The 121,896-nt window shown below is 38.3% G+C and overlaps 4 protein-coding genes across 7 annotated transcripts; 3 read left to right on the top strand and 1 right to left on the bottom strand.

The window, feature by feature from the left end:
- The first annotated feature begins 28,299 nt into the window (after positions 1-28,299).
- On the top strand, positions 28,300-29,770 carry LOC104595737 (uncharacterized). The gene is made up of 4 exons (XM_010256602.3): positions 28,300-28,626; positions 28,724-28,798; positions 28,938-29,084; positions 29,202-29,770. Exons 1-4 carry the CDS (start codon positions 28,420-28,422, stop codon positions 29,583-29,585), a joined length of 813 nt encoding a protein of 270 aa, XP_010254904.1. The 5' UTR covers positions 28,300-28,419; the 3' UTR covers positions 29,586-29,770.
- A 7,929-nt stretch (positions 29,771-37,699) lies between these two features.
- LOC104595738 (DNA ligase-like protein) lies at positions 37,700-51,031 on the top strand. Of its 2 annotated transcripts, XM_088887005.1 has the most exons (14): positions 37,700-37,838; positions 39,646-40,304; positions 40,397-40,451; positions 40,614-40,713; positions 40,806-40,923; positions 41,026-41,136; positions 42,446-42,556; positions 43,218-43,271; positions 43,379-43,497; positions 44,014-44,575; positions 44,798-44,912; positions 45,071-45,120; positions 50,239-50,382; positions 50,635-51,031. In XM_088887005.1, exons 2-14 carry the CDS (start codon positions 39,720-39,722, stop codon positions 50,878-50,880), a joined length of 2,370 nt encoding a protein of 789 aa, XP_088743131.1. In that variant the 5' UTR covers positions 37,700-37,838; positions 39,646-39,719; the 3' UTR covers positions 50,881-51,031. The 2 variants fall into 2 exon arrangements, with proteins under 2 accessions (XP_088743131.1, XP_010254905.1); XM_010256603.3 differs by lacking the exon at positions 37,700-37,838 and having other exon boundaries at positions 39,576-40,304.
- A 13,869-nt stretch (positions 51,032-64,900) lies between these two features.
- On the top strand, positions 64,901-97,464 carry LOC104595739 (Protein kinase superfamily protein). Of its 3 annotated transcripts, XM_010256604.3 has the most exons (17): positions 64,901-65,455; positions 66,841-66,935; positions 67,056-67,271; positions 67,400-68,734; positions 75,535-75,707; positions 75,814-76,066; positions 77,786-77,878; positions 77,964-78,104; positions 78,212-78,304; positions 78,718-78,925; positions 79,003-79,088; positions 89,426-89,514; positions 90,697-90,748; positions 90,903-90,959; positions 93,831-93,980; positions 95,627-95,701; positions 96,916-97,464. In XM_010256604.3, exons 1-17 carry the CDS (start codon positions 65,212-65,214, stop codon positions 97,012-97,014), a joined length of 3,459 nt encoding a protein of 1,152 aa, XP_010254906.1. In that variant the 5' UTR covers positions 64,901-65,211; the 3' UTR covers positions 97,015-97,464. The 3 variants fall into 3 exon arrangements, 2 of the variants coding, with proteins under 2 accessions (XP_010254906.1, XP_088744721.1); XM_088888595.1 differs by lacking the exons at positions 95,627-95,701; positions 96,916-97,464 and adding an exon at positions 95,127-95,272; XR_016076524.1 differs by lacking the exons at positions 89,426-89,514; positions 95,627-95,701; positions 96,916-97,464 and having other exon boundaries at positions 93,831-93,913.
- A 2,491-nt stretch (positions 97,465-99,955) lies between these two features.
- COP8 (Proteasome component (PCI) domain protein) lies at positions 99,956-120,665 on the bottom strand. The gene is made up of 14 exons (XM_010256606.3): positions 120,275-120,665; positions 120,014-120,165; positions 117,727-117,830; positions 116,733-116,793; positions 115,928-116,020; positions 115,673-115,773; positions 112,807-112,915; positions 105,717-105,761; positions 105,509-105,577; positions 105,323-105,414; positions 105,166-105,208; positions 101,699-101,758; positions 101,404-101,463; positions 99,956-100,410 (listed from the first exon to the last, which is right to left on the bottom strand). Exons 1-14 carry the CDS (start codon positions 120,402-120,404, stop codon positions 100,336-100,338), a joined length of 1,194 nt encoding a protein of 397 aa, XP_010254908.1. The 5' UTR covers positions 120,405-120,665; the 3' UTR covers positions 99,956-100,335.
- Positions 120,666-121,896: the final 1,231 nt, after the last annotated feature.

Raw genomic sequence — 121,896 nt, forward strand, 5'->3', positions numbered from 1 at the left:
ACAAGGTGTTGTCAAAACACCCTTCATCAATTGGCGTTGTCTATGGGAAATGCTATAAGAAGTTTCTCACCTTCTAAAAGGTTAAGTCCTCTTCTTCCATAAAGCTAAGATCTCACATTTTAAAAATTTAAGTTCTCACTCCCTAATTTTCACTTTTTACTAACTCAAAGGCATTTTTAAGTAGCACCAATATCGAGAACAAAGAATCAATTACTGGGGAGGCAAGAACATGAGAACGCTCCTCCATCATGATAATTAAGAAACTAGGTGCATTCGAGCAATCAGCAGCAGAATGACCTTAATAACCAATAGCCTGGTGACAAGCACCTTGGAGTAAGGCCGCTCCTATAGGTTGAGCCATTCACGGTTCCCGCAGGAGTTTATGGCCAACCAATTAAGCAGCTTTGCCAACCTCATTTCAGCCCGGACGAGCCTCGTTATCCTTCTTCGTAAGGTCTCCCCTATAGGTTGAACTCTTCGTGGCTCCCGCAGGAGTTAACGACCTACGGACTATGTGGACGCCCTTGCAGGTCGAGCCTTTCAAGGCTCCCACGCAAGTTGGCAACCTAGAGCTAGTCGAGCTACTCCCGCAAGTCAAGCTCCCTGTGGATTCTTGTAGGAGTTGACAACCAGCGTCTCCGAGGGATGATGCGGTGCAACCATGGCATCAACTTATCATCTGACATTGAAAGTAATGACAAAACCTACAAATGGAACAGAAACAAATAACCAGCCTGAGCGAACCTCAGCGATCTTACCCTGACTATCTCCAGCCCGAACTGCGGAGCCTCACTATAGATTAAGCTTTTATGGCCCCCTGAGAGTTGGAAGCGAGCTGAAAGTATGGTTCAAGTATCGATACGATATGCTCGATATGGGGCATATCGTATCGTATCTTTTGAAAAAGATACAGTTCGAAATGCCTGTTTCCATGTGTTTCGGACCCCCACTTTTTTTTAATAATAAAAAGTATCTTATAAGCTTCCCAAAAAACTAAACTTAGAAAAAAAAAACAAAAAAAAAATATGTATCTGCTGTTTCTAATTACCAATACGATACGACCAAAACTCATATCGTATCGATACTTTGAACCTTGGCTGAAAGTGGAACCGCCCTCATAGGTCGAGGCCCTTATGGTTCCCATAAGAATAGGTGACCCGCAGACAGCAGAGCTGCCCCCTCAGGGTAAGCCTCCCATGACTCCAATTGAAGCAGACAGTCAGCGGTTCCAGGAGCAGTACACCATGATCTTGCAAGCACCTTCCTGAGGAGGCCAATCTCAAGTGACGATGTAGAAGTAGTCACATCTAAGTGTACAACAGAATGACCACCCGCTTAAGCGAACTGGTTAGGCCACATGTTGACTAAATAATACAATGGAGAGTGGACTATGAGTCACTCCTAGAGCCTAAGGGCTATGGTGTCGAGCTGACAAAAGACCTTGGCACCTCATGAGACCCAGTCACCTCTTCGGCATGGGCTAAATCAAGGATAAGGAGAGTGAACCGCAAGTCGCTCCCAAAGCCTAAGGGCTAAGGTGTCGAGCTTATAAAAGACCTCGGTACCGCATGAGGCACAGTCGCCTCTTTTGCATGGGCAAAATAAAAAGCAGCTCGCATTCAGCACAAGAAAAAGAACAACGAAAAGACTAGTTCACTCTCAGCACCATGGCGGATGCAAACTTGGCTGATCTCTTCACTTCGGTTTTAGGCTTCGCGTCGAACTCACTAGCTACTCTTTTGAGAACCAGTTCGAGTGACTCTGTGTCGAAGTCTACCTAGGTGGAGCGACCTAATAAAGCAATCACGCAGTTAGAACCCCTTCTTGAGGACGACAAGATGAGCTTCGCTCTTGAGGTACTTAGCCGGATTGCATAACTCCTTGATGGTCACATCCCTAATAAGGTAGATGTCCTCGGGGTACCTGCTCCACCTCTCCTCGAGTAGATGAATTCACTCTCGTGCCCCAAAAATCAAGACGGCGAGGTCCTGCGTAAGGCTGTAAACACTCGAACTCTTCCGACCTGAGAAGCAAATTGGACCGATGTTTACGACTACGAGCTCATCAAACTCATTCCAAGCCAAAAGGAACAATCTACTCCTTTCACCGAGCTGCCCTCAGCTCGGGAGTGGGGGACAATTGATGAGGGTGGATTTGGTCCTCCAATCACATTATGACACATGGCATCTTGGAATAGTTGGATCCCAAATCGCGGTTTGTCTTCACTCCCATGATTCTTGGAAGTTGGCCCATGTACCGAGAGTTCTGGAGGATGGTCAATGTGTGTGGCAGTTACCTCTAAGGATCTTGGATTGGTTAGGCGACCTCCCGGAAATCTCGGATGCAGTGCGTGAAGCTCACGCCAAACAAAGCTTATATAAAGGCACCAACCCCAAGGAAACGAGAGGGTACATACAATTAAGTACATTCTAGCTCTCATACTTTCTAATTTTTAGCTCGCAATCTACTACAAGAATACTAACTTAAGCATCGGAGCGACCTCGCCGGGTTAGCCACCTCGGGTCCTCTGACACTGTTTCCTTGCAGGTCTCTTTGAAGAGCTACCCAGCTCGGCACCCGAGCAGCCTCCTAATTCAATCCAATTAGTTCGGCATCCAAGCCTTTATTCAACAGAAATATTCCAGCTCAACCTTTGAGTCATCAGACACCAGGAAATAGTCAAAACAGCAGGGTGTTGCCAAAACACCCTTCATCAATCTCCATACTAATATACTTTATTTTATGGGGAGATATTCCCAATGCAATGATGGAAAAGTCTGTTAGAACTGTGTGAACATGAATTTGCCCTAACTCAAGCCGGTCTCTTCAAATTTCAAGAACGAAATTTAAAAAATGACCCCATTGATCGAGATTTGGCTTTGCTCATTCCCAAATTGTGTGACATGAATAGAAGAATATTCTCTCTCTCTCTCTCTCTGAATTTAACTACTAGTACCTAATAAAAAATAAGCGATAAGTAGAAAAATAACCAACTACATATAGATCAAAGTTATCCACATAAAAGTATTGATTTTAGATGATTTACCGTAAATGTTTTTGCCAATTGGCTTAATTTGTTAGGTTAAATTATAATATACATACGCATCCTAATTTTTTCTGGCAAAAAAGTTGGATTAGAATGCATAACCTAACTCAACATTCAACAAAAACAAAACTAAACATCACATACCTAAACACATGGACCGAGCATATCAAATTTTAAACCGTTTGATTATCTGGCAAACCGTTGATTTTGGTCAGTAAACCGTTTGAACCGTTTAAACAGTTTTAACTGTTTTTCAAATTTTAATTTTTTTTGTCAGAACAAGCCGACCATTCGGGTCAAACGGTTGGATCATTTGAACTGGTAACTGGACCCCTGACCAGTTCAGTTTTAAAAACCATGCCACAACTTCATCCAGGTTGAAAAACTAATTAACTAACAAGGTTATATAATACAAAAGATGCATGAATAATAGTTTTATCGCAATAAAACCTTCTTGCTACCTCAAGCTTTGTTAATAAATAAACAAAACCTCTGTAGAGAATTATCCGTCGTGAATTGCAGCCACGCATTGCCATATTATATTGTAAAATGTATGGTGTAAATCAGGTAGGTTGTATTGGGTTTATGGTCAATTCATGCCCGACTCTAAAATTTGGGCTTAAGGCCTGAACCCGGATCAAGCTTGAGGTCAAGTCCGATCTTTCCAATCTGAGCCTAGCCTGCATTGTAATTTGATGCACTCGGGTTGGGTTCGAGCCCAGGCCAAGATTGGTCAATGAACCTACTCTAAAATTATACATGCATACATACATACACACAATAATTAAAATAGTAAAATAAAATATAATAGGTGCATATATTAGTGTCTTGGACTCTTGATTGATCCATTATAAATAAAATTATATGATAGCTATGCATCCTAGTATACTAATTGTAATATATTTCTTCTTATATATCATTAAAATTTACATTTTCCATGTATTTATATACTATTTTGTGATTATTTTGATCTTATATTTAGTGTTATTGAAGTATTTATAAAATTTTATGTATTTCTCTAGCTTATCCATATGTTTCCATATTTTTTATCTGTATCCATGCATTTTCCAAAGTGTATCCATATCCGTGTTATCCGATGTAATACATGATACTCGATACCGATACTTTAATCCTTGGCTTTAGTAATTCAAAAGTTTGTGCTCAGGTTGAAGGTTTCTGAGTAAAGGCCGTGCCTTCCTCCAAACATTTTTTGCCATGTTTTTATGGTATATTTTCATGTTTTCTAGTGTTTTCATCTTTTCTACAATTTTTTTGTTTTTTTTTTTTTGCGTTTTTCTGATTTTTTGTAAAATTTATACTCATTTCTGCAATTTATTTTCTATTTTCTGCTTTTTTTATAATTTTTGGTATTTTCTGCATTTTTTGCAAATTTCTAGTTTTTTTCTGCAATTTCTGAAATTTTCTGGTACTTTTCCAAAACTTTATTGGATTTTCTGCATTGTTTTTTGTAATTTCTGGTATTTTTCTACATTTTCTGCAAATTTTTGGTACTTTTTTGTATTTCCTGCAATTTTCTGGTATTTTCTGCATTAGTTTTTCAATTTTCTGGAATTTTTTATATTTCATGTATTTTCTACAACTTTCTAGTATTTTTCTGCATTTTTTGTAATTTTCTAGTATTTTCTGCATTTTTTTTTGCAATTGTTCTGCAAAAGTTATGCATTTTCTACAATTTCTAGTATTTTATGCATTTTTGCAATTTTTTTGTTATTTTTCTATATTTTTTCTGAATTCCTACAAATTTTCTGCTTGATTTCAACATTTTTCTAGTGTTTTCATGAGTTTCTGCAATTTTTTGGTATTTTCTGCAATTTTTCTAGTATTTTTTGTAAAATTTTTGCATTTTCTACAAAGCTTTTGGCATTTTTCTGCATAATTTTTGCATTTTCGGGTATATAAGTCGACTCAACCCGTTTTTGCCACGTGGTAGACTCAAGAGAGTTTGTTCTCTCAAAAGTTGTTTTTTTTTGTATATGGGTTGACCTGACCCGTTTCTGTATTTATATGTGAGGTAGGTGCATGGGTTATTATGGGTGAGCGTAGGTAAGGGTCAATATGGCTGGGTCAAGTGGGTCAATATGGATGGGTTAGGGTGACCCAAGGTTAGGGTGGGTTATGACCCTTTAAGAAGCATTGATGATGGGTCATGGTGGGTTGGTGGGTCAATATGGATGGGTTGATATTCAGTCCTTACCCAGCCCACCCATTTGCCACCCCTACTCAACTTAGAGGCCCTCTTTTTCTTTTCTCTAGTATCAGTACCAAGGGTGAAAGTTCCATCAATATCAATAGCATCCATGTCAATGCTAACACTATTATGATGCGACTGAATATCGTTGACAATGGACATGTTGGGGAATTGGTTTCAGGAAGAGCCGGCCATTTTTTTTTATTCTAAAAAAATAAAAATTAATTTAATTGGACTTACCCGGATTTCCGGTTCAAAATTCTAACTTGATTTCAACGATTAAAGCCTTTCAACTCCAAGAGTCCAAGCTTCCTAAATTGATAACTTGAGATACTTGAGCTGGTTGAGCAAGCCTTCTTCTTGTTGAACCTTCAATAAAGTTGAGAATAGGAGAATCAAACAATCAGCCAGTCAGAATTCACTCAAATTGTAGAGAATGTATAAGAGAGAGTGAGCGATAAGAGATTAAGAGAATTGTTGAATTAGTGTGATGAGAATTGTGGAGGATAGCGCTATTTATAGAAATTGAAAATAATTCAATTTCCCAAAATACCCTAAAAACTAATTGACATTTAGTTGTTGGGAGAGGTATTTTGGTCATTGTAAAGTTATTTATAACTTTACCCAAAATGCCCCCCTAAACTATTTGTTATATAGTTGTTGACGGACCAAGCGCAGCCCGCTATGGGCCTGCAGGCCGTGCCGTGTATGCCAGCCCTTGGACTTCGAACCCCAGGCCCAACACGGTGCAAACTATTGTGCCAGGTCTGGCATGGCCCGTGTGTCATCGTGCCGTGTCAGGCCATGCCGGGCCGCGGGTGGCTTGACCTGATTTACACCTCTATGTACAAAATGCCACTATGGGTGTAGACTGGCCCAATTCACACAGTTTGTCCACAGTTTAGAACAGTTGTGGATTATGGTGTAGTGTGGACCAATCCACACCCACCAAATCCTCATCCACACTACAGAACACCCCTAAGACATTATACCAATATTATAGTATATATTATAAATATACACACAACTTCTGGGATAGGTTGGGTTTGTTGGACATAGGGCTTTCATGGCCCGAGCCCAACCCACATTGTGAGCAGGCTTGATGTAGGTCCAATCTAGATGAGGCTTGAGAGAAATTTGACTGCCTTGGCTCAAGTGTTTGCAAGCTGAGAAGCCCAGGTTGGTCAGGTTGGGTTGATCATAAATAATCATCCCTACCCATCAACATCGATATCCTTAATCCCATGTTTGTAAAGCTAAGCGCATTCCTAAAATTAGAATAAATAATGCCGGTTCATAAAAACAAATAAGAATTGAAATGGGTCATTGTAATGTATATTATATAGAAAATGGATGATTTTTTTTTGAAAGCTACGGAGATGGGTGACAATTCTACAAGTATGCACATCATTTCTCAATTTGGCACAACCGCTTATATCTTTTTTTGGCCCTTTGAGAAGGTGGAAGACCAATTAAACTATAACTAAGATGCGGTCACTTATATCTTTTTTGGCCCTTCGAGAAGATGGAAGACCAATTAAACTATAACTAAGATGTGGTCATTCAACATTGAATTGACATTAATCAAATGCTTAGCACAACTAATTAAAAAAGGGTAAATTTATGTTTGATAATTGCAATCGCCTCCCCTAAACTTTCTAATACAATTGCAAATAGGCCCCTCTATTAGAATCCCCTAACAATAGACATGAAAATGTCAAAAATACCCAAGAAATTACTTTTGACAAAATGTTGATTATTCAAATTTTCTCTTCATATCAATTGATATCCCAAATCCTTTCAATCTCCTTTTGCAACTTTTTTTTATTCTATTATTAGAGGATTCTAACATGAGGTCTACTACAACAGTGTTGAAAAGTTCACGAAAAGTGATTGCAATTATCAAATTTCAGGGAAGGAAAATTTAGGACAATTGTAAATAATAAATATCAATATGAAAACATCTTTTCCCATTTTCTCTAGACATATTTATCTATGACTGTTTACAAAAAGTGTATTGTGTACAAAAAATGAGCTATGACCTTGAAATGTTCTTTTGGAAACTTCTTCTGCTACTTTCCTGCCATCTAACCCAAAAACAGATGTAGGTATCATGTTTCATGCAACTTTACCCTTATTGCTCAAACCTTGCAAGAAAACTGAGGATTGTTAATAGGGATCTGCCAAAGAGAAGATGCTGAAGGGAAAAATTGAGGGTATGAACTATGAAGTGGTTATGATGGTCATCAATGAATATAGAAAGGTGGTTGTGATTGCTACAATTGTAGAAAGTAGGTTGACTTAGGTGCTATCTAAATGCAATATGGCCAAGTTATTGGATTATAAAGGTAATGAGTTGTTGATTGACAATGCCTATGACCTAAATTTTTTAGTTTAACTTTTTTTTTTCTGATGATTGTGTCCCAAATTGAGAAATTGTAGTCATTAATTTCAGTCTTTAAAGGCTTTAAATACTTTTTATCAAGCACATTTTAAAATACATGCTTTCTTCTTGTTTATACTTTATATAATGTCAAATGTAAAAGTGACCAAGCAATTTGGTTACCAGCTTAATATTCAATACAAGTGGAACAATTATTGTCTTTAATTTCAGTTTTTAAATGTGTTTTATTAAACATGTGAAGAGTAATTAGTCTCTAATTTTAGTCTTTAAATATGTTTTATTAAACACGTGAAATATTTGTTTTGCCCTTATTTATACTTCAGAAGCAACTATGGTCTTTAATTTCAGTCTTTAAATATGTTTTATTAAACATGTGGAATACTTGTTTTGTTCTTATTTATACTTTAGAAAATATTTAAAAAATGACATTTTTGTCCAACCAAAATTTCAGAAATATTTGTACATTTTATAGTAGTAGTAGTATATATATATATATACTACTTGGGGCTGAACCCAGCCCGAGGACCGAAAATCCAAGCCCAACCCATATAAAATTTCGGGCTGGGCCTGCCCAAGTTGCACCCAAGTGAGATGTACGGTTACAGTGTACTGTGTAGGGCGCAGGGTAGAAAAGGTGAACTCTTTTTTTCTCTCTCCTTATGCATCCACTCTTAAAAAACCAAGGCTCCATTTGGAAAGTGTGCAAATATAAATATGTATGTTTAGTGCAAATGCAAATATCATTTTTATGAACCACTTTTCCCAAATGGAGCCTTCAAGGAACACCTCAATCGTTACATACTTCTGAACTTCATAAGAAAAACAAAAAGGTTGTCCCTCTTTTCGATTATTTTTTGTTTCTCATGCGAAGAGGATGCGAATATTCAAATGAACCACTAAATTAAAGAACTCAAAATAGACAAGGGAAGAAATAATTAATAAGCTTTTCCTCATTAAAGCCCAGCAGTATGGTATGGGTCCCCTATGAGGGATACCAAACGGTGTTAAAAATATAAATCAATGTTATTTTAAAATTTCAATAAATGATTTTATTTTTAAAAAATATTTTGACAATTAAGGGTTCTCCTGATTTGGTTAACTGAACCATGAGCTATTTTTTGAAATCGAACAGGTATCGCCATTTTTTTAAAAATCGCGAGTTGAAATCAATCTGAAACCAATTGATTAATCGTTCATCAATTTGGTTTTTTATATTTTCAATATATATTATAAAAAATATAAATACTATATTATAATCAATTTTTCGGTTTTTGTTGAGCACCCTATTGGGTATCATTAAAAATAACTAGAATAAATTGAAGGTTTATACAATATTTGTGCCAGAACATTCTAGACTCTAGAATGCTATCCATATACCCCACATAAAACTAATATCAATTCAATGTAGCTTTTCAAATGCCCACCAAAAAAAATCAGATTCCCTTTCCTCATTAACCATAGTCTCTTATAAGTGTACATAAAACTAGAGTTAAAGATATCACTAGGCTTCTCTACATTGTTACAAAATTCCATCATGTTTATAGTTATATATAAAGGCAAAACCTATGCTACATCAAAACTTTAACAGCATTAAAATATCAGTTGTGACATGTTATTTTATCAGTGGAATGTGAAGTAGTGATAAAATGTTTTACAATTGACATATTTAACAAATGTTGATTTTTCTACCAAAACAAGGAGAGAGGTAAAAAGTAGGCATGCATACAAAAGAGAAAGAAAAAGGATGATGGCAGTGTTCTCTTTGTTAAAATTTAAGCAGTCCACTTGCAAGTCATTTTCAGGCTTTTACAAATTATGCCGATCAAGTCTGTTTTACCAAAATAGTAATCTCATAAATCCTAAGGCCGTGTTTGGTTGCAATGCAAATAAATTTATATTGATGCAAAATTATGGCAGTGCAAATGATTTGAGTGTAAATTCTCATTTCTCACATATTTTTGTTTCAAATTTTAGTTTATTTTGTTTGATTGTAATACAAATGAAGTAAATTAAGACATGAAGCAGAATAAAGTAAAATCCAAAACAAAATTAAACAATAATTTGCATTTTCTACATTTACACTCCCATGCATTTGTATTAGTGCAAATAATACAAGAAGAGCACACCGATATACATTTATACCAAATTATTACAAGAACTCTTGAGAGAATCCTCTTGTTATTCTTGTTATTGGCAGTCAAGCATTTAAAAAAAAAATTGCCTCTCTCTCTCTCTCTCCTCATCAAGTAAAGTTAAAATCATGGTCAAGCTCAGGTTAACAGAGATTGCAGGCAATATTGGTGAATTCCCTGTCCAGTAGTTGCCTAGTTGGGTCTGCATGAGTGAAGGTTTGTTGGTTTGGCAAATTTCTAGTCAAAGTGGTTAATGCTTTAGACAATTTTGATTTTAAACCAGAACTGGTTCTTTCGAGCTATCTGCTTTTTTTTAATGAATTCTTTCTTCTTTGCAAAAAAAAAAAAAAAAAAAAACACTACTACTAAGGGGCTATATAATACTGTGGGCATTTATTTAATAAACTTCTTGTATTATTTAAAAAACATCTATATGATGTTGTTTGACAATTAGATATCAGATGCTATTAGGTCAATAATAAATAAATGATTGGATATTGGAAAAAATATTAAAAATGATGTTTTTTCTAACAGTTGGCTCTCATACAAATTAAGAAAATATTTATTTAATAAACAATCTTACCAATCACCTATATGACGATAAGGTAGCACCGTCTTCCAAATAAACAGCTACAGAATCGAACACCATGCATGCAACTTGTTACATTATAGACTTTGTCCAAACGATTTATTTATTTGTACATATTTTGGTGTTGAATCCCTCCTTTGCTGTTCTTTTTTGAATTTTGGTTTCACCAGCTACAATTTGAGGGTGTTTGCTTTAATTGAAAAATTAGCCATATCAACATTTTGGCATAGATGGGCAGAAATCCCTTCTTTGCTGGCATGCACAGTAACTTAGTACATAGGGACAGGGGCCACCTGTGGAGCAATGAAGGATTTCTGCTACAATACCCCCTACAACGTGGCCCATATATAAAAATATATATAGCCAAATCATTTTTCTGAATATGACCATATTTGCTTGTTTGCATTGCATTGAAATAAAATAAAACCTGAAGCAAAAGTGAACCATAGTTTGTATTCTTCTCATTTGCACTAATACAAATGAAATTGCACTATAAGTGAAAACAAAAGTGTCGTATAAACTTCTAGTCAGCATATTTCTTTGCCAAAGAAGTTCAATGAAAAACAAGGGTGGACTGTTGATTATGCTTAAGCACAATGGCAGATAAAAAAGCCGAAATAAGGTCTGGAAATGTTTTAGCTCAAAAGTATTTCAACACAAACAAGATTTTTGGTCATCCATGGAGAGATCAGATCAAATGATCAATGACAATTCAAGACTATGAATGACGAGACTTCATACTATAGAATGAATTTTCGTACAAAAGGGTATATTTGAATTAAACCAGTTTTGCTTTGTCACTTGTCAGAATGATATATATACCAATAATTATATCGACTCATTAAACCTTCATTAAATTTGCAGGTGAAATGGCCCGTCCTCCGTCGTCCTGGACTTCTGGGAATCCAAACAGGTTCTGAATTCATCAATATATATAAAAGGGCAACTTGTGATCGAGTACAGGATTAGGTAGCCTGACAAGCCAAATGGCAGACGAAAAGAAGAACTAGACCTTGCTTCGTGCAGATAGTGGTCCAGCTGAGCTGAGGCTCGTGCTACAGTGCCAGTCACAATATAAGCAGACCCCAGACTCAGACCCGGAAACGTCCCACATTATTTCGTCTTACTTGTCAAACAGCTGTGTCCTATCCACAAGGTGATGACATGCATTCATTATTAATGAGAGAGATCCTTCTCTATCATTTACCCATTGATGTGGATGGTCACTTGCTTGAATTTTAGTGATTTCTGACTCCAGATCTCTGGTCACAGTAGAGATAATGGTGTTTTGAATTGAAACTCGCCATGCATGCATCCCCATGACCAACCCTTTTTTTCTCTATTGATATTCAGCTTTTGGTACGTACGGTAATGTAAGGAACATAATGTCTTAATCCATTGTTTTCAACTTGTTATTAATGCTTAGTGGTATAGCTAAGAGATTAGCAAAGCCATTATTCTTTCTTGTTACTCTAATTACGTCGAATAGGACATTACCCCACTTGCTGAGGGACCTCTCTCATGGTATAAACTATAAAGCCATGCTACAATTTCCCAGCGCGTCTTTCCGAGGAGTCGCATCTCACAACTCACAAGTCACAAGTACAATTACACAATTTGCTGGAACATATTGACTCTGTATGGTGGATCTGAGACCAGATCTGTTATTCACCAAGCGCATCTCACACCGAACTCACAGACACATCTCACCATCGCACCATGTATTAAGAATATTTCTCGTATCTTATAATGGGAGATGTTCCCAATATATAGTGGGATCGATGTGCCTGTGAGGTTCTGTGAGGAGCAGATGCCAATTTAATGAATCCTTACGACCTTGCAATTCTCCTCTCATTGCAACCTCGCAATTTACATGGTGTCTGGAAGCGTGGGTGTTTTTTGGGACTGATTTTCACGAAAAAATGCCTATATTTTTAAGACCCGTTTTTCACAAAAAAAAAAACGCTTCTGCCATATACAATGAGCAATACTATGCTGTTTGGTAAGGTGGTTTTCATCACATTTTTTCATGTTTGTGTTGACAGGTAAACACGACATAGGATACATATCAATCAACCGTTGGGGGAAACAGTTCACCGATGCTTGAAACGCCAAATTCATGCATTGGTGGGGTTCCAATTTTCGAAGCATGCTTGATTTTTTAATAATCGGCTGAACCAAACAATGAGATACATGGACATTTGTTAAAACGCCTATATGGATCTGATATGACTATTTTTTTGAAAAACGGCCACCATTCCAAACATCCCCTTAAAGTCACAATTGTATCAGTCCTGTGCGGCTGTGCCTTGTACCATACATCTTACATCAACACATAACGTTTTTTGAAGTGATCTATCCAGCGTCACATGTGATCAAGCTTCTAAAAGGAAAATAGCTATTATGGTACTCCCATGTAGATTCTGGGAAAAAAGAGATCTTTTACACTGGTATAACCACATAGACACATAATGAAACCCTAAACTATTCGTCAATCCTATATCTATTGAAGTCGGGCACAAAATGGAAAACTTTCTTCCTTCCTCCAGGAGATCGGGACCTCTAAAGATCCCCACATCCATGTATCCATTACACAAGCTCTATGTAAGCTCTATCTCTCCATAACCCTAACTTCCAAAATCTAGCAAATCCTTAACTAAATAACAATGTACGTTTTCAATATATCCAACCCTTTTTTTCTCGTTCTTGATTTTATGGTGAAGCATATGATCAACATGTGCTTGGTGCCCAATTATGTGTCTATGGACACTACTGATGTAGTGAATTAGTGACGTGACCGAAGAATGGAAGAATAGCGACATAATTAACAACTATTTCTCATCAACAAGGTTTAAAGTATCAGGCCGTATTAACTGATAGGTATCACATTGGAAGTTTTCCGATATATTCCTACAGAAAATGTATCGAGGTTTTGATCGATTCAAGGGGTGGACAGACCTTAAATTGATTCTTCTAAATCAGATTTTAAAAAATTAAAAAAAAATAAATTTTCGATGTTGCCCGATACGCCTCTACCGGCATATCAAGCTTATCATATTTTAAACCTTGTTCATCAATAATCAAACTATTTAGCGGTGCTTGCCCAAAAGCAGAAAACAAAAGAAAGAGCTTGTCTGTAGTCTCTACTGCCTCCACTTGCCTACATTCGGGGTGACTCTAGTGCCATCGAAATCCAGGTATCCACATTTCGTCTTCACAAAATTTATTTTTATACTGTCCTCACAATTGTATGTTTAGCTTGAAGGAAAAGGTAGGAAATGGAAGGAAAATTTATACAAAATTTATATAGATTTGTTTATTTTCCTCTTCCTTTTTCTACCTTTTCTTTCAAACCAAACGCATAGTACATTGAAAATATCTTTTCATGAATAAATATATAAATCCCAAAAACCTAATAAAAATCCCTGAAGTTTACTAAACTCTAAATTTATATAAATACTGCTCAACATATGACTGCAAGTTTTGTGAAGACAGTGTGAGAATCAATTTGGTGAAAAGATGAAATCCGATCTCGAAATCAGGTCCGAGGGATTTTTTTCTCAGTCCAGTCGTTTCGGGAGGCACGATATCAGACCCATAAATAAAAATTGTTCTGTGTCAAGCCTTGAAGGTCTCCATCTTTGAAAAGAGGGTATTAAGCTTTGAATATAGCTACATGTTATAAATCTTATTGTTTAGCATTTTTTATGAGAATTATAGTATTTACCATTCGGATGACCCTAAAACCAATACTTATACTATGGTTGATATATTCACACTTTGGGATATGCTTAGATATGAAATTTGATATGTACAGTTTATGACATAACAAAAAGAAAATTTTGTGTGCATATTATATATAGTCATGTAGTGTTGTCCTAAGGACCTAAACCCCCCCCCCCCCCCCACCACAATCTGGCACAGCCCACTTTACAGCTTTAGATATGTTGTTTGTCACAGTACATATATGCTACTCAATCAATCAAGAGTGAATTCAACAGTGTTCTATACATATGAAGTGCACACTCTAGCATACAAAATATTGGTATGTTTTTTTGAAGAATAAAATCCTATTCAGGGATCTCACCTAACAATAAATTTTTGGGATTTTTGGACTGCAATCTATCTCAGAAATCTGAATTATAGCCCTCTCCTATTCTACTAATAACCCCCCTATAAATCGTATCTTACCCGTGAATTTGACATCCATCCACGAAAAAATTCAGTCCACCCCCTAGAAATCCTAACTCCACCCTAAAGATGGATTGAATTATAAAAACCCCTAAATTTATAAGTTCAACAGTTCCTTGCGTATAAACAAGTGAACTGAAGGGTCATGGAATCATTCTTCAACTTCCAAATATTTGATTACATACTATTCAGATTTGAAAATGCTATGACAATGGAAATCCAACATTTGGCTTTGCCAGGTGGGGCCATCTGGAAAGCCAAGCAATTTTTGGTAAAAATAAAAATCCAGAATAAAGGGCCCAAGGGGGAGAATGAGGATTAGCTGAACGGAATAGTCGTTCAGCAGGCTGTAGAGCCAATAACTTTCCACTCCACTTCAGTAATAAAACACATGGGACGCATAACCATTTAATTTATCACTATGGGCCCATGTATTTTATCACTGACGTTGGACATTACCATTAGTTCCCCTGCTAAACAGTTATTACGCTCAATTAATCTGAATTTCATTCCGGAGAAGTGTTTAGGCCAAAGCTTTGGTTGAGAGGGCTTCTGCATTTATTGAATTGAGTTGAATGTTGAATGAGCCGCTTCGGGGAAGCTACTTTCATTAGAAATCGATTTTGTGGCTCATGTATGCTTGTTTTGGGTTTTCCAGTATTTTTGCTAGACACCACTTGAAGACATTTGGGATTCTCAGTTCACATTGCATCAGAAGTTGCTTCGTGTAAGTCCTCCCAAATGGACACTGATCACTGAGTTGCCTAACTTGCTTTCATTAAGCTGCTTTGGCGAAGTCATCCTTCTGGCGAAAAAAAAATGGTTAATATGAGCTTTTTAGGTTTTTCAGCAAACACTGCCATGTAAAAGCTCTCCCAAACCAGCATTTAATGAGCGTAAACAGCCATTTACACAGCTCTCCAGAAAGGCCTCTTCCAGCTTCTTCAAATTTAAGCCCTCTCAAGCGAGTAAGGTTTAGCTGAACGTTTTAGCTGTTTAATGAGCTGCGAGAACCAATGGCAAGGTTCTATTCCAGTAATAAAATACATAAGGACCACACCTGTCATGGGGGCCCATGAATTTATTACTCCACAGCCTGCTGAACAACCGAAGCGTTCAGCTAACCCGGATTCTTTTGAAGTCTACTCTAGCATATGTGGATTTTAGCAAGCTTTAGAAGCCCAGTAGAGTTCTGGAACCAAACGCAAGGCTCGTCCAAATGACATGGCTAGAAAAATACTGGGTGGAATCGAGTTTGGGCCCAAAATAACAGTCCAGATCAGGTAGGCACGTTTTTTTTTTTATCAAGCAGGTACAATGTTGTAAGCATGTTCAATGAATACTTCAAAAATTTTTTGACACCTATCCCTTAAAATACCTACAGCCTTTTCTTGAAAAATATTAAAAATAGGCACAATGTTGCAAGGACGTTCAATGAATATTTAAAAAAAAATTGACACCTATCCCTCAAAATAGTCACAACCTACCCTTGAAAATATTAAAAATCACTTTTAACAGTAGTCGAAATATTTATCAAGTGCTCATTGAAGTGCATACTACATTGTCTAGATGTGTTCCCCCAAAACAATGCTTTAAACCTGGTATACTCATATTTGAGATGTTTCCACATGGCTGAAAAAGGTTGCCCCCTTTTTTCTAAATTTTCCCTGATGAATAGAGTAATGATTTTGAAGTAATATCTATCGCATTGTTTTAGGCTCCATTGGCTTTTGGGGAAATTATTTATCCAGGTAAATGCATTTATTTACCTGGATAAATATTTCCCAGGAAACACTTCCAAGTAAGCGTATTTATTCATGTTCTTTTATTTGTAAATAAGGCATGGCTGTTTTAGTCATAAAAAATTCATTATTAAAAGGGGTAATTTTGTTTCATCTAAGTATTGACAACTTTTCGCTCATGTGGGAAAATTATTTGCTCACCTGGGAGATAAGTGTCTCTTATCCAGATAAGTGATATCCAGGGAAGATAAATTTTCCATGGACCCCACACAAGTCTTGAAAAAGAATATGAATATCTTGATCAATAGGAACCAAAATCTCATTGACCAACTTTCACTTCTCAAAATCCAAAAAAACCACCAACCCAGAAAATTCACCAATATCATTCTCTTGTTGTTGGAACTTGGTAGGCCCACAATTAGCAAACCAATCACCTAAGCCAAGCCAGGGCCCAACTTTTGTAGCCTCCTCAAGGGCGTATATATTAATGGATATGGTTTTGTTTATGGGACATTCACAAGAATTGTTGTTTTTTTTCCTGATGCGCCAATTGTTTTTATTTTAAAAACAAAATCATACACATTGACAAACACCCCTCAAATGTCCCGAATAACGAATGTGAAGTTCTAACAAATGAACAGAGATGCCTGGCCTGATTGCCAAAAGAGAAAGGAGACATCAACAAATTCAAGGCGGTTCACTGCTTCAACATGACATACAATATAGACATCTTTAATCCAATTGCTTTGTAGTGTGGTGCAATTTGGGCGGGTTCAGGTCGAGATTTTGTTAAATTGGAATGGGCCTGGCCCAAAATCCCCGATCCTTTGCAGCGAAAATTTTCAAATGGATACCCGACTTCCACCCTACTTTGTAGTTTGTAGTAAGGAGATTATAATAGATCGGACCTCGAAATTTGGAAGGAGGAAGGATGGCTCTTTCCGAGTGGCCGTAAGAGGAAATATGTCAAACCACATGGAGAAAGTAGAAACTAGAGCTTTGACTCCATGGTGTAAATGAACCTAATTGTTAAGGCTCAGTTTGAAAGGAGTACAAATAGAAAAACATAGAGTGTAGAACCTTTTATTTTGAATATATTTATATTTGTAATCCTTCAAGAACACAACAATGGATATTCAACCCAATTACAAGGTACGCTAGCAAACATCAGAGTTTATACCACTATTGGATTTTTATGCCCTCGGGGCAAGGTGGGACCCATGAAAAGAAACATCCATTAGAAAGCGAATTATTAGCATTCTGGGTCCCACCGAGGCTTCCAAGAGTGGTATGGGCAATTTGTGTTCTAGTATTAAGCTGGTTCAACTGTTTTAAACCACTCATGATAAATTATTCAAAAGAGCCGAAGCAGAGCCTGACAGCCGATTTGGGCTTTCTGGTTTTTTCATCTAACTTATATGCTGTATGAATAGGATCCACCCTTAAAAGCCAGAAGCCACTGCGCTTTTGCCCTTACAAACGAGCATTCAAGAAATTATTTATGGGTTCGACTATGATATAGAAACAACTTGCTAATAAACTGGAATCATAAACGTTGTAGCGAATAACCCTCTCTTGATCTGAACCTTGTTAACAACTAATACTTAATAACTACCCCAGCTAAGCATGGGCAACTATAGCCATTTGGGACTCACTATCTATCTTGTGAATGTGGGTTCAGTTTCTTTCTTTACTTTCTTTTGAAAGCCCATGGGCTAATTCTATTCAACCAAGAGACATGCTTTATGTCTCTCTCCCTATGGTTTTTTTAATTAGACTATGTTTTGTTTGAAGGAAAATGTAAGAAAATGAAAGGAAAAGTAGAGAAAGTTATACAAGATTTATAAAGATTTCCCTACACTTTCCCTTTCTTTCCCTATTTTTTTCCTTTAAACTAAATACAGCCGTAATTTGGGATTGACAATCAAGAAATTGGTACCAGAACATCAAGTGGTAAATTTTTCATAACAAACGCGATATAAAATGCTCCTAATACAGTCTACAAGAAGGTTGTTATTTGTTAATGGATTAATGCACAACATTAGTTCAGTAGTTTCCACCAACGGATTTACATCATCTGCACCTGCACGTCGCTTTTAATGGTGAGGAGGAGATTTCCATTTCAATCGCAAAGGTCAATCCTTTGCAAGAATGCCGTTGCTTCAGCGATAACAAGAAAGAATTTCTGGGCATGGATCACTCCTTTTTTTTTTGTTTGGTGAATGGCATGGATCACTCTTGCAACGAGAAAAATGCCATTCTCATCACGTATCACAATACCCCAACTAAGTAGTGTGAAAAAAAAATATGTTTAGAAAATACCTCTAACAAAAGTAGTGAGTCTGGATCTCCGGTTAGAGTATCTCAATAGTTAAGATGGATTTGTAATTAGGATCATTATCTCTTATAGTTATCCTAGATAACGGATCACCTTATCTCATTATCATGTAGCTTATCCTATGATAATTTTCTAGATAAACTCTAACTCTGTAATTGTTATCTTCTGTACATAGTTATCCTCTTTTAACCAGTTCTCTATTTAAATGACTCAAGAGACCAGTCAATTCTTGACTGAGTCATTCTTTTTTCATTGTCCTAGTATTGCTCTTATATGGTATCAGAGCCATTTGACAAACGTCATGGCTTCAAAGACAAGCACCACTGCTCATGCCGTCCAGAGACAAATGCAACCTGGATCGATAGATGGTCGAACTATTATGGTGGTCTCCCTTTCCAGTTTTATGAATGTAGTTGCAATAAAACCGAACCGTACTAACTTCTTGCTTTGAAGCTCTCAAACTACACCAGCTCTCAGAGGGCATCATTTATATGGCTACTTCCATCATCTTAGAATATGGAAGTAGCAAGGATCCGGCCGCAGCAACCCGGATCATGCAACATGGATCAAACAATACCAGTTGATCATAAGCTGGTTATTATCTTCATTAACAGAGCCAGATTTGGCTCAAGTAGTTGGCTGTAAGATGTCCAAAGAGGTATGGGGTCGACTTCATGTTCTTTTTTCTTCTACCAGTCAGACTCGAATCCGTGATTTGAAATTAGAGTTAGCCTATCTGAAGAAGGTTACTCTCACTGTCACTGATTATGTTCCGAAAATTAAAAGTTTATCTGATGCATTAGCTGCCTCTGGACACTTTCTCACTGATGTTGATCAAATTCATTATCTTCTTGGTGGTTAACCTGCTGAATATGATACCTTTGTGCTCTCTGTGACTACTAGACTAGACAGTCTTTCCTTTTCTGAAATTCAAAGTCTTTTACTTACTTTTGAAAAGCGCTTAGAGCGTCACTCTTTACAATCGGTGCTGGACTCTCCCCCTCTGTTAATTTGGCCAATAAGAAGAAAAAGTTCAATTGCAATCAATCATCTTCTTATAAGCCTCAACAATTTAATAATGATAGTGGTTCTGACAACTATAACAACAATAATCGTACCAAATCCAATTCCAAGAACGCCACAGTAGTTTGCCAACTTTGTGGGTATCCTGGCCATACATCAGCTACTTGTCGTCGTTATCTGGAACTCATTGCCAATAAGAATACCAAGCAAGCTCATACAGCCTCATCTTCATGTTCAGCTCGTGATGATAATTGGTACCCTGATTCTGGAGCAACCTATCATATGACTTCAGATCTTGGGAATCTCTCTCTTCACAATGAGTATCATGGAACAGATCATATCCTAGTCGGCAATGGTACGGGTCTAGACATATCTCATATTGGCTCTTCTGTTTTGAATACTAATTATGGGTCCATTGTCTTGAATAATATTCTCAGAGTTCCTAATATATCTAAGAACTTACTCTCTATCAGCCAGTTTTGTAAGGATAATAATGCAACATTTATTTTTGACGCTACTGGCTTCTCTATTAAGGACAAAGCAACTGGGAAAATTCTCCTCCAAGGGCCTATTAACGGAGGGCTCTATCAACTGAAGACAAATTGCACAACTAAACTTCCATCGGCATTCATTGGCAAGAAAGTATCGGTTTTCGTATGGCATCAGCAGCTAGGGCATCACAGCAAGCGAGTAGCTGCCCGCATCTTATCTTCATTTCAGCTTCCAGATTCGAATAAGGACATCTCTTTTTGTCCATCCTGTCCACTGGGCAAGAGTCATACCTTGTCATTTTCCAATAGTACTTTTGTTGTGAAGTATCCATTAGAACTTTTATTTTTTGATGTTTGGGGACCAGTCCCTGTCTCTACAAGACATGGTTTTCACTATTATTTGATTTTTGTTGATGCTTACAACAAGTATATATGGATTTTTCCTATGGCCTCTAAAACTCAGGTTGTCTCTATCTTTGTTGTTTTTAAGAAGAATGTGGAGAATTTATTGAACACCTCTATCAAAACTCTGCAAACAGATGGAAGTACAGAATACAAATCACTTCTCCCTATTCTCTCCAATTCAGGCATCACTCATCGTCTCTCATGTCCTCATGTTCATGAACAAAATGGGGTTGTAGAATGACGCCACTGCCATATTGTTGAAATGGGTCTCACCCTCCTGGCTACAGCTTCAATGCCCAAACATTACTGGTATGATGCCTTTGAGACTGTAGTTTTTTTAATTAACCGGCTCTCTTCTCCAATACTGGACATGAACTCTCCTTTAGAGTGTCTCTTTGGCACTAAACCCGATTACACTATGTTGCGCACTTTCGGATGTGCTTGCTATTCGCATCTCAGACCTTATAACCGCTCTAAGCTAGACTATCGCTCCAAATGTTGTTTGTTTCTGGGTTACAGTTTACATCACAAAGGGTACAAATGCTTAAACTTAACATCTGGTCGTCTATATATTTCCCGTAATGTGGTTTTTGACGAACATGCCTTCCCATGCACTTCTAGCAGCACACCTCCACTTCCCAACTCGGCTACTAACACTGTGGTTGGCCCTCCTATCGTTACATATCCGTGCCCTTCTCCTAAACCTATTCCCGTACCTAGGGGTGTTCATAGGTCGGGTTGAGTCGGTTTCTTGGGATTTTCCCAACCGACCCGACCTGGTCGGGTTAGCTAAGGTGGGAACCGAAACCGACCCACTGACAGGACAAACCGACCTGGTCGATTTGAATCGGGTTGGGTCGGTTTCGGTTTTGCTCCTGTACAAAGCCAAATAAAATCTAAATTAGTTGATAATTTGATATTCAAGAGTCCAAGATAAATCTAAATTTAATTCAGGTAAAAAATAAAATCAATAAATTCTTCATGTAAAAACAAGTGTCAATAATGGGCCTTCTAGAGTAAAAAACTAAGTAGATAAATCAATAAAATAAAAATTTAGAAATCTTCTAAGTTCTAATCTAAGTAAAAAACTAAAAAGTGACACTTAATTGAATTCTAATTGTAATTGCCTAATGGGCCTTCTAGAGTTCTAGTTCTAGTGGAAGTCTAAAAGTAGAAGACTAGTAGGAATTAGGAAACTAATCGAACTATGAAGTAGGAACTACCAAACTAGTAGAATACTAATTCGGTTCGGTCGGGTTGGTTTCGGTTTTCACGCAAGAAAACCGAAACCGACCCGAGATTTTGGTTTATGTATGTGCCCAACCCGAAACCGACCGGTATGGATGAAAACCCGGCTGACTCGGGTTGGATCGGTCTGGGTTGGTCGGTTTGGTCGGGTTGGGCATTCTTATGAACAACCCTACCCATACCCACCAACAACACCTCCCCTAGCCCACCTATTATATCCACTGGTGTTAGTTATGTCGAATTGATCCCATCATCATCAACCTTATCGGATATACCCTCTTGTTCCACTGCAACCCCACTTAATGCTCATCCCATGATGGCACGGAGCAAGAGTGGTGTTCGCAAACCAAACCCTAGGTATGCTTTGGAAGCCTCTATTGACCCCGATCTTGAACCCTCTTGCTACACTATTGCCAAGAAAGATCCCCATTGGATGCTCGCCATGAAGGATGAGTACAAAGCTCTGTTACACAATGATACCTGGGATCTTGTACCTCCACCTCCTCATAAGAACATCGTGGGAAATCGATGGGTTTATAAGATTAAGAGACGTCCGGATGGGTCCATTGAAAGATACAAGGCGCGATTGGTGGCTCAAGGGTTTACTCAACAAGCCGGTATTGACTTTGCTGAGACCTTTAGTCCGGTTGTTAAGCCAACCACTATTCGGTTAATAATATCTCTCGCAGTTCACTATGTCTGGAATCTTAGACAACTTGATGTAAGCAATTCCTTCCTTCATGGATACCTCAGTGAAGAAGTTTTTATGAAACAACCCATGGGTTTCGTTGATCCAACATGGCCACATTTTGTATGTCGTCTTAAACGTTCCCTTTATGGTTTGAAACAATCCCCACGGGCCTGGTTTACTCGATTAAGGGATCATTTTGGTTCATCTTGGTTTTCTGAAATCCCGAGCAAATAGTTCTCTATTCATGCAGTGGACTGGCACTGATGTCATATTTCTTCTTGTATATGTGGATGACTTATTGATCACTGAATCTTCTAATTCTGCCCTTACTCAACTTATCTCTCAACTCTCTACCACTTTTGCTCTTCGAGATCTTGGGGAAGCTCATTACTTCCTGGGTTTGGAACTGGATCGCAGTTCAGATGGGGTGCACCTATCCCAACGTAAATATATTAATGATCTTCTCGTCAAGACCAATATGCATGAGGCTAAACCAATTCATACACCTATGGCGACATCTACCAGACTTGATGTCACTCATGGTTCTCCTCTTCCAGATGCCACCGAATATCGTAGTGTGGTAGGGGCACTACAATATATTACCCTTACTCGGCCAGACATCAGCTTCTTGGTTAACAAAGTTTGTCAGTTTATGAAAGAGCCCAGTGATGTTCATTGGAGTGTAGTCAAGAGGATCCTCCATTATCTTAAGTCCACAATTGATCATGTCATTACTTTTTGTTCTTCTCCAGAATTGGCTCTCAAAGCCTTTTTCTGAAGCTGACTGGGCTAGTTTTCCTATTGATCGTCGCTCCCAAGGGGATTTTTGTGTTTACCTGGGTCGTAATCTAATTTCATGGAGCTCTCGTAAACAGTCCATGGTTTCTCGCTCCAGCACTGAATCAGAATACGGCAATCTTGCTTCCACTGCCGCTGAAATTCTTTGGCTCCAGATGTTACTAACGGAGCTTGGATTGAAGCTCCCTTGCCCACCTGTCATCTGGTGCGACAATTTGAGTGCCAAGTTTCTCTCCTCCAATCCTGTCCACCATTCTCGCACCAAGCACATAGAATATGATGTTCACTTTATACGGGAAAAAGTTGCAACCGGCCTTCTACTGATCAATCACATTCCTAGCCATGATCAAATTGTAGACATTCTTACCAAACCTCTACCACCAACAAGGTTTCATGACCTTATAGCCAAGCTTACCGTCTCCAAGAGACCGCTAAGCTTGCAAGGGGATGTTAGAGTATCTCAATAGTTATGATAGACTCGTAACTATGATCGTTATCTCTGATAGCTATCCTAGATAACTGATCACTTTATCTCATTATCATGTAGCTTATCCTTTGATAATTTCCTGGATAAACTCTAACTCTGTAATTGTTATCTTCTGTACATAGTTATCCTCTTGTAACCAGTTCTCTATTTAAATGATTCAAGAGACCAATCAATTCTTGACTGAGTCATTCCCTTCTCATTGTTCTAGTATTGCTCTTATACCTACCCATGTCTACCCACATAACATCGCAGTCACACATGGGGAACATCTTATCCTCCTACATAGTATTATGCACGGGGAGATGTTCCCAATGCACAAAGGCAGTGTGTTGTGGGTATGTGTATAGAATTATTGTGGGCAGGAGATCCGAATTCGTGTAAATTAGTGTTTTCAACCCACCATTGACCTAGCTGATTGAATCGCTTGAATCGTCACTCAGTAAAATTCTGGGTCCGATTTAAGTAAAACCCAAAGGAAGGTAAAAAACCATTGACTTGGTCAAAATGTTCTCACCTAGATGGTTGGATTGTTGACTCGTTCAACCTGGTGACTGGGTCATGGGTTGCACATGTGTATGTAAACTTCAGAAGGCCATAACTTTGCATTGGATGCCCGATTGAGGTGATTTTTTCTTTTTTTTGATTTCGGGTAATTTTTTGAGATCTATGCATCCCAAGGTGCCTTGCCTTGCTATTTTCATACCCCATTTTTTGCCTCAAATTGTAATTTGTAATATTTTTTATAAATAGAAAATTTAAAACTGAATTAAATATATAAATATAAAATAATATATATATTACATGTAGAACATAATTATACATTATTTATTAATAAAATACAAGTTTATACATATTTACACAGACACACATATGTGTGTGTAGATATATAAATATATGTTTGAATTTTCGTATGGCTGATGTGGCATGGGCTGACCCATTGGATGGCAAACCGATGACCTCCGACCTAAAGACAAAATCAGTTTAGCCCCTGGATCGGTTTTTAAACATTGGTGTAAATTTAATTAAGAAACATCTTTTAAAGAATCAAACTACCCCGGGCCCACTTGATATCATTTCATCTAGTATTAGTATGAGAAAAATACCTTTATTACATTCTACTTAATGGAATTTGGATTAGCTGAAAGCTTTAACCTGTTCAAGAGGCTGTGGAACCAATGATGAGATTCTACACCGGTATTAAATTTATGGGTTCTATTAGGGTGCGGGTCCTATGTATTTCATACTGGTATGAAACCTTATTATCATTAGTTTCACAGCCCGCTGAACACCTAAAACGTTCAACTAAATTTTGCTATATTTAATATCTCTTTAAAAAAATGTTTTTAAAGCAGGTATACATGAAGCCCACTAGACAGACCTAAGTAAGTCGGACCCACAAGCAAAACCAAGGCTTTTGTAATATTTATATATTATTTGTATTATACATATTTATAGTTGTATTATTTTCAAACTAAACCCAATACATGTTTGTAGTGTTCCGTATGAATGTGGGAACAGTTTTTGGGTAACAGATCCGGAGTGCAATTCTGCAACTTCGATCTGCATACATGGGAAGTGATAGCAAGCAACCAGCTTTGATCTTACATCTTCTATCTGCTATTTTCTATAAAATTTTTAATTGCGTGAATTATACCACTAGTTCTCCAGGGTGGGGTACTGGAGTTTAGGGGTGCCCACGGTTCGGACTGAACCATGGGCCTTTTTCATTATCGAACTGGTACTATTGGTTTTTGGAAAATCAGTAATTAAAAGTGAATCGAAATCAATCAATTAATTGATTGACTGATTTGGTTCGTCTATATTTTAGTTTTTAATTTTTATAATATATTATAAAAATATATAAATATATATAATATAATATTTTAAATAATAAATAATATATCTTTATATATAATACATATTTACTAATTTATAATATATAATACATATAATATACATAAATATATATAATATATAGAAATATATATATATACCGGTTGGTTCAATTAATCACCGATTTTTTATATTGATTAACCAAAATCGAACTAATATCTTTATTTTTTTTAAAACACTGAACCGACCGATTCAATTAAGTGCTTTTTTGGTTTAATTTCGATCGACTTGATTTTTCGGTTTTTTTTCTCGCCCCTACTGAAGTCTGTTTCTTGTAAATGCGATCCATTGTGAGGAAAGAATCCCCTTCAATTATTATACTCTCAAGCTGCTCCCAGGCTGCTGGGACTAATGCTAATTCTTTTGCTGCCCTTGCCTCCACCGCTATTGACCACGAACCTCTCATGAAGTTTGACAATCTCCCTTCTAAACTCTAAAGTCTCTTGCCACCCAACCGATGGATGCCTCTGTTCCTTCAACTATTAATGCGTGAAGGGTCAAATTTTATCTTGAGTTGGTTGTAGCGACCTGACGTGATGAACACTTTTAGTATGACTCTTTGTTGAAATGAGAGTTAAGTTGGTTTGATAGTCAAGTTGATCTAGTGCAACCTTTTCAATTATTACAGTCTATTTTTCATTCATTCAAAATAACAAATTTTTTATACAAATAGGGATGTAAATGGAGCAGATTGGATTTGATTAAGGATATATTCAAATCCGATCCGATATTGTTTATGCCGGATTTCAAATCCTATAAGTAAGTCAGATCTTTGGATCTGATTCAATCTAATTTATTTTCTTTAAAAATTAATAAATTATTAAAATAATAATAAAATATATTAATTTAAATAAAGTAAAAAAACATAAGTATTTTTTAATTATTTTCATCATATATATGTTATAAAATAAATAAATAATATAACACATTTATAAAAATATAATATAAATAATATATTTATAAATAAATAAATAACATATACACACATACACATACACATATATATATAGTGATCTAAATTCAACCAAATAGGACCGGATCTCCGATCCAATTCATTTGCACCCCTAGATCCAAATAGTCCAAAATATGTATGCTATTTTTTTTCTCCCCTGAACTGGGTCAATCCTCCATCCCTTTTGGATCAGAAACTTCCCCGTGGGAATTTCACCCATTAGTATAAGTGCCAAAGGAAGATTTTATTTTCAGGTTAGATTTTTAACTTTCTCACGAAGTCCTTCAGCTTAATGATATCTTTATTTTTCAGCTACGACGGTTCTTGAAGTCTAACCAGATTTCCTACTCACTTTCTCTACACTACAGCAGCACATCTTACAATACAAGATAGCAATGTGATTCAACGTGAAAATCCCATACTTAAACCATCTCCCCAATCTTAGCTCATCCTCACCTTTGTTGGGTATGAGGCCATTATAGATAAACCAGGTTATAATCCAATATGATAAATACTTTAGACTATTTTAGACCAGTCCAATTCAATTTCTGGACCTTTTAATCTGTCTAAATTGATTTTTATTTAAATTGGTTCCAACCCAAATTTAGTGCATTAACACCTATATTCTTTATTCTTATATTCTACCAATGAACCGGATATTGGTTCAATCCAACCCAACCCAATATTAATTCATTATAGATGGATAAGATTCAATTCAATCCAATAAACACTTTGACCATTAAATCTGAATGGTCTTATTCAATATGTCTCATCCGACCATCCAATCTATCTAAATTGATTTTGATTTTGATCAATCCAAAAGCGGCCCAGTGACACCCATAATTGTTTGGGACCAGGAATTAATTCTTGGAGCTTCCAACACTTTATTCCATGATCTATCACATCCTCTACTCTTAGTTTGGGATCATAGTTTCCTCTTATAAATTTTGCTCAATTTGATCTAAGATTGAGTCATCACCTATATCATTTTCTCCCATAGTCCCATATCTATGTCATCTTGCTGATGTAACGTTTATAACAGTTTCACCTATTTGAGTTGGATCTCCTGCCCACAAGAATCCAACCCACACCCACTACTCACTGCAGCTGTACGTTAAGAATATCTAACATTTGGGTTGGATTTTTGTGGGTAGGAGATCAAAATTATATTCCTCCCTAGCGGTCCCAATTGGAACGAACGCTTGACGTTGTTTGTCAACGTGACCCCCATTTTCTGTGGAAAAATGATGCACGAATTCAATTGCCAATCTGCCATTTTTGTTCAACTTTGCCCCACCTTTCGGACTCATTAACCAAAGTACGCATCGGCATAGACGACTACGGACAAATCATTGATGATAACTGATAAGCATGTTGTACATTAATTAATTGCTATAAGCTAAAACAAAATAACGATGATGATAAATGAATAAATGATAATCAACTATTTGTCCACCAGATTACGAAGCAACTTTTTTCCTACACCAATCCCCGATCGTGTAACATCAACACTCGAATCCGAAAAAGCTAGTAAATGATAATAATCAACTATCTGTGACTCCGGCCTGCTGCTCGGCTCTGTATAACCAGCTACGTATCCAATCACGAGTGAACACGCCAGAGCTGGCGTGTTCACTCGTGATTGGATACTTAGCCGGCTGTACACAGCATTGCCAACAGCAGATCCCCCGACTCTCTGTCTGCTGCACTCAATAGTCAAGAAACTCCTAAATAAATTAAGCCGTATCAAATTCTCTTCTCTCCATGAAAATCTGTGTTCATGGGCTTTCATGCTACGGAGTCTCCAGGCATGAAACAGCGGAACCCTTCATGGATTTTCTCTCTCCTATCTGAGAAGTTCTTTGATCCATGTCTTCTCCATGATCTGTACTCTAAGAAGAACGAGAAGAACACATTCTGCCTGGATTGTTGTATTAGCATCTGCCCTCATTGTCTCGGTCTTCACCGCTCCCATTGCTTACTTCAGGTCTCAATGCTCACCCCTCTTTTAATAATCCATATACTTTCCACCAGAATTTTTGTTTTTCCTCTGTGATTCTGAATCTAGATGATATTTCGGTCAGATTCGCCGGTATGTGTATCACGACGTCATCAGGCTCGACGATATGGAGAAACTGTTTGACTGCAGTTCTGTGCAGGTAAATCTGAGCCTTCTGGCGGGCTCAGTGGGATTTGCATTCTGTTATGAATTTTTCTGCTTTTAGAGATCATGCATTAGCTGTGAGAATTTCTGCTGGGTCTTGATAAAGATTTGATTTTGAATTGTTGATGCTGCAGTCCTACACCACCAACAGTGCGAAAGTTGTTTTCTTGCATCAGAGATCTCAATCACGCCCCGTCAAAGTTAAAGGCTCCGGTGGCTTCTGCAACACTTGCGACAGAAGCCTTCAAGAACCTTACCAGTTCTGCTCTCTAGCCTGCAAGGTAACAATAACAGAGCTTAAGAGCTAAGCTAAGATAAGTAAGCAAATATATCAGAAAACCGCTAATTGTTTGGACAGTTTTCCGTCGATGTTTTCCGGCGCTCTTTGTCATTTTCAGGTGGAGTATCTCGTGGACTGCGATGGATGCATCTCGGGAAATCAACACGAATGCGACTTCTTGCCATTGTCGCTGTCGGATTACGTATGCGCGGATATCGATGGAGCGAAGGCGCTGAAGCAAGGACAGATGACGCCGAATTCGGTTCTGGACAGTGAGACGATGGTCTTTTACCGTACGCCCTCCGTTTCCAGCTCCAGCTGCACTAACGGCAACGTTGGGTGTTTAACGGCCGGATGTACTGCGACAACGGAAAACGTTACGAGGGAGAGAGGGTCGACCGAGATGGCGACGGCGACGGGGAGTCCTTACTACCAAAATAAGCCTCGCAATGCTGCTGCTTCGAAGCGAAAAGGAGTTCCATTTCGTAGCCCTTTCTATTAATGTGGGCAGTCTAAGTCTGTGTCCTTGGCTTCTTTGAATTTGATCTTGTTTTTCATGTGGTCTTCGGATTTTCATTGTTTGCCGGTGCTGAGCAGAATGAAACTATGACCAAAGAAGTCAAATGATGCTTTTAAGTCAGGGACTGAAGAGACAAAGGGGGCAAAGTGGAAATTTTCAATTCCATATTTCCAGTTGTTGAATTCCACGATTTTTCAATTGTTAGAATGCAACACAGTGTTAGTACATATTGGGCTGGAATTAATGGGTTTTCGGGACAGTCCGTCGCGGTATACACGATTAGCGAAGTCATGAAGACGCCCGGCACCTAAGGGAATAGCCTGCTTTGGAAATGTATGAAACTAGAACTGGGGGTGGCTCGTATCTTCTTAGTTGATTCGCTCCCTCAATGATCCATTTGGGAAAAATTGAGTGTTATTAGTGATGTGTGACATCAAAAGCCAAAAATACTGGATTTAGATTTCTTTCCCAAAAAATCGGTCCTCACATGCATTGGGAATATCTCTCATGAATAAAAACAAGTAAGTACAGAGATATTCTCCATTTGCTGTTGAAGGGCTGTGAGGTGGGCGTGATAATCAATTTTAATTTTATCAAACGAAATCTGAACTCACTAAAACTATGGGTTTAGATCAACTGCCAACTAAGGATGTCCTAAAATCCTCCCAATAAAATTTAAAAGAAATATATGAGATAAGTAGACTGCACTCCACGCAGAAATATAAAATTATAGTCCCCTCTTAGTCTATTGATAGCCCCTATAAACTGCATCCTATCCGTGGATTTGGCATCCACCCTTGGTATTCATATTATTGCTAATGTGGCACTTGTTTTTGTTTTAAAAAAGCAAAAGCAATTATGTTGTTGAACAAACTCTAATCAAATAAGCACATATGATTAATACATTGAATAAACACTTCAAAAATTTTTTGACACCTGTCCCATAAAATACCTCTGATATATTCTTGAAAATTTAAAAACAACTTTTAATACAACTGTCAGAATATTTAAGTATTCATTGAATGTACTTACAATGATGTGCTTACTAGAAGGTCCCTTAATGTCCTACCTCATTGTGGCAAAGAAATATAGTTGTTGGATTTTCTATATGGAAAAGGGATCCTCCTGTTATATTTCCCATCTTCTTAATAAACCTTCTCTTCTACGAGCAAACAAAATATTTTCTCTAAAAGGAGAAAATGTAGCGACAGCACAAAAATACATATTGATGAATATCAGCATATTCACAAGAAAAATAATTTTCATATTATGATAAATTGATAATAAAGATGTTTTAAAGATTCGGGCCCAGATTAATCAGTATTAATTATATGCCGTTTGGGATTTGCCGACAACTTTTTCCCCCTTATCCTTTCATTCTCCTAAAGTCCGTTGTTTTTGTTCTTTTGTTTTCACTTTTGTTTTTTGTTTTATGATTTTGTGAATTATTTCTTGGATCTTCGAATCCCGAAGTGAAAACAAAATGTTGTTTTATTATTATTATTATTATTATATAAAGTGAAAACGCACGTGACATGTACACTTTTCAGCCTAAAACTGTAAAACCAAAAACCAAGAGGTTGTTTGGCACGGAAGCGTTGCACAGGTTATTTGTTTCTTGAAAAATTAGGAATACCTCCGAGAATGCAAACAACTGATCCCAATAATAATAATAAAAAGATGTAAGCTGGCGGAGTGTTTAAAATAATTTGACTTATTATTATAATATATTTATAATAACAACTATATAACATTTAAAAAAAAATCAGATTTTTCAAATTTTAAGTGTCACATCACCTTGGTGATTCAAAATCACCAAGGTGATTCAACAAACTTCAATTTGACTTCAAGAAACGTCTCCTTTTCCGAATCTCCAAGAAATGGACTATCAAAATGCATTTTTTTTACTGATCACCAATTTAACGTTTTAAGAAATGGACAATCAAAATGAAGTTTTTTATTGATTCCATTTTTTTCTGATGTGGCATTGATTCTACATCAACAAAATCAAATCTCTCGTAAAATGCCTCGATTTCAAGCACCTTCAAGCAATGTTCAAAAAATCATTATATATCGGCCAATATGTATCATATCAGGAGTATCCCAAGGGTGTATCAAGGTTTTAACAAATTCAAAAGATGGAGGAGCCTTAAATCAGCCTCCTAAGCCGGTTTTTAAAAAATGAAAAAGAAAGTAAAAAAAAAAAGGTCCGATACACCCTTACAAGTATACCAGACGTATCAATATTTAAGACATTACCCTCAAGTAGGGGACGGAAGCGGTATAACACTAGAACTAGAATTACAACCAGAACTAGAGCTCTAGAGGAATGCTCACGGCTTACCGCTTCAGCGCTTGGTGTTGTTGGACGAAAGACAAGAACGAGGAACCCCATGTCTTCATGCGACTGCTGGCATCCACCCATACCATGTGGACCCTGATTGTGTTGGTTTGCTTTGCTGCATCCTGCAAGTTTATGGTCGGGTAGGGCCCCGGCCAACTCCAAACCTCATCTTGCCTTCCTGCTTTCGGCTATAGTCAGAAGCCCCATACTTTGTTCACACTAGAGCGGTCCTATCCACGTGGCTAGTCTAGTCACATAATATTCCATCTGATTACATTTCATCGTTTGATCTCAGCTGACTTTCACTTCTTTTAGGCTTTTATAAGAAAAAAGGAAAAGAGTTCGACTCACGATGGATCATCAACGTAAAAACTAAAGACAACCTCATCGGGAAGTACAAAACTTTTCAGACCCTAATCCTTCACCGTGAGTAGAACCCTTCCCTCTTTCACAATAGGAGAAAAAAGGTTTTCCGTTTCATTTAATTTTACTTTCATGATGGATTAGATTAATGCACAGGCTTTGTTCGTTGAATGCCGATGTCTCCATTGCTTAAACACAAGGTTTAAAAAATCGATCCAGAACTAAGAACGTTCTTTATCATTAGTTTCGATTCAATGGTTCGACCGTCTAATTTGAATGATTAATTCATTTCAATTAAAAACTAAAAATAATAATAATAATGTCAAAAAACATGTTGAACGGCTCAAATAAGTCAATGGTTCGATCACACAAATCAACGGGCCATTAATCAAATTAATGGTTTTTGGCCAATGAGCGGGTTGAGAATAAAATGGAATAAGTTACCTAGATAATTTCTGGGCTGAATGGTCCAACCATCCATATCAACGACAGTTCAAAAACACACTTTAAATACAAAGGTAAACAGAAAAAAAAATGTATCGACGAAGGGGAGGGAAAAAAAAGAAAAGCATTCTCGAAAATAACAGAAGCTATACCCATAAAATATTTTCACAGGTGTTTGTGTAATTTATTTATCATGGTACGACGCGACCCAGATGTTATACTGAAAACCTTCATTAATTTGTTGGCCCAAACCCCTTACCTCTTGTCATCTTGTGAATTTTAGGGCCCCAGAATGGTTACACAGTACACCGACAATGCCTCAATTGGGCTCCGGCTGTGGTAAAATGTTGTATATTATTGAAAAAAAAAGAAAAGGAATGGTTGAGATAATTAGTTGTAGTAGTGAGAACTGAGAATGATCCACAACGAATTGGGCCCATTCTTATTTCTTGCTAATTACCATGCATTATGTTTTCAGGTTGTCTTCAACTTTCATATTTGTTGTTTTCTATCAAGAAAAAACGTAATAGTTTGGGTCTGGATAGCTGAACTGACGTTGAAAAGAGGGGGAATGGGTTCCACGTATAGTGAGATAGGTATCAAACACATGAAGATGGAATCGCATACCTCTTTGGTTGTCCTGTTCTTTTCAGAAAAAAAGAAAGCTTCGCCTGGGAAAACGATCTAAGTGCAATGGGTCGGTCGGTCGGTCGGTCGTCAGTGGTTATATCCAGTGGGTCTGAGGGTTGGGTCATTTAAACAAAGAAGGCTGAACAGCCAATGGCTCTTCCACGTGATAAATTGGCTTGGGGGTCCAAAATGGGCCAATTTTTAACCTAAAAAACCTGCTATAAGATCAGAATAACTCTACAAAGGATGAAGAGACACCACCTGACCACATGCATATCCTCTTCTTTTTAGGTATTACATATTACACATTATAGGGGAAGGTAGGTCCATTGAACTTATCATGGAGAGAGCCTGCAGTTATGCAAATTTAATCTCACACTGCACCTTGATAATCAGACGGGTGTTAAGTGACCATCTCGGCTGCTGAGCCATCTGCTGACCGTATGGACTGGACCAGACAATTTTTGAAACAATTGACCCAGAAATCGGTTATGGTTCTGGATCTAATTTTGAACCCAAAAACTGTTATCCGGTTCAATTTTCGAAACCATACTGTGCACAAAGCCACAAATTAGGTAACATAATGTTGCTTCAACATCACCTGATCAATAAATAGCTGGGGCAGCCGCCCCTCTGAATCTCTGATGGTATTCAATGCACATCCCCACCGAAACATACAGGAAAAAAAATGTTGGGGTAAGCCCAACTTTCTATTGTCTACATACAGCCCAGGGCGTTTGCACGCCTAACGCCTAACAACCATGTTATCACAGCCACATCTAATGGCACCTGTGCAGCTTTTGCAGCCAATGAATTAAACCTCACTTGGATAAAGCAAAATCCACAGAAACGACATCTCCACGAATTCTTTATCTGTCTTGAAAGCCCCAAGAAGAAAATCATAGATAACTAACTCTCTCTAGCTAGGTTCTTGAACCAAGACATTCAGAACTGCTGCATCGCAATTCGCACATCCAAAATACATATTTGCGTTTGTTTTGTAGCCCTCAATATCCAGCGACAAACATTATCTCGACAAAATCCACCCTCCAATACTATTGTACACGTATTTCCTTGCGAAAAATAGATTTTTGTTGGAACCCACTAATTCATAAGGAATTTAAAGCCAAAACCTCACTGACCTTGAAAAAGCACACAATTCAAGAACAAATGGTCAATACTCGACGCAGACATTTTCACACAGTGCACTGGAACATTACTCTTAGATCATGTCTACACCAAAATAACCTCTGATCACCAACTGGCAGGAAGTTCATCAGAGTCTTTCGCAGTAAAAGATAAATTCCACGATGACAACATTCATTCAAGTCGGTTTGTTTGCAATTATGGCTTGGTTTGGAAGTAGTACAAATATTTATATGTAGAGTGTAAAATCTTGCATTTTATATGTATATGTATTGTATATTTTTGGATTTATGTTCTTCCTAAATTGAACTTATATTTCATTTTGTACTGGTATAAATGTATGGAAGTGCAAATGAATTGAGTGCAGATTTTGACTTATTTTTGTTTCAATTTTTATTTTATCCTTAGTTGGTTGTAACTTGTAAGAAGTAGAAAGGAAAGAAAAATGAAGTGGTTTCCACTTCATATGTTAAATAGAAGATTGGAGGAGGATTATTTGTTTACGAATAAGGTAAGAAGCAAGATAATGGGATCCTCACTTTATATAAGAGGATTGAGGTAGGAGGAAGGTTGTGCAAATTTTGCTTCAATATTTGGGACTTGAAATTTCTGCTGATGTGGAGCACAAACAAAGAGACAAAGTTAAACCGGGTTCACAATTTATATTCGATTCAGATTTTCACTGTGAACAAAGTAACAGATAGATCCTTTTCTATGACATTGAGGAAGAAAAGGAGAAACTTAATATTGTGATCTCCTCTTATTGTGAGTAGATTGTATAATTGAATTGCTGAACTGTTGAGTACTTGAGTATTGGCTAGGATGTGACTAAAAGGGGGATTACCCCCGCCCCCTCGTTCATGGTGTTGTTAGGGACTGTTTGACAAATGGTTGGAGTGGCCCACAAAACTAACATTACTGCAATTTTTTTGAAAAAAAAAAAAAAACTAAAAAAGAGATATACAGGATTCAGAGTTGGTATTCAATACACCCCTTTCAGCGTATTGGGCTTGTACTAATACTTTGAAACGTGAACCCATGTTTAATACCCGAACTTTTTGTTTTTAGTGACTTTATTGTTTATGAATTACACCAGTACCTTTTTTTTTGTTGGCTGAAGGCTTATGTCTCAAAACGCTTTGCTCATGCCTCGCTCCTATGAGAGCCAACCACCTCACCTCCACGTTTAACTTTTTAAAACCTTGAAGATGACAGAGTCTCTTTGGAAAAGCTACTTGATATAGCTTCATCGAAAATTCAAATTTGCGGCTCATGCAGACCTATTTTTGACTTTCATTTGTTGTTTTACCAAAAAACAATTTCATCGGGTTCACTTTGGGGTATTTCAACTCATGAAAAGAAATCGGATATGCTCCTTACAGAGCGTGCCTCACACCAATTTCACAATCATCGCACGCATGCACTACGAACATCTTCCGTACATGATGTTATCATTCATGTAAAGATGTTCACAGTGCACAAATGGGATGCCTTGTGAGGATGGTGTAAGGCACACTTTGTTAGGAGCAAATACGGACTCCAATTCACCATGTAATATGCCAACACAAATTTTAGCAAATGCTAAACTCGAGCCCTTGAGTTGGGCCCATTCGACTTTTAACAAATTCTCTAACTTGAGCTAGGGTTGGCAATTTCCCCATAAAACTGGGGCCCCGACCTATCCTGCCTCAAATGGGGTGGTTTTTCCCTGATCTTAAACGGGGTGAGTTTTGCATATAATTTCTCGAACTTGATGGTAAATTAGTAAAATATTCATATATTTGATATTGATTTTTAAAATATCTCAAAGTTTTCCCTAAAATATTAAAACCCCATGATCCCATAATTCTATTTCTAGAGTACTCCCACAATGTATTAACTCAATTCCTAAAATACCCCAAAAATTCCATGATCCTATATCCCTATTTATAAATTATCCGTAAATTAAATAATTTTTAGTGGTTAGCTCGAACAAGGGAAAATTTGAGGATTCCCCTTTCCCCAAACCCAACCTACCATTGGGGACGGGCCAGTATACCTTGACTACGGGGTAGGGATGGGGAGAGGGTGTCCTGCCCTGAATTTCCATAATTGTTTTTGTAAATCATCCATAAATTAAATATGCTTGCCGCAGGCAGGGAAGATTAGAGGATTACTCAAACCCCAAACCCACCCGATTGACATTCCTAACCTAAACCCACCCAAGCCTGAGTATATTCAACGAATTGGTTCTTTTGATATCGGTACGCTTTGCCTAATCAAATCAGTGGCATAGAGTCTGTGTTTTGTGGACATGTGGGTAGGGTTGTTCACGGGTCGGGTTGGGTCGGTTTACTGAGGTTTTTCCAACCGACCCGACCTGATCAGGTTACCTGAGATGGAAACCGAAATCGACCCAGTGTTAAGCAAAACCGACCTGGTTGGTTTGAGTCGGGTTGGGTTGGTTTCGACTATAAGTTCATCCATGCTCCCCATGGCCACCTAGTTTTCTGGAAATATATTTAAAAATGAAATATGTATTTTAGAAATATATATATATATATATATATATATATATATATAAACAGAAATATACATACAAATATATTGGAATATATATTTTCTGAAAATATATATCTGACATATTTCATAATATATATTTTTTAGATATAGATATTGGAATATATATTTTCAGATATTCCAGTTTTTAGTTAAATAGGAAATAAGTCGGTTTGGCTCAGATCAGTTTCGGTTTTCACACAAAAAAAGCCGAAACCGACCCAAACAATCGGTTTTTGAATTTGTACAACCCGAAACCGACCGATACTGATGAAAACCTGGCCGACTCAAGTTGGGTCGGTCCAGATTTGTCGGTTTGATCGGAATGGGCCTTCTTATGAACAGCCCTACATGTGGGTTCATGGGATGTGTGAACCCACCAATGAAAGTCGACCACGTCTATTAGGCAAAAAGAAGCTAATGTTAATGCTTAACATGGTCGTTAACTGAAGTGACCGGTTGAATCGGACACAATGAGCAAACATCTTTTGAATATCTCTCGGTTTGAACCCTCCCTCCCATTTTTTGTTTCTCCTCTACCGAATCCAACCCCATACACTGGCAAGCTCAATCCACACCGGCGTCCATCCACTCTTGAGCCACCGGTGGCGAGAGTGTTCGACGGTACGTTCTATGGCATCCTCCTCTTCATCCTCTTCTTCTTCTTCATACGAACATAATGGCCTTTCTAGTTTTTGTTTTTCAACAAATCAAATGTGGGTGAACCGAACATCAGCTCACACCGACGATCAATCTTCAATCGAACGAAGGTGAGTGAACCCGAACCACATCACACCAGCAGTCTCGAACTCATTCTGCATTGATTCAGAGACATTTTTCCCCTGTTCGTTATGCTTATTACTTTGTTTGTGGTGCTAGTTTATAAATTTAGAAGATTCATTTGTTATCCAAATCAACTAATAAAAGTCAAATTAATATATAGTGAAGCCCTAATTTTTTTGTTTATGTTTAGGAAGAAATGATTTATATATATATATATATGTATATTTGGACATATAACAAGAGATTTCACTAAGATAAAGAAGGATTTGGAGGCTACCACCTTCTACCTTGTGATGCACCCCAACCACTGAACGGGTAAATTTGTTTGTGTTATGGTATGTAGTGTTAAGCATAGAAGAAATGTGTTACAAGGTTTATGTGTCCTATATCCAGTGGTTTATGATATTTTACACTGTTTTCATATTCTTTTTGGTTCTTTGTTTGGCTGCCTAGAAAGAATGGGATGAGAAAGGAATATATTTTTTCCTATTTTTGTATCCAGTGTTTGTTTCCCAATAAACATTATGATCAAAATTCATTTTCCTGTATTTATTTTCAAAGAAAATTTATCAGCAAACATATTAACACAAGTTTGTCATCCCTTCTCACCTTTTTCAATGACATTGCATGGTCGATCACGTGAATGTGTAAATTCATTTTCCTGTTCCGTTTGGTCAACTGGGAAAAAAATGTTTGAATCAAAAGATATATTACTGTGTCCGAGAACAAAGTCCAAATATGGAACAATCATATTCCAAAATCCAGACTTGGAGATAGTGCGGATAAACTCAAGTGACTATTCGGTTAGAAGCTAGATCTAGTTAAATCATGCTAGATCTAAGCCTACCTTCGTCGAAAACGATGGCGGTGAGACTTCGATGGCCATCCATCAAACGAAACAGGAGAAAAATGGAGATGATGCCGGAGATGTGACCGTTGGACTAGAAGAAGGGAGGCGATGATGTCTATGAGAGGGCTCTCGAGAAATTTTTCCCGCCTTTTTTTCCTTTCTCAGCGGGGTCTCACCAAATTAGTGTGACCCCGCTTACCGATTTTTGAGAACTTGCGTCACTGGTGTTTCCTTTCCTTTCCCGGATTTTCATTTGAAACAAACACATGAAAAAAAGAATATTTTTCAATAATTCTTCATTTCCCATCCATTTCTCGAAAACCAAATGCACCGTTAATTTCATATTGGGTTTTGGTTAATGTACCCGTGATTAGATTTTTCTAGTTTATCTTATTAGTTTGTTTTCAGTCACCTTCGTTCGACTAAAGACTGACCGTCGGTGTGAGCTGAGGTTCGGTTCACTCACCTTCGATTTGTTGAAAAACGAAAACCAGAAAGACTATTGTGTTTGAAGGAGAAGTAGAAGAAGAAGAGGAGGAGGAGGCCAGAGAACGTACAACCAGACACTCTCGCAGCCGGCGGCTTTCGAATGGACGGACGCCGATGTGTGGGGCAGGGTTCGGTGGAGGAGAAAAAAAAATGGGAGGGAGGGCTCGAACCGAGATATATTCAGAGGATAATTAGCTCATTTTGTGTCCGGTTCAACCGGTCACTTCGGTTAACGGCCTTGTGAAGCGTTGATGTTAGCTTCTTTTTGCGCAACCGACGTGGTTGATTCTCATTGGTGGATTCACACGTCCATGAACCCACGGGTTCACGGAACGCGGACTCGGTGGTTGTCATTTGTTGTATCAGAAAGTCAAAACAATCTCGCGCCTTATTTCAAATATTTGGCGCCAAATTCACTATTTTACACATCACCCGTCTGGTTTTCTCCATTGCAGGCCTTAAAGAGCTCAAACCAATCGAGTCTGTACATAATTTCTGAGAAGTCTTATTTTTCAACGGGGGAGAAAAGATGGAGAGCGACGATGATTACCAGATCTTGTCACATCCAGCAGAAGCCTCTTCTCCAGTTGATGGAAGGAAACTGAAGCGGTTGAAGAAAGCTTATAGGGTTTCAAATGAGTCCCTCTTTCATCACACGGATCAAGGTCATTCAGCATCCGTTTTCCTTTCTCCCAATGAAGAAGATTCCGAGTCTTCGAAAATCCCAGATACCGGGGAATCGGTGGATCTATCGGGGTCTGCTTTGGGAACGGAGAGTTTCGACTTTGAAAAGGATTCTGATCCAGGATTGGATCCACTGTTTGCCTATGGAGATCGATTGGAACCACTGCCAACACCGGAGGTGGAAGAAGAATCTCAGCTGAGCTCTTTGGATGCTACGACTAATGAATTTGATGGAAAAGGAGAAGATCAAACCAAGGACTCGGGAGAAGCCTCTCATAGAGAAGAAACTGGAGAATTGAATGCGGAGAAATATCTTAATAAACAGCACAACTTAGAAGGTTCGGTTGAGAAGAAAAATAAGAAGAGGGTTAAGAGTCGTGGAGATGAAAATATTGAAACGTCTGGTTGGACAAAGAGAAGACTAGAGAAGGTAGTTTATTGTAGTTCCACAAAATTTTTGATAAATTTACAGTTCTTTTTTCCCCTAATTCGGGCCCAAACAAGTTGTATGCAATTTTGCAGGAAAGGAAGGCTCGCCTTGAACAACTTCACGCTGAATCTCAGAGACTTTTAAGAGGTAGACCATCGCTGACTGTATAATACTAGCTCATGGTTTCAATTAGATGAAATTTCTATCTGTATTTCATTACAAAGGGCGAAAACCATGTTATTTTATTGGCCTCATTAACATCACAAATTATTGATGCAATTTTCTACATGGATTCTATATTTTTATTAGAAACTAGGGATGCAGCATTTAAGCCCGTAGTTTCTGTACGGAAGTCAATATCTTCAGTTCTGGAGAAGATCCGAAAAAGGAAGACAGAGGTGTCAAAAAAGTGAGTCATAGTCTGTAATTCAACTTGTAATATTAAATGGGCTCCTCAACTCTTCCTTCTCCATGTTTACAAGTTTGCGTTATTGGTTGCAGAGCTGGTATTTCAAACACTTTTGGTTTCCTCGATGTCAGCAATTCTTCTTTGAGAGAGTGTTCATTGGACACATATCCTGAACGTATCAAGAGTGGGAATGCAAACCCTGAAAAAACAGTGGGTCTCTAACCAGCTAGTGAATATCTAAATTCATATGGTTTACTATCAGAATGTCTATTATTACATCTTAACTGGAAAAATGTGGCTATATGATTTCAGGGATCTTCTGTGCATCTTCTCAGTGTAGATTATGGTTTTGATGGCACTAATGTGGATGAATTTAGTGGTCCTGCTGCTCAACATGAAAAATTTAGCTCCAAGTCCAACATGGTAAGTTTTTTGTACATGAATATGACAAGGGCTTCTTAGTTTTACCATGATTTTTTAAATGGGTTTATGTACTATGTATGTTATGAAAGTGGTATCATCATCATCTAAGTGTTCTGCTAATTATATGGGGTTTGCTACATGTATCATGTTTTTCCATCCTCTTCTGTTTAGTGTCATATCAATTATTAAACTACAAATGCTTAAATAATTTCTTACTACTTTAATTCGTGTCCTTTTTGGACTGTCCCTTGCCCTTCTAGCCTCTTTAACTCGTAGCAAACTACTTACAGGTGCTGTAGTTGGTCTTCTTTGCATGTGATTAAATAGTCTTAGTCTATTTTCTCTCATTTTACCACTTATTGGAGTTATTCTCAGGTTCTTCTGAATGGCTTCATTTTTGACCATATCATTTCTAGTTTTTCCACTCATCCATTTCAGCGTAGGCATTTCTACTACACTCATTTTTTGGACTTGTTTCGTGACTGTCCAGTACTCTGCTTCATACAACATAGCTGGTCTTACAACTGTTATATAGAATGTACCTGGATGGCATCCTCTAAGTGGGATTCACATATCACATTAAACTCTGGATGCATCTTTCCATTTTGCTCATCTTGCTCTATGGGTGACATCCTCCTTAATCATTGCCTTGTTATGAATTATCAAACCGAAATATGGGAAAAAGGTTGCATTGAGTTATCTCTTGCTCTCCAATGCTAAGTGTATCATGACATCCACTCCTATTTTATTTTAGTTCTACTTATTTCAAAAGCTCTTAAAAGTGGTATTATCTAGTGATCCAAAAGGTGCATTTCAAGGCTTGTCCCTTGCCTTTATACAGGTGCCTGACTGGTGCACCTTGTGCCTCAGCTTATGTGTGCTTCTTAGCTAAATGTTGTGCTTTTTGCATTTTTTTAAAGCTTGGCAGCTGAGCTAGGGGCTAGGTACAAAGCAGCTTGCAGAATTAGGGTAATGTGATTGGAAAAGAAATGAAGAAACTTGCATGAATTGTTGAGTGCATGAATCTGATTCGTATATTATATTTATTTTTTCTACATGAAAATTGGAATATGTTGAGTGCACGAGTTTTATGTTTATATATTTAAATTTGAGCTAATAGGTTTTTTTATAACAGAGCTTAAACTACAAGTATGCATTTTCCCTTTTCTGTTTTTTTGCACTTTACTTTTTTTTTTTTTTTTAAATTGTGCCTTGCGCTTTTAAACACTAATGTTATCCTAGAAAGTCTATGGCGTGTTTTTGCAATCTACTTGTATCAACTCAGGAAGACATGTTTATATGGTTGTAGGACACAAACATGCATCACCTGAATGTGGATGGTAGTTCAGATGCCATTCACGTGAATGGATCCATAAATGCTTCAGCTCATTCAGATCGAGAAAATGTCTCGTCTAGTATGGTGAGTATATAGTAGTAGATGAACTTTCATATCCATTTAATTGGAAAACCACTTATGATCTTTTAGTGTCCTTTGGATGTGATGCAAATGTGGCTTTAATTGTAACAAACCAAATAAATTGAGTCCTATATGCATTAATTTGCTGCTTCAATGAATGGAATAATGTCCTAGGGGATGTTCTAACTTGTATTTTTCATCATTTCTCAGGAGACTGGTAACCATGACAAGATTGGTTGTGGTGTTTTAGGCTTTTAGCTGGCTTAGGTTGCTCTGGGATATCATTTCTCATAGACCAAGTAAATTGATTTATAGAATGATGAATGTAGGATGTAGCTACACATTGAGATTATATACGTACAGCAGAATGCATTGTTTTCTTTTTTCCTTTAATGATAGGAAATAGAATAGCCCAGTTGTATTCTGGTTCTAATAGGAGTGGCACCAAGTGCATGGCTGTTATATTTATTATTCTCAAGTCTCAACAAAATTATGTTTCATTCTTATTAAGTGTTTACTTTTATTGCAAATCTAGAAAACAAGAAGATGTCTTTCACAATGTTGACAATAACAAGGATGTGATGTGAATACAGTTTAGTGTATCTCTTTTATGTCTGTTATTTTAGATGAACTGTATGATGCCATGATTGCTAGTTAACTGCAGGCTCAGGGCAGTGGATCAAGAGATGGATTTCGGTATCCAGTCGATGGCACTCAGGTTGATTTTTCTATATCTAATTTTATCATGTATTTGCTTTTCCTGCTAATGGGTTGTAAAGATAGGAAGGTAATTGCTTGGGTACCATTTTCTTGCCTTTACTGCAGGACCTTTTCTCTGAATCCCAATCTGCTGGGGAGGATCACCCTGAGAGTCCTGAAGAAGTTCTAGCACCATCTTTGCTTGCTATGAACTTAAAGCTTGATTTTGCTCCACCTGATGAAGTGTAAGTTAAACCATCATCATCTAAACCTTTTCCTAACTATATGGGGTCAGCTACACAAGTCCTGTTTTTGCAATTCCACTTTGTTTAGTGCCATATCCATTGTTAAATTATGCTTACTGCATTTTTCCTTTTTGTGGTTACATGCATTTTATTTTATTTTTTTTTCTTTTTTAGCTGTGCTCAAAACTCATTGATAACTGATAAGCCAGCCACTCTTCTTATTTCCCAGACCACTATTTATGTACAGTATCTTGAATATATTACTTGTAATGGCACTCTAGCAACTCAATATAGAACCAGATCTTGCAAACAATTTTATACCCAATTTATTCCAAAGCCTGAAAAAATACAACCGAAGCTTTATTCTCTTTCTTTTTGTCAACTTCATTGGGAAACCATTTTCTGGTTGCTTCATGAAACCAAAGGAATTTAAATTTGGATTATTTATGCCATTTTAATTTTGTTCAATTATGACATCTTATTATCATGCATTCTTAATTTCTGTGTATATTACAGTTCTGATGAAGAAGATGATGACAAGGAGAACATTGATCCTCATCCGCACAAATCAAGTCGTGAGGTTTTGTCTCCAAAAGGTGATCCAGTTAAAGCTTTTGTTGACGATGAAGCTGAAGAAGAAGATGATAGTGATCATGATTTAATGAGATTCCAAGAAAATGAAGAGGATGAAGAAAATGAAGGGGTTGAAGAACTACATGATCTGATAGTGACTGGATACAAGGAAAATCCAATAGATAGTGAAAGGCGTGATGAGCTTCATCAGAAGTGGCTTGAACAACAGGATGCAGCTGCAACAGATAATGTTTTGCAGAGGTTAAAGTTTGGTCGGAAACAGAGAGACACAGTTATGCTTGAAGATGAAGAGGAAAGAGAGTTTGGTGAGGGTTCCATAGATGAGTTTGAAGATGATATGCTTCCAACAAATATTACCCGAATAAATACAAAAAAAGTGAAGCAGATGATTCCTTGGATGTTTACCGATAAGGATGATGTCTTGTCATCTGATGACGAGGAAACAGAGCAGAGGCTAGTTAGACAGCGCTTACTTGAGAAAAATGTGAGTTCTCCCCTGGATTCCACTTTCCACAGGGATTTGGTTATAACTTGTTAGTTTATTTTTCTTGTCATATGTTTCTACTAATGCATATGTTTTAAATTTGTACTGTTAGTATTTTTCTTGTATACCCTCTGTTTCTTTTATTTTCTTTATAACTTTGTCTCTTAGTCTCATTTTTAATTTTGATTTGGAAGAGTTCGTGTACTTTATCATATGCAACAGGAAGATCAGGGCTCATTCTTGTCCCCAGCAGAGGATGAGAGTTCAAGAGAAGTTTTTGGTCTTATAAAGAAGCTGAATGTTGCCCCTGATACAAAGAAAAAGGCAAAGCCAACATGTAAGACACTCAGTTGAGAACTTGACTGTTCTTTTTTTTTTTTTTTTTGAGAAAAGATAACTGATAGTATTAAAGATAACTTGACTGTTCTTATCTGTCTACAAGATTATTCTTTCCAATTTACTAGCTGTTTCTTATTGTTTTTTTTTATTATGCAGCCTTTTTCAATATGCTGGTTACAGGAGGAAACAGTAATAGTGCTTCTAAGGTAAATAGATATTTCCCACTTTGCATTGAGTTGACATTATTGGGTGAACTGCATTATAGCTTCGTGACATGGATAGGAGATATACAGTGACCTTATATGGGTTATTGCTTAGTGTGAGGGTAAAATCTTGGGCTAGGAAGTATCAGAATACTGGGTTGATTTTGAGAACAGTTCATGATAAACTACCTGAGGTTAGGTACGATTGGAGTGTAATTGGGATGGTTCTAGCCTTTATGAATCTGGCCTGATTTATAAACACATCCAAACCCAATCTGTAATCTGATCAGATTTAGGGGGGCCTTGGATCCTATTGAATTTTTGGATCTAATCTGAATTTGTTTCATCAATTTTGAAATAGAGAAGAATTAAATTATAAAAAAATAATTACTGACTTTAAATAATTATATATTATCAATAATATATATGTATGTGTATTAATTTTTATAAAATTTAACCGACTTGGATCAGATCCGCATCTGATCCAATAATGCAAACGGATCATCTGAATCTGAAATACGTAGATTGGAATTTGGGTTGGGCATTGGACTTTCAGAGACCAGTGACAGCCCTGTACCAGTCCCCCCACCCAACCAATCCCCAAGATCCCAAATAGTTAAGATTCCCATTAGTTAATGGCCTGTATTTTTGATGGACCAAATTTTCATGATTGGATAACTGCTATTTTGTCTGTTTTATTGCAAATGCCAGAAGTGATGAAATTTTAATGGGAAAATTGGTGAAACTAGCAAAATAGTGCAAATATATTAAAACAACTTAAAGAGGATGATGGTTTTTGAGGGTGGGTGTTATGGATTTGATTTATATTGTCTTTAATTGTCAAATTTTTTTGTCAGTATGGTTTAGATGGTCCATGGTAGTGTTCTCTAGATTAACTTTCTAGAGGAAAATAATAGATAAATTAAAGGATTAGAATATGATCTCATTACTTGCTAGCTTGATGATGAAAACTCCTAAGGAGAGTGTTCAGTAATAGTTTAGCACCCATCAAGAAGACAAGAAGCTACAGTAAATGACAGCTTGGAAAGTAAGACAATGAAGAGGACAGCCATAATAAGTTTGTAAACCCAGAGTTTTCTAAACTATTTGTGTACTTGTATTGGGTGTGGGTTAGATTACTGCTAGCCATCATCCATTATGTTGGTCCCAGCTATTTGGGTCTTAAGAGTTGGAGGGATGGACTGGATACAAATTGTTACACGCACCCACAATCAAACAAGTTCGAATTGCACAAAACAAAGCACAGATATTCTGAAAAGAGAACAAAATGGTTTGGCCTTTGACCTATCTTCACGGGCAAGGGGGGAGCAGAAATATACTAAATTAGTAAAAATGCAGTATAGGATTGAGTAGCCTCACAAAACCACCCTTGCACCCAATACACTTGAAGCTCTCTCTGTATGAGTGGCAGATGCAAAGATTAGATACACTCAAAAAGCCCTACAAACATATGCACAATTGCACATGCATGCATGCATAAGACCCATATACAAAACTGGCCGGGTCTGTGCTGTGGGGGCTCTGCCGGGATTCCCAATCAGGTTCTTCACAAGCTTCGGCTCTGATCATGGAGTGGGCCACAGACTGGAATTCAAGGCATGAAGGCACAACTCAACACAAACTTAACCTTTTACCTTTTTTTTGCAGGCTTCTCCAATGGAATACATATTTTAAGTTTTAAGCGATTTTTAAGATAATTTAAAGGAACATAAAAGAAGACTGAACTGCCGTATTTCCATGTCTAACCCCCAAAATGAAAGTACAAAATTACCAAAATAACACCCATGTTTAAAATTCAAACATAGAAAACACTAACGCTGTGTTTGATTTGAAGGAAAAAGTAGGGAAAGGAAGTGAAAGATAGGGGGACCTTTACAAACCTTGTATAAGTTTCCTTACCTTTTCCTTCAAACCAAACATAGCCTAATTAAGTGGTCTAGGTAGCAACATTAATATACTTAATTAAGTGGCTGGATCCCCCCTCCTTTGGTTGGAGGCAGGAATTTTCAGGCAGTGTTTTGCTTGAATGTTAAAAAAAGGATGTTCTCAAGGTTCAAAGTATTGGAAATGTCAAGTGTATCAGAAATAGGGCTATTCACGGGTTGGGTTGGGTCGGTTTACTTAGGTTTTTCCAACCGACTTGGTCGGTTTGAGTCGGGTTGGTTTTAGCTCTAAGTTCATCCATGCCCCCCATGAGCCATGTGCCTGTGTGGTGCAAGTTTGGGTTGTCAGATATTTTTAGTTTTTATGTAAAACTGAAATATCTTTATTTAACAGTTTTAAATATAAAAAATATATAAATTAAAATCAAAATATATATTTAAATAGTTAAGTAGGAACTTAGTTGGTTCGGTTCGGGTCGGTTTCGGTTTTCACACAAGGAAACCAAAACCAACCCGAACCATTGGTTTATGAATTTGTACAACTCGAAATTGACTGGTGCTGATGAAAACTTGGCTGACTCGGGTTGGGTTGGTCCGGGTTGGGCCTTCTTATGAACATCCCTAATCAGAAAGACAATTTTAAAAGATATATCGGGATACGCCTTGGATACACATGTATATCAAAGAAAAACTAAAATACATATAGATACACTTTGAAACATTATAAATACTTTAATAAATCATAAAAATACATCAATAACACTAAATATAAGACCTTAATGAGGTGTATACAAAGTTCAAAATTTCGTCATGTATCGGCTTGTATTGTACTGTATCTTAAGGTTTTCGGCACAGGGAACGGTTCGAAATCAATTGTACCGTCCCTTTTCGTCGTGCCGAAGGCGTATTGACATCGTATCGATGAGTTTCGGTCGTGTGTATCGGTAGCATATCGGTCGATACACAATGATTTTATTGTTGTTAAAATACAAATAGAAGTGATTTTGAAAGAGGGCTTCTAAACCCATTTCATAAACTCTCTTTCTTTCCCAAACCCTCCAAGAAGCCTTTTAACCTTTCTAAAGACTCAAATCTTGTAAAAATTTGCCAAAAACATTTATAAATTTGCAAGATGCCAAGATTCAATAAGTTTTTTTAAGGTTTTGTAAAAAGGAGTGAAAATAAATATGTTTTTTCAATTTTTTTTTACATTTTCAGCCAATGTTAGAAAAAGATAAAGGGAAAGAAAGTGGTTTGCCCCCTCCCCCTTTAGCTGGGGTCGATAAGACCCTCCTTTTAACAAATGTTATGCATTTTTTTTTAATATAAAAGATTTTTATTAAAGATTAAGAAAAACATTTTTGTTGCCCCCTCCCCCCTTCCTCCTTCCTCCTCTTAAGGAAGCTTATGCCTCTTGCGTTCTAAATTATGTTTCACCCCTCTAGGTAGTGGAACACCTCTATGTTTTAAAACATTGAATCATTAATATTTATTTATTTTTTTTAATTTTAGTTTACTTTTAGAATAAAATATGTAATATAATTATTTCATCTATTATGTCCATAAATCCATTCAATTTTTTTGTTACATATTTGCTTTTCTTAATTTTAATTTAATTTTTAGAATAAAACATGTAAAATAATTATTTGAATAAAAATAAATAATTATTTAGTTTTTAGAAAATTAGAATAAAACATGCAAAATAATTACTTGATCTATCATGTCCATAATTAGATAGTATGTTTCTGTTCCCGACTTCTCGTTTATTGATTATAATATTTTTTTTTTCATAAAACCCACTAAACGTGCTATTTTTATGCATAAATAGCTCACTTATGTCTTATATTTAGTGATATTGGTGTTTATTTATAATTTATTAGAGTATTTATAGCATTTCCATGTGTTTCCATGCGTATCTTAATTTTTTTGTTTGTATCCATGAGTATCCAAGGTGTATCCCGATACGTCTCTTAAATTTTCCTTTCTTATACTCATAACGTTTCCGATACTTTGAACCTTGGGTGTATATACATTAAAATTAATATATTTTAATGATTTTATGATGAAATATATTGTAGTTAATAATAACTTCATTAAAATTCATATGCTTAACTATGATTTATAAATTATAATTCTTAAGTTTTAATGTTTTATTGGATGGTAAAACCCCAACTCTCCTATCCAACTATAAAACATGCATTTACACAACTTCTAAGTGAAGATATAATAAATAATTATTTATATCCAAAAATTATAAAAAATAAATAAACATTATATAATATATTCAAAAAATAGTTATTAAAGAAGAAACTTCAATTGCTTTGTAGATATGATAGATCATCCATGGAATTATAATATATTCAATCTTTGTGATCAAATGATAAAATATAATTAATTAATTAAATTTTTAACTCAAAAAATATAAAAATAAAAAATGTTAAAGAAATTTCAATTGGTCTGTAGATATGATAGATCATCAATAGAATTATAATATATTCATTTGTTGTGATTAAATGATAAAATATAATTAATTATTATTTATTTTTTAATTCTAAAAATAAAAAATAAAGAAGAATTTTCAATTATTATATGGAAATGATAGATAAATCCATAGATCTAAAACATATTTAGTCTTTATAGACAGAAAAAATTACATTCTCAATTTTTTTGTTAATTTATATTTTCCCAAATATCTTTATGAAATTTCCACAAATCTATTGAATGCACAAAAATGTGATTTTGAATGTAAGAACTGTAGATCAACATAAATTTAAACATTCAGGAAAAAAAGAAATCACAATATATTATAAAAAATCGAAAAAACTTACCTATAAAAATTTGAAAAATCTTCAAAAAAACCATTCACACTTATTTCTTGTAAAATTTTGCACATATAGCACTCTAGGAATGATTTTTTTGTCATGTTTTAGAAGCTTTTTTTTTTTGTTACTCAATCTCAGTTTGGAAGGAGTACAAATACAAATATGTACAATACAATTATATACAAAATACAAGGCTTTACACTCTACAAATTTGTATTTGTACTCATTCCAAGCTGAGATTCAGTTCCCAATCCATAGACCATAGTCGATCAATGCAGTCTTCTTGAACGTTATAGTGGTGCAATGACAAATTACATTGTTTTTAACAATGGTAATTAAAATATAATCTTGAGCTTAAATGGGCTGTTAATGTAATTCGTGGTATGTATTTGCAGTCATCTTTTGTGGGCCGAGCACCTAGCAACTCCCTATCGTCATCCCATAGGCACGGATCAAGTACGGTCAGGTCGTTTATATTTGGACGAGATGATAGCAATAGCAGAAGTGGGATCTCAACATCAGAAGGTTCTTCAGATGTGGTAAGCTTTATTTGCATGACTATGGTCTCAGTGCTTTATATTTCATTGTAATTGTTCTTATCTTTCATGTTCTAATCTCCGAATTCCTCCCTGCCCCACTCCAAGTTTGTCTTGCCAGAGAAAAGGGTAGAAAAGAGGAGTTTTGTTATTAATGTTCTCATAAGTTGATGCCCGATAGTATTATAAGAATTTCTCGCCTGTGTTTTCCTCCATTTGTTCTAATTTTCATCCTCAACAAATTCCATCACGCAGAGTCAGAAGGAATGCCGTCCTGTGAGGAATTCATCGGCTAAGTTTCGTAGCTCTCAATCCAAATCTAGTAGCCGAGACACTAGGATTGCAGCTGCAGCAGATTCAGGTTCTTCGCTCTTTGATATCCTCAAGCGCTCCTCTATGCAATCTGATCCCTGCAGTCACAATAATGTTGGGCAAGCTCCAACATTCTTCACTGCATTCAAGTCCACGAAGAGGGCAATAAAGATGGAAGGAAGAACATGATGCAAAAACAAATATTTGTTTTTATATGTTTTCATGAGTACGCTCATTTCTGGAGAAAGTAGACTCGTGATGTTGTGCATAGAAGGTTCTTTTAAGTTGTACCTATAGGAAATATTAAGGTAATTCAAGTTGGGGTCTTGGGGGTTCAAAATTTAAAGCTATGTTTGGTTTGATATAAAATAAGAGAGAAGCAAAAGTTTTATTTTTTGACAGCTGAGAGGTTGAATGAGAGTTCGTAGAGAGACCAAAAGAACTTGATTTGAAGTAATGAGATTAGAAGACTCACAAATTTAACAGTAGTTATGGCCCGATAGTTATAGATTGGAACAATGTTATTAGTGAAACAACACAACTTTGGAGCCTTTCACCACCCTCAAATTTAGGGGGTGTTCCTGCAAGGTGTCAACCAGTTAGTTGGTAAGGTCTTCTGGCCTTAGTGGAGACTTGGGATTGAATCCTCCCTGCACCTGGCTTGGGGGATAAATCTGTAAGCTAAGATTGTGTTTGGTTCGAAAGAAAAACAAATCAATCATAATTCCTGCCATACGAATTAAAATGACTTATCTATTTTTCAATCATTTCTTTTAGGTTGTGTTTGATTTGAAATAAAATTTTATCTATTTTCCCTACCTTTTCTTTCAGGCCAAACACAGCCTAAAGGAAATGTGTGAAAAATAGATGAATCTCTATCTTTATTTGTATGGGAGGTAAGAGAAAACTATGGTCGTTTAGCTTTTATTGGATGCTTTTGATTAAGCATTTTTCCCCATTCGTCCACTCTCTAGCCTACTAATTGCTGTTTGGTTATATTGATGGTTAGAAGGGGCGAATGGACCATGGACGACTTTATTTGAAATAAAGTTCTCAAGTAACAAAACTTCAACATATGCATATTGCTTTGGATGAAGTCATTGTATTCATGGCCTACTGCAAATGAAGCCATAGGTCCACACTCACTTGATCTTAGCCAAAAGGCCGAGAAAGGTATATAGTATATACTATAGGCCCACGCTCACTGTAATATATAATAAACAATAAATAAATTGAACGGCTGCAAGTTTTACTCTTGTTTTCTATTATTAGTATTATTATTATTTTTTTTTTTGTGCAGCTAAGTGGTATTTACTCTTAAGGATGGATAGCCCTCTTTATTGGTCTAGTTAGCTTTTAACAGAATAACAGGTTGACCCGTCAAGGAACTTTGCTTTTGTGTCAAATTTGGCGACCATGAACTGTTTTGGATGTAGGGCCATGGGGGGCTTCCCCTTGTTTCCCAAAAGTGCTGGTCTCCGCCTAGCCTAACAACTTTGTTGGCTGATGATTCTAACTTCTAAGTTGACCTCTGGCTAGTGGTCACAGTCTATAATTCAATATTTGTTCTTCATAACCTAATCTGGTCGCTCAACAAACTCCCTCTCTCCATATCTTCAGTTTGACTAGGAATTAGTTGATACCCAATTTAATGAATCCCTCTCTCACCAACGAGAAATTTCTTGCTGGATAAGTGTTGTGGAAAAGCTGAATGTTTGAGGGTCTATTTGGTTTATAATCAGAGTTGGAATTGGAATTAAAGTCGAAATCATTCAGAATCGAACTTGGATTGATCTATTCTAATAATCTATTTGAAACAGGAATGAAAATGAAAATTAGAATAAGTAAGAATGAGATTTTATTCCTAAAGGAAAGAAAGGAAATGACTATTCCTTCAAATGGGATGGCGGAATACCATTTGATATAGCACGATCCGGTCACTCCTACCTGGCGCTCACGTAGTTCCTGGAAGATACCTGAGAAGAAGAAAATTTCTGGAGGGAGTTACCCGGCGGGAACTCTCCGATGATTAAGTTAGTACTTGGTAGGAGAAGCAAGGAGGAAAATGAAGACTAGGAGTGGAGATAGCGCGTACCGTAGATTAATTCCTCTCCCGCCTTGATGCTAAACTCCTTATAGCAGAAATATGTTACCTCTCCCCGTCGGCCTCTGACAGGGCGGGTATAACCGTCACTGCCAACCTGCCACAGCCGTTATTGGCAGGGCTGAGGTGGCACGCGCGGGGCCGTCACCGTTGTGTACGTGTCTGTCAGGTGTAGGACACCTTCTAAAGGTGGCAGGCACGACGCTGCCTGACGAGGGACATGGCTGCTGTCACCAGATTTGTCTGGTACGGCGGTCGGGCAGGAGATCTTCCTGCCTTCCCTCATGCGGCTCGCCGAGCTGCCACAAATTGGGGTGCTTCAGGGCAGATGGGCCCCTGACTCGAAGCACCGAGGTGCTCCTTCCCAGGTGGGTAAAAGCTTGGCGTCCCTTAGAGAAGAGCCCGGGCTCTCCGAGCTAGGCGAGGGACTGACTCACCGCGGTATTAGCCCTCGACGAGTTGACTGTCTTTGACTTGGCATTTCCTCCATGCCGAGTCGGGATTGTGCTGCTAGGTTGGAATGTTCACCAAGCCAGGTCATGCGCACGTGTCCTAGGTTCATGGGGTTGAGCCAAATCGTCCTCCATCAATTGCCCCCCACTCCCCGTGCTGGGGACGGGGGCCCCAATGCGGGGAGTTCATGGTTCGCCGGGCAGATTTGGTTCGGTTACTCACACTGCTGTGCTAGGCGGTTCAATGGCTGGACCGGTCGGGCATTTGGTTCTTTATGGGAAAAAACCCACATCTTGTGCAACTCACGCGCGGACGTCAAGCACTTTATGCTGCGCGGACGCCAAAAAACGCGCTAAATTGAATTCGCGTCGGCAGCCCCGCAGCCGGTTTCTTTGAGGTCCGTTGGATTGGTCCAATCCTGACCGTTGGTCACCGAGCCCCGCGTCTATAAATAGTGGGGTTCTGGCATTCTTTTCGCTGCTAAGTAGCTTTCGCTCTGAGCTCGCGTCTGAAGTCTCTAACTCGGGTTTTTTCAGCTCGTTTTCGCCTATTTCAGGTGAGTCTCTGAGCCTTTCCTTTCCTTTTCTTTCTTCTTTTCTTAGCCCGTCCTCCTTATGTCTAGCGAGAGTAGCTTCTCGGATGAGCCCGGGGTGGGCACTTCGGGTCATGGTGACCCTTCCCTGGCCCGACCTGCCCGCAAAGCACGGGCAGCTTCGGGTAAGTTGGCGTCCACCTCCCATCGAGGTCGGGTGCCGGACCAGTTCGGTCCCTCTACTCTGACACCGGAGAGGCTTCAAGACCTCATTCAGCAGTTCAACCTTCATTCTGAGTATAGCTACAGCCTTCCCACCGGTAATTTCCCCTAGGAGCACGGTCCGGATGAGGTCGTGATTTTCAAGGAATAGCTCGTCGGCGGGCTTCGTCTCCCTCTTCACCCCCTTATCCCCGAGGTGTTAAGGCGTTTCAACATCACGCTGGATCAGCTCCATCCCAACTCCATTCGGAATTTAGTGGGGACCATTTCCCTCTGCCATGAAAAGCGGTTCTCTTTGGACGCGGACATACTCTGCTCCATACTGCTAATAAAAAAGAGTGCCTCTAGCGCTCCCCTTGAGCACGGGCAGGTCTACTACTTATCTCCTCGCCCAGGCTTTAAGCTACTAAATAAGTTCCCGAGCAAGGTCCCGGCTTGGAAGCGGGACTACTTTGTGGTCCGGGCCAGCACAAGATGGCCCTTCCTTACCAGCTGGAGGGTGGCTACCCCGGCGACCAGCATCACCTTCAACCAGCAGACGTGGGAGGCCTTCCACTCGTGGGCTTAGGCTGAGCTTGATCATCGGGAATACATCACCGAAGAGAAGCTCGCTTAGACCGGTTTGAGCTCGGGTAGGTTTACTTCTGTCTTTTGGGCGCTTTGTTTTTATCTGCTTGTCATTTTTGGATTTACTTACGCCAACTTTGTTGTAGGCCCCACGGACGAAGAAGAGAGAATCACGGCTACCCGGCTCCTTAACCAAATGAAGAGGAGGAAGAAGCGGACCGCCAAGAAGGTCGTCTAAAGGGCTCGTGTGGAGTCATCGAGGGCTCCCTCCCCCGAACCCGATCATTCCCGGGCTCTTGCCCCTGAGACCGGGCTCAACAGTGCCCCTCCGGTGATAGATCTAGAGGGTGACCTTCCACCCCAAAGACCTGAGGCTGCGAGGGGGTTGGAGAACGAGCCAGTCGGGGTTACTGCCGAGGCTCCGAGCTTAGCTAGGGCGGCTGCTGAGGCTACAGAGGGGTTGGCTCAGCATACTGCAGACGCGGCGGTGTCCATCTTGGGGACCGAAGAGGAGGAGTCCATCTTGGATCCCGAGGTCAGCCTCGACCGAAGCAAGAGGGGCGTCATCAATGCATAAGTCATGAGCTGGGCCGAACTCTCCCCAGGTCAGCTCGGAGGTCGCGCGGCAACCCACATCATGGTGGTAAGTTCGTTTTTTGTGAGCAAACACTTTATCTCACTTCTCTGCTTTCACCCCCCCCCCTTTTTTTTTGGCTGACTAGTTTCCTTCTGTTAGGCGAACACTGTCGTGCATGCCTTAACTTTCCAATCTGATAAACACCTGAGGCGTGCTTTGGCTGCTGAGGAGTCATCCCGTGTGGCCCATGTCGAGCTAAAGGCAACACAGGACAAGGTCCATCAATTGGAGAGTGTTGCCGCCGCCCAGAAAGGTCTGAACGACACCTTGGCACTAGAGAGGGAGGAGCTGGCCCGGGAACGAGACAGACTAAAGGCAGAGGTGAACGGGCTCTGAGTTGGTCAAGAAGCCCTAAAGCTCGAGGTGGAAAGCCTCAAAATGGCCCAGAAGGCTTCACAGCTCGAGATGCAGGCCCTCAAGGGAACCAAGGAGGCCCTAGAGCGCGAGGTGGAATCTCTCAAGGCCGATATCAAGGAGAAGACGGAAATATTTCACGATGCTCTGGAACAGACCAAGATTCAGTCCGTCATCGACTATGTCAAGTCCTCGAGGTTCGACAATGTAATGTCAAAGGCCTACCGCAGGGTTCAAGCTCGGCCGATGGTGGATAAGGCATACCTACCCCGATCTGGATATAAGTGCCTTCACTTCTTTCAACATCACAGGTGACATGGCACGCCAGGCCGCGGATGACCCAGACTCTGAAGACGATGGCGGCAACGGGGAGGCTGACGCCACCGATTTGACTGATTCTTCTGAGGAAACCCCTGAAGAAACCCCGAGTAAGGCCGATGAGCTTCCCAAGTAGTCAGGCGCTCCTTGTATTCTGGTCCTACGAACTCGATTTCCCTCTCTTTTGTATTGAATGTATTTATGTAGTGTAATGGAGCCTATATAATAAAGAACATTTTTTGCCAAATACTTGTGCAATTTTCTTTTACTTATCGAAGTGGTTGTCTTGCTCTGAACTGTTAGGCTACTGGGTTGATTACCCGGAGTGTGGGTTCCTCAACCATCGTGGTCCCGAACTGTATTCCGACACTTAGTAGGGATAGCCTTGTGTACACCAAGGTGTGACATAGTAGGGTACATGCCTGACCTGTCTACACCCGGGTTAAGTTGGCATTGGTTGTCTCTTACGGGTTTAACTTGTTGCATGCCAGGGCGGGCTATCCGTCACAGGGTTCCTGGCCGAAGTGCCTGTGCCTTAGGTATTGCAAGCATTTAGCCTATGCTGATGAGACAACTAGATATTGTATGCTGCCGGGGTCTTTTCATTATCTCGGCGTTCTATCCCTTAGGCTGGAGGAGTGGATAGTGGCCCACTCTCGGAGTCTGCCCATGCCATAGAGGCGACTGGGTCCTGTTGTGCCGAGGTCATGTCAGCTCGGCGTTCTTTGCCCTTAGGCTCTGGGGTGACTTATAGTCTATTTTTTATGTTTGCCCGTGCCTCAAAGGCGACCGGGTCTTATTGTGCCGAGGTCATGTTAGCTCGACATTTTTGCCATTGGGCTTTGGGAGCGGCTCGTGGCCTACTCGGTTGCTACAGATAGTATTGTCTTAAGATGACAATATTCCATGCCTAAGGTACTTGTTTCCCTTCGAGGGTCTCGAGCTCGTACGTTCCTTCCCCGAGCACTCGCTTCACTCGGTAGGGACCTTCCCAGTTGGACCCGAGCTTGCCAGCACCGGGTTCAGGTACCATAACTTTACGAAGGACCAGGTCGCCAACGCGGAGGTTCCGCCTCTTGACCCTGGCGTTATAGTACCGAGCTACTCTCTGTTGGTAGGCTACGGTCCTGATGTACACGAGGTCCCTTATTTCGTCGAGTAGATCGAGGTTAGTGCGTATCTCATGTTCGTTCGTTTGATCACTGTATGCTTCTAGTCGCAACGTAGGCACTTCGATCTCTGCAGGGATTACTGCTTCAATGTCGTAGGTGAGATTGAAGGGTGTTTCTCCCGTAGCGGTCTTCTCCGTTGTCCAGTATGCCTATAGAACACTGGGTAGTTCATCTGCCCACAATCCTTTAGCTCGGTCCAACCGTGCCTTTAATCCGCGAATGATGGCTCTGTTCGTTACTTTTGCCTGACCGTTTGCTTGAGGGTGTGCGACTGAAGTAAAGTATTGTCGGATTCCCATGTCTTGGCACCAGTCTTGGAATTTGATGTTTTCGAACTGTTTGCTGTTGTCGGAAATCAATACTCGAGGTAATCCGAAGCGGCATACGATGTTTTTCCAAAAGAAGTTTTGGACATTTCGGGTTGTGATCGTTACGAGGGGTTCGACTTCTACCCACTTGGTAAAATAGTCCATTGCTACCACTAAGAACTTCCTTCCACCTGTTGCTGGCGGGAATGACCCGAGTAGATTGATGCCCCACTGTGCAAAGGGTCACGAACTGGTGAGATACTTGAGGTCGGTAGCGGGTTGGTGGTGAATATTGGCATGTCTCTGGCATTTGTCACATTTTCTAACGAGTTCAATGGCATTTGCCTTCATTGTTGGCCAATAATACCCTTGTCGAAGCACTTTCTGGGCAAGGGCCCTGCCCCCCAAGTGCCCTCTACACAACCCCTCATGAGTGTCGCGGAGTACGAGTTCGGCTTCGGTAGGCCGCAAGCAACGCAGATAGGGGAGTGTGTAGGATCTCCTGTACAGTCACTCATCTATCATGACGTATTTGGCTGGCTGGCGCTGCACCCTTCTAGCTGCATTACGATCTGCAAGGAGGGTCCCGTGTAGCAAGAAGCTCGTGAGCGGGTCAATCTAGCTCGGCTCTGCTTGAATGACGGGAGCGACCTCCTCTGCCCCCTGAGAATGCTAGGCCGAGACAGGTCCTCTATGTACACGGTTCTCATGGTGATGTCGCTAGTGTTGGCTAACTTGGACAGGGCGTCGGCCTCAGCGTTCTCCGACCTAGGGATCTGTCTGATGAAGTGTAACTGGAAGTCGAACAGGGCCTCTCTAACTTTGGTCAAGTAGGCAATCATGGTTGGCTCGCGAGCTTCATACTCGTCGGTGACCTGGTTAACCACGAGCTGGGAGTCGCTGCAGATAATAATGTGCTTTGCTTTTACTTCTCTAGATAGGGCTAGTCCAGCTATCAACGTTTTGTACTCTGCTTCATTGTTAGACGCCGCAAACTCGAAGCGTACGCGTATTCCAGTTTCGTGCTGCTTGGGCCGTATAGAACTATTCCGGCTCCGCCACCCTGTTGGTTCGAGGAGCCATCTACGTGAAGGATCCAGGGCTCCTCATCCCAGCTCGCGGTTGGCCGAGTTAGGAGAGATGCCACACTGGCTGCTACCTCACGGGGTTCGGACTCGACCAACCTGGGAGCTTCAGGCTCACCCGAGCTGGGAGCCTTGTGCTCAACCGGCCTGGGGACTTCAGAGCTGAATGTGCATTCGACTATGAAATCTGCTAAGGGTTGGGCCTTAATGGCAGTTTGCGGCTTGTACTAGAGGTCGTACTCGTTGAGCTCAACGGCCCACTTCGTCAACCGACCAGAGACCTCGGGCTTAAGCAATACTTGCCTCAGAGGTTTGTCGGTGAGGATGATAACAGTATGAGCTTGGAAGTACGGACGGAGCTTCCGAGCTACGATTATCAGTGCGTATGCTAGTTTTTCCATCTCCGGGTATCTCGTTTCTGATCCCTGCAATATTTTACTAACATAATATATGGGTCATTGGACCCGATCCACTTCCTTTATTAGTACTGAACCGACCACTTCGTCGCTCGCCGAGAGGTATAGTTCTAAAACATCGCCCTCCTCGGGCCGGGTTAAGGTCGGCACACTAGCGAGGTGTTTCTTGAGCTCGTTGAACATGAGCTGGCAGTCTTGGGTCTATTCGAACCCTTTGCTCTTAATTTCCTTAAAGAATGGTAGACAACGGTCCGCTGATTTGGACATGAAGCGGCTCAGGGCGGTTATGCGGCCATTCAACCTCTGAACCTCCTTCAACTTCCGGGGTGGTCTCATATCTAAAATGGCTTTAACCTTATCCGGGTTGGATTCAATGCCGCGCTGGTTAACGATGTATCCTAGGAACTTGCCCGAGGTCACACCAAACACACACTTGTTTGGGTTTAGTCTCATATTAAACTTACGCAGAATTTCAAAAACATAATGCAAATCTTGTATTAATTCATGTGAGAATTGAGTTTTGACGACCATGTCGTCTACATAGCATTCTACTTTTATGCCGATTAATGGCACAAACAATTAACTCACAAGCCTTTGAAAGGTTGCCCCTGCGTTTTTCAACCCGAAGGGCATAACCTTGTAACAGTATAGGCCAAATTCCGTGATGAAGACAATCTTTTCTTCGTCCGCCGGGTCCATCTTGATCTGGTTATAGCTCGAATAGGTGTCTAAGAAACTTAGCAACTCGTGCCCTGAGGTCGCGTCCACCAATAGGTCAATTATGGGGAGCGGGAAGCAGTCTTTTGGGCAAGCCTGGTTCAGGTCGGTGTAGTCGACGCACATGCGCCACTTGCCGTTGGCCTTCTTTACTAGGACGAGGTTGGCTACCCAGCTCGGCTAGTGGACTTCTCTTATGAAGTCAACTGCGAGGAGCTTTTCGACCTCCTCATCGACTGCTTTCCACCGCTCCGGGGCTAGGTTGCGTTTCTTCTGTCTAACGGGCCTAACTACAGGATCAGTATTCAGCTTGTGAGTTATAAGTTCGGGTCTATACTGGGCATCTCTGCCGCGGACCATGCAAAAATATCTAAATTTTGAAGTAAGAAACTTATCAGTTCGGATCGTAGAGGTTCCTGGACGGAAGCGCCGATCTGAAGCGTCCGATCTGGTTCTGCTGCTGAGGTCGGAACTGTGACTGTTTCTTTTGTGGGCGCGGCTCATTCTTCGCTTTGCTCCATAGGTCGCTCCAGCTCAAGGTCATCGGCTACCTTGGTTTTTCCCTTCAGGGCGGCGACGTAGCACTTACGGGATTCGAGTTGGTTGCCTCGTGCTACCCCCACACCGAAGTCTGTTGAAAACTTCATAGCCAAATGGTAAGTGGAGACCACCGCCCGTAGGACATGGGTGATCAGTCGACCTATTATGGCATTGTAGGGGGAGGGGGTCGCGACCACCAGGAAGTCGTGCTTGAATATGACCACACAAGTCCACGTGCCGACTTCCACAAGTACTATTATTTTTCCAAGGGGCCGGACTTCTTCTCCACTGAAGCCTACCAAAGGAGTGTCTGCGGGCTTCAAGTCGCCTCTCTGCAACTGGAGCTGGTCAAACACAGCTTTGAAGAGGATGTCGGCTGAGCTACCTGAGTCGACGAGTACGCGCCTGACCTCGAAGTCGTTGATTCTTAGCTTTATTACGAGCGCGTCATCGTGGGGGTAGTGGACTCCTCGCGCATCATCTTCTGTGAAGAAAATTGGCTCTTCTGTTCTCGACCGCTTTAGGGAGTTCTGCTCCTCCCGGGTGGCCTCACGAACCGACGTCCGAGCTGCCGCTGAAGTGCAACCCGCAACGATCGAACCTCCCACTATCATGTGGATGGTTCCCCGAACCGGCCTCTCCTCCGAAGGCTGCCTCTGCGGTTGCTCGGCCGGCCTGCTGCTGGACTCGGGGGCATCCTTACCGTGCTCCCCTTGCCGACCTATTTTATTACCATTATTATTATTCTGTATAAAGTTTCTTATATATCCGCGATGGATGAGTTTCTCTATCTCGTCGCGGAGGTTTTTATAACTCTCGGTACTGTGATCGTTATCTTTGTGAAAACTGCAATACAGATTCTTATTTCTTTCATTGGGATTCCCCCTCAGACCTGGTGACCACTTCACGTACGGGGCGTCCTTGATTGCCATCAGGATTTCATCCCGCTTCGCGTTAAGTGGGGTGTAATTAGCTCAGTCCGCTACAGGGGGTCGGAGCCCCCCGAGCTGTCCTTTTTCTTTCAACTGTCCCCTTGGCTGGAAAGCTCTCATTACCTCTTCCTTTTTTCGAGCGTGCCCTCGCCCTTTTGGTTGATCTCCTCTTCGGTGGCTATGAACTTGTCTGCAAGCTTCAGGAACTCGGTTATGGTCGCTGGTTGGTTGACGACCATGTGCCATTTAAATTCTTTGTGTGTCAAGCCCTTCTTAGCTACTGCAAGGCGTACGGCAGGGTCCAAGCGCGGTATCTGCATACAGCTATCGTTGAACCGCTTGATGTAACTTCAGATGGATTCTCCCTCTCTCTGCACTATGTTGAGGAGACTTTTTCAGTTCGCGGACACCGCTTGCTAGTAACGAAGTGGGACGCGAAGGCTTGCGCGAACTACGCCCAAATTCTTATCGATCCAGGTGCCAAGTTCCGGTACCATGTACGGGCTGCTCCTCTAAAAGTGGTGGACAAGGCCACGCACATGCATGACTCACTAGCTCTCGCCAGGTGCATCTGCGACTGAAAAGCGTCCACGTTATCGTTTGGGTCAAACGACCCGTCGTACTTGTCAAGAGGGGGGAGTTTGAAGTCTTTAGGCATTGGGACTGCTAGGAGCTCGAGAGATAGGGGAGACTAGACTGAAAGGAGGGGTGCCTTGGCTTCGCCCGAGCTTACCTCTTCTTTGCCCCTGAGCTCGGGCAGGTCGTGGGTGGCAGATCGGCAAGCTCGGCGGTGGCGTCTCTGCTTCTTGGCGGGCTCGACGTTGGTGCTGCTCACCTCCATGCTGTCAGGAATGGTGTGTGCCGGAAGTAGCTTAGGCCGCTGGTGCTGGCTGCGGACAGAGGGATCCTGCTTGGAGCCTGCGGCCAGGATCTCGAACCGGTTCTCTAGGAACAGGGTATCGGGCTTCGAGGGCTGAGGAGACGTGGACCTGGCGAGCTGGGGTCCTCCCGACCTGATTGCCCGCGGTGAGGCCGAAGTGGTTGTTCTTCTGCGTCTGCTGCGGGAGGAGGCCTGGATCCTAGGAGGGTTTTGGGGGGCCTCTCCTTGGTGAGAAAGGTGCTCCTCCTGGCGGCGAGACCTGGCTTGCTGCGAGGCTGGGTGCCGAGGAGGGAGTTGCGGCTGCTGATGCTGAGGTTGGGGCAGTTGAGGGAATTGCTGCTGATACTGGTACTGCGAGACCTGGTGTAGCACATGCTGTTGATAGATCTGAAACTGTTGAAACTGCTGCATTTGAGCCTGCATGGTTCGCATGCACTGCACCAAATCTTCTAGCTGGTTCGGGCTGGCCGCTGGGGGCACAATTGAGGGTTCAGTGAAGGTTGTTCCGACTGTGGTAGGGAGTAGAGCAACGACGGGTACCCATGCACGAGGCACGTTCAAACTAGGGATCCCGTCCGCTGAGAGGGGGACGGTGAACTGTCCGATGCAGACAGTAGGAAGCTGGGGCTGTTCCTTGGAGTTATTCATCTCCGTGCTTCGTCCAATATTGCTTGAGGACGCCATGAGCGTTGAGTTTTTGGAGAGTAAAAAGATGTGAAAGTTTAGAGAAAGGCTTTTCGAAGCGTTTCCCACAGACGGCGCCAAATGATGTTGCACGATCCGGTCACTCCTACCTGGCGCTCACGTGGCTCCTGGAAGATACCTAAGAAGAAGAAAATTCCCGGAGGGAGTTACCCGGCGGGAACTCTCCGATGATTAAGTTAGTACTTGGTAGGAGAAGCAAGGAGGAAAATGAAGACTAAAAGTGGAGATAGCGCGCGTACCGTAGATTAATTCCTCTGCCACAACTGTTATTGGCAGGGCTGAGGTGGCACGCGCGGGGCCGTCACCGCTGGGTACGTGTCTGTCAGGTGTAGGACACCTTTTAAAGGTGGTAGGCACGACGTTGCCTGACGAGGGACACGACTGTTGTCACTAGATTTGTCTGGTACGGCAGTCAGGCAGGAGATCTTCTTGCCTTCCCTCATGCGGCTCGCCGAGCTGCCACAAACTGGGGTGCTTCAGGGCAGATGGGCCCCTGCCTTGAAGCACCGAGGCGCTCCTTCGCAGGTGGGTAAAAGCTTAGTGTCCCTTAGAGAAGAGCCTGGGCTCTCCGAGCTAGGCGGGGGACTGACTCACCGAGGTATTAGCCCTCGGCGAGTTGACTGTCTTTGACTTGGTGTTTCCTTCGTGCCGAGTCGGGATCGTAGTACTAGGCTGGAATGTTCACCAAGCCAGGTCATGCGCACGTGTCCTAGGTTCATGGGGTTGAGCCAAATCGTCCTCCATCACCCTTCTATCAGAAATGAAATGGAATTCCGATTATGTCCAACCAAACAATTGGAATAAAAATAACTCATTCCAATTCTGATTCCAAATCCCAATTTCTGCAAATCAAACGGGGCATAAGATTCGACAACTACCCAACCCAGGCCTGCCCAAATTTAATCGGGCCCATTGTCGCCAATTCGGTAATACGTGGGCCTCACACATCAGGCTGAGGGGTCAGGTGGTGTGACATGGTTGGTTCAGTAGTCAGTATCCTCCTCTCCGTTCCCAGAGAATTGAAAGTCTGAAGTTGAATCTATGTATGGACATGGACAGGAGGCGAAAGGAAATTTATTTGGGCTGAGTGGCGGGCTTGGCTCATTAGTTATTCTTGATTTCCACACACTTATTTTATTCCCAGAAGCAAGCTCTTTCCTTGTTGGCGTTGTGTTTGTTGGACTGGACCACGTCCACCGTCTGCAATACCAACACCACGCGGCATTTATCAATTATTTAATTAATAATTATGTAACTAGAGAAATGTTCAATAACTTAAAAAATAATTATGTAAATATGCAAATAATAAATAATAATTTAATTATTTTATACTATTTAGTTAAATGATAATTGCTAAGTAATTTATTGAAAGTCAATAAGCTTTCTCATATGTATATATATGATTAAGGCAAAGCTTGGGAATACTTATTTGAAAAATAAATGTTTAAAAATAAGTGATTATTCTAATAAGCAATTATTTTGAATAGGGATAGTATAGGCATTTTCTAAATGACATGGTGGCCAAGACAGGTCAGAATGAAAATAAGCATTTAAAAATAAATCTAAAATTTGAACTTATTTTAATAAGTACTTATTGGTGTGGTCAGAGCTTAAAATAAATATTTATTTTTAAGCAGTTCTAAACTTGGCGTAAATTAATTGTAATTTCAGAGGCATTTTAAATGTCACTTAAATGCAAATGACCTTAGTAGCTTGAATGATAAACCAATTATCACATGTCACCTAATTAAAAGCTTCGTTTGTCATGCCTAAAGAACCTAACAGAAGAAATTATCAAAATAAAAAGAAAAACGAATCTAACAGAAGAAGAAGATTAGTTCAAAACACTTTTTCTTCTCTCTCTCTCTTAGCTTGGATCCGAACGAAGTAAACGGGGCACAGGAGCTTCAGCTGACTAGTCGGATTTGCTTATTAGACTTCTTCCAGGCTTTGACTTGTAAATAGCACAAACCATCGCCGCAGAGCGAAGTTTCCAAGAGTTGCATAGAGTACTCGTCGTTGTATGGATGCCGTGCTGCTGGCGGGCAAAGAAAGCATGCTTCACTGCTCTTCTTTTGATCTTGATCAAATCAAACTGGGGACTGCCGGACTGACCGTCGACTTAGCGAGTGCGTTTGGATGACATCAGGAAGCACCCATTTGATGCCGTAACTATCCAAACGCATTCCCACTTTTAACGCCATCTGCTTGACACGTGGTTCAGTGGTTATCCCGCATTAACAGTCAAAGCTCTCTCTGCTTTATCCCAACTCCCAACTATGACCAAGTTTCGGTGTCACCGCACAACAGTTGCTCTTCAGTTTCAGTTTCCCGCTCTCTCTTTCTCTCTCCGCCTCCGATCATAAACTGAAAAGGGAATACCTTCGTTTGAAACTCTGGAATAAGTTTTACGTTAGCAGCTGCAGAAATCCTTCAGCTCCAGACGGCTTTTTAGGGTTTGAATTGTTCTTTCACATCAATGGTGCGGTGTCGTATCCAACGTCGGGAAGAAGGAAAACCGGATAGTTAGGGTTTTACGTTTGGTACTCTATATTATATAGAGTAATTTGCAGGTTTAATGTCGGAAATCAATCGAAATGGCGGTGATTTGTCCGCGGAGATTGGAATTCCATCCGGACTGAACCGTATTAAGACTCGGCGACTACCTTCCAAGGATCGATTCAGTCCTAAACCTGATGACCTGCCTTCGGCCAGTGGTTCCCAGACGGTAGCTTTGATTTCTTGCAGTGGAGTTCCTAGGCCTCCGCTCAAGCACAAGTCCGTAGACGAAGGAAATGGACGGGTCAGCAGCCGTAAAGAAGGTTTCAGTCTTAGTCTTTCTCCAAAATCGCATTTACTGTTGAAATTGTTTAAGACGTTAGAGTTTCAAGGAAATCTCTGTTTCTGTCATATGTTAATGCTGCAATGCTGCGAATGTCTGAGCTATGGATTTCTCTTGGTATTTGAATTTCTTCTGTAAAGATGAATGTTCAATACTATATTCATTAGAAAGACAGAAAATTGTTGATACAACAAGAAAATAACAGTGCACTAAAATCAAATTTGCGAATATGCATCCATGTGACAGAAGCCGCCCTGTTTTCTTGCACCTTACGATTTTCTCCTAATTGTTTCCGTATTGGATATTTGAGCTGCATGGCTATACGGTAAATATTAGATACAGTTGGAGTATCTGTCATCATTTTTCTTTTTCTTTTTGTTATAGTAGAAGAATCTGTCTTCTGCAATCATTTTGTGGTTTTGTATATCATCAAATTTGCCTTTCTGGTACTTCACGTGGTTGCAGTTTTAAAAGTTGAAAGACCGATCCAATTCAACTTGATTTTTGAACCGAGCCTCCGGGTTTTCCTCTGGTTTCTTGGAAACTCAAAAGAGAAAGAATAAAAAAATATTGACAGCAATTAAGAGTCTAATAGTCCAATCCTTGGATTTGTTTTTTAATAGAATTATGAAGATTGAAGGATCTATAGAAGTTGCTTGACCACTTTGGAAGGATTCAACTTTCATGGTTAATAAATACATTTGGAATCACTGTACAGTACAGCTATTTTCGTTAAAATTCCTATGAGCATCCAAATTCTTGGGACGTTCTAGGGGACTGGAAGAGTATGTAAGAGGAGTGGAGGAAATTAAGAAAGGTTTGGTCATTTTCTGAAGTTATTCTGAGGAAAAAGAAATGAAAACTCTGACATCTGACTGGGGATTGTGCTTTAAGAGTGACATAGTTAGTACTTCATATTGTGGCAAGTTTTTGTGAAGGCCTTTAATGAACTCAGATGCGAAATTTTTAGCTGAGATTTGGCTTCCTATCCTTTTTTTTTGTTGAATACAATGAAGTATGAATTTACATTGCTATATGAAGAATATGTATAACGTAACTATACTCTGTACAATAAGAGACTGTACAAGATGACTGACGGTATAACATGATGTACTCAATACATCAGTAACTACCAAAAAGACAACCATGATAGATAAAAAAAGCTATGCAGCACTCTACTAACTTTTGGATGCTTATGATCGAGGTACATAGTCCAAAGTGATGTAAAAGGAGACTTCTTTAATATGGAGAACTTTTTTTCCTAATCCTCTTGTATATAATGAAATATGGTTAACCATCCAGAATAAGAAAAAGAATGTACAAAAAGGGAAAACTGATCCAATGCTTCATTTTGTAATTTTCCAGGGTTTCGTAAGGGAAAGAAGATTGCTCGATGGTTTAGTTCATATCTCAGCAAGGGTTCTAATAAAGCATTTAATGATTTTCCTCCCAACAGTGAGGTGAAGTCTAGTTTAGCAGACAAGTAGATGCTAGTGACCTGTAATTAACCCTATATGTATAGAAGTTCCTATACTTCTATCATTTCAAAGCATTAATCATAAACTCTTCCATTTTGTCAGGCTTCCAATTCAGAAGTTAAGTTGCTTGATAAGGATGTTTCAATACGAACTAAACATTGTATAGATGAAAAAGATTTGAATGTAAAGCAATCATCACCGGAAAGTAAGCACACAAGAAAATTGCCAAAAGGTTTAAAAAGTTTTTCACATGAACTGGGACCAAAAGGAGGCATTCGACCTGCCCATCCTCGAGCCCACAGCTATAATGACTTGAAGGTATCAGTTGGCTGTTTTGGAATTGTTTTCTTCATACATGTGATGAAAATTCATTCTTCTTGGCACATTTCAATTGGTGAATCATTAAGGCAGAATTATTGTTATGTTTGGCTTGAATTGATATTCAGGAACTTCTGGGATCATTGAATTCAAGGTTTGATGCTGCTAAAGAACTGGTGGATGCAGAGCTGGCTAACTTTGCAAAGGATGTTGTGGACCTTCTCAAGAATGAGAACTCTTCATCTACAAAATACCGTAAAGTGATTGAGGGTCTTCTGATTCTTGCTCAGCAATGCACAGAGATCACTTCCTGTGAGTTCCGTGCAAAGTGTGAAGCAATTGTACAGGATCTTGCTGAGAAGCGGCGGCAGTGTGAGGCAGGATTACTGAAACAGCTGTTCACACGCATGCTTTTCATTTTAACACGTTGCACACGGTTGTTACAGTTTCAGAAAGATACTGAGCCAATCAATGAAGACTCTCTTCATAAATTTAAGCAATGCTTAGAAAGTATCCCTGCCATAGAAATGCGCTGGGCACCAAGGCCAGAAAGTGCTGATTTTAGTTTAGATGATGACTTGAATCAGAAGGATAACAACAAACAAAAATTTCTGGGTCAGAATAAGGTCCTTTCGCTCTCAGAGAGAACACGGTGCAATTCAGAAGAAGAAACAGATGAGAGTGACACAACTTACAAGAAGGATCCAACTACTTTTGTACAGAAGTCATCATCTCAAAATTCCCATAATGATACCCATTCAAGTGAAAGTGGCATCTCAGAATCTGATCCTAGCCATAATGCTCCTACAAGGAGTCTGTTTCCCTCATATCAGGAGGATACCATGCAAGATTTCCACAAGTCTGATGGTAGCTTATGTGAAAAAATGATGCATAGGTCCACTTCTTGTTCGCCTCATGAGCAACACCAAAATTTTGATGAATCCGATTTAGTTATCTGCCGGATATGTGAGGAAGTTGTTCCAACTTCTCATTTGGAGGCTCATTCCTATATATGTGCTTATGCAGATAAGTGTGATTTGAAGTGTTTGGATGTAGATGAACGACTCTCCAAACTTGCAGAGATACTGGAACAAATTGTTGAGTCCTGTGGCATGAATTCTCATACATCTTATGGCAGCCCTGATGTTTCAAGAATACAGGGTATGAACTCTACAGTTGGATCAGAAGTTCAGTCACCAAAGGTAATTGAATGGCACAATAAAGGAGTAGAGGGAATGTTCGAAGATCTTCACGAGATGGACACAGCTTGTATAGATGAGTCTTACCCTGCAAGTTGCACTAATTTGAAGAGTCATTTGGCTATGAAGCTTGGCCACTATGGCGCACCATCTTCTGCTGGGAGCATGACATCAGTATCTTCTACAAATACCCCAAGAGCAAGCCATTTTGACTTATTCTGGTTAGAGCACAACAACCCCTCTGAACCAGAAGATGTGCAACAGGTTAGTTATCTAATGAAAGTTATGCTCTTTACAATGGTTATCTTTAATTTGCATTGGTTACATTTATCCACAATGTACCATGTAACTATTTCTGGATTTGTAAATTTGCTCTTAAGGACCACTAGCATCTAGAAATTAAAATTAGAAGACCTTTGACTTGAAACACTACTTAGGCACTTAATTGTTTCATCAAAGGCTGGAAATTCGTGGCACCTTACACTACAACACCTAGATAGTGTTGTAGTGTTAGGTTTGCCATATTAAATTAGGAGAGGACAATGAACTACAGGTGAGAATTTGCACAAGGCCTAGGTGGTCCATGGATAGATTGTGTCATTTATTATGAAGCAGAACACGTATTTAATTCCAGAAATTATCCTTATGCTCAATCAGTTTTCTACATTATTTCTATCTTGTTATGTGTCTGGATGGCATATACCAGTCATAGTATTGAACACATAAAAAAACTGTAATATTAAAATTTAATATATATATATATATTTCTGAATCTATTGTTACATATTTTTTGTTTTAGACTCATACATTTGGCAGGCTTTATTCCACAGCATCACTTGAGAGGTTCAATTTCTTAAAAGATACAGGCTACTTTTTACAAATTCATTCTATTTAATTGGCCTATTAGCTCGTGCTTATTACTATCATATGTCTGCATACACACATACATAAATGTATGTTCATATGCATTAATATACATATTTATGCTTATATGTATATAGGAGTCTTGGGTGTGCTTATGAAACATCTGGAAGGAAGAATACAAGGGAATGTCTACATTTCATTAGGGGCATCATTTATTTGGCTGGTGGTTATAGGTAGGGTTCAACTTGGATGGGCTTGGGTTGAGTTGAGCATTTGTTAAAATTTGAATGAACCCACTCTAAGGGCCTGGGCCCAGATCTGGTGCTGCGTAAATTCTTCAAGGTAGGTACCTGAGTTGCACCCCTAACTATGGGGAAGATCCTATGGTGGATCAGCTAGAGGCATAATTTCAGACTGGCAAGTCACTGTGTTATGTAGGGTAAGAGAAGAAGGTTGGACTTGTTTATTTGCTGCTAGGCATAAATGGATATTTGGGATTTCTTTCTAATTATCTTCAGAATAAATTGGCATCTTTTCACATCTCCTATTCAGATGATCCAATGATGGCTGGATGTGAACTTTGAAGAGAAAGGTCTGAGCTCATGGAGAATTACCCCCTTGCTTTTCTAGGGTTTATGGAAGGAAAAGAACAGGAAGATTTATGAAGCTAGGACCAACTTATAGGGTACAAGAACATTGGCTCTTACACTATGGAGTGGTTGTTGATATTGGAAAAGTTGAAGGGATGAACATCAATTGACAATGATACGAGATTGCAAGACATTGATTTTCTTTCTTTGACTTGAATGGGGAGGCATGCATTTTTTGTATCTGTTGTATAATATACCTTTTAGGATCCATTTTCTCTTTAGATAGATCTTTCAGGGGACTTTTTTAAGGGCCGTAAGGTCTTTTATAAATAAAGTTACTTGTTACCTATGCAATTTGCAGAAAACATTCCTTCTTTCAAAGCTAGAGCCTTTGCCAAGAGGGGAGAGGATGCTGGAAAGGTTAGGAATCAGGTTTCACATGGCCAAACCAGGTTTGGTGGCTGGCTGAATTTTTAAAAATTTTCTAACCCAACCCGGGAACTAATTTCTAGGTGGTTTTGAAATCTGAAATTTCGATATTGATTTTGCACTGAACTGGATTGGATTTGAAACCCAAATTAAAATTAATCATATCTGATATGGAGACCACAGTGTGCAGCTCCCAGAGTGGTAGTTCACACCCAATATCAGTCCCAAAATTGGCCTCCAGTTGAAGATGGTGCAGTGTGCACGCGAAGCTGATTTAGCAACACCATTTCAGCAAAACCAGTCCCAACTTGCTTGGGTTGGTGCAGGTATGTGAACCTGATATCCTTTGATGTTTTTCTTGCAAAAACACAATAGAGAACTGATGGACATCAGTCCCTATCACAATTGGCCTCCAGTTGAAGATGGTGCAGTGTGCATGCGAAGCTGATTCAACAACACCATTTCAGCAAAACCAGTCCCAACTTGCTTGGGTTGGTGCGGGTATGTGAACCTGATATCCTTTGATGTTTTTCTTGCAAAAACACAATAGAGAACTGATGGACATCAGTCTCTATCACAATTGGGTCGAATTAGGGTTTCTGGGAGGCAAGGGAGAAGAGAAGAGAGCAAGAGATTGGAGAGAACTAGTGAATTTTCCCCTCCCCTCTTAGTCCCTTATATAGAGCACTCTCCTAATCTAATTAGGAGCTCATCCAAATCAAATTTGGATCAAGACTTTATCTTTGATGATAATCATTATCTTTTTAAGAGAATGGGTGCTCCATATCTAGATTCATGCCCGTTTCTTAATTAATCATCTTAGTAATGGGCCTTAGGCCCATTTTCTTTAATGGTTCATGTCCCAAGGTGTTGCATGGCCACTTTGGACCTAAATATTGTATGGCGTGGGACCTACAAAGGTCTCATTACAAGTCCATAAGGGTTCAACCCCACCTCTGGAAGAGGTTAGACCGAATTCACTACTCAGAGGCAGTGAACCCTTGACCCAATCAGTTTGGGCTTAGTTTGGGCCCAACATTTACACATAAGTGATCATTGGATTCAGCCACCCTATGAAGACCCAAGGATAATGGACTTATGTAAGATAAAACCTATAGGGTAATCATCCCTGTAATGGTCTCTTACACCTAATCTCTCGGCCCATAATCATCAAAGCACTGCTCACAGGTAAGGACATCTTCCTGACTGCAAAATGCAGTGTCACACTCTCTGCCCAAATGGATCTCGAGATTAAAGCCTTCTGCAAACATTTTTCATAAAATATAACATATGAATGTATTTTGCAAATCAGATTTGAAATATAGTTGAAATCCATTGCCAGCAATTTAGGTTTCCATCAGAGAGAGTGTAAGCCCTGATATTCACTTTGTCTAACAAAGGGGGCGATCCTACCACTATGATCACCCACTCGGGTAATTTCCCAAACTGCCCCAACATGCCTAGGTACTTGACCCTTGATGGATCTCACTGGTTGGCATATCAAAGACACCTCAATCCAAAACCTAATGCAATATCATAATCAAGTTTGGGGTTAAGTGCAATTTTCCAATTTTGCCCATTTATCTCCAAGGACCAGGGCATAACGGGAAATTGGTTTGGGTTTAGTGTTTCTTTTAAACACCCATTGGCTATGCTTGGGGTCTAACCCTAGCAGCTAAGATAAGCTGCTCCACCAGTTTGGCAACAAACCAGTGTCAACCTTGTCAGGAAAAACTCCTCAAATCTATCCAATGGCTGAGAATATTCTAAACTAACACTAGTCTCATAAGTGTCTAGTTTAAGGAGTAATTCACATAAACACACTAATAAGAACATAAAACAGTGATGTACTTTATTCATTTATTGATAAATGTTTGTGTACATCAATCTAATTGGAGCTAAGGGCATACACTATCTAATAGAGGATATAGAACATGGTTGCACCTTAAAATGATCCATCACCATTTCTAGGAACCATACCAAAAGCAACACCATCTCTATTTCTATACCCCCATCAATGTTAATTTTGATCTAGTCCTGATTCTATTCACCATCACACCTCAAGCTTGGAGATTCTTTTTTAGAAATAATCCTCATCCCTTGAAATGACCTATAGGCCATATTTGCAGTAAGAGAATGGTTAGGTATAATATCATGAAAAACCATCTCATTTCTCATTTTCCAAATAGGCCAAGCTGTTTCACCAAAGTGACCAAGAGCATCCATTTTAAACTTCTTGCTACTATACCCTTGTCAAGCCATCCCTTGAACCATGACTTGAAAAAAACTTCACTATCACCATCTAGCCTAAGTCCCAGGGGGTTCCAACCCAGGTATACCTTGCATGTTCTCAAAAGCCTAGAGCATAGTAATTGTTTCTTGTCCTGTATGATACAAGGTACAGAAACGAGGAAGGAAAAGTCTTGGCCCTTTACTCGGGCCCAATTGGGGTGGGAGATTCATTAAGGGCAGAAGTAATGGCTTTGCTTCAAGGTTTGAAACTGGTGAAACAATGGGGAATGAAGCAATTAGAAGTGGAAGTAGACTCCAAGCTGGTAATAGGGTGGATGCAAGTTGGAAACCTGGGAGTGTGGTCTCTTAGACAGCCTCTAAGAGAGATTATTAGCTTAGCAAGGGAGATTGGGGTGCATTTTAAATGGGTAAGAAGGTCAGAAAATGGAATGGCTGACACTTTAGCTAAGCAAGGAGTTACTAGGGAGGCTTTGTTTTGGGCCTGTTTGTAAGTTTTTTTTTTTTGTTTTTCCATCCATTTTGTGGTTGGTAAGCCTGTAATCTTTTCAATTCTCTAATGAAAGTTAGTGCTTCCTATAAAAAAAAAAATCTCCTTCTGAGCAGTTTGGTTAGTGTCTCACCACCTACCTGGCTAACCCCAAGACAGTTACCCTAAACATTTTGGCAACATGGTAGGCAGATTTTACTGTGAATACACCTCTTGGACTAGGAGCCCATATCTTCCCACCGATAGGAGGCAAGCCTTATTTTGACAATTTCATCTCTAACAACCGGAAGGAAGAGCTAACTCAAAACATCATATTTCCATGGTTTCTTTCCACTATCAATTAATTCCATTACAAAAGAGGGCTCCCTTGGGACTGGATAGGCCCCATGATACAGTAACCACCCAAAGATGGGATCCAGGGATCCTCCCAAATTTTTATATTTTCACCTTTGTTAACCAGCTACCACACTCCTTTCATTAGAATCTTTTCCCCTGCTAGAAGACTTTTCCACCCCCAAGAGCCATTTCTTGGGAAATTTTCGTCCAAGTAGCCCTTATGTGGTAAGTACTTAGCTTTTACTTGCATAACCCACAGATTTCCTGATTAAAAACACTATCTTCAGGCATCTTTGCAAGGAGGGATAAGTTAAGGGAGTGGTTAGGGATTCTGGAGGTAATATAATGCTGAGTTATTCTGGTCCAGCTGGGTATGGAAATTCTTTAAGAGCTGGATTATTGACCTTACTTCAAGGACTAAAACTGATCTTGCAACAAGATTTGACAGTTGTAGAAGTAGAGGGGGACTGTGAAACAATGATTCAGTGAATAAATTCTCAAGATTTGATCCTGTGAAAGGAAAAAATTCAAATGGCTGGCCAAGGACATTGAGATAAAGTACAGCTGGGTGAAGAGATCTGCCGACTCATTTGCAGATGGGCTAGCCAAGCAAGGGGTGCTTAGGGATTCTTTGTTCTGGGCTCATTTGTAGTTCTGTTTTACTGTTTTTATTTTGGAGCCCCAGCCTCTTTGGGGGGGGGGGAGTTAAGATAGTTTATCTCCCCTGTTGTACTTAATTTCTTTAATGTTTAATGAAAGTTTCTTGTTATTGATAAAAAAAGCAAGATTTGATCCTGTGGCAGTTCAGGTAGGTGCCTCTTTGAATGCCTCATTCAATTGGGTACCAAGGAGTGGTAATGCACTTCCTGATTTATTGGCAAGAAGTGGAGTAGGTAGATATAGTTTGGACTGGGGATGCCCATGGCCGGCGTATAATTTGTAAGTTCTTTTTTTTTTTTACTTCCTGTTGTTTCTTGGGTTGTGTTTGTGCTTGGGCTTATGGGATGAATCAGTTTGATATGCTCATTGCCTTGAGCCTTTCTTTTTGTAACTCCTGTATCTGCTTCTTAATGAAATTTCATGTTGCTTATCAGAAAAAAAAGAAGAAAAGAAAATAAACAACTTATTTTTTCTGATGACCCCCTTCCTGATCCAATTTATTTTCTTGATTTTATCTTTTGAGCCCCACCGGAATTTCCTATGTAATTTTCCCATTTCATGATAGATGTTTTTTAGAAGAAGAAAAAAATGACATTGAAAAGATAGCTAAACATAGCTAAAGATAGCGGTAACTTCTGCCAGCTTGTAGTTTTGTTTACTACTCTTTCAAAAAGATAGCTAAACATTTGTGATTATGATTTTCCAAAACTAGCAGGAAGGCCCAAATAAGAGCTTAGGCTACCAGCTCTGTGAATTTTTAGGTACCTTGTGCAACAACTTTTTAAAATTGATAATAGGTATTGTTACTGAAGAAAATCTCAGTTTTTTTGGTAATTTGCCTGTTGTCTCAAGGCCCTCTTGTAGAGGCTCGTTGCATTAAAATCTCCTTCCATTCCTTGAGATTTGCTATAGTAATGATATATCTTTCATCCTAGCTCTCTTACTGTACTATGCAAGTGTAATCATGAATTGAAACACCATATCTATTGGCGAAACAGTTGGGTTGCTCCATTGCGGTCTGGGTGACCAGGGTTCAAATCTTGGAATAGCTTCTCTGTGTATTGGCAGGGGCCTCATGCACTGGGTTGCCCTTTTATAAATTTGAAACCAGTACTGCTGTTAGTGACAATGTGCAAAAATTCCATTTTCTTGAACATAACAAGTCTGAACTCTTTACCTGGTTATTTCAAAAACAATTTTAGAGAAAGGGAATATAGGAGAACGAGTCAGCCATACAATTCTGTCCAAATTGATCCCATACATAGTAGGGAGTATTTGATCAATTATACTCTTGTCATCATTTTATTTTTTATAATTTGATTAATGAAATCAATGTTTTTTAACCAATGTTTTCTAACGAATATCATTTGCCTCTAATGTCAACAAGATACGTTTATAATACTAAAACTCAATCTGTTCTTATGCTTGGAGCTTTACTTCTGCAGATGACTGACCTTGCAGATATTGCCCGCTGTGTGGCAAGTACAGATCTTGCAAAAGAAGGAGCCTCAGAGTATTTGCTTGCTTGCATGCATGATTTACAGGACATTTTACAGCATAACAAGATCAAGGCTCTGGTAATTGATACATTTGGAAGCCGAATAGAGAATCTTACGAGGTAATGTTTGATGTATGTTGGACCAAAATGGACTGTTTGTATAATAAAAAGTGCTCTTATCTGATAACTATCTTCTTTTTGTAAAATTCCCCAAAAATATTCTCAGGGAAAAGTATCTACTAGCTTGTGAACAAATGAATGACAAAAGTCCTAAGAGTGACAGCAAATATAAGGACAGCCCTGGGTTCCTGGTGGATAGTGCATCTCAGAGTAGTACAATGTCAACTCCTTTACATCCTACACATAAAGAGCGAACAAGCATAGATGACTTTGAAATCATTAAACCAATAAGCAGAGGTGCCTTTGGTAAAGTCTTTCTTGCACGGAAACGTACAACAGGAGATCTATTTGCAATAAAGGTGAATGTTCACTCATAAAAGCATTTCTGTAAGTTTGGTTTGTCAAAGTACAGTCTGTTGGTAATGAATGGATTATCTTCTTTCACAATTTAGATATTAATTTGATTTTTAATATCATTTCTCCGTAGGTGTATGATTCAAGAGGTACTTGTTCCAAAGATGCACCTTGGTCAAGTAAAGATTGTTGTTAAAAGCTTATACCACTTATCAAAAAAAAAAAAAAAAAAGAAAAAGAAAGAAAGAAAAAAAAAAGGGTTGTTGTTAAGTGCTTTGTTCATCACTTCTCTTCAGGAGAAATCTTTCCCAACATTTTCCTCCTTTGTCAGTGGTCTCTACCTTATATTTAGGAGAAGAAATCTTTCCCGCCATTTTCCTCTGTCAGTGATCTCTACCTTATGTTTAGGAGAAGAAATCTTTCCCACCATTTTCTTCCTCTTTTAGTGGTCTATTTGGTTATGCATTGTAGATTTTCAGATCAGATTGCATATTTTCTTGTTTCTTTTGGAATATTATGCAATTCCTTTATTATTAAAATTTTTTCAAGCTTGGATATTGAGCTCCATAGGACAATGTTCATGTCTCATGGAACCTAATGGCTCTGGTACATGGGGGGGGGCATTGCAGAGTGGGACTACTGGATCAAAAATTATATTTCTTCATCAGAGCATATATTTGTAACTTGTAAGGATGTAAAATACAAATTCTAAAGTCTTTTAAAATGTCCTCTTGAGTCTTCAAACCCATTATCAGGTCCACTATACAAAAATTTTCAAGAATACCCTCAAATTAGTAATAAACATGCAAGAGTTCAGCCCTGAACACACCCACCCTCACAAAACTCAGACAATTAACCAACCTAGGAAATTTAGAACAGGGGATTTCCTTTGGAACTCAAAGATATTGGCTCCCTAATAGGGTAGAATAGTCTCGAAGGTCCATTGGATGTATCCTTGTCCATTGTCTATGCCATCAGAATCTGGGAGTGTTCAATCCAAATCTTCTAATAACCAATCAACGTGAGTAGTTTGAAATGATGAATTAATGATAGAAGCTAATCTCTCATGGAGACTCCAGATGCTGCTGCTCTTTAGTATGCTAAAATTACCAGTGGCTGATAATCATTTGATTGGGCATAAATTCTGATTCTGAAGAAATTTGACAATTCCTTTTTTCATATTCCCTAAGAAATTGGACTAAACCTTGTACATGAAATGAGAACTATTTGGTAATAAAATGCGACAAGATGAAAACTTTTATTTACTGTATTTGCACTTTTCTTGCCCTATCTATATCTATACACACAGGCATACATACATTATGCATGCACGACTGTATATCCTCCCAATCTCATCTTTCTTACAAAAAGATCCAATATGTGATGATTGATCACTGATGAGTTCTTCTTGGAGATCTAATGAAATTGAATATCATCAGAAGAATCTCACTGCTTCCCAATTTTAACTTAATTTTCCTATCATTGGTGTTACTACTATTTAATTTATTAATAAATTAAATTAGTATGTCATTTGCACACTTTTGACAGGGCAATTCCTTTTAAACTTTCAAAATTGAAAAAGCAACTATTTTTCTTCTTAATTTCCTTTCTCCTTTTCTCTTTTAGATATGTTTTATGCCAGTTGTATGCCATACATACATAACATATAACTGTGATTCCAGTCATCCCATTTATGCGGTAATACAAATTTTCCCTATTTGCAGGTACTCAAGAAATTGGATATGATAAGGAAAAATGACATTGAACACATATTAGCGGAGCGTAACATATTGATCACTGTTCGAAATCCTTTTGTGGTAATATTTAATTATATAAATACACGCATGCCTGCATGCATACATACATAAAGGATAATGTAGTATTTATTTATTTATTCTGCAGGTCCGATTCTTTTACTCGTTCACCTGCAGAGATAACCTTTACCTGGTTATGGAATATCTGAATGGAGGTGATCTGTACTCCTTGCTTAGAAAAGTTGGCTGCTTGGAGGAGGACATTGCTCGGATTTATATTGCTGAACTGGTACTTTGAAGATTTATTGCATGGAAGTGTGTTAATTATGCTCTTGGTTTTTGGTAATAATTCTCTTCTAGTTTGGTGTATCTTATGAAAGTTCTACTGTGATTTAGGTTCTGGCATTAGAATATCTCCATTCACTGGGAATTGTCCATCGTGATTTGAAGCCTGACAATATATTGATTGCGCATGATGGACACATCAAGGTTTGGTGTATAAACTTTTTTCTGATTTTTTTTTCTGAACTCTAATTTAATTCACTATAGTTAATGTGGTGTAATTTTACATGACATGATTAAACTGGCTTAGCATTATTTGGTTTTCCGTTTTATGCTGTACTATTATTTCTGCTGCTGACATTATCTCATGACATGTGCAAAACTAGTTTGATTAGCTGAGCCTTGTATATACTTATTCTTTTATCTGACTGTATATAGTTGGAATAAGGCTTTATTGAGTTGAGTTGAATTGAGTATTATCTTTATTGGTGCTTACATTTAAACTCTTAAGAAATCTTTCCTTTATCCTGCTCCATATGATGCAGATTGCAGCCCTGATTTCAGTTTAGTATGTTAGATTTTTATGTTATTGAAGCACTAACTCTTTCATTTATCACCAGCTTACAGACTTTGGACTATCTAAGATTGGCCTTATTAATAGCACAGTTGACCTATCTGGGTCTGGGGCAAATGAAACTACTCCAGTGGATGGTGACGACCTCCAAACCTGTTTTGAACACATTCAACATGCAGAGGAGAGAACTCAAGCATCAGCTGTTGGCACACCTGACTATTTGGCACCTGAAATCCTTCTTGGAACTGAACATGGTTTGGACCAAAACCTGCATTCGGTACTTTTTGAAGTATACTTGATGGTTAAAGTTAACTCCTGGGTATTCCTGCAGGTTATGCTGCAGATTGGTGGTCAGTGGGAATTATCCTATTCGAGTTTATAACAGGAATTCCGCCTTTCACTGCTGAATGCCCTGAGGTAGCATACTGTCATTCACATACTTAAGTGATTGCTACGGCTATATTTTGTAATTTCTAGTGCCTACAAGAGGATGCTATTTGTAAGTCATTCATATCATCATCATCATCTACTAAACCTTGTCCTAACCATATGGGGTTGGCTAGATGAATCCTGTTCTGCTATTCTGTTCTGTTTAGGTTCGTATCCCTTGTTAAATTATGGGCATTTAAATACTTTCTTGTTACTTCCATCCAAGTCCTTTTCATTCGGCCCTCGCTCTTCTAGTCCCTTCAACTTTAACAGATCACTTTTTTCTAACAGGTGCCATAGATGATCTTCTATGCACGTGACCAAACCATCTCAATCTACTTTCTCTCATTGCATCACCTATTGTAGCTATTCCTGGGTTCCTTCATATGACTTCGTTTGTAACCATGTCCTTTCTAGTTTTACCACCCATCCATCTACGTTTTCACATTTCTACCACACTCAATTTTGGTAAGTCATTCATAGGCTGTTGGATAATAAAAACAACGGTTACTTTTACTGTTCTTATTATCCAGTGCATTAGCAACACATTTTCATCCAGAAGCATTGATAATAAGTTAACATTCTGTATGACATTCATCGGAAGCTATCATATAACAAACAAGAGCATTGGGACAAATAGTGGCAACATTTAAGGAGTGGATTATCTTATATACAGAATCCAATAACAAGATTTTTTTTTGCTGTTAGATATGACTATGCAATCCATGCAAGTAGAGGATAACATCTTAACCTTATTCAGACCCATTCCTATTTGAAGTAATTTATCTGTATTAACAGACAAGCATTGCTTTTAGGTGTTCATAATTTCCAGCATATAACTCTGTAGCTCAAACTTCCTATTTACTTAATTTCTAGTGTTTTTTTTTATAATTAGTTTTCTAAAAAAATTCTAGTGGTTGTGAGATGTTTTTAGAATTAGTTTTCTACCTCATAACTTTGGCCATGGTTTCCTTTCCAAGATCAGTGTTATAAAATTATGGTTTTTCTGGAAGCTTTTTCAAAAGAAATTAGAATTTTGTGTCCCAGTGGGATTTCCTATGAGATAGTGGGATGGGTCTTACCATATTTATTTGTAAAGACTAAAGACTAAGGACAGGGTTTGCAGCCTGACACCAGGCATGGTATCCTCAAAATTTCCATTAAGACCTATACAGGATGTCTTGTTGTGCCTTCTAAATCATAGTGTCCTACTTAAGGGGAATTTCCTTGGTAACAAAATTTGTCTGGAAGGCAGCAGCTACATATAACTCATGATTAGCTCTTTTAGAATCAGTAAGGTACTTTCTTTTTTCTGCAAAGCTGCAGCTTATGAGATGCTGTTTCTTCACCAATAGTGTTGATTATGGCTTTCATTGGATCAGACCATTTTCTAGATTTGATCAAATTAGTTAGATATAGCTCTCAATACTTTGTTAATTGTATCCATTCTGATTTGGCTACACACAGACACGGGGAGGGAGGTATATGTATATTGCATATTATTCAAACATTTATCATCAGAATCATTGATAGAGAGAGGTATATGCATATTGCATATTATTCAAAAATTTATCAGCTAGGTTGTAAATTGGAAAAACTCCCAATCTCATATCTAGGGATGCCTCTGGTGGGAAACCCAAGAAGCCAAGTATTTTGGGACCCGGTGATTGAGAAGTGTGAAAAAAGACTGGCTACCTGGAAAAATGTTCTCTCTCAAAAGGGGGCAGGATTACTTTAATAAAAACATATCTGGCTAATTTGCCAACTTACTTTCTTTCTGTTTTCCGAATCCCGATTAAAATAAAAAACAAGATAGAGAAACTCCAGCGAGATTTCTTATGGGATGGTGGAATTGAGAAGTCTTGCCACTTAGTAAGATGGAACCAGGTATGTAAACCCAAGGAAAATGAAGGACTAGGAATTGGTCATATTAAAGAGAGGAATGAAGCCTTACTTGGGAAATGGATGTGGAGATTTCCTATTGAGTCGGGAACTGCCTGGACTTCCATTATCAGCAGCAAATATGGGAGAAGTTTGAATGGATGGGATAGCAAAGTCAACTTGAACTGAGTGACAGCAAACAACCCCTGGAAAGGTATTTCCACAACCTTTGATTTATTTGTTCCTTTTATCAGATATAAAGTGGGAAATGGAAATAGGATTCAATTTTGGACTGATCTATGGTGAGGAGATAGAACACTAGCTAGTGCTTTCCCTTGTATTTTCAACCTTTCTCAATCCCCCTTCTTCCTCCAGTTTTAACTGGAACCTAAACCTAAGAAGACCCCTGAAAGAAGTAGAAATAGCTAAGCTTGGAAACTTGTTACATCACCTTAGAGAAGTCTATCTTTCAATAACTACCCCTGACCAAAGAGTTTGGTCCCTTAACCTTGCTGTAAAGTTCAACACAATTCCTTTTTGCAAGGCTCTAGTGTCAAATGATCATGACTTTAAATTTCCCTACAAGAATCTTTGGTGCTCCCAAGTCCCCTCAAAGGTTTCATGCTTTGTGTGGGAGGCTTGCCTAACAAAACAAACACTTGTGACATTTAACAGAAAAAAATCAATGGCAAGTGGTGCATTTCCCCGCATGCATGCCCTTTGTGCCTAAGTGATGGAGAATCATCAGAACACCTTCTTCTACACTGTACTGTAACCAGAAAGATTTGGCACCATTTCCTAAGAATGGTCGACATCAAGTGGGTGTTTCCTAAACAAGTAGTGGACGTAATATGGCAATGGAAAGGTACATGTCTAGGCACAAGAGGAAAGCTGTATTGGAGACTGGTAGTTCAAGCTATTATGTGGGGTATTTGGGAAGAAAGAAACAATAGGGTGTTTGAGAATAAATCCAGAACCGTAGAAGACATGATCTCCTCTATTACTACAAATTTTGGAGAATTCACTGGACTGTCTTTGAATGATCTCCAACAAAACCTAAAGGAAATCCTTTTGTCATCCCCAAGACAGGATGCTCCTATCCATTGCTATAAAAGGGAGGAAAGGATGATGAGATTATGTTTCGATGGAAGTGCTCAAGGTTCTTCAAGTATAGCAGGGGTTGGAGGTATAATTCAGGACAGAGATGGGGACATATGTCGGGCTTTTAGTGGCCCACTTGATTCTTATAACTCTACAAAGGAAGAAATAGTAGCAGCCCTCACAGGTCTTCATTGTGCCAAAATGCTTGGAATTTCTTCCCTAATTATTGAAGGTGATTCAGCCAATACAATAAGATGGCTAAAAGAAAAAGACAGTGGACCGTGGAATTTGGCTCTTCTTTTGGCGGAAGCCAGAGATATTTTGAACTCAATGCAGGTTAAATTGAACTGGATTCCTAGGGAACTGAACACTATAGCAGGTTAAATTGAACTCAATGCAGGTTAAATAGTAGCTCTTCCTTTGTAATCCTATTTTTTTTCGTCTTTGTAGTACATCTTCTTATGTACCTCCCTTTTTTTAATATAATCTTAGTCATTTTTTGCTAAAACAAAAAATCATTTCAAGTATTGTATTTGTAACTGAAAGGTGTAGAGAAGATGGGCCAAATGGCCCATAGGCTGTTTATCCTTTTTTACCTTTATGTTCTTTGTTGTAATGGGCCTTAATCTGGGCTTTATTCTTTCTTCTGTTATGTCTTTTTAATTTTCTGCCCAACTAGGGGCTTATCTGTAAATTACTAAAGTTTAACTTAATGAAATAGAATTAAGGGAGTAAGAGAAGAGATTATGTTCGAAAAATCTCTCTCTGAACCCAAGTTGTCGCCACCTTCTTCTTCTTCTTCTCTCTCGAACTCTGATTTCGGCTACATTCTTTTGAATTTTTGCAACTTTCTAAACAGTCATTTCTTGTCAAAAGGCTGTTTTTCTTCTTGGTATCAGAACAGGCTCGTTTTTCCCTTTTTTTCACCTTTTTTTCCTATACACAGTGTGTATGGAGAACTGAATCGTATGAATAGTTAAAGAAACCTATTTCAGCCCAGTTGTTAGTGGTTTCTGGAGAAAAGGGGACCGGTTTTGTTGTCCTCATGACAGATTCAAGTGTGTTGCTCAAAACCCTAATTTTTTGGAGAAATCTGATTGCGGGCCCCATAGGGAGTTTGACCTGGGCGCTCAGTGACTGAAGGCCTTCTCATTCTTCTTCTTGAAGATCGAATCAAGTGGATTGGTGTTTTGTGAAGTCTACAAGGAGCGGTTGAGTTTTCTCTATTTCTCCCAGCTTCTGGGTGTGTCATAGGTTACTGGTACGGCTGCATAGAGGTTGGCTCACAACACAGTTTTTTGTTCTGTCTTTATTTGTTGTTATTCGAAGTTGTTTGAAGTCATTTTTGAAGTATTTAAGAAGATGAACTCCTCAGACTTTGAAAACAAGCATGTTGCTAAATCTGGACAGGTTCTGGGAGCCTCTGTAGACTCTCTACTGGCTGTGACCACAGTCAAGCTGGATGGAACTAATTATCTGGCTTGGTCACAATCAGTAAAAATTCATATTTGTAGTAGAGGAAAATGGGGTTTTATCTCTGGGAGCAAAAAGGCTCCTCCGGAAGATGATCCATCATATGAAAAATGGATGCAAGAAAATTATATTGTTATTGGATGGCTTGTGAACTCAATGCAACCACAGATTGGTCAGCACTATTTGTGGATGAATTCAACCAAGGAAATTTGGGATAGTGTTGTTGAAACCTATTCCCAAAAATTAAATGTGGACAGGGTTTACAAGTTGAGAAGTGATGTAAAGAATTTGAGACAGGGGGAGAAACCATTAGCTGTATACTTCTCAACACTGAAGTCTTTATGGCAAGAAATAGATTTGATAGAAGTTGTAGCCTGGGACACCACTAATGATGCTGAGACCTACAGAAAACTGGTTGAGAGAAACAGGGTGTTTGAGTTTTTGACAGGGCTAAATCCACAGTACGACATTACAAAGCAAAATATTTTAACCAAGGATAGTGTCTCACTGTCTCAAGCATATGCCTTGGTAAGTAGTGAAGAAAGCAGAAGACTTGTCCAGGTCCAAGGGGCTGGTCTAAATGATCACTTTGCTAATATGGGAGTGAAACCCAAGGGGGTTGCAGGGACTCCAAGTAGCTCAGGGAAGAAAGAGATTATCTGTGAGTACTGTAAAAAGCCAAAACACACTAAAGACAAGTGCTGGAAATTGCATCCTGAGCTCCTACCACTTCGGTTTCAGAAGAAGTCTGATAATATAAAGGCAGGGAGTGCCAATGTTGTTGTTGGTCCAAATAGTGACAGATACCAAACTGAAGAGGTGACGGCTAGTGAGCAGTTAGCAACTATGAAGGCAGAATATGAGAAGTTTGGGAGGATGATCAGTCACCTAGAGGGTGTGACCTCTTCTTCCAACCCTCCAGGAAATTCAACCTCTTCTACATTTGCTCATTCAGGTATACAGGCCTCTTCCAATCATGCAACCATTTCAGGTAATCATAGGATCCCTTGGATTATTGATTTTGGTACTTCTGATCATATGACCAGCCTTTCTACTTTGTTTGTTTCATATGATTTACTTCCTGGACGTGACAAAATCACCCTAGCCGGTGGCTCTCTTGCCCCTATCTCCGGCAAGGGAACCATCAAGATTACAGACTCCTTCGCTCTTCCCTCTGTTCTTCATGTACCCAGACTAAATACAAACTTGTTATCTGTAAGTAGCCTAACTAAGTCATTAAACTATTGTGTAACCTTCTTCCCTTCCTACTGTGTTTTTCAAGTGGCCTTGAGGCGAATGGAATATATCTGTCGAATACTCTTGGACAGTGCTATGAACAACCTAGAAAAGTCGCTTTTGGGTCTACATCTACAGAGTCTATCAGTCGAGTCATGTTATGTCATTTTCATTTGGGTCATCTTTCTTTTTTTGCATTAAGTCATTTATTCCCATAACTGTTTAAGGGAATTAGTTTGTCTAGTCTTCATTGTGAGTCTTGTGAACTGTCAAAACATTGTAGAAACAGTCATCCTCTGAGTAATAAAAGATCTTCTCCTTTTAATATTGTGCACTCTGATGTGTGGGGGCCTTACCACTTACCTTCTATGGGTAGCTACAAATATTTTATCTTGTTCATTGATGACTTTTCTCGGTTCACTTAGATATTTTTTATGATGTCCCATGATGAAGTTCCCAGACTTGTGAGGCAATTCCATGAATTTGTCCTAACCCAGTTTGATACCAGAATTAAAATTTTCAGATCCGACAATGCAAAAGAATATTTTGGGAAAAACCTGACCTTCTATCTCACTGATTTAGGGGTTATTCATCAAAGCTCCTGTGTTAGGACCCCATAACAGAATGGAGTTGCTGAAAGAAAAAATAGACATATTGTTGAAGTTGCAAGAAGTATTTTATTTGCCTCACATGTCCCTACAAAATTTTGGGGTGATGTTCTCACTGCTACCTACCTTGTAAACTGTATGCCATCCAGGGTTTTAGGGCTTGTCTCCCTTCAGTCTTCTTCATCCGGACAAGGATCTTTTTCCTATTCCTCTTCATGTCTTTGGCTGCACTTGTTATGTACATATCCCAAGTGTCCAGAGACATAAGTTTGAACCAAAAGCCCACAAGTGTATCTTCCTTGGTTATTCCCCCACACAGAAGGGTTATTGTTGTTTTGATCCGAAGACTGGCACTCGGTATGTCTCAATGGATGTCACCTTTGATGAGCTTTCTTCCTTTTATGGTTCTTCTCTAGAGAGACATTGTCCAAAGGGGGAGGATTTGTCACAGGTGTTTGCTCTTCCTCTTCCTGTTCCAGTTGTGTCTTTTGTTGAGTCTCTTCCTCCTTCAAATGAGTCAAGGGAGGATCAGTCACTTCACTCTCATTCCAGTGTTTCTATTCCTCCTCCTTTACCTCATCGCCCTCTTTTTAATCCCAGGTTGTACCAACGGCAAAGAATCAGAAATGAGCAGATTGTTTTCCCTACAACACATGAGCCCCATGCACTTCCAGTTACAGATGAGACAACAGATACTGTTACAGCCCCTTTTGGAGTATTCCTTCCTAGACCTTGATATCCCCATTGCTATTAGGAAAGGAAAAATGAAGTGTACTGCACATTGCATTTCCAAACACCTTGATATCCCCATTGCCTACCTTTCTTCTGTTGCTTCTAACTCAATTCCCAGGTCTGTGTCAGAAGCTCTTAATATTCCAGAATGGAGGGATGCTATGAGAACAGAAATTGATGCCCTATACAAGAATGACACTTGGGAAGTGGTTGATTTGCCTGAAGGGAATGATCTAGTAGGCTGTAAGTGGGTTTTTACTATCAAATATCATGTTGATGGCACCATTGAAAGGTACAAGGCTAGCCTGGTTGCAAAAGGCTATACACAGACATATGGGATTGATTATCTGGAGACCTTTGCCCCTGTTGCCAAGATGACTTCTGCGAGAGTTCTTCTATCTTTGGCTACACACTCAAACTGGCCACTTTATCAACTGGATGTAAAGAATGCATTTCTGAATGGAGAGTTACATGAGGAGGTCTATATGTCTCTTCCTCTAGGGATGTATGAAACAGATATGAAAGGAAATGTCTGCAAGCTAAAGAAATCTCTTTATGGACTCAAACAGTCCCCTAGAGCATGGTTTGAAAGGTTTAGGGCTACCCTTGATAGCTTTGGCTAAGTACAGACACAGTCTGATCATACCCTCTTTGTAAAGAGGAGAGGATCCTTGGCCGTTTACCTAATTGTGTATGTTGATGATATTGTTGTGACTGGTAATGATGTCTCAGGGATTAATGATCTCAAATCTTTCCTTCATACAGAGTTTGAGATCAAAGATCTAGGGGAATTGAGATACTTTCTTGGCATAGAAGTTGCTAGATCCAAGGATGGGATCCTTATCTCTCAGAGAAAATATGTTCTTGATTTTCTCTCTGAAACAGGGAAGATGAGTGCTAGACTAGTTGCTACTCCTATTGATATGAGCCATAAACTCTCTACTTCAGATGGAATATTGTTAGAAGACAAGGGAGTCTTCCAGAGACTACTTGGAAAACTTCTTTATCTATGCATGACTCGGCCAGACATTGCATATGCTGTCAGTTGCATCAGTTAGTTCATGCATGCTCCTAGGGATACTCACATGGCAGCAGCAGAGCGGATTCTATGTTATTTGTAAGGCTCCCCTGGAAAGGGAATTCTATTTGCTAAGCATGGCCATATGAAACTTGAAGCCTACACAGATGTTGACTGGTTCGGAAACATTGATGACAGAAGATCTACCTCTGGGTACTATAGCTTAGTGGCAGGTAATATTGTCTCTTGGAGAAGCAAGAAACAATCAGTTGTTGCTCGATCTTCAGCCGAAGCAGAATACAGAGCCATGGCTCATGGAGTTTCTGAACTGTTGTGGCTTAGATCCTTGATGAAGGAACTGGGTATTGAGCATGATAAGCCAATGATGTTATACTGTGATAATCAGGCCGCCATCAACATTGCTCACAACCCAGTGCAACATGACAGAACTAAGCATATTGAAGTTGACAGACACTTCATTCGAGAAAGAGTGGCTTCTGGAGAAGTGTGTCTACCTTTCATCACCTCCGAAGGACAGTTAGTTGATTTCCTCACCAAGGGCATACCCAAGGCTAAACTTCAGCATGATACTGGCAAGGTTGGCATGATTGACATCTATGCTCAACTTGAGGGGGAGTGTAGAGAAAATGGGCCGAATGGCCCATAGGCTGTTTATCCTTTTTTATCTTTTATGTTCTTTGTTGTAATGGGCTTTAATCTGGGCTTTATTCTTTCTTATGTTATGTCTTTTTAATTTTCTGCCCAACTAGGGGCTTCTCTGTAAATTACTAAAGTTTAACTTAATGAAATAGAATTAAGGGAGTAAGAGAAGAGATTATGTTTGAAAAATCTCTCTCTCTGAACCCAAGTTGCCGCCACCTTCTTCTTCTTCTTCTCACCTCTTGAACTCTGATTTCTGCTACTTTCTTTTGAATTTTTGCAACTTTCTAAACAGTCATTTCTTCTCAAAATGCTGTTTTTCTTCTAAAGGTTGTAGTTTTGAGTCTTGGGAAAGTCATATTTAATTGATTTTATTAAGAAATATTATTTTAGCCTGATCTGAAATCTGGTTAATCAGATTTTCTGAGTACCTTAAATATGTTACTGGACTGAATCTAGGTCTAGGTAAGTAGGTATATATGAACCAAATCTGACCAATTGATAACCCCTTTATTATTTCCAACTCACATGATTTTGAGCTTGTATGGGTAATACTATATATCTTTTTACAATGACAAAACCAAGCCAAACAGACAAGGTTGACACCTTAGGTCACATGTAGAGTGATGGAACTTGGACAACTTTCTCTTCTGCTTCAGATTGAGGTCCAAGCAATTAAGCTTACAACTTTGAATATTAGTTTTCTTATGTTTGTTTCAGAAGAGGTTAAATTCCATTACTTGCAATTTAAAGTAAGCAAAGAGTGAGAAAACTTTCCTCTGTAGAAACCTTAAACTAGTTTGATCCAGTTATTTCTCAACTCTGAGGCAGCAGCAGGTCAACACCTTTATAGTAAAACAACAGCAAGTAACTTGTATTCAGATAACATGAAAGATAACCTTTTTTTTTTGCTGAAAGTTAGATTTTTTGATGGGAGTGATTTATTTGAACTTTTGATGACAATGATGATGTGTAATTTTATCATCTATCTTTATGTAACGTGGCAGAAGACAGGCAGTTTCTTTTGCTTGATTTTAATGAATCCGATCTGTTTGTTTACTTTGAGAGTCATGGGAACCAATTTCGTGTTTATCTTTACAGACATCTGCCCTTTGAATAGTTCAAAAGGGCTAACAATAGCAGTTTGTGCAGTGAATGGGATATTATATTATATTGCAGAAACTAGGTATTTTTCTTGCTTTAAAGAGTCTTGCCTGTTTTCTGAACAGAGTAACATGAAAATCAATTTTGTGTCTTATTTGTATTTTACATTAAACTTTCCATCTCCCCTGGTGGACAAGCTTCTAGATTTAGCAATAAATACTAAATATCACTGAAGGGGGCAAGAATCTTAGATGCACTTAATTTTTTACCATACCTAAAACTTTTTTGTGCAGATTCAAATCTTACTAGTCAAACTATTAATGCTGCTTCTAAACATACTTATCCTTCTATTAAGATATTTAGTGATGCTTGTAATTTTCACTCCAATATAGTATTATGTTTTCATTTTTATTTGGACTGGTGTTCTTGTATGTATATTTTTAACATTGAAAAATCAATTAGAGTTAGGATTGGGCACTTTATTAAATAACTCTATTTTCATGGCTGGGCAGATAATTTTTGATAACATCCTAAATGGGAAAATCCCTTGGCCTCCTGTTCCCACTGACATGTCTTACGAGGCCCAAGACTTGATTAACAGGTTACTTACCATTTCTTTTGAGTCTCTAATGTATTCTTTTTATGGTTATGATTTGATTTATAAAATGCCATCATGTTTGTTCTTTCTATAGAAAGGTCATTGGGTATTATGGAAGTAGATGTTGTTTTGGGGCTTAAGATCATCCTGCACATGGTAGATTCTGTATGCAGGAATGCTTTGGATTCCCTGAGACTTGAACTTTATTGATGATATGGGTAGATCTATGGAAGAAGGGTTGTTATTGCACGTCTTTTTACATTAATTACATATTCATGTGCTCCTATATATATATATATATACAGAGAGAGAGAGAGAATGATTTAATAACCTATAAGCAATCTTACATTGTCTCTATGGGTAATATCATAAAAATTGATGAGCACTCAGGCATACTCATTGTATATTATTACTGGTTATCCAGAATTAATTACGTGGTAATGCGGTTTTGTCTTTAACTCTTTATTATGTCTTGGGGATTTACATACTCTAAGCCTCTAAAGAATTTTGCAAGTTTTCGTGTTTATATCAATGTTAGAAGTTACAGGAGACTCATAAGAGAAAATACTATGTATCAGAGATAATGAAAGATTATTGTGCTGCAAAATTTGCAAGGAAACTGCTATAGAATCTTGCCAAAGTTTTATAGTGGTGAGGTTGCAGAACCACTTGCTGTTTGGGCTTCGAATTCCTGGGTGTGATCATCAAAGAGTGGGTGTAAACCATCTGGAATGTGCAAGAGTAGTTTGGTATTCTAAACAGGGTTAATCTGCATTAGAATATTTACAAATTTAAGAATCCCATTAGACACATGGTCGGAATCCAGCACTCTTAAAGAAACCATCCTGATTTGATAGGCTTATCTGTAGAAGCTCTCCTGGTACAAGTTGACTGGATTGGCGAACAGACATGGCTTAACAGGGTTAATCTGCATTAGAATATTTACAAATTTAAGAATCCCATTAGACACATGGTCGGAATCCAGCATTCTCTTAAAGAAACCATCCTGATTTGATTGGCTTATCTGTAGAAGCTCTCCTAGAGAGACCCATCAGGTTCTAAATTCTGTAAGCCATGTCTGTTCGCCAATCCAGCCAACTTGTACCTTCACTTTATTTTATACATGCTGACATGGTATATGTTAAAAAGAAACTTTGATTTGATTGGGATTTTATACTTTTACAGGTTTCTTACTCATGATCCAAGTCAGCGGCTGGGAGCAAATGGAGCATCTGAGGTATAACATAATTTATTTATGTATTTCTTTTTTATATGTATTCATCCATAGTTTTTGTCAACAACATAGTATCTTTGAACAGTGTTGAAAGGACATGAAAAGTGATGAAATTCCATATTTTTTCTTATTTTTACTCTTTTGCACTTTATTACAGGTAAAAGCACATTCCTTCTTCAAGGGAGTCAATTGGGAAACTCTTGCCTTACAGAAGGTAGGAATAAATGGCTCTTCTAGTGATTTTGCAAAAAAGAAAAAGATTTTTTCTGCAAGTGTTCTATAAATGTTTGATCTCAGGGAGCCAACTGCAGTGCTAGTTACTTTATTGTTAGTTCTTTATTGGACCACAGATGGTACGATTTTACAAATGGTAAAGGGTTCAGCTATAAAATACTAGAAGGCTATATCCTGGGTAGAAGTGATCATTTCTAGCCTGGCCCAACCTGATATGTACATATTATATAAAAGTATTAATATATATTTTATGCATATATTATATTTCGTATAATATAAAGTACTTTATATATTTAATATAATACATTTAAAGATATAGGCCCAGAAGCCCATGATCATCCCTAATCATTGGGTATGGGGATGCAGGAACCATGGATGGGTCTGGGCTCCCCATAACTTGTCACCTGTCCCACCCATGTTTCAAACATTAAGACCCACTATTAGATGGGTCCTACATAGTATGTCAGATAGCCTAAAATCAACATATGCAGAAGATTATAACCATTTTTTATTTTTTTTATAGATTTATAACCATTTTTTATTAATTAGACAATGTATTTCTCTTAAAAGTAGCTCAACAAGTAATGACCAAATTATATGATTAATGATCATCCAAATATGCTGATTTTGGTCATGATTAATTTTCTTGGTTGGGACTCTGATATAGGAGTAGGAATGATATGATGCAATGCTAAACTGGTAAGAAATTTTAGGAAAACCGAAAAGTAAATGATGATGGTGAAGGTTAAGACCAAGGTTGGATTCGGAAGGCTAGGAGAATATCAAATGAAGGTGGGCGAGATTTTCTTTATGGTTGTGGCTGTATGATGTGATTGGGAAGCTATTTAGTGCTAAAATTCCCACATTATGCAGAAATTTCTAGAGAAAAAACAAAAACCTCAGTATCTCAAGATTGGAATGAAATTTCTTCAAACTTTCCGAACTCTGAAGGAAGGTTTAGGTTGGTGAACCAAAGAAGGATATTGACTTTGGATGAGTTTTGAGAAGGCTCAGGAGAAAAGCCTTGAAGAGAGCCAGACCCTTCAGGTATAGGAGTGTTCAGGGATGAAGAAGCACGAATTATTGCCATGTATTCTGGTCCTATTGAATGAGGGGATTTTCTAAGAGCTGAAATATTGGCAGTTTTGGAAGGGGTAAAGAGAGCCCAGCAGCTGAATATCAGAAAACTGATGGTGGAAGGTGACTCTAGGCTGGCTATTAGTTGGCTACAGAAGGAAGAGTTCAGTTTGTGGAAGTACTTAAATGAGAAAAAGAAAGTTAAATAGGTATCCCAAAACATGGAGAACAAGTTTCATTGGCCAAACAAGGGGTGGGAAGAGTTGATCTTTTTTGGGCAATGTTGTAATTTGAAGTTTACTCTTAGGGAGGGTTAAGAGATTCTACCCCTCCTTCCTCCTGTATCTTATTCTCTTATATTAATAAAAGTTTCTGTTAATTATAAAAAAAAAAAAAACTTGAAGAGAGAGAAACAAGAGAAATCTAGGAATCACTCCTTAGATTCCTAGAATCATGCAAGTGCCTTGGTAATCACCCAGCATAAATCACACTAGCAGAAAAAATGAAGTATATGTGTGTTTGAGTAAATACATGATTCTGCCCAGGATTAGCCAAACTCCTTAACTAGGAAAACTCAATTATGATTCTGCCACTCATAAACCAACTTAAAAGAAAACTAAATAACTGTTTTACTACTTAACCAATGACTGAAATTTAAACACTGCTAAACTATGACTAGAAAAATCAAAATAAGAGGCTGGACCCCGTAATGAGCAAAATACCTCTCTGATCAAAATCAGCCCAATTCCCAAGAATGGTCATCCTGCCAAATCAGCATTTGTGAATTGTGATTGGGTCTTTTCGTTCAAGCATATGTCCTTAAAGGCCCTGTACAATCTCCATAACTCTCATTCAATGGTGGGTCTCATTCTTGAAAGATTGGGATGGTCAATGGCGGATCCTTTGTCTCTAGATCCAAAACTCCCACATTAGAATGTGGTAAGTGGTATGTTATCAGAACGTCTGAAGTATATGTGTGTTTGAGTAAATACATGATTAGTATTTGAAAGCGAAAAGAAATATCTAATGGTTTTTCTCCCAAAGTGTGTCTAGAAATTCAGGCTCTGGATCTTCATTTCACACAGGAACAAATAATCTGGTATTTAGAATTTTCTATCCATTATTCATAGGATGCCATCAATAAAGCAATTGAATGTTAAGAAGTTGTAAATTCATCACAGTATATTGTTTTGTGAAGAGGAAAAAAAGGAATGCTCATGTATGAATCATTTGTATGTGACGTATGATTTACTCTTAGTAATGAACTTAGTACTGCTAAAGATGCCTGCTACTTCTACCAATCAAAAAATACAGACCCTGCTACTATCCGGATTATCTGAACACTTTAGCTGTTTATCAGGCCATGGAACCAATGACAGCACCCCACGCCAGTGATAAAATGCATGTGGCCCACAGTGAGGGGTTGAATGTTTGTGAGTCCCATGTATTTTGACTGGTATGGAGCACTATTATTGGCTCCACAGCTCACCACACAGCGTTCAGCTAAACCTGTCTTGCTACTTCTCTAGTTACAAATACAGAATCTGTTTTATTTTGGCTATGAGCTATGGTTGGAAATTGGGTGGATTAAGTAGGTTGGGGTGGATTGATTGAACCTATAGAGCCACACACACCCAAAAAAAAAAAGAAAAAGAAAGAAAAAATTATTTGCCCTACCTAGTTGAGCAAGATGTGTTACTGAAAAAATTATTCTTTCTATAGACAATTTCTCTTTCCTATTTGGAATTTTCACTAACCACATTTTCCTTTGTAGGCTGCATTTGTACCAAACCCTGACAGTGCGGATGATACAAGCTATTTCATGTCAAGGTATTCTCAGATTTCTAATGGAATACCAGAAGATCAAAACTGCAGTAGTTCTGCCTCAAGCACAAGTAATTCATGTTCAGATACTGGAATTGAGGTAATGAACCTATTATACCGCTGTTGACTAATATTGAAACATCTCTTGCAATCTATATATAATCTTTATGTGGAACAGACTAGCCAGAACCTTAGAAGCCTTGAGCTTCATATCAGACTGCAAGGTCTTTAAATCAATTAAGTTAACTAGATATGGGCTTCTTTGAACCTGTTCATGGCAGCTGATAGGTGAGCCAATATCAACCCACAGTAGCTGCCAATGCCCCATATGTATGGGATTGTCTCTACTTCCTCCTTGCTACCCAAGACCTGTTCTCTTTATTTCTATCTCACTTTATGAAACCATGGTTCTATGCCAAATCTTAGAAACAAGGAATCTTGTGGTTTCCAAATCAGAGAACCAGCTTTCAGGAAAACTCAGAACTTGTTTTCTTTATTTCTTTCTTACTCTTCAGTCGTTCAGTTTAGACCAGCTATGATGAGAAGTCCATCTAGTTTTGTTTTGCAGGGATCTAGCTAGTGTACTGAATGACTGATAGAAAAGTGAGTCTACTGATTGAATGTGAAATAATTGGGCATGAGTGTCATTTTCATTAGTAATATGACCTAATTAGAAAAATTTTAATGAGCATGTACAACTTTTTAACATCAAACTTTTGGCCCACACTGGAGTACTCTTTTGTTGTGGAACCCGGGGATCAATTTTGACCTTCCTTGCCAACATGCTTATTCTGGTATTAAAAAAATGTATAATTATTCTTGATCTTTTACGAGTTTAGACTCAAGGATATAATCATTCTAGCACAGAACCAAAAATCAATCTATAATTCTAGAAGCATGATGTCTGTTATTATATTATATAATGGCAATAGGCATAGTGGTACAGCATTTTTCATGAATAACCAGAAAAATATCTATGCATGTGACTAAATCTCTTAGGACCAATAGGCAGTCTCTTGCATATGAAGGATGTCATCATCATCTTCTGAGCCTTATCCCAACTATATGGGATTGGCTACATGAATCCTGTTTTACCATCCTGTTCTGTTTAATCTCATGTCCATTGTTAAATAATGAGCACTTGAATCATTTCTTACTACTTTAAGCCATGTCCTTTTTGGTCTGCCCCTAGTCCTTTTGGCCCCTTAAACTTGTAACAGATTGCTTCTTCTTATGGATGTTATAGGTGGTCCTCTCCTGACGTGATCGAACCATCCAAGTCTACTTTCTCTCATTTTATCACCTATTGGAGCTTCTCCTAGCTTCCATCAAATGACTTCATTTTGACCCCTCTTCTTTCCTTTCTAGTTTTTTTCCATTCATCCATCTCAATATATGCATTTCTACCACACCATTTTTTAGACATGTTGTTTCTTGACTACCCAACACACACATAAAATTCTATTCGCCTATATCAAATGAGACTCCAGATGCACCCTTGTCAAGATGTAAAATTAAGAAATCAGTTAGGCTGTTAGAGGCCAACATCTCTAAGCCATGTACCTTGCAGGAAGTGAGGAAGAACATATTTTCCTTGTCCTCTTTCATGTTTATATATTCTAATGCCCTGTCAGTTTATTGAGATTGGATCTGTATTTACTCTTGTTCGACATGGCTCAAAACATTGTTAATAATGCAAGTTTAATTGTGCAAGCTGTCTATTCTTTTTTTTTTCCTCTTGTTCAGATGGACGAATGTGGTGACCTGGCTGAGTTTGGCTCTTCTCCTCTAAATCTTTCGTTGATTAATTTCTCGTTCAAGGTAAGCTTGTTCATCTGTTTAGTGAAAAAAAAAATGATGTTGCTAGTTTAAGCGTATGAAAATTTATCTATACCTTCTAAAAGAGGAAATGAGGTTGTGCTGCAAGTATGATAGAATTCTGTACCGCCAAAAAGCCCTTTATCTTCATTCGTCCAAACAATCATAGGTTTTCTTCGGTCTATTTCAGATTGGGACACGAGGGATGAAGGGTAAAATCTTTTGATGCACTTACACTTTTAGATATGGAATTAATGAACTATCTTAGTATCTAGGTGAAACTTGCATTGCACATCAAAAGACAAAGATACTGATGCGTATCTTGTTGTATATGAGCAGGAAAAGGGGGAGGAAATGGGAATTTGAGTTATTAAAGAAAGTAAATAGGGTTCGACTATGATAACCAAAACGACATGATACTATAAAAAACTTGAACCAATCAAACGGTTAGGGGTGAGCAAAAAAACCGAAAAACTGAAACCACTGAAACCGAAGCAAAAAATTGATTAACCGAATCAGTTGGTTTGGTTTTGGTTAACCAATATAGAAAACCAGCGGTTAACCGAACCGACCGGTATACATATATTTTTATATTTTTTATATATATTTATGTATATTATATTTTATATTATAAATTAATACATATGCATTATATATATTTAATATATTATTTATTATTTATTATTTATTATTTATTATTTAAAATATAATATTTTTTTATAATTTATATTGTAAAAATTAAAAAAACCAAAAAACTGACAAACCGAACTGATGGTTAACCAAACTGGTCAACCGGTTAACCGACTGATTTTGATTCGGTTCCAGTTACCAGTTTTCCAAAAACTGATAATACCGGTTTGATTCCGAAAAATGCCCCACGGTTCGGTTAGCACCCCTGAAACGGTATAATAAAAGTGGTAATTAATCGGGTGGTATTTATTAAAATTCATGGGGTGGTTTGAATCTTTTGATTGGTCAAAGCTCTTTCGGTATCATTTCCGGCATCATTAGATCTCACCAACTAAATAATTGGTCCTATGGTAAATTAGAATGTCCACAAGGATCAAGGAGAGAAGTAAAAAGGGTGAAGGGTGAAAGGAAGAATATGCAGGAGGGTAATAAGAACGAAACCCTGATTTTTTATGGGTAGTGGTGGCATCCATTAATTATGGTAAATTTCTCCAATTGACGCTGATCAAAATGTTTTGCTTTTGCAGAATTTATCACAGCTGGCATCCATTAATTATGATGTGCTACTGCAAAGTGTAAAAGATCCATCGAAGTGCCCATCCCCATCAAAAGGTCTAAACTCATAGCTAATTGGCTATAGACATTGCATTTATTTTCCAAAATTTTAACCGTAAATTTATTTCACAGAAGATATAGAAAAATAATAATAATGAAAAAGGAAGAAGGTAAAAATGTTACAAGAATGGTAACAAATCAATACGGATTTGAGATGGGAGGTTCATTCTCAAGCAGTCTCCTTGTCAAAAGCATTTTCAGTGTTCTGGTCGTTTATTACCCTAACCCGACTGGGATGCCCCAAGACCGATTACTGGCTGCCATAACCAGCGTCCTTCACTCCTTTCTTTAACTTGTGAAGATAGCGGCAACTGGGTTTGAATTGAATCCATAATCCTTGCCTATGATGATATTAGTTCAGTGTATTTAAAATATATTTATTTTTCATATATGTTATAAATTATATATTTAGTTCATAGTGTTACAATGGAATATAGAAAAAATGTGTTTAGTATTATGTATTTTCACTATTTCGGTTTCAGCACGGGTCCCCACTAGTAGACTAAAATTAAGGATTTGGCAAAAGTTTTTGGTCTACTGCCAACTTGACACTATCCTCCTTTAATGGTTTTGGGATCGATACGCTCACACCGGTGGACTTATTAAACAGTCAGAGTATCATATATAATTAATAAAATGAACCAAAAAGTAAAAACACCGTTATTGTCTATGATGAATAAAATGACATGGAAAATATCTTGAGATTTGGATTTTGATTTACTGCCCTACTCAGTTGCTATACATTTGGAAACAGTGCTGATCACTAACATGTGTACTTATGACTGGGAATGTTGGTTCATATAACATGTGTACTTCTAACAGATCAGGAGTCAAATCGCCCTTCAACCTGTCCATTACTAATAATTGATAGAAAAGAGAGAAAAACACACTTTGCATCGTGCAATGAACCATTCAAAAACAAAAAGAAAAATGGAATTGAAAATCCAGTTAACTAGTGGCCATTTTGAACAAATGAATGTTTTGCATGGCATTTCAACTTGGAAGTTGGAACCCACACTTGTTCTTAAGAATATAAGATGTATTCTTCTAGTCTTTTATTCAATTGGCACTGGCATTCATGTATTTTAGCACTGTTGTCATCATGCCTTGGTGCTAATGCCAGTCAGGATTATAGCGTGTTGCTATATTAATCATTTTATGGAACTGGAGAAGTTTGAAGGAAGACAGTACTCACGAGCGCTACTATCAGATTCATTAGATGCCTACAACTACAAGATCTACTCTTCGATTAGGCAAGAGAAGTTTCGAAAGAAAACTATAACAACCTATTTACCTATTTGAAAGTGTAAAATTAAAATGTGCATCTGAAACAAACACCAAAAACTCAACATAAGATGATCCATTGAGCCTAGACATGTTAGAAGTTGTAGACCATGCTTTGTTGACTGCTCTAGGCTTCATTCAAAAATGAATGAAAATAGAGCATCTGATTATAAAATTCTTGCCAGGGGCCTCATTCTTTTTGGAATGAAAAATCAATCACCCCATGGCACAAAAAAAGGAGGTAGCCTGTAGCATAAAAAGTAACTGTTTCCTATGTCACTCATTTCCATTCTTGAAATCACTATTCCAACAGTTGTAACTGCCAGCCAAGGCTTAAAAACTGTCGACATAGATACTAGTGAACTGCTGTGAAAACTTGTGCCACCAGACATTGGCCGCCCCTATCTGCCAATAAACATCTATGCTGATAGTTTAGAGACCTAGGCCGGCAGCTAATGCCTGCCAGCATGGAGCATTTTTGAAGGATGAAAACAAGTAACACGTGAAGAATGTTTATACGATGTTTTATCATATTTTATAACTTCTTAATATATGATGCTTATTGAATATGCCAATTTGATGAAATCGTTAGATATTTTATACTTCATGTTATTATTTTATTTTTAATTTTACAATTTTTAAATTCTATTTCTATTTAGAAGTTTCAAGCTCTTTCCTTCATTTGTATAATTGCCTACTCAATTCAGAAGTTAGTTTTAAATAGGTATTAATTGTTTTAAATTTTCTTTGATATTTCTCTATGCAACGAAATGCAAAAACTTTTTTAGTTTCTTGTCTTTTGTTTTTCATATTTTGTGTTATTAATGTGAAGCCCACATGCCAAATGGTTGATTCGTGTTTTGTTGGCATGGCCATGTGGGTCTTACATTCTTCCACCATATATCTGCCATTTTTTTGGTGCTGCACTATATTTCTGCCATTGAATTTTGTATATTTGTATGTATACCTATATTGTTATTTTGTTTGATGAAAAAGAATAAAATTAAAACTTATAACCAAATGGATTCAAAATTTATTCTCATCTTTGCTACTAAAAGAATTCTTTTTTTCGAGGAAAATAAAGAAACATTTGATTCATAAGCTCAATTTAGTAAGAGTATAAATACAAATATGTACAGTATTAAGGAATACAAGATAATACAAAAACAAGGTCTTGCACTGTACATATTTGTATGTGCACTCTTTCCAAAAGCCATAACAATAATTTCTCATTCTGTCCATTTGAGCATATGAAAGTTGAAGCAAACATGGCCTTAATTGCCAACTTCAAAACTGCATTCCAACATGCATGATTAATGTATGGTACGTAAATATAGACCCACCTAAAGCTTGCCCCAGTCACAATGAGCACGATTGTATCATTGCTAACCGCCTGCTTTCTTAGAGTTTCTGATTAGATTGTTTTCCTACCATCCAAAATAAATACATCAAACTATCCGCAACCCAATCAGATCGAGTAAGTCTCCTAGATGATCTAACATGTGGTACCCGCTCAGTGGTGGATCCTGATCTTTCATCAAGTTTATTAATCCATGATTTAGAGCTCATTGTAAAACTTGAAAGTTGTTCACTTGCTCGAGTCTTTTACAACATTGTCAAATTGATCAAGCTTAAAGGCAATAAATATCAGTTAAACGAGATCAAGGGTTATCTTGCCAAATATCCAAATCATCATTATGCCAATAAAAGACCCAAGCAATTGCACAAAACCATCCACCTTTGTCAAGACAATTTGGCAAAGCGAAACTAAAACATTAAATAATAGACAGGGAGCAATAGTCAAATGAGTTGACTTACAAACCGAAAGACACCGGAACCACCATGTACCATCAGCAGCCTCCCCCCCCCCCCCCGATCAATGCCGGGGCCCAAATATTAAATATTTTGACCACCACATGTTTGTTGAGCGAAACTCACAAGATTATGCCCAAAAGAAAAGAGTTCCAACTCATCTACACATGTATAAGAAGCATAACCTCTGGGCATCTTCCATCCTTGCATCTCCCCGCGGTGTCATTTGAAATGAATCAGACAGGAATGGAGAGGCCCTTCTTTGCCATGGTGTCGAGAACATCATTAAGGGCTTGACACAGACCCACAATCTGCAAGTTTGACCGTGTCAGATTCAGATTACAAGCCCAACTAATCACAACCAAGAAAGAACCCATCTAATTAAACATTTTTCTTTCCTAGTGTTCTAAAAATTAACATCGTGACTACATGTTCAACGGTAGCAGTTGCTTAGGGCATGGCAATTTCCTCCTGTATAAATATTGCACAGAATGGTATTTATGGCACACTAAACAAATAAACAGTGAGTATTTCTGACAAGAGGAGGCAACTTGCTTAAAGCTATGATACTATGACCAATTATGGATATGCCTTGGTCAACCATGGGTTGGATTGTTTTCCCCCAACTGTGATATTAATATTAATAGGAATACATTCCACGCATGAATACACATCCATCTCACATGTAATGTTTGCATTGTAAATTGTAATATCCTGGTCCATTGGATCACTTTTGACACTGTTGCATGGACTCTCCTAAATGGATGTATCCATATCAGACCTCCATGGATTTTTGGGTTTTTACCTAACATTGCCTTCGTATCTCCTACCTTATTTGACATAAATGAACAGCTAATGTAAAAGAGAGTTCGGATTGGCTCCCCACAGCACATCTCAGCGTGCACTGGGAACATGTCATGGGGAGATGTTCCCAATGCACAGTTGAGATGTACTGTGGGGCACGCTCTGTGGGAGCCAATGCTGTATGTCATTTTTGTGTCAAGTATAACTTACCAAAAAAAAACATTACTTAGTGAAAAAGCCAGCATTTTTGCAGCTATATAATATTAGAATTCAAAAAATATAAACTATTTTAGTATATGCTTTTCCATAAGCGTGTCTGTGAGTCCATATTTTCTCACCTTGCCAAGTCAGACTCTTGGGCATACTTTGGGTTCCAACTCCCAATGTCTATGCCCATGCAATACTGCTTATGCCCTCTTTAATTTCTACAGTTACTGGTTAAAAAAATACTCTTGCGCATAGGATGGACTCATGGACAAGCAAATAAAATAGAAACTTACCTGCTGATCCCATTGTTGCAGCTCCTCGGTGTCATCCTCAAAATGTATGACACCTTCCACCTGAAAACAGAAATGCTCCAAATCATACACAGTAGTTCATCCATAGCAGACCTTAGAATTTAAAAGTATAGTCATTTATGGTTTATTAAGGGAGATACTAAAATTGTTCTGTAACAATTTTCAAGAACAAGTGGAACAAGAAATCATCATTGGGAGTTGGATAAAATGATTTTTAAGAAATCGTGATTTTATCTAAAATGATTTTTAAGATAAAATCATGTGACTATCATTGTACCTGATCAATTGATCCCCTCATTCTATCCTCATAAATCATTCTCGAAGCTATCTTCTCTGCCTGCCAATAACAGTCAACTTAGTTTAATATATAATTTTAATGGATATGCTTCTTGTGGAAAGCTACCCTTTTTTTCTAGAAAGGGATTATAAGAACTTTGGGGAAGACTAAACAATATGAGGAATGCCAAAACTAAGGAAAGTAATGCTAAACACAAGTCTTCTCTTGGAACTAAAATACAAAGTTTTATTAAAATAAAAAGAGGAGTACAAAGAAAGGCCAGTGGTCACCCAAGAGAAAGGACAGACCCCACACGACTCCTACAGAGCCTCCCTAAAACCAACCAAGAAAAAACAAAACTTCCCACATATATAATAAACCCACAGGACACTCAGTCACTCACCCAAAGCAACCCCTGCACTCATTAGGATAAATCCATCCACAAAAGTATGCTTCCAGAAACACATCCCTCAATAATCCCAATAAACTCCCAACCCCAACCAGATAAGTTCCTAAACAAATCTCACCATTTTTCACCAAACTGAAGTAGGACTGTCGTTATTCATTGGGTACATCATCTCTACTTCCCAAAACAACTGTCTTGTAACATCTTCCCCACCTAAAACCAATAAACCCAACTGCTTACAAACTGGAGTCCAAGTGCAGGACAGTGCCTAAAAACTTCAGAATTTGACCCAACTCAAGCCAGCCAAGTAATCAGTTTGAAATACTGTGTTAGCATGGAAACATCACCATCTATAGCTACTATTAAGTTCTTTGCATGATAATTATAATATCTTATATTTCATACAAGTTCATTAATTTGGTATAAAAATGATTATATAGTGATATACTTGCAGTTTCAAAGAGAAATTTTCTTACCAAGAAAAATGCTTTCTCCCTAAAGCCACTTCCCAAGAGACACTTTAATCTCACTAAAAGAATCCCAACACCAAAAGCCAAGAACCTGGCAAACAGAATACAAATTGTCTAGAATTCCCAAACTTGCACCTGCAGAATATCACATCCCTAAAGGTCTCCCCTGTAGCACTTTAATCATTCACCAAAAAATAGCCCAATTACAGATATACAAGAACCCTTTTTCCCCTGTATCACAAGAAAACCCAAAGAATAACAATATTAGTTTCCAAAAAGGAAACCTTCAATAGAGATCGCACTTTCTTTGAAATTCAAGACACTATTCCCAAGAAAAAAGCATGTAGTCCGTTATTTCCTTTTAGAGAGGATAAATATTTTGAGATCTGAGCTATAGAACTTTGTGGTAGTTTGGGAAGTGAGACTCTTCTCCCTAGGGTGAAACTCCTGACTCTACCTCCCCATCCTCTTGGTTGGTGAGACTTCAACCGAAGGAATAGAAACTAGAAATGAGACTCTTTGCAGTGGTGCTTCCTGTACTCAGTTAAAGAACTCTTGCAAGAATGGAGGGTTCCAGGTATATGTCTTAGAAGTTTGTTGGCCAACAATTCCATTAGGGATTATATGGGCCATTTGGTGTGAGGGGAATAATAGGTATTAAAAATCATCATCTGAAGAAAGGGTAATCAACCTAGTGGTGGATGAACTTAAAAATTGGTTGTCTATACACAATGTATCTAAAGATGATATTTTTGCTTCTTTTTTGATGGTGGACCTTTGTGGGGGTCCCTAAATAGATTATACATGTCATTGTACATAGGACCTTTTTTGATACAGATACATTATACTCTAATGTATAGCAACTCATTGTACATAGGACCTTTTTTTACGCGGATACATTATACTCTACATTTTTATATATACATATATATTGTGTATTGTCCCGTGGTCTAAATTGTCCACCTATACCCCACCTTCAATAGTTCAATTCAATAGATGAAGCCATATCTTCTTCTGCTAGGCCAACCAGATGGCTCAAATACTTGACAAGTATGTTTTTAGGAAGATAGCAGTTAGAGGATTAACTTCACCAAAAGTGAGGTTCCTGTGGTCTGAGAATTTCATAACATACAAGAACTGGCTGATATATTGGAGCTAATTACATGTCAGCATCTCTATAGAATCCAGCATTCCGATCATACAAAGTATTGGCAAGAAACTAACAGCGTAAAATGTAAAGAACCTTCCCAATCGGATTAATTGTGTGGCTTTATTTGTATCATTCAAGAAATTAAGTATGATTGTTTGTTGCATTTTAGTGTATTCAAAAGCACTTTCCTGATCTTATATAGGAATTTCGTTTAGAGGTTTATTTTTTCTTCTTTGGAGGGATGAGGTGTTTTCTGTTGATTGCTCCATGATCTTGAGTTAACTGAATCAGGCTCGTCCTTTTCTGCAAATTCACTAGTTACTACCATACAAGTACTTCAGTTCAGAAAAGACTAAGGGGCTGTCTGGCAAGTCTTTCTAGGTAGATCTTTCAACAGCTCAATAGACAAGAAGACGCACTGAGCTTTTGGGGTCTTGTCTTTAAAAACCAAGACTGCTTGGTTCGCGTCGTGGTCTACCAGGCTGTCAAAGACAGCTGGGAAAGCTACTTCCAGTGCGGAAAGGCCAAAAGCTTCATTTGAAGCTTCCCGGTTTTTGGCTTTTTCAGTCTTTCCACATGCTCTTCAGGTCTTTTGGTCTACACGGTACCAAACAGAAAAATACCTTTTTTTGTCTTTTTGAGCTTTCCACAGACCAAACGATGCACCAAACACCACCTAAGTAATTTGCCATGTTTGTGACTCTCACAGCACAGCAGTCAGAGAAGCCACTGCAACGACTGACAAAGAATGCAGTGTCATATAAACTGATAACTGTTCCAATGAATTTATCAGCTAGGCCAAGCTGTTGGTTAATGAGAGATGCTCCTTATATAACATTACATATCTGTTTGTCAAATCTTCATCATCCACCAATCATCACATTCAGATTTATTCCCAAGTAAATGTGCAACTCCAAAGACCAAAGATAGATAGGACCAGCATTGGGTAATGGCCCTTTAATAACAGTGTTAGGTCTTAGGAGGCAAAAAAAAATTGTTTTTTAACAAACTTCATTTTTATAGATCTGTGTAATATAGCATGCTCCTTGTACAGAGATATCATAACACGTGGTTAACAAAGTTTTCGTAATTTAATAAGGAACAGTCAACTGCATAATAAAGAAATCATCTTAATTTCTAAACTATTATAGTAATTTAGGCAATATGTAATATCAGTAATATTATAAATCCATGCATCTGAAAATGCACAGTTATATAAGTCAAGAAGTGACAAAGGCTCCGATATAGTCATGCAGGGAATGTCAGACCTTGAAAGTGAAATAATGAGACAAACCTAGATAGAATGGCATGGAGGAAAAGTTTCATTAGATGGCCAGAAATAGATGAGATGATGATGATGTTTTAAAAGTTTAGGAGTAGCGTCAGAAAATCAAAAACATTGAGATAAGGGTGTATAAGCAACACAACAAAAAGATTGTACCTTTTGAGGAGCAATACCCAGCAAAGTCCCCAGTTCCTCAAAGCTGCATGAGTAATCAATTAATGAGGAATGTTACAAAATTAGAGAAAGTAATAGATGCCTTTCATCAATGCAAAGGAAGATATAACAGAGAAAACAACAGTATTCAGTTCCCAACCTTATGTTCGTGTAGAGTTTGCTAGCACTGAGAAGATTATGCTCAATCATAGCACGGTCAAGCACAGTGAAATTGTCTGGCAAAAGCGCTTTCTGTTGGAAAATCACTGGATAATATTATCCTAATGCTTCAAAAAAAAAGTAAAATTTCTGAGAAGGAAACTAAAAATGAAGCAAAAGTGTTGACCTGGTGTGCTTTTAGTTCCTCAGCAAATGTATCAATCTCTGGTTTTCTCAAAATCCTCTCCAGATAAACCTGGTAAGTTTCATTACAGGGTAGCAATTAGAGAAATAATAATCACATACAAACAGGAAAAAAAATGATTGCATGAGGAATGCAGGAAATACTGCCTATAATATCAGAATCTCAGTTCAAAATTATGGTACAACCATACCTTTTGCAGTATTGGATAAATCTTCAACTTTGAGCAGCGTTCATCCTGGTAACAGAAAGCCAAGTATTCATATAGTATACATACATGACAGTAATTTTATTAAAGCATTAACTAGTCATCAACAAGTTGATCAATAGACATGATGCAGTCACCTAAGATGACTACGTACCATCAGTTAAGCCAATTAGCAACTAGTTTACCACCAATTGAATATATATATATATATATATTAACCCTTGGTGTTGTTATAGGGATGCAGGAAATGTTTGCAATGACATGTGATTGGGTGAGGATATATAAAATAGAAAGAAGGCAGAATAATAAAATGGAAGGCTATATTATACAGATGTAGCCCATCCCCCCCACCCCCAGGAAGAAGAAGACTGTCATTGCCCTATAGACTATATGTGGACATTTGAATGAACAGAAAACACATAAGGAGGATTAATTAAGAATGTAGGAAAGATAGGAATTAAGTAAATCTAGATAACAGATGAAAAGAAAACTAGGAACTAAGAAGGGAAAAGAGGAAATTAAAAAGAAAATGTGAACTTAATTTTTCTAGACTAATGGAAAGTTTTCTTCAATTCCAATCAAAACATCAAATTATAGCAGAATCTCAGGAAGAAAAAGATTGTTTCAAGAGAGTTGAATTCATTAGAAACATGAAATGCTAAGTGTCCCGGCACATATCCTTATATGTGGTCAATTGACCAATGGTTGGACACCAATTAATCAATGCATTGCAGACGAAGGGCAAAATGATTACTAATTGCCTCCATGTTGACAACAATGTGACAATAAAGGTACCCATTTATTATTTTGATTAGAAATAAAAAAAAAAACAATATTAAAAGAGGAAAGCATAAAAGAGAGCCCCCCGTAACAAATTTTATTCTTGTTGTCAATTTTGTTCTGCCAGATAGCTAAACCTAATAAAAACTTATGATCAACTAATATATTGGCACTGAAACATATATACAAGTCATGGTTCTAAATGTGACCAGAAGTTTGTGAAGCATCAATCGACAGAAAAAGGCAACTGAAGTTACTAAACATTTTGGCCAGATCTATTTGGTATCCCTTCAAAATTCCAGCACTTAGGACTTTTTTGAGATTGCAGTTTTTTATTATTGACACTAAATGTATATCAGTGTGTGTGCACATGTGCATCAGTGCATGTGTATACAAAAAATATTAGTCTATTTCTGATTTCTTTTACAAAGTTGTGGATTTTATAAATTATAAAGCAGAGTCCTTTTGTCTTCTTCATCTTCTCCTCCTCCTCCTCCTTTCACCCTTTTTTTTTCTTTTCTTCTTTTCCTAAGAAACAGAAATAGAGGCTCAGCCCCTCTATTTTGTGAAATTTCTTTTCTTCCAATTTTGTCATGAATATGTTGATTTTCTAGGTTTCAAATGAAGCTTATACATTTTTTATGAAAATTATAGACAATTAATAGTGAAAGATGGTTGCCACTTGCCATGGAACCTAAGGAATTTCCCTAGGATTCATGATTTTTATTAAAAAACAACCCATCACTTAGGCAACTAAGCAACACTTAATGGTTAAAGATTGGTTTTATTCGGGGAAAAAAATCATCACCTAACCTTGCCTCGATGCCTTCAAAACTATGCCTCTAGGGTCAACTCCCTTACTTTGACAATAAAGAAATACAAAGATAGCTTAAAATGTGGAGCAATGAGTTTGCATGGTCACAACATTTTTTTTTTTTGAACCTTCCAATAAAACACAACATGCTATCAACAAATCACCCAATGAGTGCTTACCTGGGTGATTTGGTTTTAATGTGTCCACATGGTCACAACACTTGTCATCCTCTAATAAAACAGACGTGTTATTAATCAAACGAAAAACCAAATTATCCAAATAGTACATCTTATTGTTGCTACCCCAAACGACACACTAACAACCTGCCAACATATTTTTTTTATCAATGCAACCTGCTAAATATGAAAAATTGAGATTGCCTCTAGGGCCTACTACCTTATTATCACAATTTAGAAATACCAAATGAGTGCATGCCTGAGTGATTTGGTTTTCTTGAGTTCACATACTCAACAATTCTTGCAACTGACCATCCAATAAAACACAAACATGCTGCTACCAATCAAATGAAAAACCAAACAACCCAGTGAATACATGTCTGCTATTGCTACACCTACACAAATGATACAAGAACAACCCACTACCTTTTTTTATCAATAGCTGAAATGGATTCATTAAATTAAGAAAAAAGATAAAGATGTACAACCAAGGGAGATATAAAATCTCTTAGCTTTCCCATAACATAAGCAAGAGCAACCCACCATCATATAAAATAGGGACTGCCTCTAGAATATACTACCTGACTACACCGATCAGGTAATACCAAAGTAGCTTAACATGTAGAGTGACGCCTAGGCAATAAGGCTCTCACGGAGATCACCTCACGTAATCACCAAGATATTTTTTACACAGTGCTCTTGGATTCTTTTACATTCTTAACTTTCTGAGGTTATAATAATAAACAGACACTATTAAACTAAATTATTCAGCTTGAGTTAAAATACTAGTTTCTTTTCATGATTTTTCTTATTTTCTAGGTTCAATCGAGATGTATACTATCTTGAACCCTTGAAGACTTCAAAACCTGAACTAATAAGCATGGAAAAACTCGAAATTTTATCCAATCAACACATTGATTTTCCTCCATCCTTTCTTTTCTTTTCTTCTTTTCCTAGGACGAAAAGTAGATATCAACCCCTCTATTTTCTGGAATTTCTTTTTTTTTTTGCATTTTTTCATGAATACGTTGACTTTCAATGTTTAAATGAAGTTTATACACTTTTTAATAAGACTATAGACAATTAATGGCGAAAGATGGTTGCTGCTCGCTATGTCTAGGGAATTACACTAAGATTCATGGTTTTTATTCAAAAAATAAATAAATAAATCCCATTGCCTAGGTAACCAGGCAACAAAACAACCCTCTTTCGCCTAGCCTCACCTTGGCACCTTGAAAACTATGTTCAGGTTCTTCAGGATAAATACTTAGTTGAGTTAAATTTAATTGAATAGGGATTGCATGCAGAAATGCAACTTTGGTATGATTCAAGCATCTGAATAAAAGCATTAGACAGGTAATCAATTTTAAAATTGAAGGAAATTGAGATTATTGGGAGGAAAGGGAAAAGGGCAAGGTGGTGTAGTTTTGAAACGAAGATTGTAAGCTGGAATATAAGAGGTTTAGGGAGAGCATCAAAAACAACTCTTAAAGGAAGTACTGAGGAGAGAAAAGCCAGATGCGGTACTGATACAAGAATCAAAGGATCAAGAGATTGATGGAAGATGGGTGAGGAGTGTTTTGGGGGGGGGTAGAGTCATAGGTTGGGCCATGGCTCCTTCCTGTGGGGCTTCAGGCAGGATAGTTACCCTTTGGAATGAGGAGACGTTGGAATGTGAAGACTCATAAAGGACGTACTGAGGAGAGAAAAACCAGATGTGGTACTGATACAACAATCAAAAGATCAAGAGATTGATGGAAGATGAGTGAGAAGTGTCTGGGGGGTAGAGGCATGGGTTGGGCCATGGCTCCTTCCTGCAGGGCTTCAGGTGGGATAGTTACCCTTTGGAATGAGGAAGCGTTGGAATGTGAAGAGGAGCTAATAGGAAGATTCTCGGTGTCAGCGAAATTGAGGTTTCTAAATGATAGCTTTGTGTGGGTGTTAACAAATGTCTATGGGCCTAATTCGTATAGGGAAAGAGATGAATGTGGGAGGAATTGGCAGACGTGAGAGGTCTATGGCAAGGTCCACGGTGTCTAGGGGGTGACTTCAATGTGATAAGACATATTACTGAATCAAACAATCCAAGACAAAGGGTAACAACCAGTATAAGGAGGTTCAATAGCTTTATAGAAACCTTTGAGCTTAAAGAGATTAGACTTGGTCAACATCGGTTCACCTGGACTAATTGTCAAGAGAATCCTTTCTACTCAAAACTAGACAGATTCCTTGCCTCTCAGGACTAGGAGAATCACTGGACCAATCTGGTAAGCAAAATGCTACCCAAAATCACTTCAGATCACTAGCCGATTTGTATTGGGCAAGGAGTAGAGGGAGAGGGGCCAAGGCCTTTTAGATTTGAAAATATGTGGCTTACAATCCTGAAGTTTATGCAAAAGATCAGGAATGGTGGTTGGAAGATGATCCCCAGGTGGAAAGGGAAGGGTTAAGATTCCATAGGAAGCTTTAGAACCTAAAAGAAAAAATTAAGGATTAGAACCTTAAAAATTTGGGAGAATAGAAGAGAGGAAGGAATTTTTGATAAGTAAAATTGAAGAGTTAAATAGGAAGGAGTCAGGTTCTTCAGAAGTAGGGGGCAAAGAGGAAAGATTTCATCTAAGAAGAGAGCTGGAAACTGCACTCCTGAGAAGAAATAAGTTGGAAACAGAAGCCAAGAGTGAGTTGGATAAAAGAAGGGGACGGGAACACAATATTTTCACATGATTGCAAATGGAAAGAGAAGGAAGAATTTGATTTCTCTGTTGGAGATGGAAAAGGGACTATAACGAATCAGGACGAGATAGAGAGGGCCATGGTGGACCACTTTAAATCAATTTTTAGAGGACCTCTGCCAGAAAGATGGAAGTTAGAGGGTTTGGATTGACCAGTTTTGGGAGACTCGGTAAGTAGAAACCTAGAAAGATTGTTTGAAGTAGAAGTAAAGGAAGCAATCTTCTCCATGGACCACTCTAAGGCTCCCAGGCCTAATGGCCTCACTATAGCTTTCTACCAAGATGGATGGGACATGGGAGTGGCTAAAGGATGGTTTAATGGAAGTCTTTGAGGAATTCTACCATAAGCGGATTGTTAGTAGAGGGGTTAATGCTACCTTCATTGCATTAATCCCAAAGAAGTCTAAGGCATGCCATCCAAAGGACTTTAGGCCAATTAGCTTGGTGACCAGTCGATATAAAATCCTAGCAAAGGTCCTCCCATCAATCATATCTCATTTTCAGGGGGCTTTCATCCAAGAAAGACAAATCTCGGACCAAATACTCATTTAATGAATGTGTGGAGGAATTTAAGAAGTTCAGGGGGAAGGGAATTGTGTGTAAGCTGGATCTAGAAAAAGCCTACAATTTTGTGGATTAAGAGTTTTTGATTGAGGCGCTAAGGAAGTGCGATTTTGGAGCAAGATGGTGTAAATGGATCAAAGGATGCCTAAAATCTTGTCACTTTTCAATGTTGATAAATGAAGGAGTCAAGGATTTCTTTAGGGCTAAAAGAGGAGTGAGGCAAGGGGATCCCCTATCCCCTTCCTTTTCACTATCTTAGCAAAGGTGTTTAGCAAACTAATTTCGAAGGCATATGAATTGAGTCTTATAAAGGGGTGGAGAGTAGGACGAAAGAGAGTGATGGTAACTCATTTACAATTTGCAGATGATATCATTATTTTTAAGGATGCTAGTGAGCCTCTTTGAGAAAGTGACAAACTTGAAGGTGAACCTGAATAAAAGTGTGGTGGCTGGAATCAATTTAGCTCAAGAAGAGGTAAATTCATGGGTAGGGGAGTTAGGTTGTCTACGAAGTGAATGGCCACTGAAGTATCTTGGACTTCCCCTTGGGGCAAATCTTAGAAACTTAGGTTTTTGGAATCCGGTAGTGGAGAGGTTGAAAAGAAATTGGCCGTGTGGAAGAGGAGTTATATCTTGTTGGGGGCAGGATTACTCTCATTAGGTCCACTTTAGCAAATTTTCCCCGCGATTTTTGCCCTTTCCTCTCTCAAAAGCATACCGGTTGCGGAATTTTTAACCCCTTCCCCTTGTCTGGTATTGCTTGGAATTTGGGCCTTCGTAGAAATGTGAGGGACTCTGAACTAGCTTCCTTGTCGTCTCTCCTTCAGCTACTTGATGGGGTGTTTCTAGACACTTCTAAGCAAGACACTAGGTTTTGGACCCTTCATCCATCTGGAGTCTTCAGCTGCACTTCCTTCTTCAAATCCTTGTCTGCTCCAAATGCACCTGGGGTACCTTTTCTAGTGAAAGAAGTTAGGTGTCGCCCTATTCCCCCCTAAAGTGGGTGCTTTCTCTTGGGAGGTCTACCATGGTGCAATCAACACCTGTGATCTAATGCAGAGGAAGAGACCTGGGTGGTGTCTTTCACCTAATTGGTGTTGTCTGTGTGCTCACCTAATTTGGATTTGGTTAGTCAATCTTTTCGGTTGCAGTTGGAATCCCCTTATGAGTTTGGATAAGCTATTTGACTCCTATACCTTCAGCTGGCCAAAAAAAAGAGGGAGAGCATTGTGGAGATGCATAAGGGAAGCAGTGCTTTGATGCTGTGGGAGGAAAGAAATTCGAGAATTTTTTAAGAAAAGAGAAGAAGGAAGAGCTGGTCGATAGAATTATGATAAAGGTGACCTCGTGGGTAAAATCTCCCAAACTGTTCTCAGATTTCAGTGGGGGTGACATAATCAGGAATTGGAGAACAGTTGCTTCCTCCTCAGCTGTAAAACTGAAGGTTCTAAGGGATTGGGACCCCCACCCCCATTCAGGCTTTCTCAAATTAAACTTTGATGGAAATAGTTTTGGTAACCCAGGAAGGTCTGGAATTGGAGGTGTTAAGGAATGACAAGGGGATTGTAGTGGGGATGTACTCAGGCCCTATTGGGGTGGGAGATTCTACTACAGCTGAACTAAAGGCAATGGAGATGGGGGCGAGGAAGCTAGTTGTAGAAGGTGATTCTAAGGTGGTTATAGGCTGGCAAAAAACAACTGGTTATTCAGAAACGAAATCAATAAGGTCAAAAGCATATCCAAGCACATGCAGCTGTCATTTCAATGGACTCCAAGAGCAGCAAATGGATTTGCAGACCAGTTAGCTAAACAAGGGGCTAATAGGGAATTTTGTTTCTGGGCTCAGCTGTAAGGCTGAAAAGTCAAAGTTGTAATTTGATTTTAATTTCTAATGGGGTAGCCGAGTCTACCCATTTCCTGTAACTCTTATCTGATCTTAATGAATTCATTCTTTATTGATCAAAAGAAAATTATATCTAACGTAAATATAATTATTACGGGTAATATACCTTATATAAAGTGGCAAGAACACGAGAACGTTGGGGACCAGCAGCAGCCAAAATTGTGCATGTAACAGCTGCAGTTAGAGCTTGTTCCAAAGCTGCTTCGTCAATCCACCTATGATGTAATAATAAAAATGCAATTATTTTTTTGATAAATAATAAAGAATAAATGGTTAAATAGGTAAATATATAACTGTTGCTCCATTTAATTTATAAAGTAAAGAATTACAAGGGCCTAGGATATTCCAGGTTCTGTAACTATGACAAGAATCTAATTCAAGGCTGACAAGCATGAGAAAACATGTTCAAGTATGAAAGTGGCCACTTCGTCAAAAACACACGGGCACGCGCACACACAAAATGTTAGCTTCATACGCAATCTACCCTTCCCAATACCAGATAGCTTGGACCAAAATTTGGTAATGGCCCTTTATATGCATTGCCTTGTTATTGTGTAGGGAAAAAAACATCTCCCTCATCCTTTTGATAATGTCTCACCAAAACAAGTAAGAAGAGCCCACTCCAAATGCAAGAATCAGTACATTGGCAAATAAATATGATTTTTCCTTTTTGTTGTATTTTGCATTTTACATTAGTTGATCTAGATTTTAAGGGAACAACTTGTAACATCTGACCTTCATTTGTTTACTTTCCCCAGGGTTTTGGTCATCATAGACATGCAACACATGGCCATCCACATTGCATGTAATGCCCACAAGACCATTAACTGCCTTGCATGTGCTCAGATAGGCACATGGATGGGGAAATAGGAAACGAATGAAATAGCAGTGGATACCATCATTTATGAAGAGCTCTACTTCACAATGGACAGTTGTGATTAGACCTGTTCACATGCAGAGACAGGTTTTTCCTCTTTATCAACAAAAAAAATGTCTATGCTAGATCATCGGGCCTAGATCTTGAGCTCAAGCCCGACCCTTATAGGCTTATATAAAGCCCAAAGCCCAGGCCTGGAGCCCAATCTCTACATTAAAAGTCCTATTTACGATGTCATTTATATTAGTTTGGCAATGATTTAATAAATTAATGTATATTATATATTTTATATGTTATTAAAATATGTTTTTATTATATGTCACATTATCGAGGCAGGCTTAATTGAGAAAGCCCAAGCTCGAGCCCGCGGGCCTAAAATTTTATCCAAACCCAATTAATAATGAACTAGCATGAACAGGTCTAGTTGTGATTTAAGAGAGCTCTACATAGAATTTAAAGTACATTTATTTCAATTTTAGCATCACATACTGATGCATGATGATTGCCCCCTAACACTTGGATTGTAAGCCCATATGCGTAGGGCTTCCTTATTATTTATGGCCCCAAACTTTACTGGGTTCTCTTCTTGCAGGCCTACTACCCACAGCTCAAGATTGGAGACCACTACAGAAGCAAGGCCATAATAGAAAATGCTAGAGCCTAGAACATCCCTTGAGCCTTTCCCTGTGTAAGAAGTATGGACTAAGCCTGTTCCTCCTACAATTGCTGTTTTTTGCTAGGAAGTGTACCTTGGTAAGGTCAATACTTTGGAAAACTTACAAAAGAAAAAAGCCTTTCTTTTTTTTTTTTGATAGGAAAAGAAAAAAGCATTTCTTGTGTATATTACCGAACTGGTTTGTTTTGTGCAAATGTCATAGTGAGGACTATTACCACTTACTGGTTTCTCGTTCCTTTGCCGCAGATCTCCGGGATTGGATGTTTGTTTTGTTTGGATGTAGGTGGAATTAGCCATCAGAGTCAAAATTATTGTTTTCTCTGTCTACCTTTGTTTGTCCAACAAAGAGAGGAAAACAGTATGTGGAGATGTTTCAAAGCAGCCACCTTATGCTTATGGACAATTTGGGAAGAAAGAAATGCTACAATTTTCCAAGATAAGGAGAGGTCCTTTAGAGAAGTGAAGGATTGTATTTTAACTAGGGCTATTCGTTGGCTGAAATCCTTGGTTTCTTTCAACTCCTCCTTTGATGACATTTAGAGGAATTGGGCTGCAGCTGCACACACTTCAATTAGGAAAAACAGAGCTGCAACAGGTTGGTTAACTCCTCCGAAGGGGTTATTAAATTGAATTTTGACGGAAGTAGTCAAGGTAACCCATGACTGTCTAGCATAGGAGGAGTCCTGAGGAATGAGAAATGGCAACATCATTTCCTTGTTTTCAGGCCCGGTGGGGATAGGGGATTCCACAAGAGCTGAATTACTGGCCGCAGTACGAGGGATTCAGATTGCTAAGCAATTAGGAGTGGATAACTTGTTAACTGAAGGAGATCCTAAAGTGATTGTGAGCTGGTTGTCAAATCCAGACTCAGTTGTTTGGAGTTATAGGGATCTCATCAAAAAAGTTATTAAATGCTTAACAACACACATAGTGTGTAGATTCCAGTGGGTGTGTGATTTTCTTGCTAAACAAGGGTCCTCTAGGGATCAGTTATTTTGGGCAGCTTTGTAGTCTTTATTTCTGATCATTTGTAATGCTTAGGGGAGGCTGCATCTCATGCCGCTCCAAGGGATGCTTGTAAAGCTTTGTTCTTCTTGTTTAATAAAATTAATTCTCAATTATCAAAAACAATGCTAGAATATATTGATTTTTTTTATTTGTTATTCCATTAGGCAGCAAGTTAATGTTTTTTGTCTCCCTACCAAATAGTTGATTCTCTTTCTTTCTGTAAGTTAGTGAAGAATGATATTTTGAATGTTTTTTTTTTCTAAAACTCTTGGAGGAATCTCTATCCTCCTTTGATTTCTTCCTATTTCCATGAAAGTTATTCAAGGTGCTCCATAAACCCTTCCCAGGGATTTGTGCCACAGCAGATAGACTCAAAACAATTTCATAAAATAATGATGCATCAATACATACTCATCTCCAATTTGTCGCTTCTCAATTTGGGAAATGTCATAATAACGAAGTGCAGCTTCCAAGAACTTCCTTTTTAGATCTAAGATCCTTGCATAACAAACCTGTTCATAAACAATAGAAAAAGAAACAACTGAACCAAAGAATGCATTATGTTTAAGGAAATAGGGAAAAAAAATAAGTAATCATTCCACCCCAGGGCTTTAACTTTCTTAATCAATTCCCCTCAGAGCTCAAATGCCATGAATGAATGTTCACCTTGTACTGTAAATTCAATACTTCATGTTGACTATTGCTAACCAAGAAGGAAGCTTTATTGATAAAGGCTTCTGCATTTACAGCATCATCATCCTGCCAAATGAAGCAAAAGGAACAGTTAAATATCTTTTACTTTGTAATTCTTCATTTGCTTTCTGTATGTAATTCTCATTTAATCTTTTAATGAAATATATAGTTATTGATAAAAAGGAAAAGTTAAATATCCAAGACCAGGAAATGTATTTTATCAATATCCAGGAGTTCTGGTATCAGTTAATACTCAACATAAAGCCTACACATGGAATAATTCATATACACCTATACAATTATACAATTACGGTTACAGTTATACACAAGGATTTGGATCCTCCACCTAATGGTTCCAACCTATGTCAATGCCAAAATCAATCCAACCACATGAAGGTAAAAATTGAATCTAATATCCTATAGCATTATCTGAAAGGCCGTGCAGCATAGTTCTGATAAGAACCCTAAGAATAGATGGTTATGAACATAAAATTGAGTCAATTGTTGCCTGGGCAGTGTCATATGCATGAAATCTGGCTAGTGACATGTGTCAATTACATTTTTTTGCAGCTTATTGGGACTGAACAATCTTTTTTATATGAAGTAAAAAAAGATATTTGTTAATGAAAAAAGATAATATAAAAGGAAACAGAGATAAGTGAACCTTCAACACAACCAAAAAAGTATCTGTTATCCAGATATAACACAACTATCAACAAGACTAGATGATCCACATTGTTCCAGAGATTGAAATTCTAATCAGATAGTATTGAAGTACCTCAAGATAAAGGCGAGCAATTTGGACACATTTGGAGAGCTTGTAAGTCTCATCAAGCATTCTGATTAGAAAAAGAAAGAAAGAACAAAAACTAGATAGTTAAAGTAGGAAGATTTAATCAGGGCATGTATGTTCATATATAAGGCCCTGCCTTGTAAGTAGCTGCTTTGAAGAAGCTACTGGAGGAGGCTTCAACAGAGAGCTACCTGAATGGCTGCACAATGGCAAATTTTGGCTCTCCATATTTCTTACCAAACATTTTTTATCAGTAACAGAAAATTTATTAATAAGCAGGAGTTACAGCTTTTGGGTAGCCAACACCAACGTAATCATAGGACATCAGCTAATAGAAAACCTTGACTCTTAATTTTGCAAATTAGCCCAGAAGCACTGTTCCCTGTTTACACCTTGCTTTGCTAAGTGATCTGCTAAATCATTGGCTGATCTTGGGATCCATTGAAGAACCAGCTGCAGATCCTTTGATAGACTCCTAAACTTTCTGATTTCATTTTTGAAGCACCAAGGAGTCTTCTCAGTTTGTTTCAGTCACCTTAAGAGCTTTCTGGGTAGGCCCCATCTTGCAAAGCCAAAAAGTAGGGGTGATTATGGGCTGGGTTGGGCTACTGAGCTAAGCACCTATGATATGGGCTATAGCTTGGCTTGGGCCTGACCAGGTTATGGGCTTATGACTTTAAATATAAAATATTAATATTAAATATTATGTGTATAAAAATTTATTTCATACATTATATAATATAAAGTATAGCATAAAATAACATATACATACATACACACATAATATTTATATGTGTGTGTGGGAGGTGTGGGCAGGGCTATAAATGATCACCCCTTGCCAAAAGCCACTGCATGAAACCCTCCCAAATGGATACTAGAAAATGTCCATTTTGTACAGCATAGCTTGCAAATTTCTCCTTGTAAATATATCAAGAAGAATGTATTGCAATAACCCTGGCCTCACAACAAACAACCTCACCTGATTCCAGAGTCCAGATCAATGCCACTAAGCATCTGAGCTGCTTTTGACCATTGCTGCTCAGACTCATAGAGCTCAGCAAGCTTCTCTCTGATTATCAACACCTGCAACTCATACAAGCAGTGAAGCAAGTCACAAATTCCTTTTAAAAGATCTAAAAGCAATCGACTAAAGACACTACAAAAGGAATCCACCCACATGCAACAAATTTCCTTCTCATTTATCAATGACAACTTGGCCAGAAGGTGTTACCGAGAAATTCGATTCATCAGAGTTAAATTTAGGATGAAAAGGAGATGTTACCACATGGATGTATTCTGGTCCAATGATATTTCAGAATATTTAAAAAATGGCCTTTTTCAAAATTAAATATTCGAATTTTGTAACTGGTGGATCAATCAAATAGAAAATAATAAATGGCCAAGCAGATGAATTAGAGAAACCAAAGAAAAGCAAAACCAAAAGGAGATCAAGGAGGACATAGAAGAACTGGGGCAGAGTGGAAGATGGCGGTGAGAATCATGAGCATATGAGTCACAAAGAGAAAAGCTTGGATGAGAAGGAATTTGTTCAAATAGGTTTTATGGAGTTGGAGAAAAAAAGGAATTTGATGATGATTGTGGTGCTGATGAAGATGGTATTGGGGATGAAATGTTGGAGAAGTTGGAATGTTAATCAGTTGAGGTAGGTGAAGGGCTGGTAAATGGTGGTGTTTTTGCTTGGAAAATTGGGGTTGGAGTGGCTCTAGACTGGCTGGTTAGAATTTTGGGCTTTAGTGTTTTTGTTATTCTGATTGTACAATGGTCATTAAAGTTTTTCTTGGCATGAAGAGGTTTGCAATGTTTTTAGTTTAAGAATTGGTGGTGGGGGATGGTTGTTTTGGTTTTATGTGTGTGAGGGTGTTGCAGCAGAGAATATTTTGGAGGGTCTTTCTTGGATGATGCCTTATCACCCTATCTCATGTATTTCTTTTTCTTCTAATGAGTTTTTCTTTTTGCTATCAAAAAAAAAAAAGTATCAGTTTCGCCGTTTACCCCATAAGAAACCATGTGAACTGCAGTAGATTGACTAAATCGATAACAGGAAATCAAACACCCACTGGATTGGTTTGAGTCTTGAAATGAGAAAGAAAACAAAATCTTTATGGTGATGAAATCTTTGAAAAGGGAAAGAAAAATTGTAGAGAGAGATTGCAAAGTCTTCATGAATGGGTTTTTGTAGTGGCCTCTTAATTTTTTCTTAGGGTGTTGGTAGGCAGGGATGTTCAATGAAGAAGGATTGGGCTGAGGTTGTTGGTGTGTAATATTGGTTTGTGTGACCTTTGCATCTAGGACCAAGCAGAAACTTTCCTCAAGCATTAAAATGAGCACACTTCCAAAGTTAATTGCATGAAATAAAAAATAAATAAATAAATAAGGGTCCTATCATGCAATTCTTGATTCGTCAAAAAGGAAAATTAATAAAGTTCTATTGAAGATAAACATAGTATTCATAGATGCTTACTTTCGGCCATTAATTGTTTAAATTCTCATTTAGAACTTATCTTCGTTCTTTGTTTTTTGTCAGGGGATCTCCAATTTCTTTCTTGAAGAAGTAAAATGGGGATAAAGCAATAAATCACATTTTTCTGTATTCCTAAAAGTTTTGATCTGTCCGAGACACTAGGCCACTTTCTACACAATCAGCCAGATCTGTTGTCTATGCCTAACTGGGTTCTTCACTTCTTTGACAATGGTGCTCCACAATCACTCTACCGGGGCACATTAACCATCCCCAGAACCCCTCCCTTCCCCCTTGAGAATTGGTGCGTGTGACAATGCAATATCATTTATGAAGTATCCTTTTTTGTTGGAAAGAGACGGATTTCTTACGTTTCTTTTACATCAATTCACTTAGAATATGTTGACTGTGTTTAGTTTTTAACAACTCTGAGGACAACGAAATACATGAATATATTCGTTATCATCCAACAAACATGCTCATAGTTCCGCCCGCTGGCTCTTTACTCTCCAGTATCATGGAAGTGCAGAATTTTTTTCCTAATGCAACTAATAAGAAATATGCTGTTCAGCTAATGCTTTCCTGAAAGAAACCATAAAATCCATCTCCCTAGCCACGCCTCCCTTACATAGTCGTGTGAAGTAGTAAAAATCAATACAGCAGCTGCTATTGCATGTTTTAGTGATTAATACTCTGGCAACGCCTCTAGACTTGACAATTATGATAGGAACCGTTGTAGACTAATGGAAACAGAGAAAAGGAGGGAGAGAAAATGGACGGGACGAACCTGTTCTTCAAAAGATACCACTCGAGGCTGAATCTGAGTGAGGGCATAATGTGCAATCTCCTTTTGCGTCTCAGGTTCCAACCTGCCTAGATCCTGCGCAAACATTTGCAATAGTTGTCGCGATACCACCAACGGAACGTCGTCCGACACCACTGTAACCCAAAAAGAATGAACTTATGGAAACTGTTGCGAGTGTCTAAAAATCGGTATAAATTAATGAGACCTAAACAAAGTTAATATGAAAATGATTCAATGAATTACTGTGATCAATGAACTTCTTCGCTTGTGTGATATCATTGGAGGCGAGAACGGATGAAAGTATGAGCTTGTACTGTTCGATCTTTTGTCTCTGATCAGTGATTGCAGAGGCGCTCGATAGCGCGCTCTCCATGGCTCGTCAAGTTAACTTGCACTCGGTAGAAACTCGAAAACCTAGCGCTTACACTGAGCGATTGTTCTGCCCTGTATTCGGGAAACCGCCCTTCTGGCGCTGCAAAATTCGTCTGATTCGTCTGTAGCTTTCGCACTGGTTTTGTGAACAAGAAGGATCATGGGCCGGGCCGGGCTTTCCACGTGTGGTAAGGACCAATGTTCGGATAAACCGAACCGAGCATGGACGGGAAGAACAGACGTTCATTTCAGAACAAGACGTGATTAGGTAGTATATTTGGATATATTTATATAATATAATGTGTATAATAATTATAATAGTGGGACCCGCACAATACATGGGTTTTATTAAGAAAATTTGATGAAAAAACTTTATGATATTTCCAATTAAACATTGTTCAGATCAGTCCAATTCAAGTATTTTTTGGGTTATGTTTAGTTTATTCGATCACAACTCAAGTTTCACTTCGTGAGAATGGCTAATTTCTTATGGTCTAGATAAAATTGTATTATTTTATTGTATCTTGATATTATTTTTTATTTATTTTTAAATTGTATGGTTTGTGATTATTTTTTTATTTTTTGTAGGTAAAAATATTTTTTGCTAAAATATGTTTTGAGTTGTAATTACTTATGGATAAAGTTGATTAAGGGTAAGTTTGGTATTTTAAGAAAACCGATGCATTACATCAACATTTTCTATTTTAGATGCCAATGGAAGGATAATATCTACACTTTTTCTCAAAACAATATGGGAGGTTTTTGTAAAGGTCAAAACATATACACGAGAGCGTCATGTGGTTTTAAAAAAATCCCAATGATGTTTCTATAATTTTTCCTAACTGTTAAATATAAATTTAGTTGATTTTAAATTATTAAACTATATTTAAGGTTAATAAATTTTTATTAGCTTTTCTTTTATTAATAATTATTAGATTCAATTAACTATATTAAGTTTTTATTATTCAATTGAATGTAAGTTCATTAGTAAAAACTAATTATAAAACTAATAATTGTTAATTGTTAGATAATTTTGCATTAGTTTTATATTATTTTTAAATGAATGTTGGTTTTTAATTTTTCTTATTGCTTTTTGTTAGTTTATATGATTTTTATTATATTGGTGAAAATATTTTATTAATAAAAATAATTAATCATTTTTATCTTATTTTATTAATAAAACTAATCATTAGCTTATTTAAGTAATTTAATAAATTAATTTCACTATGGTTAATTGAATGGAAAGGGGTGGTCTCCTCTTTCAACAAATGGAAGTAATTTAATTACAGATTATAATCAATTACTGATTATAATTACTGTTATAATCAAACCCGAATTTATTTATAAACCCAGTTTAGATAAATATAGTTATCTATTTATTTTAACCCGATTTTAATAATTACTGATTATTACAGTAATTTAATAAATATTTAATTAGTGATTATAATTAATAATTATTGTTATCATAAATATTGTTAATAAATAGATATTTA

The sequence above is a fragment of the Nelumbo nucifera genome, chromosome 5 (genome assembly GCF_055504915.1).
Source record: "Nelumbo nucifera cultivar China Antique chromosome 5, China Antique-T2T, whole genome shotgun sequence".
Lineage (NCBI taxonomy): Eukaryota > Viridiplantae > Streptophyta > Magnoliopsida > Proteales > Nelumbonaceae > Nelumbo > Nelumbo nucifera.

Excerpts from the sequence above, each read along its gene's own strand:
- LOC104595737 (XM_010256602.3), top strand. The coding sequence starts at position 28,420 with ATGGGCTTTCATGCTACGGAGTCTCCAGGCATGAAACAGCGGAACCCT. Across the intron at positions 28,799-28,937 it reads TTGACTGCAGTTCTGTGCAG|TCCTACACCACCAACAGTGC; the intron begins GTAAATCTGAGC and ends TTGATGCTGCAG. Across the intron at positions 29,085-29,201 it reads TCTGCTCTCTAGCCTGCAAG|GTGGAGTATCTCGTGGACTG; the intron begins GTAACAATAACA and ends TGTCATTTTCAG.
- LOC104595738 (XM_088887005.1), top strand. The coding sequence starts at position 39,720 with ATGGAGAGCGACGATGATTACCAGATCTTGTCACATCCAGCAGAAGCC. Across the intron at positions 40,924-41,025 it reads ATGCAAACCCTGAAAAAACA|GGATCTTCTGTGCATCTTCT; the intron begins GTGGGTCTCTAA and ends ATATGATTTCAG. Across the intron at positions 44,913-45,070 it reads GAAAAAGGCAAAGCCAACAT|CCTTTTTCAATATGCTGGTT; the intron begins GTAAGACACTCA and ends TTTATTATGCAG.
- LOC104595739 (XM_010256604.3), top strand. The coding sequence starts at position 65,212 with ATGTCGGAAATCAATCGAAATGGCGGTGATTTGTCCGCGGAGATTGGA. Across the intron at positions 77,879-77,963 it reads CTGTTCGAAATCCTTTTGTG|GTCCGATTCTTTTACTCGTT; the intron begins GTAATATTTAAT and ends TTTATTCTGCAG. Across the intron at positions 79,089-89,425 it reads TCACTGCTGAATGCCCTGAG|ATAATTTTTGATAACATCCT; the intron begins GTAGCATACTGT and ends ATGGCTGGGCAG.
- COP8 (XM_010256606.3), bottom strand. The coding sequence starts at position 120,404 with ATGGAGAGCGCGCTATCGAGCGCCTCTGCAATCACTGATCAGAGACAA. Across the intron at positions 120,166-120,274 it reads GAAGAAGTTCATTGATCACA|TGGTGTCGGACGACGTTCCG; the intron begins GTAATTCATTGA and ends TTTGGGTTACAG. Across the intron at positions 116,794-117,726 it reads GATCTGGACTCTGGAATCAG|AATGCTTGATGAGACTTACA; the intron begins GTGAGGTTGTTT and ends TTTTCTAATCAG.